The 117,063-nt window shown below is 32.1% G+C and overlaps 17 protein-coding genes across 17 annotated transcripts; 11 read left to right on the top strand and 6 right to left on the bottom strand.

The window, feature by feature from the left end:
• The first annotated feature begins 13,289 nt into the window (after positions 1 to 13,289).
• On the top strand, positions 13,290 to 17,424 carry LOC137931072 (cuticle protein 19-like). Its single transcript, XM_068774472.1, has 4 exons — positions 13,290 to 13,366; positions 16,188 to 16,322; positions 16,797 to 16,893; positions 17,261 to 17,424. Exons 1-4 carry the CDS (start codon positions 13,352 to 13,354, stop codon positions 17,422 to 17,424), a joined length of 411 nt encoding a protein of 136 aa, XP_068630573.1. The 5' UTR covers positions 13,290 to 13,351.
• A 1,754-nt stretch (positions 17,425 to 19,178) lies between these two features.
• Positions 19,179 to 25,501, top strand: LOC137931202 (uncharacterized). The gene is made up of 4 exons (XM_068774611.1): positions 19,179 to 19,202; positions 19,406 to 19,489; positions 24,346 to 24,442; positions 24,525 to 25,501. Exons 1-4 carry the CDS (start codon positions 19,179 to 19,181, stop codon positions 25,499 to 25,501), a joined length of 1,182 nt encoding a protein of 393 aa, XP_068630712.1.
• Positions 25,502 to 35,841: 10,340 nt separating this feature from the next.
• Positions 35,842 to 38,526, top strand: LOC137931201 (cuticle protein 7-like). The gene is made up of 5 exons (XM_068774610.1): positions 35,842 to 35,853; positions 35,978 to 36,161; positions 37,262 to 37,341; positions 37,971 to 38,137; positions 38,424 to 38,526. The coding sequence occupies exons 1-5, from the start codon at positions 35,842 to 35,844 to the stop codon at positions 38,524 to 38,526; spliced, it is 546 nt and encodes a 181-aa protein (XP_068630711.1).
• A 1,404-nt stretch (positions 38,527 to 39,930) lies between these two features.
• Positions 39,931 to 41,142, bottom strand: LOC137931056 (uncharacterized). The gene is made up of 4 exons (XM_068774456.1): positions 41,131 to 41,142; positions 40,491 to 41,048; positions 40,115 to 40,281; positions 39,931 to 40,011 (listed from the first exon to the last, which is right to left on the bottom strand). The coding sequence occupies exons 1-4, from the start codon at positions 41,140 to 41,142 to the stop codon at positions 39,942 to 39,944; spliced, it is 807 nt and encodes a 268-aa protein (XP_068630557.1). The 3' UTR covers positions 39,931 to 39,941.
• Positions 41,143 to 45,398: 4,256 nt separating this feature from the next.
• On the top strand, positions 45,399 to 47,506 carry LOC137931065 (cuticle protein 19-like). Its single transcript, XM_068774465.1, has 4 exons — positions 45,399 to 45,449; positions 45,755 to 45,907; positions 47,019 to 47,185; positions 47,318 to 47,506. Exons 1-4 carry the CDS (start codon positions 45,438 to 45,440, stop codon positions 47,451 to 47,453), a joined length of 468 nt encoding a protein of 155 aa, XP_068630566.1. The 5' UTR covers positions 45,399 to 45,437; the 3' UTR covers positions 47,454 to 47,506.
• A 1,189-nt stretch (positions 47,507 to 48,695) lies between these two features.
• Positions 48,696 to 49,747, top strand: LOC137931075 (adult-specific cuticular protein ACP-20-like). Its single transcript, XM_068774475.1, has 4 exons — positions 48,696 to 48,707; positions 48,787 to 48,969; positions 49,073 to 49,239; positions 49,684 to 49,747. Exons 1-4 carry the CDS (start codon positions 48,696 to 48,698, stop codon positions 49,745 to 49,747), a joined length of 426 nt encoding a protein of 141 aa, XP_068630576.1.
• A 4,630-nt stretch (positions 49,748 to 54,377) lies between these two features.
• On the bottom strand, positions 54,378 to 59,152 carry LOC137931200 (uncharacterized). The gene is made up of 7 exons (XM_068774609.1): positions 58,949 to 59,152; positions 58,482 to 58,648; positions 58,105 to 58,158; positions 56,655 to 56,844; positions 55,232 to 55,420; positions 54,924 to 55,090; positions 54,378 to 54,444 (listed from the first exon to the last, which is right to left on the bottom strand). The coding sequence occupies exons 1-7, from the start codon at positions 59,150 to 59,152 to the stop codon at positions 54,378 to 54,380; spliced, it is 1,038 nt and encodes a 345-aa protein (XP_068630710.1).
• Positions 56,182 to 57,087, top strand: LOC137931073 (cuticle protein 7-like). The gene is made up of 4 exons (XM_068774473.1): positions 56,182 to 56,215; positions 56,318 to 56,458; positions 56,649 to 56,815; positions 56,998 to 57,087. Exons 1-4 carry the CDS (start codon positions 56,204 to 56,206, stop codon positions 57,056 to 57,058), a joined length of 381 nt encoding a protein of 126 aa, XP_068630574.1. The 5' UTR covers positions 56,182 to 56,203; the 3' UTR covers positions 57,059 to 57,087.
• Positions 59,153 to 63,939: 4,787 nt separating the features above from the next.
• On the bottom strand, positions 63,940 to 64,998 carry LOC137931199 (cuticle protein 7-like). Its single transcript, XM_068774608.1, has 3 exons — positions 64,795 to 64,998; positions 64,325 to 64,491; positions 63,940 to 64,006 (listed from the first exon to the last, which is right to left on the bottom strand). The coding sequence occupies exons 1-3, from the start codon at positions 64,996 to 64,998 to the stop codon at positions 63,940 to 63,942; spliced, it is 438 nt and encodes a 145-aa protein (XP_068630709.1).
• A 1,322-nt stretch (positions 64,999 to 66,320) lies between these two features.
• LOC137931057 (RNA-binding motif protein, X-linked-like-3) lies at positions 66,321 to 72,122 on the top strand. The gene is made up of 7 exons (XM_068774458.1): positions 66,321 to 66,359; positions 66,463 to 66,603; positions 66,789 to 66,955; positions 67,153 to 67,189; positions 71,355 to 71,495; positions 71,676 to 71,842; positions 72,062 to 72,122. The coding sequence occupies exons 1-7, from the start codon at positions 66,348 to 66,350 to the stop codon at positions 72,120 to 72,122; spliced, it is 726 nt and encodes a 241-aa protein (XP_068630559.1). The 5' UTR covers positions 66,321 to 66,347.
• LOC137931115 (cuticle protein 7-like) lies at positions 69,303 to 70,460 on the bottom strand (the record flags this gene model as incomplete). The annotated part of the gene is made up of 3 exons (XM_068774515.1): positions 69,303 to 69,369; positions 69,508 to 69,674; positions 70,266 to 70,460. Coding segments are annotated over 3 exons (429 nt in total), but the record flags the coding sequence as incomplete, so codon positions are not given.
• A 2,854-nt stretch (positions 72,123 to 74,976) lies between the features above and the next one.
• LOC137931198 (uncharacterized) lies at positions 74,977 to 81,879 on the top strand. The gene is made up of 7 exons (XM_068774607.1): positions 74,977 to 74,988; positions 75,360 to 75,500; positions 76,673 to 76,839; positions 77,807 to 77,843; positions 80,832 to 81,029; positions 81,114 to 81,280; positions 81,816 to 81,879. Exons 1-7 carry the CDS (start codon positions 74,977 to 74,979, stop codon positions 81,877 to 81,879), a joined length of 786 nt encoding a protein of 261 aa, XP_068630708.1.
• A 2,310-nt stretch (positions 81,880 to 84,189) lies between these two features.
• On the top strand, positions 84,190 to 86,034 carry LOC137931197 (cuticle protein 19-like). The gene is made up of 3 exons (XM_068774605.1): positions 84,190 to 84,303; positions 85,362 to 85,528; positions 85,974 to 86,034. The coding sequence occupies exons 1-3, from the start codon at positions 84,190 to 84,192 to the stop codon at positions 86,032 to 86,034; spliced, it is 342 nt and encodes a 113-aa protein (XP_068630706.1).
• A 7,498-nt stretch (positions 86,035 to 93,532) lies between these two features.
• On the bottom strand, positions 93,533 to 98,814 carry LOC137931196 (protein catecholamines up-like). Its single transcript, XM_068774604.1, has 7 exons — positions 98,803 to 98,814; positions 98,471 to 98,620; positions 98,227 to 98,393; positions 97,724 to 97,760; positions 93,954 to 94,124; positions 93,704 to 93,870; positions 93,533 to 93,587 (listed from the first exon to the last, which is right to left on the bottom strand). Exons 1-7 carry the CDS (start codon positions 98,812 to 98,814, stop codon positions 93,533 to 93,535), a joined length of 759 nt encoding a protein of 252 aa, XP_068630705.1.
• A 2,688-nt stretch (positions 98,815 to 101,502) lies between these two features.
• Positions 101,503 to 103,041, bottom strand: LOC137931195 (cuticle protein 7-like). The gene is made up of 4 exons (XM_068774603.1): positions 103,030 to 103,041; positions 102,660 to 102,797; positions 101,979 to 102,145; positions 101,503 to 101,557 (listed from the first exon to the last, which is right to left on the bottom strand). Exons 1-4 carry the CDS (start codon positions 103,039 to 103,041, stop codon positions 101,503 to 101,505), a joined length of 372 nt encoding a protein of 123 aa, XP_068630704.1.
• Positions 103,042 to 103,351: 310 nt separating this feature from the next.
• On the top strand, positions 103,352 to 108,727 carry LOC137931059 (uncharacterized). The gene is made up of 7 exons (XM_068774460.1): positions 103,352 to 103,391; positions 103,827 to 103,976; positions 104,052 to 104,218; positions 105,103 to 105,139; positions 107,548 to 107,697; positions 108,333 to 108,499; positions 108,676 to 108,727. The coding sequence occupies exons 1-7, from the start codon at positions 103,380 to 103,382 to the stop codon at positions 108,725 to 108,727; spliced, it is 735 nt and encodes a 244-aa protein (XP_068630561.1). The 5' UTR covers positions 103,352 to 103,379.
• Positions 108,728 to 111,698: 2,971 nt separating this feature from the next.
• Positions 111,699 to 114,520, top strand: LOC137931193 (cuticle protein 7-like). Its single transcript, XM_068774602.1, has 4 exons — positions 111,699 to 111,710; positions 112,113 to 112,262; positions 114,220 to 114,386; positions 114,469 to 114,520. The coding sequence occupies exons 1-4, from the start codon at positions 111,699 to 111,701 to the stop codon at positions 114,518 to 114,520; spliced, it is 381 nt and encodes a 126-aa protein (XP_068630703.1).
• Positions 114,521 to 117,063: the final 2,543 nt, after the last annotated feature.

Here is a 117,063-nt window from a genome sequence, read left to right as displayed (position 1 = left end):
CAAGGCCTGCCTTGTGGCCGGGTTGTTGCATAAATTGCATAATTAGGCGACAAACATAAAGGGAACGCTGATGGACCGTAGCCGCGAGCCGCGTGTCCGCCACATTACCCGTCCCCAATAACTCATTACTTTTTAGACCATCGATGCACACGCAATTACTAAATCACTGTTCTTAGTTTTGTATAAAATGTTATGTAAACTCAGCATACATTTGAACAAATATTTACAAATCCGAAACCGTAAATCATTACTTATTATGTATGTACATCGTCACCAGGTAACTTAAGGAAAAAAAAATTAAAATCAATTTTACCTTTTAACATGTCGTACAAAAAATATTTTACACTTGTTTAATTTTTTGTTAATCGATCTCAGCTCTGTATTTCCATCAATGTTATCGGGCTTAAAAAAAGGTTCATTTCGTTAAATATCAATACAAACCCTAAGCAAGTCTAGATAATTATAATTCTTTTGTTGTATTATACTTTTATCACTTTTGGTTATGAAACAATACGGCATTGCTTTTGGAAGATATTTTAAGATTCTTTTATCAAAGATCACAAATTTATTATATAATGTTGATATAAAAAGGAATGCAACTCTTAGACTATTCAAACAGAATTTTAAAATATTTTATAATCATTCTATTCAAAACACACGTAATGATTTACTAATGTAGTACTTGTTTATTACCGAAACTAAGAATTATTACAATTATTATTATATAGTTTGGCACACAATAAGCATAAAACATGTGAGGACTAAATAAATATAAAATATTTATTTATGTATTTTTAATTTCTTTTTAATTTCTCCTGCCTCAATTTTTATCTTTACCTTTTTTATAAATATAACATGGTATTTATAAAATTAAAGGCACAAAGCGTGCCATAGGTACAGTTTTACACTAGGCTTTAGTAATTTAGAATATTAATTCAGTGCAGCCTACTCTTGTGAAGTGCCGGAAAATCAGACTAAACTCGGCGTCCGTTTTAGAGATAAATTATAATGACATTAAACGTACGAAGCATACAGATTGATGCGCCTGCGCCTGTGCTGCCTAAACCGGTACAGGTCGCGTTATTAGCCTGCAATTAAGTTATTTATAGCTCATTGGATCTAGCTGATCTATTCGGAAAGCAGTTTTTATGAACACATACAGGGCCTCTTACGAGCAACATTCGAAATGTTAAGTGTCAATTATCCATATATATTACTTATTCACACTTAATCGAAACTTAATTAATTTGCTGAAAGCAATAAAAACCGGTTAGTACATTTAATAGTTTCCTATTATCCTCTTTAAGTCTATTTTGCTCTTATTGTACACGTTTATACAGTTCCGTGTGATATTTATAAAGGAATAAAAAATAGTCGGGTTTCAATGGAAATGGCGTTTTTTTACACTGTTAGTTAAGCTAGTGTAACAGTCGGTAAAGCAATTAAAACATTTTTATTAGGCAAAAAATTTTTTGATAGTTAATTAAAATAATGCTGTTAATCTCGCTCGAATAACTAAATAGTTTCTAGAGAGCTTAAAATGAACACGGATAAGACGAAAACTACGCCAAAAGCCTATATCGTACCCATATCAGTTACAGGTGAAGCAAACATTCAAACTACGTAAGTCGAACTTTGAGAAAATAATCAATCGTCAAATCCAACTTGGCTAGACAGAGTACGAAAAACTACGAAACATCTTCTCGACCATCATTCATATAAATAGGGAGGTCTACAACCAATTTGTGTTTCCAGTGATAACCCACGGTACTGAAACGTAGTCTCCCACTAAAGGCCTCATTGGCAAGCCCGTAGGCGTTCAATGAGCCATATAGAGGGATATGTCCGGGAATGAGAAGATCTGTAGACGAATGAAAGTGACCAGCAAAGCCGGCGGATTGGCAAGTTGAGTAGGTCGTAAGTAGGCTAGTCAGTACCCAGAACAGGTGGCCACTAGTGCCTTACTTTCTTATGGCTTATTTCTAAGGCGGAAACCATGGAAAGGAATGTGCGCCATAGGACATTCGCTTTCAAAGTGAAAAGATTCTTATTAAGGTCGTCGCAAAACTGCAGGATGTAGGCTGTTTCTAACTAGTTTTATGGAAGTAGGTCGGGATAGTCCTTCTTCGTTCAGAAGTGTGAGTTCTAGAGCTGGAATGATGATTATGATGGGATAATTTTTAACATAATGGATATGAAACACACATCTTTTTATCCGTATAGACTATTCAACGTATCCTGGTAAGAGAGGGATTCACAATTTGTTTCAGCATTCTTGGCAAAATGTTTTGGCAAGCTGCCGTCATATTTGTATGTGAATTGATTATTATCATTCTTCTCATGATCCAACTATTGGGACGCGTTCAATGCGACGCGGGCCCTTAATCGATTGTTGGACAATTTAATGCCATATTTGCTATAGTGTATAATTTCAACGTGTATATTTTTTATTTGATGGAACATTTTGAGAAGAGTATTTTAGTGTGTTTAAAATTATTGCCGTGTAAATAATATTTAGTATCAAAAACCCTTTTTTTTTAATTTTTTTAAACTAAGTGTGGCCTAAAACGATCAGGTTGATCGAAAAACCACCAAGGATTTACAGATAACATCTAGAAATGGAGTAACAATTTACAGTAGTTATTTACATTTATAATTAACTAGTTTTGCACGCCACCTTTGCGAAATAATGAACACCCTCTGAACCCCTTTTGTGGGTGGAATTTCTTAAAATCCATTGTTAGCTGTCTTCTATTCGACAGATGCAAAATTGTGTCGTAATGATATACTTATGTAGAAATCGCTCATACACGTTTTTTTACATTTACATTCCATCCATTATTTTGTCGTTAAAGATAAAAAAACATTACAATCAACTCTCTTATTAAACAGTTGAAATAACATTATTGTACCAGTAGTTTAATTTTAAGTTTACAATATAAATAAGCAAATTTTGTTAAAGAATACTTCACCTTCCTTTTATGTGACCATAAATAACTTAATAGAGGTTTGAGATGAAAAATACGTATGAAGCAAAATGTTTTTAATATTGCGTCACCTATTTAGCACTCACTTTATATGTAAATAATAAACTCTTTGCAAAAAAGACGGGCACCTCTGGGAGAGACAAATTTTATTTTACTGATAGTTTCATAATTTTAAACAGTATTATCTTAAAAAAAATTATAAAAAGCATGTAACGGTTCGTTTTTAATATTATCATGGTCAAAGAGCAGCACCTACTCGCTAAGCAAAGTATAGCTGGGCTAAAGATTAACATGAGGATCAACTACCTTCTGAAATCACACATTGCTTTCTTCCGGACATGCTAACGAGTATGTTGATTTTGGGGTCTTACGGAATACGTTGTCACTCCGTGCTAATCACATTCTTTAGCTCTCAGATGATCCGTGTAGCGGCTCTCTAATAATAATTCTAATTCGTCTTTTTAGCACTTCATAGATATGCTCTATAGTAAGAGAGCCAACCTACGACAATTCGATAAACGTACTCAAGTTTCTATTTTATAGATTTATTTATGTTTTCATTAATATAGTTTCTATAAAAAATTATCGCTTTTTAATAATATGAAAATTTTTAATTCAAAAGAATAGTCCGCACTAACAAAGAGCTAACTCATTTCTGCCCTATATGATAGTGATATTTTGTGCTAGAAAAATTCAAAAGACAAATTCTGACACATAACCTATACATTTCGACTTCCCCAGACCGTAGCCCCAAGAGTTGTCAACCATAAAAATTTAGTTTTCATCAAAAGCTACCAATGCGTGTTGTGCATAAAGAATAAGGAGGTTGGTTACGTATCCATTTTTACACGTTTTAGCACGTTTTTAATGAACTCTAACTCCATACGCTCCAAACAAATATATTTATTCCTGTCCAAAAACGTGCAGAACTCGCACCATACAGTGTGATTTATTAAAACCATACCTTAGTAAAGCGTTCCCTCGTCTTCTTTGCAGAGGTATCCTAGCTTCATCGGAAAACAATACCCTAACATAGTTTTCTTGAGTCCCAGACGCACAATATCGAGCTGCCTCTGCTGCCGCTGGCAACTCGGTTTTCATGAAGCAATTTAGGGCCACGGGCCAAATAATGTCTACGTGTATTGACAGCAAGGCTTCGAGGTATTTCTTAAGTCCTACATACGAAGACTTCAATGCTTTATATACAAAAAAAAATCTGTGTCCTCGTGGTTCGATGCACTATTTTCTTCCAGACACAGGTTCTTTTGACGGTACCGGTCTTTTGACAACGTTGCCAGGTCCTTTTGACTAACGAAAGACTATATATACATATTTTCTGAGTCACCAAACATTCACTTCCATACTCCTCAAGATGTGCAACAGTTTTGCTGGCTTTTGTCATTGTATCCATCAATTTCAAGACTACTAAATAAATATAGTACAGCTTTTAAATGTCAAGGAAGTCCAAGAACTGCATAAAGTGTGTAAAAGATAATTTCGATTTGATTTTTGTTTCGGAATTTCAAGCCACAACATGTACAGTTGTCAAAAATTTGAATTTTGAATTTACTTTTGTAAACACTATTTCTATAACTGGCTAGTTTACACGAATAACAACTTTTTCGTATTACAATTTTATTAGATAGAAGAGAAATCAAAATCGCCCGTATTTTTGCAATGGAGTGTATATATTTTTTGCAACACTGAAGTTTTCGATAACATTGAATTCATGTGTTAACACATTGACAGAATTTAACTTTGTTGAAACTTACTTAAGATTTCTATCTACAATATTCGCCTAATTTGTAAAAAAAATCTTTAAGTTTTTTTCAAAATTGATGACATTTTTTTACATACTAGCTACGGTAAAACTACACTTTTTAGGTTATTATATTTTGATGGAAGCTTTTCCATGTTAACCAACATTAACTTATAATTTAAGTCATTGTTTATTTAAATTTAACTTAAAATCATTATTAAATATTACAAGATCAATTTTCCTTTTAACGAGAAAATAATAAATATTCTTACAATAGCTTTTTTGTGGCATAATCTTGATTCAACTAGGATCTGTATCATTTGCAAGTCAACAGTACCAAGAAAATACTGCATTTTTTTGCATTGTAACGAGTAACAGATATAAGTAAAATAAAAGTTCACCAGAGTCGCAACTATAACCTTTTTATTCCAATGCGTGTGCGCAATTATCATTTTAATGTCTTCATTCTTTTTATTCAATGGTCGGACTAATTATATAACCTGGTGACATTATCCGTAGTGACAACGGCAATTTGCAAAAACCTCTTTAATTATTCCTGCGATTGCCTTTGCATCTTTTTTTTGTTAAAAAGTTAAAGGGTATTATTAACGGTTTCTCCCAAGTGAAGTAATATAGTCTTACTAATTGGCTGCAGTTACTCAAAATAGGATATCTATAGTTAATAATGCTATTTTTTAAATTTTGTTCTTCCAATTCCACCGGCCGAGCTCAAAGTGAGATTAGTAGCTTTTTTCTATTTAATTCGTTTAATGATGTTTTGAATCTTCAACTAAGCGCTTTCCAGCCTGACAAGCCGTATGTAGTTTTTTCACCTGCAACAGGGTAAGCGATTTTGAAATTCTTAGGCTGTAGTTACTCAAATTTTAAATTTTTCTTTGCTACTCATACTTTTAGATTTGTTTCAGTATTTAACCATTACATAGAATTTAATAATGATTTTTGAATTACACAAGAAACCACCGAAATTTTTATGAGTTATTATGGATGGCATTAAATAGTACTAATATACTGCACTAGATTTAATGTTCTAGGTACGTACATGACGTTTTATTTTGTAATCTGTTGTCTGCATTTCTGATTTCATTAAATAAGTATCGTAAATAACAACACGCCATTTGATTATATGAACTATACGAACTTTGCTGTTATTGACTACTACATTTGAAATATATGAATATAATAAATATATATAATATACATAAGGATAAGTGCTATCCTAATTTGTTTGTTGTATAATGCATTTTGCCGATCTCATATAGTTATCAGATACGCATGTGGTATTTTCTTTGCACCAAAGAAAATGAAATATAAAAATCACGCTCTTGTCTCCTACACTTCCAGTTTTGCTTCTTGTTTTCCAATTTACAATTTCATATTTACATATTTAATTTCACGATTTTTTATTTTTAAAATTAACCTGTGTTTACTACATTCTGATGTTTTTTTTTCTCGGTATCTTTGAAAGTATGTTTTAATATCTTATCTTCATTTAGTAACTTAATGCAATTGTTCTTTTAAATTTTATTATTAAGAAAATTCCCTTGTCGCCTACTAAAACAATCTGTTGATTGATGTCTTCGTGACATTTAAATATAAAAAAATCTTTTGTAATAAAAATCTATTATATATTATCTTCATCAAATTTTATTAATTGAAAACCTCTCGTTCACCCCTTTTTTAGGGAGGGCAGGGTTTTTATCAATTCGATAATTTTTCACTTTTACACGCATCCATTCCTTTATTTTTCTTCACAATATCTCACATTCTTTTGACTTACTAGTCTTCTTCTATTCACCACCTTTCTTGCTCCTCTTTCGCTCCTAAAATATCACAAAAGGTTTCCTGTTTGATGCATATATAATCATATTTTTCTTTTCTTTCCATTTCATGTTTTCATTTGCCAATAGTTGCTTTTGGTTAGTTCCTCTCAAGAGCTTTCCATGCGGAAATTAAATTAATTAAAAATGAAGGCTATGCTATAAAAGCATGCAGGGTTCTGACTATCAATAAATAAAAATATTTGAAGGCGTTGTTCGGGGAAGAGGAATATGAAAATATGGAAAATAAAAAATGACAAAATTAAATTAGACTATATATTAAATTAGACTACCTGTGTTGATACACAGATTTTCCACGCGATTAGGAATGGCACAGAGAAATATCTTTACAGAAAATAATAAAGAGGCAATCGATGCATTTAGAAATTAAAGTAACTTCCGTCGCACTGCATGATGACCCAGCTACTTCCTCACCAGGACGCCTTTTACACCAGAATACAATATTTCTTGATAGCATGACATAAATAACATTTAGGGCAAATCCCAATTTCCTATATACTTAAAAAAACTTTATAAAATCAGTCTATATCAATCGTCACGAGTAAAACGTTAGACGTATGCTAGATGTCAATATAAAACCAAGCGTACATGTTACACCGAAACCATTATGCGAAATCATACGCGATGTAGAGTCTATATTTCATTCTTAGAAATCCTTATCTACTCTAAATATGTGTTTGAGTTCGATAATACGGTTAAGAGTATTTTTCGTTGATATCAATAGAATTTTGTGATTTATAGCGACATCTTGTTATATATATTGAAACTAATTTTGCTATAAAACGTGAAGAAAATTGTATAATAAGATGTAATCAGTAAACAAAAAGAAAACGAAGAAACGAAAGGTCATGAAATTTTGCCGTTTTTAAATTTAACCTTGTCTGTAAAATTAGTCCTTGAAATGTGTAGATTAAATTATTATACAAATGCATCATAATTTACGAAGAAAAGCACTTAAGTTGCGGATTTTAATAGAGCCAAGTCCAAAACCAATAATTAATTCTTAAATTTAGTTACAAAGTTCAAAAATAAATAGAAGTTGCTATGAGGAATATATAGAGTGATGGGTTTTAGACGTAAAAGCTTTAAAGGAGTAAATGTTTAGCTCATTTGTCGGCAAAAAGCATTGACGCATTAACGTGTATTTTCAATCACCTTTATATAGCAATTACTCTGAAACATATTACTATAAATTATTTCTTATTATTATGCAACAAGCAAAAAGTCTGTAAGTACACAATAATTTATTTTATTGTGTAGTAAACGCTTTTTGTTCATTCCGATATTTATTAATTCTGTAACCATTGATGTTTTATTAGTATTTACTACACATTAATTAGCAGAAAATAGGCTAAAAATGTGCGAATTTACCAATATAATGAACTTTATGCCGGATGCACAAAGAAATTTCACAATAATAAAAAGCGCCATCTATGGTACGCAATAAAAACCTTTTGAAATATTATGTTTTATACGTCATAAAATATAAATATATTATAGCGGTGCTTCTCCAAACACACAGATGGCGCTGTAATAAAATTAATGAGATTTAAATGTGAGTACAAATTTTACTTAATAGTAAGTAACATGACATATTTACAGCAAATGACTGCGTTTTAATTAATTAGTTATTTTTGGTAGTAAGATGTCTTTGTATGTATCGAAGAAAATTTTACGGTAAAGTTAATCATAGTTTATTTTTTATATCTAAGTGGTATGCACCAAAGTTAATTCAAGAGCATCAATATAAGTCGGCCTATCATGTACAGGCGGTTATAATAGTAAGGCTTTAGATATTCTTATCACTATTTTAACTAGGCTCTGTGCCTCCACTGCTAGGCACAATTTTCTTCCAAAGATTTCTGTAGGACCGGTACAAAGCCGCCGGCATCTAGCCAGTTTCAGCGACGAGGTTTTAGATAAAGCCTCCTAATAATTCGCACCTTTTTCCTGCATTGATATCGCTTCATAGATCATATCCTTTTGTTAGTTTTGATTAACGTTTCTACCAAAGTGTGTAAAAAAAATTAAAACCTAAACCTAGCCTTAACCTAAACCTAAAGAATTAAAACCATTTATAGAATCTGATACAACATTATTTGTTTAAGTTACCTTCACACATTTTCACCATCATCTACTTATATGAAAAAATTTGTGTCTTTATATATTAAGAGCAAATTCGAAAACGGCTTAAACAATACTCATATTTTTTTTCTACTTTCTTTACGGCTACCTGTGCAGAATAAATAAAAACCTGCGAGGAAAATCATAAAAGCTCCTTTTTTTTTTCATATAGACTTGAGTAACTAAAAACACCTTGGTATCAATTTGAAATTTAATTGACTAAACCAAAAAAGCATGATATTTGAACAAAGCATGATTTTTTAACAAAATAAATATTCACGTTTTCGACGTTATAGAACGTAGGCGAAAAGTTTATGAATAATTCTTATTTTTCAGAAATATTGCAAGCTTGAGACTAGTTCAAGAATTATCGCACGATATCAAGGTTATTTTTTGGCCCAATGACCGTGTGAATACACCTACGTGTACGCTAATTTTCACGTGTTTATACGTGGCTTGTAACCAGTTAACTCATAGCGTTAACTTTCTGATACTCTTTCTTCATACTGTATAAAGTAAACTGTTTATCGTGCGAATCATTGCGTACTGCCAAATTATCAAAACTTCTGTTTTTCAATATTTTATATGTGAAACAAATGAAATCGGTAAAGTCGTTCTCGAGTTATGACGTAAATAAAGGAAATTTTTTGTAGTTAGGGTAAGGGTATTTTTGATCATTGCCAAATGCTTTATGCGTCTTGGCGTATATAGCATTTTAGTCTGACTGTTTGTGGAGAGACTACTGTCTTCACAACGAGTCGGTATGTGACAGCTCCACAGTACAGACTTTTTACCACTTATTCATACACTGTTCCCGATTCGAATGCAAAAGACGTAACAACTTAACCCTTTGCGAAATCCTTGACATACAACCGTTCAACTTACCGGACTTTCTAAAGAAAAAATTCTACTGCAGAATCTTTTGATGAGTTAGCCCGGTACATTGTCTTAAACCTCAAAGCATGTATCAATCTGTAGCTTTAGAGCAGCGACTTCAAATAATATAATGTAGAAATCTATGAATAATTTATTAAAGCTCACAAATTATTTCCTTATATATGTAACTTTTAACTGTATTTACATGTTGTAAACATAACATAATATCGATACAAATTATAATTAATAAAAATATCCGGTTATTGACAGAATTTCATCACATAACAATGCTTTTTTACTACATTAAATTACCACTTCAGAGAGCGTTAGTGTTGGAATAAATGCTGGTAGAATATCATTAATAGGTGAAATGGTACATGGCACATGGCATTATCGGGAGTACATATTAAGCATATCTCGCTGTCGAAGACGGAATTATGAATAAATTATTCAAGGTCATTTGTAGGGCTAATCACAAAAGTACTCCACAACTATAAATGCTATGTGTAAAAAGTAGTCCACCGCTGTGTAACCAAAACTGTTTTTTATTTGCATTGTAGCGTTCTTGTTATGTCTACACTATTGCAGCTTGACGTTAGAGTTAGTGAGTGTACGTGATCATTGTTTTTTACGTTGTTTTGGTCGTCGCTCTGAATCAATAAATAAAAAAATGTTTTGTACCATGAGGAGGAAGTTTACATACAAATGATACGGTACGATCAATAACCAAAAATCCTGATGTCTCATACTTAGATTGAAATAAAAATTTCTTTGCCTGTTAGTTATTCAGAATCAAATCAATTAAATTATAATTTTTTGTTTAATATTTTTTGTGTAAAAAGTATGTCACCGGCTACGTTGACTTTGGAGCTCCTATAGTTTTGTCTCGAACCATTTTTTTTTTAATTTGTTTAATTTTCGATGTAAATTCTCATTATTGCAGAGATAAGTTTCGTATTAAAACTAAGTAAAAAGTGTTTCCAAGTTTTAGTTTTTATTTACAGTTTACAATTAATAAATGGATTATCTGAATAAATGAATGTGATGCCTGATTCGGTAGTGTATAGCATAGTAATCGAAATCAGTTATAATTGTAAAATAATTTTTAAAGGGATTCTATCAATTTCTGACTGAATATCCTGCAAAAAGTTGGCGCAAAATGTAGAGACATTTAGGCAATATTTTATCTGTTTTTATATCTAATGACAGAAGACTGTAGGTATTAGGCATTACAATTTCTAGCCTTTAATAGTTTTGTAGAAATCTAGGTTTACGAATTTCGATCCATAATTTACTCATTGTAAAATATTAAGGCTGTGAAAGCAATTTGACAATTAATGGCGATTAGTTACATTGATCTGTTGACAATTAGGTCCTTGCTTTTACAGTCAAAATTACCTTGCAAGCTTCATGGAAGCCAAGCGTCGCGACTTCCACTGAATGGGATATGTTTTGCACTTATACCACGATGTTGGAGACAATATATTCATTATATATATATATTTTTAGCAGACGTTATAAATTTTTAGTTCTATATGTTTTTTATTTATGTTTTATAAGTTATTCCGTCAACTTTTGTTACAATCCAATCATATTGAAAATAGTTTTGGGAACAGCCATGTTATAAACACCGTAAGTATACAGACTCTTGCAAAGGAGGCCTACCATTAGTTGACTTGTAAATAATGTAAAATTACAGTTTTGTGTAGTATTGCCGGTAGATTTATGTATACCAGTTCTTGCTGTACTGTTTAGAATTTTCAAAGATACAAGAAATAGTCAATTGCGAATTATATTTCGAAAGGATTTTCTTAAAGTGTTTTGTCATATTTAATTATATGTTACATCGTAAACTATAAGACTATAAGTAATTATGCAATAATAGATTTTAACCATCATTATTAGAAGAAGAACCTTATTTTTATAAATGAACATAATATTTGATAGTGCCCTAAAATTTACTCAAACAAAAGTTACAGAAGTTATTCTCAAATATTTTAGAGAGCAATTAACTAATTTGCTACAAATGTCTATCGTTTATGTAAGAGGTTCATAGTCTACGTTTATCGCTATTTCGCAAGTCATCCCAGCTTGACAGCGGTGTAAGCAGCTTATTTAGTAAGGCAAGTTTGAAACTACTCATAATTAGAAACACGTCAGTTGTTATAATATGGCAAATATAAATAATAACAAGTAAAAAAATGAAAGCAAAATTTCTTTTATTCCTTTTTAAGGCATCAGACAGTTTAGTATCTAGGTAAAAGGTAATATGAAATTTAAAGTTCGTTTTCTAATAGAAAGGAACTCATTACCGTCTAAAATTAGAAAATAGAATAATAGAAGAAATTTTGCTTTTGGATCGTTTAAAAATGACAAAATACGAACACCTTCTTACTAAAATTTTAAAATGTAAAAATATTAGTTATATGAGGCGATGTTAAATTTCTATATTAATTATCGATATTAATCTCGAGGAGCTGATCCACTTTACGCTGTTTGCATAAGTAAACGAGTATTACCTAACAGAATGCAATGCCGTTGTAGTTCTAAATATGCTATCTTTATATTTATAGGCCGATCTGTAAAAGTACTTAGTTAAAATTATCCGTGTTCAATAACTTAAATTTAATTTTAGGATGGTTTAATATAGCCTATATATGTTAAGTTTAGTATAGCCTATTAATAATTAGGTCTAGTATCGTAAAACGTGCTCAAAACTCTTGCTTATATGTTTATACTAGTTTTTGTAACATAGGCTGTTGTCTGCAAACTGCAAAAACTCCGGTACCAAAGACGTTCTTTTAGATACCTGATCTCAAGAAATTCTAAAAGTGAGTCATTTTGCGAATAGTTGTGCACACCCCGAATTGCATATTATTTCGATTATTGAAAAGAAAATATTGGTAAGACAAAAAACAACTATCATGTAGCAGAAATAATGACATGATATATTTTTACATTTTAATAAATATAAAGATTTTAATAATATGCCTTTTGCCTAAATTGTTAATAAAAATTAACGCAACAATACTTTCGAAACATGTCAGCGCACGTAATTTTATAAGAGCAGAGAGGCTTTGTAAACATTGTTAAAATTTCATGACTTGTAGCAAAAAGTCATTGCTAAAGTAATAAAATTACGCGAAATGCAGTATTTGAAGAATAAATAAAAGTTTTCAGTTCGGTGATCATTTAAGAAACATCACATTAATTACAAAACGAATTTCGGCCTCACGTTGAAAATGTTTATGCGCCAATGTAATTAAAAAATTATGTAATTTTTAATTACTTAAATAACTTTCGTCTTCTTACAAAGATTTATCTTTTGATTACTTTTTAAACAATGCATTTGTTTTCAATTATTATTTCGATAAAGTTCGAATTAATTTCTAAGGAATGGGAATGTTTGCAATGATGTGATTTCAAATTATTATAAAAAAATTATGCGATAAATAGGTATGTAAGATAAAAATAATTTATTGATGATTTATGGTGTGACATCGTTTTGAAATTCGATAAAACATAGGAACATAACTGAAACCGATGTTCTTGATCAAGGTACATACACTAAAGCAATGAGAAGCACGCTAACGGATAGGCGTTAAAGAGATGATGTAACTGACCAATCCAATGTCTGATATAAATAGTGTGCAGTAGATGTGGAGTGCAACAGTGTCAGTTCAGCTCCTGTCAGCGTCGCTGAAGAGGTAGAAAGTGACACTCAAGCAATAACATTACAATTAACCATGCGTGCTTTTCAAGTAAGTGGTTTTGAGAGTTTCATTAGTAGTCGTGGTTTACTCTATAGGTATCTTGTAAATGTATTACTTTTGCAAAAGAAAATATACTAGATGATTAGTTTTAGCTTATACACCTAGAAAAGTTTTCAAAAGATGAATGTATAATACAGTTGATGTAATACAGTTGTGTTAATGTACACTTTATCCAAATTCAATCAACGGTTTCAGAAATAATAAATAACGTATTGATAATATAGTACGCAAAAGCACTTTAAAATTTATTATTGTTTACTATCTGTCGCTTCAAAATTTGTAGTGCCATTAGGCTGTCGCATTCCAGTAGAAAAAGTTAATTCACTTTACATATTTCATAAGGATCAATTTTTACTCGGTGATAGAAAATAGGTATAAAAGCTTATTGCTGACAAATGAGCATACATATGAGCAACATACATTTACCGTTTTAAAGCTTGTGTACTTATAATCAATCACCCCGTAAATTATACCCTGCATCTTGATCTTTTTTTGTTTCTTTTTATAATGTAAATAATAATGTGTTTAATATTGTTACGAGACTGATATAATTACTTTGGGTTTTGTGAAAAAATATGCTTACAACTTGCTTACACCCACCAAGTGTAAGCTACGATGATAAATTTTGTTAATTTTATCATTTTACTAGTTAATTTACCATTTAAATTTGACTACAGAAATTAAATAAAAACTGGATGGCGTCCTAAATAGATTTGCAAATACCTACCACTTGTTAAAGCATATTAGATACCCATGGATATATTTATCCATAAAAAGTTATTAAAGATAAGATATTAACTCATTTAATGTGATGTAATTAATATCTGGTTAATTTTTGAAGTGTGGCGGACTTTATGCTATTAGTGATGAGTTTAACTTGGTTCAGAGAAAGCTTGGGTTGTTATTTAATAAAAGCTGATCTATGCAATAGCGGCACACTGCGACGAATGCACTTGTTACGCAGGCTATGCAAGTGTACAAATTACACAGTAGATTTTCCGGCCTATTTCATTCATATTAGATATTAACAACTAAGAATTACTATGACGTTGTGTAACTGCTGACTGGTTCTTGACTGGTTGTCATATGATCAGGTTGGTTTTAGGCTTTTCTGTGGAATTCTTAATTTGATATTTTAACAAAAATATTCAAGCATCGTCGGCGTTCGTTTGATATCTTACATTTTACGATTTTCTTTAAATTCAAACATTCTGTAATAAACATACGTTGAATTACAGTTCTTGTCGACGACATGTTGAGTGTACCACGTGTTCGTATTATAAATGCCTCAGACCGGAGCAAAACAAGCGAAAAAAACTTAGTCTGATATTTTTTTTAATTTTGTAAAAGATAATAAACAGAGAAATAGCATGGAGATACAGTACATACACCATTCACATGGTGTAGTATCTGCTATGAAGTTGTACAGATAATTTGTTTCAAATATATCAATAAAAGTTTTCCGAACATTACCTGAGATCGTATTGTAAAAACGTAAACATTGCAGAAAAATTATCAATTTCAATACACAGGCTATATTCCTTGTATCAACCACATTATAAATTTATAGGTGTTTTAGCTTCACGTAAAATCTTGAATCAAAATGATTGACGAATTTCTAGTCCCAACGTGAGGTCCATCCCCAAGTCTCTTGCTACCGTTTACACCATGGAGTGAGCGATAAGACTTTGGCGGCTCAATTCGATAAAATAAATAGTGCAATGAAGTGTTCGAGTAGTTATTATTAAAAAAATTGTGGGTAAAAGCTTTCAGCGCTCTGCTTGTCCTGTAATTATTGTTGTAAATAATGTGTAGGTTAAATTATTCTATTCCTTTTTAAAATCTATATATCAATATCCAATACTCCTAAGCGAAAGCCTAAAAACGAAAGTCTTCGATTACTATGTAACCAGTGATAACTTATTGCTCAAAAACAAGGTCTCTTACTAAAGTAAAGCTCCTTACAGTATCTGAACAAGTCATGGATTATGTGCTATATCCGGGATTTTCCCTCCGAGGCCGAACTAGTTATGAGGAGATCCGAAAGTGAACGAAAATTACCGAATTAACCCTGCTAAAAAGCAAGTCGAAGTGGCAGTGGGCATGCCTTGAAAGTGGGAACTCGTTACCACAGAGGCTGTAAGGTTTTGGAGTGGAGACCACGGAACTGATAGTGCAGGGTATGACATCCACTCACGTGATGGACAGACGATTTTTTTAGGGCTAACGAAAGATGCTGGATGCAAGCCGCATCTTACCGGTCCTATTGGTAATCTAAGGGGAGGCCTTTGACCAACAGTAGACGTCCTAGGGCTAAAATGTCGAAGATAATAAAACATGCACTGGTAACAAATTGATTTTGCAAGAGGTTTCGATAGGTAAATTCGGGATGTAATTCAATTATGTGGTGGAGTATTACTATGTCTCTTAGCTTTAGTGTTATAATTACACTTACTGCATAACGTAACGCTCTACACTAGGCACAGTCTAGCTCGACGAGTAATTTAGGTTGAAATAATATTTTGGACTGGTGTGCAGTGTTAGACAATAGTGTAAGTGATTCGGTATTTTAAACAATTATATACAGGCAATTAAAACCTACATTAAGCAACAGAAAGGTCTAAAAAAAAAAGTTGTAAAAAATCTGGATGATTTTCATGAAATTTTCGGCGATTAGTTGAAATTTATCAGTTTTTTGCAATGGTATTTTAGCTTTCCACTATGATAAATATATTTTTTTTCAACAAGTGTTTTTTGTGTTAATTAAGTTTATTTATCAATATTACTATAATCATGTGTAATTTACAAGGTGTTCGTGATCATAGCTGTTTGCGCTGTCGTCAACGCTGGATACATTGGCTATTCTGAAGGTGGTGGTGGTGGGTACGGCGGCTATGAAGGAGCAGCAGGATATGCTCAAGACAATGGACACGAAGATTATTATGTATGTTAACCCACTTTTACCATGTATTATTTTTAATCAAGCTAAATTTGTATATAGTGAATTAAAACTTCACTTTCTTATTTTATAAACACAAAAATAATTTCGGATCTGCAAACCCGAGTTCGATTAACCTAAAAAGCCATAAAGGTTAGCACTAAACTTCAAAAAAAAAATACAACTAACAGCTATTCGTTTACGCTTAACAATAAATAATCACAGAAATTATTTAAATAACTCTTTATCGACTTGTGCATTAGAAATAAATATTGAAATAAAAGTAGAAACGTCAAAAACAACAATAAAATTCCAATTGATTGGCAGGCAGCTTGTTTAAAGCTAAAGTACACGAAAAATACATCTTTTTGAGTATTACAGTATAAGTATTGTAATTAAACAATTTAAAATTGTTAGTTCAAAAGGTTTTTACAAAGTAGAATTATAAGATGTTTGATGTATTAATTATTTAAATTTCAGGCATACCCGAAGTACTCCTATGATTATTCGGTGAAGGATCCACATACCGGTGATCACAAGTCGCAGTGGGAGTCTAGAGACGGCGATGTTGTCAAAGGTAAGACCTTATATTCAAATGTATTGTGTATATTATCATCACTGCCATTTTAGCCCTAAGCCGTCCACGACTGGATATAGGCCTCCTCTATAAATAGCTGTTTAATTCTATCTTCCTGTAGATGATCATTATTACTTCTAGGTTCGAATACTACCGACTCTTAAACTTTATTATATAAATTACAAGAATCTAAAAGAGATGAAAAGTTTACTAAGTACCGTAAAAAGTATCAGAAAAGTTCATGTATTCATTGTGTGCAAAGGTTTCGTTTTTCATGTAGAATTTGTTATAGAATCAATGTTAAGTTTACTACTACTAAATTAAGACATAAAGAATAAAAAATGATAATTGTTTTTCATTATTTTAGGTGCATATTCACTAGCTGAACCAGATGGCACCACTCGAATTGTGGAATATACCGCCGATAAACACAACGGTTTTAACGCAATCGTAAAGCGGATAGGACATGCGCAACACCCTCAGATCTACAATAGCTATAACGACGTTGCTGGTTACCACGGGTATCACTAGATGGCAGTAAACACAAATTAAAAATAATTTAAAGAATCCACGATAGATGTCGCTAAACAATATTTTCAAGTCTTGTTATATCACTTAATTTGCGAAAAGATGTATTTGCGATACTTGTACTGTTTGAAAAATCATGATTGTTGCCATCTTACATCTATTTATTTTAATTTACTAGCTTATAAGGTTTTGGTAATAAAATTATTACCGTGGTCGTAATAAAACTAAATATACACTTTTTATATTATTGCATGTGTTTTAATTAAACCAAACGAAAGTGATAACAATAGCTAGTTTCCTTGTTTAATTCATCATTATTAAATGGAGAGGTGAAGCATAAAGTTATATTGAGGAGGTTGGATAACAACTGATGATCGGTTAAACGCGAATTAAAGCGTTTAGTGTCTACCGTATACTGAAAAAATTAGGATATTTAAATTCAAACGCGTAACAAATAGTTTACAAATTGCTTCATTATTTCTCTTGTCAGTACATATAACACTTCCTTCGTAAAGAAAGTTCTTCTATTGTTGAGACACAGTGATTAATTCGCTGAGCGATGAACAATGCTACTTTTTTATTGCGCACAGTGTACGGTCATTGTTCTTTCGTTGCATTTTATAGCATGTACGTTACTGTTTACAATATAACAGGGACAGGGCAATAATTTATCTGGCAATCTTTTCCGGTTACATTGTTTTAATTTTGACGTTTATTAAATAGCTATTAATTTTTGCAGTAACGTTATGAATACATAGATGTTTAATTTCACTGTATTATTACCGTTTCCTTTTAAATATAGTATAATTTTGATTGTAAAACAAATGTTATAAAAATTGGATTAAATAAGTTGTCACTCATTATTTAATACTCGCCTCTTCACTACATCTGATTTAAATAATAGAAAGTACTACATTTCTTCATAAAATAAGTAAATTTCCAACTTTTAAACTAGTTATGATTTTAATTGTAGTTGATAACTTGTTAGTAATTAAGAATATTATGCATTTCTGGATAAATACAATGGAATAGGAAAAAATATACATAAAAATATTTCTAGATTTAAAATGTATATACAAAATTAGTTTGATATACATGTATAGTATTAAATAAAAAAATGAAAAAAAAAAACAATTATCTGTTGTATGTGCGTAAACATTTACCTACACATACATAAGTTCTTAATATTTGTTTTTTTTTGACCGCCTCTTCGGGGATAAGGACTTTTATTTTTCTATTTTAATATTTTTTATTTAATATTTTTATTTCCGCGCTCTTATTTCATGCACCACATGTTCTTTCTTATTTTCCCTTTCTTCCTACAATTCGTCTGCCTTTCCCTTTTATTCTATGCCTTTCTCTTATCTCCTCAATTTTACATTCCTTTATTTTTATTATTTTTTAATATTTGATTACCGTTGTTTATTTAACTTTATAAAACCTTAGTTTTTTTTATTAATATAACACCATAAATTTAATAAGCGAAGGAAATTGTCCCGCCCAACATACTTTTTTCATAGTGTGTGTATCTTTCCCGCATCCACGATCCAAGTGGTATGATTGTGTGCGTTTATAAATAGGTAAGTGGTGGACGGTATGTTGCGTCTTCGCGTGCTCCCAACCTTGGAAATGGACAACTTCATACACGTTTAGATATAGAAAAGAAAACCGTAAAAAATTGTTCCGAATCTCTTGTGGCAGTGAATAGTACAAACTTCCGACAGTGAAGGAGGCTGTGACGGGCCCAAGATAACGTCATGGCTAAAGTGTTTGCTTATTTGGTAAATTTGAAGAGAATTTTGATAACTATAAATCACGATTATTTTAAAAAATACTTTGAGGTTATATAATTACATTTTGTACCGAGTATTTATTTATATATTTTTTTTCTATGGCCCAATTTAAAATATTAATTTCACAAAAGGCTGCCTATGAATTCCGCCATTGTTTTTTATCCATTAAGTAAACTTTTTTTGGATTATAGATTCTTCTTGTAAAACTGACATTACTAAAAGGAGACGAAGAACTAGTGAGCATTGACAATTCACTGTACCATCACGATGACAACGTAAGTACACAAGTTAATTATTTACTTTATATTCTATATATATATATATATATATATATATATATATTCCATCTATGTACTGACTTATGACGATATCTCTGGATCCATAAAGCTTAGAGACTTGAAATTTGGTAGGAATATTCCATTCACCGAGTTCATCAGTAAAGAATAGATTTACGGTATTTATATTTTTTCTTATTCATAACTTCCTAAAGCGAGACAGTTACTTTATTATAAAATGTTAATGTATATCATTACGCTTTTATAAGTCAAATATACAACAGTTTTAGGAAGTTATGAATTAAAAACAAACATTAATTGTGTAAGATCAGTCTTTTTAGATATTCTAAAAAAATCTGTTGATATCAAGCGGAGGTTTTAAAAATATTTTCGATATGCTTATATGCGCCGTTACGGTTATATTATTTATAGTAGTAAAATATTTTGAACGTATAACAAATTGATCAAAATCATAATTAAATTTTATTTATGTTTGTTTAAGTGTAAAAGAGTAAGTGCAATTTTCTCCTGTTATTTACATGGAGCTACGCAACTACTCTACATGCTACACGCGACGTGTCAATGACGCTTATGGCTTTAATTGATCGGAACATACTTCGCTTAATACAGTTATAACTTTCGATGGAATATTTTCTAGTCATATATTCACTTGCGTTTTCATTGCCATATTTTAGTATGCAGTTTATTTGATAATGATAATGTCATATAAGTTATTTACTGGTTGAAAAAATTAAGCGTAAACGTTTATAAAACTCGCTGTAAAGCATCAATAAAATTAAACACATCGTTATGTGTGTGAGATCGCGTAAATAATTAATTTAAAAAAAGGTCAGGAACGAACTGCTCTAACTACTGTACTTTTATTAATGGTAATAAAGTGGTAAAAAACCCCTCGAGTTTGTCGTAAGGTCTTCTCATATCAGAGTGTGTTTGGAACCCTGTAGCTTTATTTAAAAGTGAAGGATGCTATTATAGGCCAGCATAATTTGATCCTAGTTTTTTTACATAATAACTGGCTGATCTTACAAACGTTGTCATGCCATATAAACTATTGCTAGGGTATATATAAAAAAGAAGCTTATTGTAAGCGTTGAAAAATGAAGATTTAAGATGTGATATATATATATATAAAGATCAATAACTCATTCTACGAAGCCATTTAACCAAATCATGGCAATATTGTCATGCTCTCAAAGTCTACAGATATTGGTAAAAATATATAAAATACATTTGAGGTATTATAGTAGCGTTATTTGATTTCTGAATTGCAGATGCTGTATTTCACTTTCACTCGACGTAAAACGACTATGAATATTGGATTTACATTTCTTTAAATAAATTAACTAATAACTCTTTCGACTGTGTATTCTGAGATGTTTTTCGATCTAAGTATAGTTTCAAAATTCACATATTAAACGGAATTTAACTTAACTATAATTCCAGCTGTAGATCGTTCACAGATGGACGTATACCACCTCCACAGATTTCCAAGATAGGTGGCAAGCAGCCTGCATTAGGATTAAGGGGACATTAAGTAAAAAGACTATCTTGTACTTATCTCTGCAGTATAAGGCGAGTAGTCTAAATGTTCTAACATGTCGAAATCGACTATGATGACGTCACATTGCGTGCGGATAAGGATGTTTTTCTTTGTAATTATTAACGATCAATTTTCAAAACACGCAAGCAGTTGTACAATTGTTATTAATTAAAATTTTTAGCGTGTGTTGACAAAACATAAAAAAGTATATAATAATTCTTCTACATTCAGGATGATTGATTATAATTATAAATGGTTTAGGAAGTATGAAAGGTTTTTGTTTAGCTCATTTAACAGGAAAAAACTTTCAAGCTATTAAGTGTCATTTCTAATCAGCGTGATGAATTAAGTGATGACTATGAAATATGTTACATTCATTAATTTTTATGACAGGCTAATAACAATAATTAATTTTAATATATTCAAATATTAGAAACGCTTATTCCACTGTTTTATTATACTATTTTTTATTATTTCTGAAAACATTGATTTTTGTTTAGTGTATACAGTAATAATAGATGGAAAATGACCTATTCATACAGCCCTAAAACTTTTACAATAATAACAAATCACCTTGTACTGCCGAATACAACAGTAAAAGAACATTTGTTGTAATGTTCTTTTAAGAGTTCAAAATTTACGCTAATTAGTCAATCCATGTTTATTACATGTGCCTGGCCTGTTATACAAAGGATTTAGAAAAGGTACTAATGTACGTGATGTAAATGTTTTCGGTGGAACTTATTGGAATTGCAATAGTTCTCACAGTATGCACAAACAGCTATCGAAAGTTGTATTCGAATTACGAAACGGCCGATATAGTGGCCGACAAGTGGTGTTGTTCACCCAGTTTTCTCCCAACAAGCCGTTACTTATTGCGTCGGAGTAAAAGTAATTTAGGCACGTAAATAAATATAATCTATCGAGATTATAAATTGAAGTCAAATACAGAACAACGTTGTAATGAATTACAATTAAACATAAACTATAGGTACGCATGAACATACACGTAATTAATAGAATATCTTTTATAAGTGGGATTTCCACCTATGTATACTACTATATCTCATCACGATATCACTGAAACTATAAAAGTTAGATATTTGAAATTTAGTGAGAATATTTTATCTAACAAGTAAAGGTCAGGTAAGAACGAATTTTATGATATTCAATACGAATAAACAGAGATGTTGTACATTAGGTGCATGAGTTATATAAAAATGACTTCAATGGAATTTTTGCGTTGACTTTAATAGTAAACAAATGAAAGTGAACGTACATCCGCCTATGACATTGTAATGCATGTTACGCTATACGCAACGCAACTGGCTCATCTTGAACTTGAGTAGTAGCGAGTTAATAACATTTGAAATGACTTATTTAAAATATTACCATTATTTACGTCTCCAAAACATAATAAAACGTAACGCCTAATATTTTTTGGACAAAATATGCCAGTTCATTGGATGACAATAATTTTTAAGGGGTTACATCGCTGTTTGTTTTTTTTTTTATTGCAGTCACGAGTAATCTCTCCTGTTCAATTTGGTAGAGTTTGTTACTAATAAATCAATATTTATTTTCTTATATGTATATTTTCGAAAGACAACAATTAAACAATGATCACTGCTAGACAAGACAAGAAGAAAATATCAAGCAAAAGAAAGAGTGATGACATCTTGAATGTTGCAGGGAATTTGTGGTCAATTTCAGCCCGAAATAAAGAACTCTACAATAAGAGATGATGGCTTATGTCGCTTCAGTTCACTCTCATATTAATACAAAACACAAACGTAAATTTAAGGAATTAATAAAAACTTAATACTAAACTATTATTGTATTCGTAATAAAAAGTGAGATATAGCTCAATAAATAAATAAATAAAAACACTGTTAAATTTACGCTTTCTTTTACGGATATAAGTGTGAGCATATATAATAAAGTTACGGGGGTTTTTTTTAGGTTTCTTAGTTTTAAAATTAAAATTTAAAGTATGTTATTAATTAATACTTATTATAGATTTCAAGAGTTTTTGGTTGATCGAAATGTGCGGAACTTGATTTGTTGAGTCCTTTTGCTCGATTGATATTATAATGAACACGTGAAAAAAAGTTTTTTTAAATTTGATTTACAACTGTTTAGTTTCTAGCCGGCTCTTCTCCACTGATCAGCGTTCCGTGCCGATGGTAGCTTACTACTTATAGCGCTAAAATAATTGAAGAGTCAAAAGCGCATGTAAAAGACGACCGTCAATAAAGATATTTTGAATTTGAAATTCGAATTAAAGTATTTCTCTTTCATTGGGTTATGTAAACTGGGGATTGGGGTCTATGTAAACTGGCGATCTATCGGCTGCCTTCCGTTGCTTGATTTATTGCAAATTTATTAGTGACTTCATCTCCTGCTTTTACTGACCACGACTTATAGAGTTTGACTTCTCAGTCTAATTGCTTCTACTTTCTCTTTACAAGCAATGATTTCAAATAACACAGTATATGATTTATACGCATATTGCGATATACTTCTTAACACATGTATTTATTTCATATATTATATATATACGTTCAATATTTTTGTTATATACAAAAATTAAATTTTTTTTACTAATAAACTCACGACACAAAATTTATTATAAAATGTAAATATTTAAGAAGTTTACTAATGATTTTTTTGTATAAAAAACTTAACAGTGCCATATAGTTGCTTAACCAATAATAATTATAAGTTTGAAATAGTTCAAACTTATTCAAGTAGTGAACTACTTGAACGTATGAGTGCAGGTGGCTATAATGTATTGTACTGACTGGTTATATGACAGATTGTGTTTGCATTAAAATTAAATGCCATTCTTTTAGTACGTTATTTGTTACTAGAATTTTTTCTTACAACTTACATTTTCAATAATTCGTTAAAAATAACCTAAGACCAAAATAACTTAACGTCAATAATTATTTTTACGTCGCCAATATTATTTAGAGGTGTAGAAATAGAACCATTGTTCTACCATATATCATGTAATGAATTTTGTCTTGATATAAAATCTGATATTGCTTTTCCAGTAACAAGTCTATGTCATGGAATCAATTAAGACGATCATTATCATACAGAATAACAAACTAAAACAGGCAAACATGCGATGAATTGTCACAGTGCGTAAAATATCGAATAAGCACACGCAACCTATCGCTTCACACATTCCCCGTCGGTTTTTTCTTTCTCAATAGAATGTTAACGTAATTAAGGAGAAGAAAAAGTGTTTAATGAAAAGCAAATAATGCTATTAATGTTTTTTCAGGGAAGTGAGATTTATTCATTTGGTTATGGCGTTTCCGACGCACAAACAGGAGATATTAAAACGGTGTGGGAATCTAAGGAAGGTGATAATGTTAAAGGTTCGTACTTAATTTATTCGTTCATTAACATTTTAGTTAATTCATCCTCACTAATGTCTTTTACATAATCATATATTTATAGGTCATTACAGTTTGATGGAACCGGATGGATCGGTGAGAACTGTGGAGTATTCCGCTGGTCCGGGTAAAGGCTTTATTGCAGCTGTCAATAATGACGCATTGAAGTCACAAACAGTTACCGAAAATCCACAAACTATACAGGACAAATCTTACAGAGATTATAAAAAACCTTACGAGGTTACCGAAGACGAATCGTTTGAATTTTATTCTTCAAGTGACAAAAAAAACAAAAAGTATCCACACGGATCTTTTTACGCAGACTATTCTTCGATTAAACGTCCTTCATATTCATCGGATTCAGAACCTAGTGATTTTCTTTATGATTCTACAATTAAACATTTACGAGATGTGGGTGGATATAATGACGAAGGTCATAGCCATATGAGATTTAGTCATAATCCTAACTGCAAAATTAAACACACAAAAGAAAGTGGTAATTATAAAACGACAGACAGTTTAGATTTTCGTAGACATAAATATCCATTGCTTTTCTCTGATTCATATAATTACGATAAATATAGCGATTCATATAACGACGACGATGACAAGTATCCATTTCATTATAAGTTAAAGGATCAATACAAATCACCCAGACCCGATGAAGTAGGGATACCGACATCGATTAAATACAGCTATCCTGTGCTTCCCGATATGCCAATTTCAGAAAACAGTTATAAAGATGATATGAAACAGCGCTCAAAAAAGAAACATAGACTACATAAGAATACGGAGGGATATTATTTCAACGATGACGATTTTATTTTGGTACCAAAGAAAAAAATTAAGAAACCGCCGAGGATGCCGGAAATTAACAATTATCCCCCTGAAGACATTGACGAAGATTACGATCAGTTTGATGAAGACGATGATAGAAATTACAAGCCGCCTCGAGAATCCGTGCAAAAGGAATTCGTGCGGAAAATCATTAAGAAAAGAAAGCCGTCCATTATTAAGTTTTTAGATATATTAGATATATAATTATCGTACAGAACGCATGTACTTAATAAAGAAAATCATAAAATAGGCAAAATTGTTCATTTCCAGATAACATAAAAATTATTTATTGCAATATTACCTTATTACATTATGGTTACATTAATTCAAAAAAATTCAATGATGTTTATTTCGTATAAAATGAGGAGACTTTTTGTTACCAACATAAAATTTGTTCTGAGGTCTATCTATTATTATTTTATAATTACATAGTAGTTGTCGCTCGAACTCTCCTTTTTATACATCATGCTGCTGTTAATCATTATTGTTATTTAAAAAAAAGTATTTAAAATATTGTTAAGAACATTATGAACATTCTATTTATCGAGGTGCTTTATTATATGTGTACATATAGAATGATTCTTAACCCTTTCCACTCCAATGCTGTTATGTAGCATCGATAAAATTTAATTGAATTATAGTATTTTGCGATTCTAGAATATGTTTCATTCAATCGTGATTCAAACATTTTAGTAACAAAAATCTTTCCTGTTTTAAAATTTTCCGCAAAAAGAAGTATTACACCATGTCGAGTATTACTGGACAGTGGAGCTTATGGAACAAAATCAGTGTCGTGTGACACACGACATTGGAGTGGAAAGGGTTAATAGTTGTTTTATGGTTTCCATTGACCATGATAAATATTGTAAATACAATGTAGACAATTTACACGTGTGATTATTAAATAAACATTTCAATAATAAACACCGAGTTTTCAACTATTTTGAGTTTTACAATTTCTTTACCGACTAGACCACAGCTTGAATAAGTTGAGAAACAGATTTACCATTAAAGTGATCGAAATCGAGGTAAAAAATGTAATTTTAAATTAAGACAAATAAATATATTTATATAATAAATCGCATAATTTTATTCCATTGTGGCGACGAAACTTTATTTAGAAATACACTTTATTTTATACCAAGCAATTTCGGACTACCAGTACATTATCATCATCATTTCCGCCGAAGGAAGTCCAGTGCTAGACAAAGGCATCTTCCAAAGGTCCATTATGACTAACAAGAAGCATACTGCATCCAGCGTCTTCTGACGACCTTAAAAAGGTCGTCTACAAACCTTGTGGACTCAATGCGCCTTCGTTGCGCTTGTTGGTTCCTGGTCTTCACTCCAGAACCTTATTACCCCCGCGTTCACCAAACATTAAGTTTGGCATAGAAATAGGTGATATATAATTTACTGAGATACGCTGTTTGTCTCTTGAAGGATATGATATAGACATGATGATGTGTAAACGCATGTCTAGAATTCCGTACAGTAATTATAGCCGGAACTTCATTCAGAGCTCAAATCTAATACACGTTATTAGATCAATCAATTATCTAATCACTGGCCATAGTGAATGTATACACCGAATTTATAATCGAACGATCGTAATTATTATTTAACATTGACACAGAAAACATGTACACCGTTGCGTAAATAATCTCACAATGGGAGTGAAAGTGTTCAAGCCTCAGAAACTGGAGCAAATGGGAATGTCCGCAATGAATAACTTTGCAAGGACGAATAAGCTATATTTAAATGATCATTTTATTACTGAAAACCTTTATATCTGTTATTAAGATCTCATTTACATTTACGCAACGTTTATCTCTGTTCATTATCTAATTGAAACTATATATATATATATATATGTATATATATATATATATATATGTATGTATATATATATGTATATATATATGTATATATATATTTATATCATAGATACAACGGGGGATTTAATTATTGATTTCCAATCAGAATAAGTTAACTTCACCATTTTATTTTGAAGTTGTTTGATATAGTATTTATCTAGTATTTATCGGAAGTATTATTTAGGTATAATGTCATATAAATAACTTTTCATTTATATCTTTTAATTATATAATGTAACTAAATATCAAGGACAATATCTGGGTTTGAATCATTGATTCCCAGTTAGTTTGTTAGTTCTGCTCGATTTAGGATGTTTTTTTTTCTTTCTTTTTTAGAAATATTATGAACGTGATACTATTATAAATTTAAGATAAAGTGTTAAAATGAAATCAGCACTAAGACATGTGCGTATGATCAAAATGTAAGGTTAATTCTTTAAGATCAATCTTAAGATTAGTTATACATGAAAATCTATTATAGTCTATGGTTGGGCCGTTACATTTTATTTAGGTAACGCATGCATTCCACGGACATTCACTACTGGGCGCGGCCGTGACACGGCGAGCATTGTTGCAACGATGGAGTGACACGCAGCGGCGCATTCAATATTTTTTTTAGATCGAAGCCGGATCGGCCTAATTTCTATTACAATGTTTAAGTAATAACTAATATAATAACTTGATATTGTATTTAATACAAAAAGTCGGTACATATTTGCCACAATTCTACTTTAACATAGGAAATATTTTGCTTAGTATTTATTTATTTATTAAATTGACTTATACTATATTATACTTATTATACTTTATATTATAGATTCGAGAGGTGATCGCTTGCGGTGCGCCTTGCAAGAAGTCTTAATGTCATCCAAAAACGAATGGAGAGAGTTTTGCTCGGAGTTAATCTGCTAGATATTTAGAAATGAGGAGATCCACAGATAATTAATAGTTTTTAGTATATCAAAACGCTCTCGAGTGACGTGCATGAGTTGGTACGTCGTGGATAGGTCCCCCAATAACAGGACCGATGACAAAGATAAGGGATAGGAAGTCACTGGAAGCGTGCAGCTTAAGATTTGCAGGGGGTATCTATCAGTTAAAAAGAGGAAGATATTAATTTGTCAATTTAATTGAATCTTATTATCTACATTATCGGTTCATAAATTAAAGTATTAGTATGTGATCTATTCTTAGACAACTTCATTTAATAATATTGAGAAAGGCAGTTAAAAAATCGTTTATAATAAACGATTTTTGATTGCTTCATATTTTTCAAACAAAGTACATCCCTGTGTAAGTTGAATATCGATATTATATGACGTCATACAAAAACAATTATATGCTCTACGTGACTATTTTCAGTGTCATCAAAGTAATACTAATTTGACATTATTTCTTCAAGATATTGGTTAGCGCCATTGAACTTTTTATAAAATAGGTATTCGTTATTTATAGGTTCATTTATGTTTTCTGTTTAAGTCATAAAAAAATTATCAATATCGCCCATAATAATCAGCCAGCAGAATTTTTTTACCGAACAGTGTAAATTTCTTGTTACCGCCATTATAAGTGAAAAATGCGCACGATATCTGATAAATTAAAACAGATAAAATTTTATGTGTCCGCATTACAGGAATATATATGCTAGACCAACTATGTGTGGAATCTTAAACTAGAAGGAGTAAAGATTGATTTTGCTGTTGATAACATTTATAGAAATCAATTTGATCATGATTACCATCATTACTTCAACCATAGGATGCACAGCTGGACATAGGCCTTTCCATAGAGTCCCAATAAGGCCGGTTGAAACTGGCCTTGATAAGTCTTTGATGTTACCGGTAATAAAAGAATATATTATATTGGTTAATAGTTAAAATGATTCCGAGTAAAATTAAGTTATTTTTAAAAATTAGTGAAGGAATTTAATAAATAAAAATTCAAACTAAGACTCCATCTTCAAACATGGCTTCCCCGTAGATATCCAATAAGACTGACATAAAGCAGCATACATCCAGTATTTACCGACGACATCAAGGTCATCTGTTCACCTTGTGGAAGATTGTTCTCTTTTGTGCTTACTAGTCCATGGTCTTCACTCCAGATCCTTAAGGACCCGACGTCCATCGATTCTGGACTCTATATGGCCTGCTTCCAGCCGCTCCAACATAAAAATCCGCTAGCTTTATATAGCTACTGATGTTTTAAAGAAATCGGATATGTGGCCTGATTCAAAACTTTACTAAGTTTTCATTTTACCCATTTTTAGGTAATTATTCTGAATGTATATTTTTATTACAAAATTTAAACTAGAATTTTACCTAAAATATGTACATACTATAAACAACCATTCCAGATCAAAATAATTTAACAAGATGGGGTAAGAGCTTAGATAAATTTGGTTAGTAGGGTTTAAGGTTCTTCTGGATAGAGGGTGCTACTTGCGTCTTCACGATAGAGAACAAACAGCACAAAAAAAACTAACAAAAAATCTATTGTTATACATTTATAAAAGAAGATTAAAAAAATTAAATTGCAAAAACAGCCTTATTTTCTCATGGAATCTAGTCCTGTTTGGTCACTTATGTCAGACACGTAGAATCCCTAACGATATGGCGGTGACGTATTCTAAGTCGGATTCACTCTCTCATTAACCGATTGTTTTGTAAGAAACAAATATACTGAAAGACCACATTTCTAAGGTGAAAAAATACCAAAAGACTGAGAATTGCGATCGTAGGTCACGGGCTCGATTCCCGGAATACCTATATAATTCACACTTTGTGCATTCATTATATGGGGTTGTCACAACTTTCAAACAAGTTTCCAGAGTAGTACTCATCTTTAAGAGAAGCCTATGTCTTGCAGTGGGTGTCTATGGGCTGAAAAGATGAAATAAAGAAGAAAGTATAATAGCAAAATATCGATAAATTATTTAGAAAATTTAAGGCCAGTTAAAATCGAACATCAGCACATATTTAGAACGGGTTTCTTTAGCAACATTGGTAAGATCATTTAAAATTTGGGTAGATAGCTAGAATAGTGTCATCAGTGAAATTGAATGTCATATTTTTGCAAGGAGGCAACCTTAAACCTATGCGAGTCATCAGCCTCGAATATAATACCCGGTTCTTCTCCCTACAACACGATAGACTCGATATTCTTACGGTTAATCCATGGAATGATTAGTAGTTACTACTCAATGTTACACTATGGATAATTTTATTCAATGAATTCATAACATACGTTAGATAGTTATAAATGGCATGCAACATAAATAAATTTCTCTTTTCGCACGTTATACATTGAAACAAGTTTTTTTTTGCATAATTTACAATATTCGTAAATGTGATATTATAATAGAATATATTAGAAAACAAGCATAAATAAATTTTGCATGATAATATTATTTTTGACCTAAAAATTAAGAGTGTTATAATAATATAATACAAAATTGTTTAATGATATTAAAAATTATTCTGCGAATAAATATTATGTTTTTAATTATTACTGAAAAAAATTAGAAATTCAATATTTAAACAAAGAAAACAATACTTGCTTTAATGCAAATGTTTTGGCCCCAAGTCATCACCATTATCACTTCAGCCGTCGAACGTCCACTGCTGTCCGTAGGGCTTCACCACAGATTCTCGAAATGACCAGTTAGAAGTGGCCTGCATACAACGTCTGTCCACCTTGTGAGTGGACTTTCTGTGTTGCGCTTGCCAGTTTGTGGTCTTCATTCTAGAAAGATCCCATCGGCCATTTGTTACGTGGTATGCCCACTGCCAATTCAGCTAGCCAATGCGCTTGACTATGTTCATTACTTTGTAATGCGTTCTTTCGTCTGTGAATCTCCGCACCTCATCTCATTTTTTCTTGTAGAGAAATCAAAAGCTTATTCCTCTCCGTGTTCCTAACTAAGGATGATTTTAAAATAATTCTTACATAAACAAAATTGAAAACAAAACTATTTTGAAATTAGTTTCTATCAGATACATAATATTGAATGGATAATAATATTAAATGTTTTGTTTTTGCTGTGTTCCAAGTATACTGTTAAATAAAACTTAAATGTGTATTAGGTTTGTAGTTAGTCTTTAAAATAAGAGTAAAGAATTTCATTCCACATTGACATGAAATTGTTTAAGCTAAACATGGGTATAAAATGCCCTAACCCCAAATTTTATAAAGGCTCTGATTTAATAGTGATTCTATATTCAACCTAAGAACCATTTGTAGAAACGGCGGAAAGTTCACTATACAGAGTGAATTGTTATAGGTGTAAAAGCTTTAAAGGGATAAATATAGCACATTTGCTGTCAATTAGAGTATGGTACACCTTTTACAAAAATCAATGGTTTCAGAAATAATAAGTAGCATAATGGTAACAAGAAAAAGTGTTGTTATTAACGATGTTAACGATCTATCCAAGGAGACTTTGTACCGCCAGAAGCTATATGCTTGTCGCATATCAATATAAAATAATATCAAGTGACTAATTTCAGAGTGATCATTGCATACAAAGTAGTTGTTTATAGGTGTAAAAGCTTTAAAGATTTTTGCTGACAGATGAATTATACATTCGCCCCTTTAAAGCTTTTATATTTTTAACCAAACACCCTGTATAACGTTTAAAAAGCAAGTACTACAATTGTAACACATATGGCAAGGTGAACAAGTAAAGGCTACTATTCCGAGATTCAAGGATATAGGTTCTTTGTACTTTCGAAACATACGTATAAAATTAATCTAATATGTTACAATACACCGAATATGTCGATTATTCCCAAAATACGGAGTTAAATTAGATATCGAATGATAACCATCATTCGTAATAAGTCGTCATAAGTCACTAGTAAATGAAAATTTTACACGTTGATTAATGCATAATTTTGGTGTATATCAATCTGTTATGTCTTTAGATATAAAAAATAATAAAGATATAAAATTACTCCCCGGTTTCTGGATGTCATGAAATATTTTATATATATTTATAACATTTTAAAATCATCATCATCAACATGTCAGTCGAAAGAAGTCTGAGTCTCAATGATCAGACTTGGTGTGCCAGGGTCCGGCGAATATTTTTTTTACTTTACTTTTTACGCTAACATTTTTTACAGCGTGATCTAAAACATTAGCATAGTAGTGATATAGTACAACTGTGGCTTTTATAGATATGTATCAAGTTATTTAACTGATTTACATATTAAAACACTCTGCGGTAGGTGAATGACATCGAGTAGATGAGTCATAAACGTTGTAATAATAGCCTGTCAACTGAGACAAGGCTACGGAACTGGTTTTGGTTAATATATTAACAACTGTGATAACACTCAGATGAACTGTAATAAACATCGATATAAGCGACGAGTCATATAAAAAAGGACAACATAGTAACCGACATACATAGAAGAGTCTGAAGAGAAAAAAATATTTCTTATTTCACAACCACAGATTATCTTTAAACTCTTATTATCTATATTAACTATGTTCTATACAAACGATGTAGCTCACGTGGAATGATTGTGAGAACATAGATTTGAGGTATTTAAAAACAATAAAAATTTACTGATTTTTATGTTAACACAGCAGCAGTCAGCAGCTGTTTTGTAGTCACGAAAATATAAAATATAGAACTATGTTTTTGTTAAATATTGACTTTTCTTGTGTTTATTTAGCGATTAAATTTTAATGTAATTTAAAGTTAAAAGTTTAATATATGTGAAAGCGGAGGGCCTTCACCAGAATCTATGTCAGGTGGGCGTGGTTGTGGGAGGTTATGATAATTTGAAAATTAAAGTAATCTTGCGTATGATTCAAGATTGTTGCTGCATTTCTTTTATAATACTTTCTTTACACAATCAGATAATAATAAAGTAGAAAACAGAAAAGGATTGTTCTAGAGCTTTCATAAGAGAATGCCTGTTTTTTTATGAAGCTACAACTCGACTACGATTATAGATTTAATTCATCTTTTTTATAGGTTTCTTAATACTTTGTTAAAGCTTGTTATGGATAAAAAATATTAAGTACAATGTACAGATACTTAAAAAAAATATGGTAATAGTTGAAATTTTTTTGACAATTTGCTATGAATATTGCGCTTTGCACAGTTTACGCGCTGCAAATTTATTGTTTAACTGCTGCTTCTGTTATTACGAGTATTTAGCGATCACAAATTAAATTAATTTGTTTTTTACGTATTTTATCAATGTCAAGAACAGGGTAAAAACTGCATGGATGAAGTGGAGGGAAGTGTCAGGCGTTCTATGTGATAACTGTATGTCCATTAAGACCAAGGGTAAAGTCTACAAAGCAGTTGTCAGACCAGCTATGCTCTACGGCTCGGAATGCTGGACTGTAAGTCAGAGACACGAGCAAACACTTCATGTCAATGAGATGAAGATGCTTAGATGGTCGGGTGGCGTCACTAGAATGGACAAAATACGGAACGAATATATCAGACGCTCGTTTAAGGTAGCTCCGATCTCCAGCAAATTACAGGAAAAAAGATTACGATGGTATGGCCACATTCAACGGAAACCAGATGACCACGTGCTAAAAACTGCCTTAAGCCTCCCAGTATTCCCAAGAGGGAGAGGGCGTCCAAAAGCTACGTGGTGGTCTAATATCAGAAAGGAGCTGGAAACCCTTCAACTTGATGCAGGTACAACCCAGGATAGAGTGGCCTGGCGCAAATTGATAAGGAGACCCGACCCCAAATAAAGGGAAAAGGGAAGGAAGAAAAAGAAGAAGAAGTATTTTATCAATAGTGGTTACTCTGAAATATGTTACATTTTTTTTTCCATTGGGAATCGACAGGCTGTAAGAAATTTCTGCCAGCACGAAAACTATCGGGGCAATTAGTTTAATGTAAATATCTGTAATATCAAAATCAATTGGTATTTATAGCGGTTTTATTGTTCGATTAAAATATAACACTTATAAAAAAGCTCTTTATAGCTATAAGCTGCCAAGAGAATTTCTCGTAATGAGTCCCTGGCACAGTTACACAATTTGTACCTGTCAACATTATAAAATTGTAGACCACTATTGCAATGTGCGGTACTTTAATATATTCCACACTCTGTTCTCGTAGATATCCGTATGAACTTAGTTTTGATACCAATTATTGGTTGAAATATATATCCGTTAGAAAAATATGGACTCTGTTATCGTGTTAAAAATATTTTTAAATACCTTTCATTGATACACCTTACGACGTATTGTACGTACCAATGAATGAATGTTGTTATATATTTTTTACAGTATTTTACCTTGAATTATAAAAAAATAGATAATTTGAAAAGAGTTTCAAAGGTTTGTTAATTTACATGTTTTTTTCGAAAGTGTTTTTTATTTAACTACATTGTTAGGATTTACAGGAGTAATATTATTTCAGCCACTGGGGGACATGGGCCTCTCTCATAGATTTCTAATAAGAGTGATTGAAAGATTCCTACATCCAGTATCTTCCGACGATGTCCTTCGCTACACTTGTCGGCCTATGGTCTCTACCCCCGAACCGTAAAATCCCAGCGGCCACCTTTTGTGCGCGCTTACTGGCGTATCTACTACCACCTAGACTTGCCAATCCGCAGAACTATATCTGTTATTTTTGTTCCTGGAAAGACCAATTGTGAAAATAAAACTTATGTTCTATTGGAAAATACATATATAGAAATATTTTTTAGACTGTGAAGTGTCCAAATTGTACCTGTATTGGATCTTCTTATTTTTATTTAGGTGATAACGTTGGGAAAATATGTTCTGCTCTATTAGCAATTCGTGTAATTACTTACCTATTTATAAGCTGTTGAGGAAGAATTCCATCTAAAAATCGTTTGTAAAACTCCGCTCTATTTTTATGATTAATTATTTTTAAGTTGAAAATTAACTTATTTAGAAATAAACATTTTGGCTAATACCATGACTCTCTGTTTCATTTTCTTATTTTAACTGAAAGATGTCTTTAATGCAATTTTGTATTAAGTAGACCCATTAAAAAGAGATTCGAACGATTATACAAACAGTTTTCATTATTTATTTTTAACCACAACTGGGCAATTTATTTTATATTTCATTAAATCTTTTATTAATAAATATAAGTTCTTAAAAACAGCTCTTTTGGTAGATCCTTTGAGGACTTTTTTGCGACGAAAGTTTTAAACGGCTTAAACATTTGGAAAAAGTTCGATAAGATTCCTAATTTTCAAGAAGTAAAAGGATAATTTATGTCGCGTCTTCTGGTGATCAGTAAGCTTAGGATAAATATCTCGAACGTGTGGCGAAGACTAAACGATGTTAAGGTACCACGTATGTGACGAACAATATTCTTTAGTAGTACACGGAAAACAAAAATTCAACCCTTGACAAAGAAGTTCTTATAAAACATAATAAACTTTCAAGATATCTCAGTAAATTTAATGGAACCTTGTCCATAATATTCTGACGTAAGATTTGGTGTGTTCGCGGACACCGCCCATTATACATACGTACATGTAGGTTCCTGCGCTTGCTTGGAGTACTTTAGACAAGCCCTAGTGTGTGCCTAGGACCTACGGCCCTATATAAACGTGGTTATCTTAGATTAAAGTACACATCAAGCCTTAGTGCTTAACGTGAAGTATCGTGCCAAACACAAACAATAATTCTTAGAAAATGTTTGCTAAGGTAACCGCCAAATAAACTTCAATCAATAACATTGAAGATAAACCTTACAAAAATATGAACTAAGTTTAAACGTTTTGCAATTTTTAGTTACATCTGTAATACCTAAAGTGATTCTTTGTTTCAGATTGTCGTTGTGTGTGCTCTTATGAGCATTGTTCATGGCGGTCTGATCGCGAGTCCGCACGGAGCTATCTCTTCACAGAGCATAGTCCTGGGACATCCAGCTCCTGCTGCTTATGCTGCCCCTGCATACGCCGCGCCTGCTTTAGCTGCCCCGGCATATGCGTCCTCATTTGGTTTGGGATTGGGTAATGCTGACAATATATATTTTTTTTAATGTTTTTATAACAAATCATAGGCAAAAACCTGACGTGTGTACTACCGTTCATTTATTTATATTTTTTACTTATTTAATATTCAAGGAAAGCTTAAAGATTAATTAACAATTTGACAATCATCATCGTCATCACCATCATCATGATTGCAGTTACTGCTGGACATAGGATTCCACCATAAATTTCTTATAGGAATAGTAGTACATACAAATATAGACTAGACAAAATATAGAATGAAATCAACTGATTACAAGCTTCCACCGATAAATATGCAAAAATTGGAAAATTATAAAAAATCAACACAAATACGAGTATTTTACTTAGCGCTTATTAGAGATTATAAATAAAAAAGTAATTGATAGATAAATCTAAGGTAGAATAACAGACAATTATAACAAATAAAGTTCACAATAAATTCTGCCTATTCTATTTAACCAGCAGTTAGTATTCAGATCAGAGGATACTTCATTTTTAGTCTTATACACTCTTCCCAGATGATTCGTAATTCTCCAATTTACCTTCGTGTGCTTTTGAAAAATCGTATTACAAGAAATGATGCCACTAAAAATTGAACAGTTTATATACAAATTTAACTAGACATTATTACGGATGTTAACCACTATCGATTTTAATGAGTTTAAGCATTTAATTTTTATTGTATCGATTTCACTTCTCTACGTCAGTTTTTTCTTACAATAGTCAAAAAATCAAAGTTAAGTAAATCCTACAGGAATCTTGGTAACGCAGACCTGTAAAGTTGTGTGAACTCTGGTAAAAACTGCAAGAACTTGTTGCAATGTAGCAGTGGCCAGCCCAGCAGCGCAGAACCGATAGTGGTAATGACGGACCCACAAACGTGGGGGCCGTCCACAAGTACTAAGATAAAGGCTTTTAAATGGTCTTTTTGGAAATTGGGAGCCTATGTACAGCGGTTGATTTTCTACGGCTTAAATGACGATGAAGAAATGTTTAACTCTTTTTTAAAAACGTAATCTCATATAATCAATACAACGACAGACTATATTATATGTGTGAATATATTATTTTAACTAGTGCATATGAAATAATTGCAGGTCACGGCGCAGTGGTTGCGCACGCGGCGCCTATACTGCGCGCCGCGCCTATCGCCCACGCCGCCCCTGTCGAGATCTATGTAAGTTTATCATCCTTCATAATTGTTTATTTTATTATAATTTATGGTATTTACATAAATAGTATATGTATATGTAGATATTTGTGTACATATATATTGGTTTATTTTTATATAATTATATCAAGTAGTAGCCATTAATATATTTGTAAGGTGTTTTTGTGTGATTATTTTCAGTTTCAGAAATTAACTTACTTTACCCACCTTTATTAATTTATCTCTGCACACTCGAATAGAGATAACTGGTAGAGATAGCTTTCGGCATTAAGTTCGCCATTAAATATGATACATAATTTAAATTCTTTGGTTACTTGACGAATCAAAATGACAAAGTAGATTACACGAACACTTAATTATTAATGTTTGAGCTATAAAAAATTAATTATTTTTGCTATTGCTGTTAATTATTATTACCTTTATTGCCTCTGACATCTAAACTAAAATTGTTGGCATTAAAATTTGAAAATCACATAAAACATTCGTGTAACGATAGCTTGGGGTTCCATCTGAAGCAACAGTCAAATAAATTAGCGCTCTCATCTTGCTCTTTAAAACTGTACCCTGATGTATTTGTTTCACAAATAAAATTGTCACAATAACGGATAGTAGTAAAAAATATTACGTTCTTGCAGTCACACCCCAGGTACCAATTCAATTACGGAGTTGCTGATGGTCACACCGGAGATCAGAAGAACCAGTGGGAGGCACGCGATGGTGACGTTGTGAAAGGACAATACTCCCTAGTCGAGCCTGATGGCACTGTCCGTACCGTAGACTACACCGCAGATGACCATAACGGGTAATTATAATAATTATTACTACATCAAATAATTATGATAAATGATCCAAAATGTTTAGTTGCCATACACGAGCAGCCATGTAATATTATTTTAATTTCTGAAATTTAGTAGTTAATTACTTGCCAATATTACATTTTAAAATAAAACTTCTCTTAAAACTTTTGGTTCATTACTTAGTAGATGTTCGATTTTTGAATATCTGAATCTCTGAAAATCTGCGTTACTCTCTAACTAAGAACTTAAAGGTAGAACTGTTAAATTGAATGGACATTACATTCTGTGTAGGTTCAACGCAGTAGTACGCAGACAAGGACATGCCGCCCATCCAGCCACCGCGCATGCCGTGGTCGCCGCCCCGGCTTACGGACACGGCCACCTCCTCGGCTAGAGAACTGCACGTTTCTCTGAAATTGCTAACTAACGACCATTATTTATTACTCGCGTATAATGTACTTTAAGCACGGACGGAATGCAACAACGGGACTAAAAATCTTCGTGGTTATGGTGTAAAACGGGCTGCACATTGGTATGCATTGTGAGCATTGGTTTGCTTAGAGGCTATACGTTTCATAAGGTGTATCCATACTGGGACTCCAAGTCCAAACTTTAAGACATTTTTGCCATCAGTATCTATTTTGAAAGGTATTACTCGTGCTTTTGTATCATATTTTCTTTTAGTTTGTAAGTTTTCCACGTGTGTTTTTACTTTTAACGTAAAAGTAATTTTTAGTTTTGTATGCATTTTATGAAACGTAAAATATTCTGCCTGCTACGGTGCTGTTCAAGGACTTTTGTTTTTGCTACTAAAAATAATGTAAATTAATATATTGTTATTTCCATAAACTAAAGGCTTTTATTCTTTCTCCTATGACTAAATTTTGTATGATGGATGTAGTGCACTCCCTGAGTCCTTGCTATGGAGAGAATATCCCGAAACTGAAACTCCCTATACGTAACTCACACCCAAACCGATAAAGAAGTTTTCATTAGCCAAGGCTACGGTTCAGAAGTAGGCTCAAGAAAGCTCACCATCAACGTGGTTCAGGAGCTAAAGACCGAGAGGTCATCGTTGTTCGTTGAACAACAGACACTCTCGGGTTGTATAAAAGTGTTCATCATTCATTGATCGAATAAAGAATAAATGTCACTCTGTGCAAAACTTGAATTTTTGTTAATGTTTTTCGGCTACATTTTTAATTTAATAACCTTTAAAATTAAAGTTTTCAAAATTTAATTTAAATCAAATGTTATTTCTAGAAATCTTAAGATTTACATATTGTTCATTAAATATAATAAAAAAGTAATGAGTGAGGTTAAACGAATCGTTTGGTAGAAGCTAGAAGTCTAAATTACTCTTTTAAAAAGTTCAGGATAGCTGAAATATCTCTCTCTTAATATATTTAAAAGTCTTAAAATATTTAACGAAAAACATGAGATTAGAAACAATTTACTGTTTAGTATTATATCGTATCTTTATGTGTGCTTTTGAGTTCCGCATAGTAACAAATTGATTATGTAAACTTTGTCAAAACATGAGCGATAGAAATGGAGTTAAAAGCTTTCTCCTTATAGTTTGAATATTAATTTTTGGATCTTTGTCTTAGGCTCAAAAAATTTTTATATGTCAGAAAAGAGTCTGTAATTTTTAGTGGTATGGTCAGTGGAGGTGAAAGTGCGAAAAAGATTATTTTTGTATAATTATGCTTTATATTGAAAGTTTGAAGGAAATAATTTACTCATATTACACATCTAGTAACAAATGATCAAAGAATATAAAATTAAATAAACACTTAATAATAAATATTAATTTTCATGATGACTCTCGATCTGGACATGTTGACCTGGAGTAGAGTGCTTCACGACAGCATTGAAACTGGAAAAGAAATAATTTTTTGTAAAATATCACATTTATTGACGTTTGAGATCATTACAGTAAGAGAACTTATAAAAAAGTGTTATTTAAAAAAGTTGGTTACCCGTGGTGCTTATCAGAGCTGTATTCAACAGTTCTGATAGAGCCGTCGGCTTCTTGCAAAGAGTACACTCCTTTTACACTATCACCATCACGAATCTCATGTTGGAATTTGTTGTCTCCGGTATGTGGGTCCTCTACTTTGTATTCGTACTGGTATTTAGGGTATGCCTAAAACATAGAGATCATTTATTAAAACGTCTTGGAATTTTATTACTATTCACACAGCGCTATTCCAATGCTACATATGATCTGGTTCGAAATTTAAATGGATAAAGTGCGATGCAAATAAAATAGTAGAAAGTATCTATAAATCGAACGCCGGACGTCCGTCGACAAATAAACGGATTATGTAAGGTAGCTGTTAGTGAAGAACTTACGTAATAATCAATGAGTTCCTCGTGTGAATCGTGACTAGGTGCTTCAGCTTTGTTATTCACGGGAGCTTTTGAAGCCTTGGGGGCATAATGAGAGGAAGACAATTCATTAGGTTGGATATAATGCGGCTGGGGTTCATAGCGCACAGGTCCGGGAAGGGCGTGTAACTGATGACGAATAGCTTGAACTGCAGGCTTACGAGGAGCAGGCTGATGAGAACTCTCAAAGTTTTGGAAATATTGCTTGTAGTTTACTGCTTCCGGCGAATACTCCGACAGGTTTTCCTGAGACTCCTGAACCGGTTGTGGTTGCTTATGAACAATGCTCTGTGATGATATCGCATGCCCATTTTCGTGACGGTATTGATTTTCAAGCTGAGGTTGATTATCTTCTTCGCGAATTGGAGCAGGCTCTTGTTGATAAACATAGGGAATACGCTCAGCTGGATACTTAAACTCCTTGATGTATTCCTTTGGCTGCTCATGCTGAACAACCGGTTTTAATTTGTACTTGTACTCCTGGCATGTTATAGCCGATATGGCAACGGTTAATAATAAAATCTGAAAATTAAATTATTATATTAATACTTAAGATGAAATAAGATGCACCAATGATTTATTTCATTGATATCGAAATACTAACTTTAGCTAGCATGTTGGTCTTTCTTCTTTGGCTTCCGCGGTGAAACTGATGAATTAGCATAGGTTTAATGCCCAATATATACCGGAGACGTTACGCGAGAGAAATGGTATCAATCTACTACTGCTTGAGGCGTCAGACTTGTAACCCACGGCACGCGCACACTTCACATGACGTAATTTATGTAACCAATGTGAAGGTTGTAACTATAGTTCTTTTTGTATCATAAAGCGTGTAATTAGCTCTAAAATATTATGACAAAAATTATCAAGCAATTTGATTTCATACAAAAAATCCCCAAAAAGGCATCAAAAATGTAAAAAATAGGCCGATATACGGTTTTCATGAAGACTTGATTAGACTATTAATTATGTATTCAAGCGGTGTGCGCCGTTTTCTACATATTTGCACTTTTTTAGAAAATTGTAAAGCGAATGTTTTCAGAATATTAATTGGAACAAAATTCTCTTTTTAGTTTATTTAAGAATAAGAGATCTTTAACATCTTAATTTTATATGCCATGTCCGCCTAACCTCTTTAACCTTATTTTTTAACTTACTACTGAAATCGATGTAGAGATGTAGGTTTATTCCATTTGTTAGAACAATTAAAGACAATTCAAAATTTATCAAGTCATTTGAAATTAAATATCAAACTAATCTTTCGACTTTTTTTATGTATAAAGAGGAATTACAATTAATTTACGAAAACATGAAATAAATAAGAAACCGTTAAATGTAAAAATATTCTCAACTAGTATATATTTAACCTATGATGTAAACAAGTGTATTTTTATACTTAGCAGTTTCTTACATACTATTGCTGTAAATAATAATTAGAATTTCATATGACTTCTATGTAATTATTTTATAAAAGTTACATATATGTAGCAGGACGTTCACTGGAAAGTTAGTAATATTCATTCTTCCACCAAAAAAATTCTTAGATATTATTTCTTATAAAGAAGTTATACAGTATGGATGTTTTGGCCCTAGACCAAATTTCATATTTCTGTTAAAGTTTTGTAAGTGTAGTAACAATAAAATGAACGTTCTTTTGAGAACTTAGTATGGGGATTTTCCCATAACGAACGTTTTTATATATTTTACGGTATTCATCTGTCATTCGCTAATTTATAAGAATGTTTCATTGCTTCTTAATCTTTCATCATAAACTACAAAAACTTATTTTCAATAGTACATAACAAGTTAAAAATAATTTAAATTGTATAAAAATATAAATGCATAACGAATAGAGATTTTAAAACAGTGTGTATGTATATATGTATGGCCATGCACATAACGGTTGACTTTATTGCAAATAATTAAATATTTCTAACACGTAATTGGTTCCGTTCCATGCTTCCTATTAATATTTAAATTTAATGCAAATGTAGTCTTTATGTCCTAATCAACATTTTAGCTACAGACTGATTCGAAAATGTGCACCTCGGCTTACGGTTATCTTTAAAATAATTATATATTTATATATATACATATATATATATATACATATATATATATATATATACATATATATATATATATAGATTACATAACACTGCAAATATTTTTTTGCATTAAATAAAGTTACAATAGCGTTCACCTGACCAAAATACTTATGCCTTTCTCATAATATCCATTATGTACGGGAATTTTCAAATATAAAATCTTGCGTTTTGACTCAAACGGTGTCCTGACCAGAACACAATATTGGGAGAGCATTATTTGGCGGCAAATTATAACACACGTCATATTTTTTATTTTCCTCAATTCATTCATTCATTCTGTATTTAACTTTACCTTATATCTCTTATCTTGTAATATTTAGTTCAATTTTATGTCTAATTTAACAAATTGTCATTATTTATATTATAATAAACCTGATGGGTAATATAAACGCGGCGTGGATAGGCCCCGCACTGGATGGACCGGCGACATAGTTTAGGTCGCTAGATGCGGACACCGTAAGACTGGTCATCGTTACTTTCTTTGGCGGAAACCGATGCCTTGCAGTGCTTGTCTATAAGCTTAACAGAAGATGGGACAACTTAGGTTAGGTTAGTTTAGGTTCACATATCTCTTTCCTCCCCCGAGAGGCAGGGTATCTTGAATATCAAGGATTTCTCCACTTCAAAACAAGAAAAAAATCGATTAGTTTATGTATTTAAAGGTACAATTGTTATACCAAGGCTTTTTACTTGTTATATACCAATCATCATCATTTTATTATTCACTTATCACACGATTCTGTGCTTGCAATGCGACCATAAAAAAGAAATTACAAATTACCGATTAATAATTTAGTAGTAAGTTTAATATTATTTTTATTTATATTTACTTCAAAAGTTATGTACGATGAAGTTGAATGTTTTTTGTTGAATGTTTTCATTGTTTCAGAATAAAAGCGACGTGTGTTCGTTTTTAAACCAAATATTTTTTATTATCATTATATGGTTAATAACGTAGTATTATTTCTATTAGTGCTATTTATTAAAAGAAAATTTGTTCAAATTATAATCTAGATCAACTATTTGGCATATAATTAAAGACCGTAGAAGTCACTAACCCTGTAAATACTCGTTCTTTACCGAGTATTGAAAGTGACCTTAATGCAATGTCAATGCTATCGTACTTTTTGCTATTTAATCGTAAGGAGCGTCGGTCTGCGCTACTCGAATAAGCCATGAACCACATATTTTTTTTAACATGATTACTAAATTTCCTGTAACCGCATCATTGGTATTAAAAAAAATTTGGGTTGATTTCACTACTATTCACACTACTCCAGAGCGTCCGAAAACACTTTATAAAGTTATTATTGTTTTATAAATTTATATAATAACTATTTGTAGAAATATTATAGATCGAAAGTATTTGGTAGCAAACTTTGCGAAATTTATTATATACACAACTACAAGTTGAATGGAGTTACATTTAAATGTTTCATTAAGGCCTCGATTCACTTGTGTTGTTATATTATATCCGAAACGATATAAAAAAGAGGCGGTTTCGATATCTACATTTACTGTTAACACCTGTTGTAATTGCACCACAAACAACGTGTATTGCAATATTTAGTATATGCAATTTTTAATAGATTTTTCTTTAGCGAAAAAAATATTTATTTAATATACGATTTCGTATTTGTTGTGTACGCCGGAATTTTCGGTTTAGGCTTCAAACTGGATCACAATAATATTTACGCACTTAAGCCGTCATGTACGGCTTTTCGTCATGGGATCTTTTTCTTTTTGTTACGAATAAAATTGATTTTTGAACTTTATTTAAAACGCTTTTGTAATATCCTTTCTATATAATCCTTTAAATATAAACATTGAATTATTATGTACAGTTAAAAAAATGCTTATTGTTTAAGATCTAAAAGCTTTCTCGTCTATTAATTTTTAATTTTTATCTATTTTATCAGCAATAGTACCTAGTACTGTATACTGTATTATTGCAAATAATAACATAAACGTTGATATTATGATTTAAAGTATAAAAGTAGACCAAAGCAATGCGCTGCGTTCGATCAATACGCATTGTTCGTAGTTTCTTTATTCAGGATAATAGTTGTTAGTTTTTTCAATGAAAACTACAAATTCCGCTTCAATTACTAAGTACAATACAGGCATAATTATACTTGAATATCAATACGTAGTAAATTATGCTATGATACTGAGCAGAAAATTAGTAGTTACTATATTCTACATAGTATTTTGAAAATATTTAATATTATAAATCACAGAAAATATTTTTTTGTAACCGATATCCATGAATACTTAAAAATTACTTTAAGAGAAATATGTATTTGAGTAATTTTATCAATTAACTATCATTAAATTCACGATTTTTTTTGGTTACTTTATAAGATGAATTTAATATAATATACTTACACATGTCTGAGAAACAAGCGACTTTTAATTAAGTTTTTTTGCTTAGAATGCTTTGATATTTTTAGTGGCTTATCTTATGGAAATAGATTCTCGTGTTCCTATAACATCAAGGTTAAAAAAATAATAACAATGATTAAATATTTCAAGTTCGTTTTACACTAAAAACATAAATAAAAAACTTTGTTTGTTGGTGGTATTAGTGATTCAATTTTATGAAACGATTATAAAAACAGCACATTACAACCGACAAATAATTTTAAATGGCCATCATCATTCACCACTTATAGGGAAATCGGTTTCCTTTATTAGCTACACTTTACAAACGATATAAAAGCGATAAGTAATATATGATCCTTATCAGTGTGCGGTTGATTTCAGTATCTAACAAAATAACAGAATCATCTTTTTTACAATGATATTAAAGGTATTATTTTAGTAAAAATAATTGATAAGGGCGTTTATTTCTCTTTGCGCTGAAAATTAAAAAGTGCCGTGTTTCAGTTTTAGTATAATACTAAGTTCAGTGTTTTACATAAAATTGTTGTGATTTTAAGTAAAAAAATATTTCAATTGATTGAATTTTTTTTAATGTTTACTAATAATTGTTATGAATCCATGTCCTTCGTAATATTTTAACTGAAGTTTAAGCTAAATATATTCCAGAATAATTAATTAGCAACAATGATCAAAAACGTGTACCCATGGTTTCTTAATCTATTTATATTTTAGGTTCTGTGTCTCGCTGTGCTCGTAGCATTCGTGGTCGCAGAAGAAAAACATGGTTATGCTTATTCGTCACAAACGGTTGTACGCGAATACGGACCTGCTGAAAAAGTGTTTGTCGATGGTGACGATGACGATGGGCATCATATTGATTATTACGTAATAAAAGTTTTCATTTTATGACAATTAACGTTATTCAGTATTCGATTTTTTTGTTGTTATTTATAGGTATTGAAAAAAAATATAACTTTTTCCTCTTTAGGTAGATTTCGTCACATTTATTTTACGACTACGAAGATAGTAGAAACTAAAAACGAAAAAATCTAAAAGTATAATCAGCTTTGTCGCAAACTTCTATTTCTTGCAGGCAACCATTCATCAACAGCATTTCAGCCGAAGGTCTTCCATACATTTTCAATGTAACCGGTTAGAAACGACGTGATTCCATCGTATTTGAAAGATGTTAACCACTTTAATTCTTCTATGGATCTCTTTATTTCTGATGCTATTTTGTAGGGAAATTCTTTTCTATCTATCAACAGCCACTTGTTCGAAAACTACATAATTTATTTTGCTACTTAATTTATTCCCTGTGTTTTATCTGAGATTGTTGTTTGTATGTCCATAGAATGTCAGCAAAAGCTTTTTGTAAGTTCTCCGACCCTTCCCTTCCGTGAACTCAGTTCTGATGAAGCTGTAAAAGTCTTCCGGGATTACAGCGAAACAGAAGAAAGAGTAAAAGGCTCCTCCAACCTTTCCTATTACTTCCTACCTTTTTCTACACTGTGCGTCATATATCGAAAGAACTGCTTTATTTTGTCTTTTTCTGTTCAGCTACATTTTATCAGCCATGTGTTCTGTCTATTGCCACGTTTTACTAATTGAGTCTGATATGTGTGCTATAACATACTACAGAGACAAGTAGTAAAGGTTTACTAATATAAATTATATAATTAGCGTAATATAAGTAATTTATGTGTAATGTTAATGTATAATTTTATTTGCAGTTATTGGTTATGATACTGTTAGTTACGTTAAGGTTAGTTGAAGTGATTAAGACTATGATGTGGAGACCACGGACCAGCACAAATCTTGTGATGTCCGCTCACACGATGGGCGGACAACCGTGTTTCTGTGGTCGGAAAACGCTGGATGCAGGCCCTTACCGTTATTGTTAGAATTGTTTGGTAGAGACCAGCAGTGGAAACCACTCCCACGCCCGAAACGGTAACGTTGATGATGAAATTAAATTACTATTGTTATATTTTAGATTCATCCAAAGTTCAAGTACGAGTACAAGGTAGATGACCACTACACAGGAGATTTGAAGTCCCAAGAAGAATACCGCGATGGTGACGTTGTCAAGGGACGTTACGCACTACACGAGCCTGACGGTTCGGTTAGGATTGTAAATTATTATGCGGATGACAAAAGCGGGTAAATTTACTAAAAATATATCGTATTAGCATTTGCAGCACCAGCTAATTTTTTTTTGCTACAAAAATTTAGTTTATGGCTCCAATCACGTATTTAGATTATATTGGTTTCATGTATGATTACTGTTTTCAGTTTTCACGCGGACGTTAAATACGAAACTCATCACAAAAACGACGATGACAAAAAGGAATATACACATAAAGAAGAGGAAGAAGAAGAAGAAAAGAAAAAAGAAGAGGAAGTAGAGGAAGAAAAGAGTGAAGAATAACTGTGATATAAAATCTGAATTTAGATTTTAAACTATTTTATGTTCTGCTTATATTTCTGACCAGTATTTCCTATAGACATCCTTAAAGCATATGAATATTTGCAGTTTCTGTATCTTAAACGTACTATACTACTTGTTTTTTGTATTTACAAATAAAGATTAACTCTCACTTGCGAATGTGTTTTATATTTTTAGAGCTTTTATTTTTACAGCTCTGGAGTTTATTTGGTTTAGTTGCACGTATTATATAGTTAAGGTCACAACACTGTATTGGCCTTTGGGCACTATTAGTTGGTAATGGTTTTACGGTTGAAGTAAACAACGATTAAAGTTTTTATCCCCTTTTTATGTAACAGCTACTTAGTAAGAGGAGTCGATTTAAGTATGTTATTTAATATAAAATTATGTATGTGTACAACTTTTATATATGTAACTATGTCGAAAAAATATTTATATATTACAACATTTAATCTGTTAGTATGTTTTGTAACCATTGTCTTACTACACAAAATCTTTAAACGGTATTGGCAGATATTACGTGTTTAGATTAAGAAATTCTATTCGAAGCGACAATTGCCCTATTGATTTTTATAAGTTTTCAACCAAAGGAGGCGCATTATAGGATTTGTACACAGTATAGAGTTGTGGGCAAACACATGATCGACAGATGATATTTTAAGGTCATCTCTAATTACTGGATGCGGGTCGTTTCTGTACGGTCTTATTGGAAATCTAAGAGAGAAGCTTATGTCCAACAGTGGATGCCCAACGGCTGAAAAGGTGATAATAATAATAGGCGAAAAGTAACTTCAACACACGCAACGCCTTTTTTTAATATTATATTCATAATAATTGAAAACTTGCATAATTATACTTTGTATTTAGAAAGCCGGTCCTATAAGCAAACTAGGCTTATTGGTATATCGTTTGTGAATGTTCAATTAACTTTGTTCTTTGTGTCATTTACTGCGCAAGAACACAACTGTAAGTAATTATTGTTCGCGGCGCTACTGCCACATTGACGAATGTAGTAGCTACGTCAAGCAAACGGTTTTACGAAATTAGTTACAAAAACCAAACGCAAACAACAGCTATTATCGAATAATTTGAACTGTAAGTAGTATAGAGTGAAATCAACATCACCTTGGCTTGTTACTTTAGTTATCAATATAAAAGAGGTGATCTGTTGACAGTACGTATCAGTTAAGTGTCGTTCTTAGAAACATCAACATAAACCTAAAAATGATTTCTAAGGTATATATAATCAGTGTTATCCTTAGTTGAGGTGTAAAAAAAATAAAGTGTTCATTTAATGAAAAAGGTGAACTTTCAGGTTCTGTGCATCGCGGCTGTTGTTGCAGTAGTGGTTGCCACCCACGAACATGGCCATGCGTTCTCGTCGCAGCACATCTCGCGGCACGATGGGCCCGCTCATGTCGTGCATGTGGGCGGTCATGAGCATGGTCATGGCGAAGGACATGGACACGGCCACGACCACGGACACGTCGACTACTATGTATAAACAAAATATATACACTACACCGAATTTTAAATTAAATTAAAATAATAATTATCTAGTGAAAAATATTCGGTACAAATGAAGGAATATTTATTTTCAGGCACATCCTAAATACGAGTTCGATTACAAGGTAGTGGATCCCCATACTGGTGATAAGAAATCTCAGCATGAGTATCGCGATGGAGATGTTGTCAAGGGTGTGTACAGTCTTCATGAGCCCGACGGTTCCGTAAGAGTTGTCGAATACCACGGAGATAAGCATAGCGGGTAAATATTAATTATAAATGAAATAAATTTAATGTATATTCAAGTTTATTGAAGTATGTTATGAATTGACAGTTACGAAACCACTAAATAATCTTTAAATAAAATTAAAATCAGCAATAATTGAAATCTCCGTAAAGTAGTATCTCACATAGTTCACAAAGCTGTCTACAAGATAGCTCTGTATAACGTTAAGAATATTTTTGAAAAATTAGGCGGGGCAAAACTGAAGAAAAAAATGTCTTTGCGTTTAACATGTAAGAAATTTTCAATAGAATAACGTTTATATAATAGGTATATTGTCTAATGTGTTTATTTGAGACCGTTCAAACATTACTATATCGATATATTTAATATTAATACCTACTACTAAATAAATATTTGAAATCATAGTCAATGTCTAGTTAAATTAAAATATACATAGCTACAATAATTATTTTATTACAGTTTCCACGCCGACGTGAAGCACAGCACACACCACATAGTTCCCGAACATCACCACCATCATTAACTGACAGATCTCGAAGATGTGTACAAATTCAAATATGTTCCTATTTGTTATTCCATTGTTTTTAATTGTATAAAAAAAGATTTTTTATATGTTTATAATACGTTGTTTTTTAAAAACAAATAAACGTTTCAATACAAGTAATTTGGTTTTAATGTCATGTGTAACTACCAAAAGTGATTAAATTGAGAAATTACATAACAATTGGACAAAAAAATGTTCAAAACAGTTTAAATAATATAGTTTATGAACAAATTAGCATTATATTAGTTAAAACTGAACTATTATTTCAAATTTTAAAATGAATATAATTTCTAAACATAAATTTTAAAAAGTAGAAGAATGTTTCGGTTGTACAATCAAGGAAATCCGCATATAGTAATTTTATGACTACATGATCGAAATATGAATGCAAAATCAAAGAACTAATCAATTAATTAAGAGCACACGCTTACGAAATCTTTCAACAAACGTAATAAATTATTTGTAATACGTCATAACATTTTAGTCGAAAGCATGTTTTAATCCGTGTATCGATGACGTTTGTGTATTATTTGTTATTTTAAAGAAACAACTATTTAGTTTTCATGTTAAAAAATTTCATGTTTAAAATTTTATCACTATCCAGTAAATGAAATATGCTATAAAAATATTTATTTTAATTCTGTGTGTAACTTAGCTAAGCGCCTTTTGCCTATAATGCGGCAAGAGTGAGGAGAGGCATTTGTTATTGTTTTTTGTATATAAATCACATAAACAAATATTGCGTTTTTGAAATATAATTGTTGGGTGATTTATAGTGATTAATAACGGAAATTATCAATATTTAGAAAATAAATCAGAATAGTTCATTGTCAAAGTTATTTAGTAAGCTAAATTAATATATTTGATTCCTTATATATTCATAGTTTTTAGTAAGTATAATGTTTAAAAGCAAAACTTTTAACGGTTACATAAGCATTTAATTTGTTGTATACTTTTAAACCACAAACTGGTTATCTTCGGCCTATTATATTTGCAAAATATGAATACGTAACATGCTCCAAATACTTGTACCTGCGAAACAATCTTGTGTTATGTGATTGTCAAAATGAAGTTTATAATAATATTTAAATCAGAATCGAATTTAGAATCGATGTTATTCTCAATTAGGTTAATGTGTAAATGAGTATAAAGAATGATTGGTCATAAGGGTAAAAACTTTTAAGAGATAAATGTGCCACTCACAGCACGTCAGAAATACGTTTTTTGTCTTTTACATATTTTTCCAAACATCTTAAAATAAGGTCACATTATTTTCTATTGCATGCAACAGGCAATTTATTTAGCCAATAAATCTACAGAGACAGTTACGAATAATTAATTTTAATGAGTAGTAATACTAATTATGAAACAGGATAAAAATATCAATCACCTCGTAAACATAAAGAGGATGATGCTTGATGACTTTACCTATGTAGCTTTGTGCAGTGACAGTATCATTGTTAAAAAAACAAGGTCCGTTTGTACAACACCGCTAATCCAAACTCAATTCACGCTAGGATCAACATAACAGTCTATCTCTGATAAGTCTAGTCTGCCTTCCGCTTTCCACTGCAAGGTATAGGTCTCTTCCAAAGACATATATGAAGGGTTATACCATAATCGCCACGCTTGGCAGGTGGGTTGATGGTCGCAGAGTGGTATTACGGTACCCAGAGAACGCTGTTGCCTGTCCTCTGGAAACTTGATTGTAGGCGGTGGCAATTTTATATAATTAATGCGCAAGTGTGAATTATATATAAGACTGTTTTCCGTGAATCGAACCCGCGACCTACAATGCCAAATCTAAGTACTTCACCATCGTTCAATACCAATAATATTATATATTAAGTTAATTTATTCAAATATAAGCTTAATATTTAATTTATTTTATGTGTCTCATAGTAGTGAATGATAGTTTTGACGAATATTTTAGGGTAACTAGTGTGAAACCTATAAGGTATATAGGGTGATTGATTTTGGGTACACAGGCATTAAAAGGGTGAACAAGGCTTATGTGTCAGAAAAAAGCTATAAAACTTTTACGCCTATCCCTATGTGATCAATATGACATATTTCTATTAGAATGCGAAAGGCCAATAACTTCTGGCAATAGTCAATTTTAATATGTAGTAATTTGAATTTTGAAACCGTTTTTTGTTGCTATGTTAATGTTATTTAATATGTTTGAAAATCTTTATAATTGGAGAATGTGTACCACACGATGATTAAAAGTAAACGAGCTTTTTAGACACTCCTTTGAAACTTTTATATTTATAACTAATTACCCTGTATAAAAAAGGATTTCCTTTTTTATTAGTAAAAATCGCCTACCGTTTAATGAGTTGTAGTAAGGTAATACTTTAAATTCAAATTCTATTATTTTACGTTAAACCATATACGATTACGAATCTAAATTAGTAATATTACACACAACATTAACAATATAATCATAAAAAGGAGTAAAACTGTTTTAAAAAAAATTATAAACAAAATGTTATGTCACTCGTGTTAATAACCTATGAATATCTTAAAATTACATAATTGACCTCCGCTTTCATATCGAGGTTGAATTATGTAAACAAAATTGTATTTTTTTGTATCAAAATGTAAGTAGGGTTTTAATTACTAGTAAATGAAACGTTCTACTTATGTTGCAGCCTTTGTTTTTTTAAGGTTTCGCTGGTAATTTTGAGCCATGTCTAAAGCTTATATTGCTTTGTATATAAAGCTTTGTATGATGTCATCTGTAATATTAACTAGAGTATTGGTAGTGCTGTGACCTGGTCGAAAGCCGGATTGAATGGGATTAAGGAGAATATTTTTAGACAGGAATTTACAAAGTTGAGTATGGATTAAACATTCCAAGACCTTGGATAGAAATGGCAGAATTGATATAGTTTGAAAGTCCGACAGGGTAGACGGGTTAGACTTTAAGGAATGGGAGTGATTTGAGCATTTCTTCAAACTATTGGGAAGGTTCTGCTAGTGATAGAGAAATTAAGGATATGGAAAATAATTGGTGAAATTATGTCCAGGATGGGAAGGATCACTTTGTGACCCACACAGTCGACGTGCTGAAGAAGTATTTTACTTGACGGCATCTTACAAAAAAGAATAGTCACCTGTCAAATAACTTATTTATAACTCAAACAACTCGCCTTTAAACAATGTCATATGTTTTAGCTCTTAGGTTTAAATTATTATTCTTTTTGTAGTTGAATAAACAAGAAATATGCAAAAAAATGACATTGTAGTCCTTTTGCGGATTGACATTGATCGCTAAAGATAAAATTCGATCTACGGTTTTGTTGACAAACAAAACGCCAGTCCATAGACAAACATAAAATTAAAATAAAAACAAAAATACACCGATTTACTTATACATTTACTTACTTATAGGGTAGAAAAACAAAATACAACCAAAATACAGTATGGGACAGTTATCACAACTAGTGTATGACGAGAATAAATACAAAGGACATACATAACATTTGGGCAAGTTTATCAAGCTATTAATAGTAACTCTATCGGTCATTTTCATACAACTCTCTGTGCTCCAAAAAAATGATGACACGAAACATTAGTACCAAAGTAGCAAAATCAACCCTATATCACTTAACGGACACTATATAGGATCTTTCTTACACTGTATAGTTTCAAAAATTCTTTAATTATTTACGTATGTACAGAACAATGTTGACATTTAATAAGACAAAATATAAAAATTAGTTACATTTGATTAATCTGATGTCTGCTTAATATTGCGTATGTCCAACAGTGGGCGTCCTTCGGGTGACTATGATGAATGTTTTTGCTCTAAATCATGTCTTTTCATATTTTTTCTTGATTTTTTCCTGATTAATCTGAATTTTTCGGCCAGAGCATTTAGCTACATGAAGTGTCTATATTTTAAAACTAAACACCACGGTACTAAGGTAAGCCTTCTTATAAAATTTCTAATCTACTATAATTCATACAAATTAATCTGACTGAACTTGATGCATCTCTTAAGCAAGAAGATAAATGTATCATATTATAAACTAATGGTAGGCGGTATGGATAGTGAAATTATTGGGATTAATAATCGTGTAAATTACTATCACTAGGTGACAAGTGCAAACAGAGTATAGAGCAGGAATTGATTTTTCATAATTTTTTTGATCAGTACCGAAGGATTTATGTGTTATAAAGAAAACGAACACCCGCGATTATATGACATGTCTACAATTAAGTATAAACCTGGAGCGGAGACCTGGAACGGGCAGGCGCAATGTGAACAGACGACCTTTTCAAGTTCGATAGAAGACGCTAAAAGCGGCCCTCTTCAACCGGTCTTATTAGAAATCAACGGAGGAGGCAAATGTCCAGCACTGGATGTCTTATGGCTAAAATGATGATGATGTAAAATAAAACATTAAAATAAATCGAACTTCGCAATAACCTCTTTAAATTTTTTGAATTATGTAATTTATTTGATAATCATTAAAAATTTCACCAATTTAACAGACGAGAATTACAAAAAAGAAAAACATAAATGCACGTGATTGACATAAATACATATCCGTATACACTAACTTAGCAACAATATAATTTATTGAGTATTTTTATTCTAGTAATGATTTGCAACAGGAACAGCATGAGAAGCGTGACCTTCGCGGTGCACTACGGCGTTGAACCTGAAAAAAAAATTGTAGCATAAATATATCATCCACAAAAATGCATACTTTATTTATGTTAACCCGTTGTAATATAATATTTAGCACGCTAACTATTTTATTTATATTAATGGTAAAAATAATTTATAACTTATATAAAGACGATCACAATATATGTGACAATGCAGTTCCAGTTCTAATTTTGAACTATCGTTGCAATTATTTTTATTTTGACGTTTTCTACAGGTATATTTAAGCTACATAGTCCCCATAAGAAATAAAAATAAACAGATACTTAGACAAAGCGTATTAAAGTTCCAGTATATCTTGATACTTTATTTTATATTAGCTATTTTAACCCGGGTTGCGAACTAAATGTAAGCCCTCTGAAGCGCCGTTGTGGGTAGAGTTTTGTTAAATCTATGTGTAACTAACCGTTGTTTGGCAAAAGTATTTAAATTTTATGGTTTCGAAGATAAGTGATACTAGTACTGTCATACCCGTTGTGCGCGTCGGCGGTGTACTGGACAGTCCTGACAGTGCCGTCGGCCTCGTGGAGGCTGTAAGAGCCTTGCACCGCGTCTCCCTCGCGGCTCTCGTGCTGCGACTTGATATCGCCGGTGTGTGGGTCGGCTACGGAGTACTCGAATGAATAATGAGCTGGGGTCTGTAAGCGTAATAAAAGTAAATAATAAATATCATACTTGCTTAAACTGTTCATTAGTTATATGATTTTCAATTACAGGATGAACACTAATAATCCATACAAACGAATATGTGTTATCTCTATAACTTAATAATAACATACGTAATAATCCTGGTTGCTGTTGTAGTTGCCAGTATACACAGGCTGGTGTTGGAGAATAGCTGTGGGCGCTCTGTAGGCGCTCAGTCCGTGGTTGAGCACGATGTTGTTCTGTGCGTACCCTTGCCTGTATCCGTACCCGGCGTGGTACTGTCCAGCCGCCACAGCCAGGACAACAGTGGTAACAACGACCTAAGACAATATCACATGGTCTTAATTTGAATATCAACTAAATTAATTTAAATAAATGAAACCTTTTCTACCTTGGCGAACATAATGAAATTGTTTATTGTTTGAATTACAAGTGAAAACTGGTGCCTTATTAAACAATTACTTCTCCTTTTATACTAAGGGCGCTGAAAGACATTTTCTTAGCAAAACTTTTTTACGTAATTATTAACCGGTTAATTATTTAATTCAACCTCAACTGTCGCTTTGAAGAGATTTCGGAATAAACGATATTTTTACTTTAAGCGGAGCGTTACCTTATGTATGTAACCATGTAACCTAGTTAGAACCCCAAAAATGTTTATAATATTTTCTTTATTGGCTAAAGGTATAAAACTGCATTCCTTTTTTCTTTTTTGCAGAAAAATACCTAAGTTTGCTTATTCAAATTTACACAAAACGTATAAACTTGTACAAAAATTAAAATATTGCAAAGTTTGCGTAAAAAACTTTTTGTGGTAAAACGTAGAAAAGTCATAATAAACTAGTATAATTCCGATTTTTTTTAAATTCTACAAGGACTCTGATGATGATTTTTGTACATAAACAAATTTCTTAAGAAATTCTGTTACCAACGGAAGTTTGTAACTACCTTTAGTCACGAATTTTTGTGAGAAAAATTAGATACGGCTAATCTAGTATCGTGTTACAATAACAATTACTGGTGTTTCCGAACGATATAAAAGTCTTGCATTTTTTTCATAAGGTATCAGTATACAATACAGGTTAATCCAGTTAATTACGAGAATGTTCTCAAAGGTAATCATTTTAAATGACATGTTGACGATCTAAAAATTAGAGTTTATTTAGTAACAAAGAAAGACAAGTGTCCGTGGTAATATTGTACGTTGTAATTTACAGATGGTAATTGTTGCTTTCGCTTTGATGATGGTTGCGCACATTCATGGATATGAACATGCGTATTCATCGAACCACATCTCTCGTCACGATGGACATCACCAAGAAGTACACCACGATCATGGCCATCATCACGATTATTACGTAAGTATAACTGTTATTACTTTTTTTTTTCTATTTTTGAAAGGCACCAATACAAACAATTTAAATATTGGCTGTCAATTTCTGTAACAACTCGCCTTTTCTTGGTGGAAGCGAACCAGACGATTAAAGCCAATTGCTTTTAAAGTTTTAGATAGAATAATACGATAATATATTTGTTGTAATCTATCAGACACACCCCAAGTATGAGTTTGAATACAAAGTGGAGGACCATCACACGGGCGACATAAAGTCGCAACACGAGCACCGGGACGGTGACTCCGTGAAGGGTGGCTACTCCCTGCACCAGCCCGATGGTTCCGTCAGGCACGTCGAGTATCATGGTGATAAACATAGCGGGTAAGATCATAATATATCTTACAATAATTCTAAATATAATATTACAAAACCATCATAATATGAATTATGAATTATTTTATACTCTAAATGTATTATTTGAAGGTTTTCGAATAAATACTACCTGTTTCAATTTGATACAAATAATTTGTTCATTGAATTCATTTTATTGTTATTGTTTACAGTTTTCATGCCGATGTGAAGTACAGCACGCACCATATAGTTCCCAAGCATCACCATTATTGAAACAATTTATTTTAAAGCTTGTTTCATATTTTCTTTTACATTGTGCAATAAATTTTAATATTTTGAGAACTGTTATTTTTTGTTCACAAACAAAATGAAAACCTAGTGTTTGCCGGTTGTGATGGAAATACAATGATAATATCATTTAAAACTGTGTAAAATTTACTTTTTACAATATTTAACGTAATGCAATTCTGTAAGAAGTAAAATTCGACATGTATAAAATATTACAAGATATTTATTACAAGATATCAAGAAATAAAATCAAACAAAACAGTTAAACTATTTTGTTTTGTGAAACTGTCTTCTCTGGAACGAACATGACATTCTGCGCAGCTACGCAAAATCATTTTATTTACGCCGGTCACATTAAAGCTTCGAATAGTACAATTCAGTAGGCTCAAATACAATGATTTTCCGCCACTTTAATCTTCTACCAAATTTAAGTCAGGTATAGTGGAAGTAATGAACAGATCTTATAAACGGTGTGTACACTCATCAGTTTTAGTTCAATTTTAAAGTCAGACAAAATTTATTTATCAACAAATCAAAAATCTGTTCAAGCTTTTAAGAACCAAGCTCTATTTACAACACAGACGCAATATTTTGACATTGTGTCCCGCGCCTCCATTCATTTCTGTGTAGTGTAACGGTTTTATTATACTATAAACAAATGAGAGGCGAGAGTACACGAATATCAGCCACTGCAATTGGTACTGATATTTTTAAATTTAAAAAAGTCAGTGTTTATATTAAGTATTTTTATTTCAAATGATTCAGTAATCACAGAGATTGCATAAATAAAACAGATCCATGTCCTTGTCAACATAACATATTTAGTAAAAAAAAAATATAATTTAATTAAAATTAATACATATCGAAAATTTTGTATGTAATTTATTTTGTAATAATTTATTTAAGCCTACGTTATCAACATACTCAGTCCAAAAAAAGAAACTTGAGTGCCTCATTTGAATATAAATAAACAATAATTTAAGCCACAACAGAAAGACTATAATTTAGTGTTTTTATCCTAGTAATGATTTGAAACGGGAACAGCATGTGTAGCGTGGCCTTCTCGGTGCACGACAGCATTGAATCTGAAAAAATGAAGTTTCGGTATCAAGAATACATATTTAACAAAATTAGATATGTAAAACTTACATTAACTTCCTTGTAGTGCATTCATTAAAGAACAAAATTTATTACGAAGAATTATATAATTAAAACGAGTATCACTAATCTTTTAGCCTATCGGCACTTTTTCGCTATTTCGAATGTTGCTAAAGCCTCATTATACTGCACTATTTTCTGATTCACGAGTTTATATTTTAGTGTTGTTGTTAACTGAATAAAAAGATGCTCTTAATGCGGACTACGACTGTATTTAATTACTATATAATCTGTATGAGAGTTGTCATACCCGTTGTGTGCGTCGGCGGTGTACTGGACAGTCCTGACAGTGCCGTCAGCCTCGTGGAGGCTGTAGGAACCTTGCACCGCGTCTCCCTCGCGGCTCTCGTGTTGCGACTTGATATCGCCGGTGTGTGAGTCGGCTACGGAATACTCGAACGAGTAGTGAGCAGGAGTCTGTAAATGTAACAAAATATGTGCAAGATGTAATAAATATCCTCACTTGTTTAAACTATTCATTATTTTTTTATTTAAAGTACCGCTTGACTACTAATAGAAGTGGTGTTGTAATCTATAACATAAACAGTGAAAATAAATAAATCTTGAACAATTATTAACATAATGTACATTAGAAATGTTATAATGAATAATCTTGAGCACGTAGCTTGGTCGTATTACCTTCTTAAATGTGAAATCTTTTATAAGAGAATCTTACACAGACACACGTGTTATATATGAAACTTAGTAATAACATACGTAGTAATCCTGGTTGCTGTTGTAGTTGCCAGTATATACAGGCTGGTGTTGGAGAATAGCTGCAGGCGTTCTGTAGGCGCTCAGTCCGTGGTTGAGCACGATGTTGTTCTGCGCGTACCCTTGCCTGTATCCGTAACCAGCGTTGTACTGTCCGACTGCCAGAGCCAGAACAGCGGCGGCGACGACGAACTGTGATAATAGCATAGGGGCTTAATTCAAATAACGACTGGATTATACTAGGTCTTAAACAAGTTAGACCCTCTTTTACCTGTGTGAACATTGTTAAATTGTTGATTGTTTGAGTTATAAATGAAAACTGATACCTTATTAAAAATACTTCTCCTTTTATACAGAGGGCACTGAAATATATTTACTCCGCAAAACGTTGTTACTTAATTCATAACCGGTCGTTTATTTAATTCAACCTCAACTGTCGCTACAAAGAGAATAAATCAATTTTGTTAATTTTAAAAGCGATTTAAATGCGCTAATTACTATTCACGTAATTATAGCTTAAATATATTTTAGCCACTGCTTTTTATTTAGTATAATTCGGTACAAATACTTACAATGTTCACAAAATATCAATGAAAATATCGGGTTGTTCAAAATCGAAGAAGACTTAACAATAACACTGAATAACAACCCAAAAATATCTTGTTTGATGATTATATTTTCTAAAGTAGTTTTTCACGCTGATTACAAATCTGAAAACCGTTTTTCTCTATCACGTCAGGTTTTTAAGATATTAACGTAAACATACATTTTTTAATCCCTTATTGGTCAAGCTGAACTGCTAGGTTCACCTGTTTAATTTGCTATCACCAGGTACAAGAACTTCACAATTTCGACATAGACACAAAGAACTCGTGCAGTTCTTTGCAATGAGTGACAATATGTGCTACTGCACTGACATCCAAGGTCTTATGTCAAGCCTCGGTGTAGAACATAAGACTGAAGCATGGCGTCTATTTATTGATTCCTCCAAGGCAAGTTTGAAGGCTGTATTATTACACAATGGAAACATGTATGCATTAGTACCGGTTGTTTATTCTACTCATCTAAAAGAGACGTACGAAACCATGTCGCTACTTCTTGAAAAAATTTGCTATCGCGATTACATTTGGAATATATGTGGTGATTTAAAAGTGATCACTATTCTCATGGGAACGCAGACAGGGTACACCAAGTACTGCTGCTTTATCTGCGAGTGGGACAGCAGAGATAGGAAGCACCACTATATAAATAAGAATTGGCCGTGAAAAAGTTATTATGCCTCCACTTCATATAAAGCTGGGGCTCATGGAAAACTTCGTGAAGGCACTAGACAAAAACTCAGATGCTTTTCGGTACCTATGCAACAAGTTTCCAGAGTTGAGTTATGCGAAAGAGAAAGAAGGTATATTCATAGGTCCACAAAAAAGGAAGATCATAGCAGACAGTCACTTCGAAGATTTACTCAGCAGAACTGAAAAAAAGCATGGTTGGCATTTAAGTCTGTTGTAGCCAATTTCCTTGGAAATAGTAAATCTCCTGACTATGTAAATATTGTGCAAAAGTGCATTAGTGCGTACAAGTTAGTGGGTTGTAACATGTCCCTCAAGATTCATCTCCTCGACTCACATCTCGACTTCTTTCCAGAAAACCTAGGTTCTGTTAGTGATGAACATGGTGAACGTTTCCATCAGGACATCTCGGTGATGGAGTCACGCTATCAAGGCCGATGGAGTGCAGCAATGTTAGCCGACTATTGCCGGATGCTTCAGCGCAACATGCCAAATTGTCAGCACAAACGCAAGTCTACAGCCAAGAAATTCAAACGTTATTCGTACGTTATACCTATGTATTTTACAAGTGTATTATATCTTAAACTATGTGTATTTATGTTAAGTAGTACTTTATTCAGCGATATATGCTCTACTGTAACTTGCCTGCGAGTTGTTTGCTTTGATACAATATTAAACATATGTAAATGGTCAATGCCAAATATCTCAACAACGGTGGGTGATAGAGAAAAACGGTTTCTATATTTGTAATCAGCATGTCTTACTTGTTTTAAAACAAGTGTTGGTTTCCAAGATATTTTCCGAAAGTTTTTTTTTTGTTGTTGATTAGTGTAATTAACTTTAATACATAGTAATTCAAATTTTGAATTACTTTATTTCTAAAATTGTTAATTTTTGTTAGTGTTTACGATATTTTAATTGACAGCTATATAGCTTTATCCATTCACCCCTTTAAAGTCTTTACGCCTATTATCAAACACTCTGTATAATCATATGTATGATACTGACCAGTTACTTCAAAGAAATGGTACATGTTTTACACACGTAACTTAGATCTAAAATTGTTTCCCTTTCTTCCATTTGAGAGAAAATAACTGTTAAAATTTAATTGACGCGATAAATTTTAAGTGTTACATGTATATTTGATAGAATTTATTGCTTGAAATTGTTCAAAAATATTTTAGATTATTAATTATTACAGTAGTAAACAGAAAAAAACCTTTAAAACATAGTTTAAAAAAAAATAGGCAAATTTCGTAAACGATGTCACCAATAATCTTCACGAGAATTCAAGTGAAAAATTTTAAAATAAATCTTAGGGCAAAAAGTTCTGATTTCAAATATATTTATATACATACATACATATATAATAATATATATTAATAATAAAGAACTTTGCTATCAACTGAAATATGAAAGTACTACGGACAATTACGAGTCTTGCATCATATGTAAAACGATATAAATTCTTGCGCGTTTTTCATAAGGTATCAGTATACCATACAGGTTAATCCAGTAAATTATGAGAATGATTTCCAAGCTATTAGTTTTTAAATGATATGTTGACGACATGATAATTGAAATTTAATTAGGAACAAAGCAAGTAAAAAAGATGCTTATTGCTTATTCGCTTTGATAATAAGATAATCGGTTAAAATGTTTATGATTTACTAAATTTAAGCCAGGTATAGGGTATGTAAGTAATGAAACGATTTCGTAATCAGTATGTGCGCCCTGCAATCACCATCGACCGACGACTTTGTTAAGGTTGCGGGGCCACCTTGGGGACGGATGTGCTGCGCTTACCGATCCCAGATCTCCCATCTTAAGGCCACATCTGCATTTCGTTATATGAGATTTTTGGCTTACCCGCTACCTTTCAAACTAGCCCATCGGCTGCACTATGCCGGCACTTTTGTTCGTTTACTTATCTTTTCATTCCTGATTCGGTCTCTTATGTGGCGAGCTCAGCGCTTGGAGCGTTCGGATGTGTCTCTCGACTTTCCCGCCTCCCGTATTGCTGTCTTGCGAACGGTTCGCTGCCTTGCACCCCGGTGCAAGGAATTCCTGCGCACAGCGTGTGGAAGTGCGGAAGTGTTCTCGGACTTCCCCAGCTCCATTTCAGCTGTTGCTGCCCTTTAAATCTGTGCCCCTGCGCACGAAATCGCTACGCTCAGCGTTTGGAATGTCGGAAGTGTCTTCTGACTTTAGGTCTGCATTCTCGCTGCGAAACTCCGCAAAGCCTCCGGTCCCTCAGAGTGCTTTCTCTGTATTGCAGAGTACTCGTCTCTTCTCGCCGCCCTTAAAGCAGAATTTAAATAATTCCGCTCCCCCGTCTCAAAGTCAGAATGTACGCCTCACATCGAGCCCCGGCGGTCTCGATGCACGTCATGCACCACTCACTTACATATGACACGGTGGCCGCGTCCCCCTAACCCGGGTTAAAGCGAGGGCGGTCCGGAAAGGCCCGTGTCTCCACCGACCGCCGAGTAGTCCTCGCTTCGTCCTACTTACGCTACACCTCATTCACTACACTATACATTTACACGGGTATACATCCGCGTGTGTACGTCTTCGTTGTAACTGGGGTGCGATCGCCGGCATAAAATTTTTTAGTCCGTGGACCTATGTTTTCACGGGCTCAATTTCGATGAACCAGCACAGATCGGCTAGCAGCATAACTTCAAATACATCACAAGCACAATTATGTCAACAATCAAGTGCATACAAAAATTCATTCTAATAGAAACTTTATTATAACGATGCGCTCATTCACTTTTTTCATACATATGTATTATAATTATATTAGACGTAATTATATTTTTTATTACATATCGTTAGTACTCTACAACGTGTCTTAGCTAAGCTCGTCACTATCTATAACGACACATTGGGAGTATCAAAAAAATCTTTATTTCATTCCTAAAAGTAGAAAATAATAAAAGGTTTTAAAGTATTTATTAATTACAGATATAAATTACGTTATTCATAACAAAATTTGAACACATAATTTTTCAATCACTAATCAACTCTACAAATCAACACAGATTTCGTTTATTTTGAGTATATACTGAAAGACAATAGATCCATCAGTTGTTGCTCTATCATTTACATTTTACTTCACCCTTTTAAAATAATTAGTATTATTACGTGATTGCCATATTGTTCACAAAATGTATTCACCCAAAAATCAAAAAGTTGTTCAAGCGTATAGAAACCAGCCTCTATTCATCATCTTAACATGTTTCCTGCGTCTCCATTCATTTGCGTGTAGTGTAAAAGATAAAACTGTTACACTAAATTCAAATGAGAGAACACACTCAAACCCCTTTCAAATTCCGGGAATACACGATTATCAACCTCGATTTGTTTGCCCACAATTGATACTGATATTTTAAAATAAAAAAACGGACTTTATATTTAGTATTTTACTTTTCAAGTGAGTCAATGGCCACAAACATATGGCATTAATTAAACAAATCCATGTTCTGGTATACGTAACACATTTTGTCAGTTAAGACAATTACTTTAATTATAAAGAATACATCTCAAACATTTTGGTTTATGAAATTTATTTTGTAATAATTTATAAAAGCCTACCTTATTAATAAACACAGTTTAAAAAAAAACTAAAATGCCTGGTTTGACTACAAATAAACAGTAATTTAAGCCACAATATAATGACTATAATTTAGTGTTTTTATCCTAGTAATGATTTGAAACGGGAACAGCATGTGCAGCGTGGCCTTCGCGGTGTACGACAGCATTAAATCTGAAAAAATTAAGTTTTTTGTATCAAGCATACATGTTATAAAAATAGATATGTAAAATTAATAATAACTCCCTTGTAGTGCATTTATCAAAGAACAAAATTTATGTAATAGACAATCACGAATCTATTCTTACTACTAATTATTATTTTTCTGTTCCTAACAGCACTTTTCCGCTATTAAGAGTGCTCTAAGCCCCATTATACTGCACTATTACGAGTTTATATTTTAGTGTTGTTGTTAACTGAATAAAAAGATGCTATTAATGCTGACTACGACTGTATTCAATTACTATACAATCTGTATGAGAGTTGTCATACCCGTTGTGCGCGTCGGCGGTGTACTGGACAGTCCTGACAGTGCCGTCAGCCTCATGGAGGCTGTAGGAGCCTTGCACAGCGTCTCCCTCGCGGCTCTCGTGTTGCGACTTGATATCGCCGGTGTGTGAGTCGGCTACGGAATACTCGAACGAGTAATGAGCCGGGGTCTGTAAACGTAACAAAATATGTGCAAGATGTAATAAATATCCTCATTTGTTTAAACTATTCATTTTTTTTAAATTTAAAGTACGGCTTGACTACAAATACAAGTGGTATTGTAATCTATAGCATAAATAGTGATAATAAATAAATATTTGAACATATGTTAACATAATGTACATTAGAAATGTTATGATGAATAATCTTGAGTACATGCCTTGGTCGTGTTACCTTCTTAAATGTGAGATATTTTATAAGAGAAGCTTATACAGACACATGCGTATCATATATGAAACTTAATAATAACATACGTAGTAATCCTGGTTGCTGTTGTAGTTGCCAGTATATACAGGCTGGTGTTGGAGAATAGCTGCAGGCGTTCTGTAGGCGCTCAGTCCGTGGTTGAGCACGATGTTGTTCTGAGCGTACCCTTGCCTGTATCCGTAACCAGCGTTGTACTGTCCGACTGCCAGAGCCAGAACAGCGGCGGCGACGACGAGCTGTAATAATTGCATAGGGGCTTAATTGAAATAACGACTGGATTATACTAGGTCTTAAACAAGTTTGACTCTCTGTTACCTGTGGGAACATTGTTAAATTGTTGATTGTTTGAGTTATAAATGAAAACTGATACCTTATTAAAAATACTTCTCCTTTTATACAAAGGGCACTGAAATATATTTACTTCGCAAAACATTGTTACTCAATTCATAACCGGTTGTTTATTTAATTCAACCTCAACTGTCGCCACAAAGAGTGTAAATCAGTTTTGTTAACTTTAAAAGCATAAAGATTTAAATTAGCTTATTACACTATTCACGCAGTTGAATCTTAAAGATATTTTATTAATTGATATTAATTTTTTTAAATCGGTCAACTTACAGTGTCTCAAATTTTCAGCAACAATACACTACACTACACTAGTCTACGCTAGTCTACAATAAGTTGCAGAACCATATTACTTTTCATATACAGGTTGATTACTAAATAAAGTTTTTTTGTTAATAAAAAGTTTTAAAGTTTTTACGCCCATAAGTTACATTACACAAATATTTTTTTGCATTGTATGGCAATTGGCCAATAACGTCTGCCAGATAAAATTCAACTGAGACTGACAATAAACAATAATTAACATTACTATGTAGCAATCCAAATTTTATAAACACTTCATTTTTAGTTACGATTTACTGCAATTTAATTGACAGCTATATGTACATTCGCCCTATTAAAGCTTTTACGCCTGCAACCAATAGCTCTCTATAATCATATGTATAATATGGGCTAGTGACTAAAAAGAAAACTTATTTGTTTTACACATGTAATGTATTTTTCCAAACTATGTTTCTTTTTCTTCCATTTGAAGGGAAATAAATGTTAAAATGTGATTGACGATGTTTATTTTGTGCTATAAGAATCTTTGACAGAATTTGTTGAAATTTTTGAATAATGTTTTAGAAATTTGTTAAAATGGATTAGCAAACACAAAAACCCTTTGTGATACGATTTAAAAATAAATATGAAAATTTCGTACGCAATCACTTATATCACAAATAATCTTCTCGACAATCCATACCAAAAATTTAACAATTAATGATATAAGAATAATTTTGATTTATGTCATTATTTAATAGTCATTTCTAATTAAAATTTAGTTACATTTTCATAAAGAACTTTGCTGCTATCGGAAAAATGAAAGTACCAAAAATCACGAGTTTTATTAAAACAATTTGTTACGGCTAATCTATAGTATCGTGTAACAATACCAATTACTGGTGTTTCATTATAGGCAGAACTATATAAAAGTCTTGCATTTTTTTTATAAGGTATCAGTATACCATACAGGTTAGCCCAGTAAATTACGAGAATGTTTTCAAAGGTATGAATTTTCATATGATATGTTGACAATCTGAAAATTGGAGTTTATTTAAAAATAAAGCAAGACAAGTGTCTGTTGTAATATTGTACGTTGTAATTTACAGATGGTAATTGTTGCTTTCGCTTTGATGATGGTTGCGCACATTCATGGATATGAACATGCGTATTCATCGAACCACATCTCTCGTCACGATGGACATCACCAAGAAGTACACCACGATCATGGCCATCATCACGATTATTACGTAAGTATAATTGTTATTATCTTTTTTCTATTTTAAAAAAGGCACCAATTCAAACATTTTAAATATTGGCTGTCAATTTCCGTAACAACTCGCCTTTCCTCGTGGAAGCGAACCAGACGATTAAAGCTTAGCTTTTAAAGTTATAGATAAAATAATACGATAATATATTTGTTGTATTCTATCAGACACACCCTAAGTATGAGTTCGAATACAAAGTGGAGGACCATCACACGGGCGACATAAAGTCGCAACACGAGCACCGGGACGGTGACTCCGTGAAGGGTGGCTACTCCCTGCACCAGCCCGATGGTTCCGTCAGGCACGTCGAGTATCACGGTGACAAACATAGCGGGTAAGATCAATCAATATATATTAACAATCTTAGAAATGTTATTGTAAAACTAGTAATCTGCATTAAAGTTATGGGCTATTTTAATCCTAACAGCAAATTTTAATCAAGTATTTTTATTTTGCTATTTTATATATTAGAAAATTTTAGTATAAATAATTTTTCTTTCGTTAAACTAATTTTATTGTTACTGTTTACAGTTTTCATGCCGATGTGAAGTACAGCACGCACCATATAGTTCCCAAGCATCACCATTATTGAAACAATTTCTTTTAATATTTTGTGTTACATTGTACAATAAATTTTAAATATTGTGAACCTTTCTTTTTCTTCCACACAATCATAAAATCGGGTGTTTGCATGCTGTGACGGAAGTACGAAGATAATATCTTTAAAAGTATGCAAAAATTCACTGTAAGAATTGAAGTGCAACATCACGAATATATTTATTTCAAGACATCAACAATTTAAATCAAACAGTATAATAACCAGTTTTGGAATAACAAAACTGTCTTCTTTAGAATGAACACGATACTGTGCGCTTAATTTAGTTAAAATTTAATTTAATATAAAAGTAGTAAAACTGTAACATTAATTGTCCAATCCGTTTAAATTAAGTTAAAAAAGTTATATAGTTTTCACTAAAAAAACCTCATTATTTAAGCTATCCATGAACGCTTCAAATACTCCATTATATAAAAATTATATGCTACTATGTTAATGCGACTATATTTAATACATATTACGAATTATGAACCTTTTGCTTTAAGAAATGATGTGCATATATGGGTGGGCCACATGACCTCACTGAAAGAAACCTAATAAACTGTGAACTCATTTGTAAAACCTTATTGAGGCGTAATGAAACTGATCCGGTTTTGAAGTGATTGCTCACTGTTGGTAATAAGTAGATCATTTAGGGCAAGAACATGCTAAAAAGGTCGTAGTCGAAGATCGGTCAAACTTCCGAGATTGCGGCAAAACCCGCATTTATTCGCAATCGGATAATGCTGTGTCTGTTATGGCAGTGATTATTATGTGTTTTTACTACCAGGCTGAACCATCAATATAGATCTCTTCTGCGAAGAACTGATGAGATTAAAGTAAAGAGTTGGGAGAGAGCCGCCGAAATTAATTAATAGAAGTTGTGTGATTTCCCTTCAAAATTTTTAGCCATTTAGCAAAACTTGAGAGTTGAGCTGGAAAGTGAAAATGCAACCGCCATTAAGCCCCGACCTCACACCTTCAGATTACCACCTGTTTTGATATCTTCACAATTCTTTAAGCTATCAGGTTAATATTAAAAGACGGCTGCCAGAACTACTCATGGGTTTTTTTTTTCTATCAGAAGTCCTGAAACTTTTAAAGCAATGGCACAATTTCAATACTAAGAATATGGAAAAAAGTAAATAAAAATGGCACCTATGTTAAATGTAAATAAACTTTGACAAAATCTGTCTATATTTGTCATAGAAAATACAAGGAAGTTTTTCCTTAGTTTGTTACATTTCATTAAACTAAAATCTACTTTTTATTACGAAAAATAGACTCATTTCCACTGATTCTTAGTACAGAATTTTACTCCTCTTTTATAAGAAAATAAACTTCAGAGTTATGTAAATTAATGAAATCAAAACGTTTATAGAATTTATATTGATTCGCTCTGTTTGTTTACTATAGATAAAAGTATATTTTGGACATTTTATGATTTTTAGTTTTTTAAGATTTTTGCGTAAAGTTAGTAATAGGTAAAAGATTTAATTCGTTCTAGGATTTTAATATTATATTATCACAGATTACTCGTTTTTTGGCCAAACTTCTCAGAATACTTTCCTTTGGTTTACACAGCATTACAACAATTTAGAAGCAGATGCTTTCTAACATGATATTGCGTGATTTTTTATTGAACTTTCAGAAACAGGCATATGCCTATCAATCCATACTAAAAGAGTTAAGGTGAGAAAATGCAATTTAGCCAAAAATCAAAAATTAGTGCTTATGTAATATTATATTCGACAACACCGGTAGCTATTTAAACTATTGTAAGTAAAGTTAAAAAACTATGACGAAAATGTGTTATTGGTCATCATTTTCTAGTACAAAAATAGAAGTAGTTTATAAATAAAATTTCATTGGTTGCTTCTAATTTTTATTAGATTATTTTAAAAAGTAAAAGTCTGGAGTTATTTAAAGCAAAGTCTTAAAGGTAGTTACCGATTTATTTATTTATTTTGTAATCGTTTAAATATTTACAAAGTAACAGAAAAATTAAACGTAAATGCTTAACATGAACATATTTTTATGCACTTATGCTGTGAAGAAATAATTATAATTTAATAGGTGTTTTATTCTAGTAATGATTTGCAACGGGAACAGCATGTGAAGCGTGACCTTCGCGGTGGACAACAGCGTTGAACCTGAAAAATGGCCAGTTTTATTTGTTAATGAAATCAAATAATTTTTGAGGTTTCAATAAATAATATTTACACCTCTTTTAAAGAGGCCGGTTACGAGTACATTTAATTGATAAATGATCTGCATGAGGATTGTCATACCCGTTGTGCGCGTCGGCGGTGTACTGGACAGTCCTGACAGTGCCGTCGGCCTCGTGGAGGCTGTAGGAGCCTTGCACAGCGTCTCCCTCGCGGCTTTCGTGCTGCGACTTGATGTCGCCAGTGTGTGGGTCGGCTACGGAGTACTCGAACGAGTAGTGAGCTGGCGTCTGTAAACGTAACAAAATATGTGCAAAATGTTTTGACATTATACAATATAATTAAGAAACATACAACACTTACTTGCTTAAACAATTCATTATTATATGATTTAATGTAAGGCTTGACTACTTACAGCTGTTAGAAAAAGCTATTAAAGGTGGTTAAATTACAATCCAAAGCGTAAATAATTAAATGTATTTAAAATAATTTACATTTAAATGTCGATCGCTATTTTGGGGTGAATGTAGTAATTTTTAACAAAAAATGTTCTCTAGAAAATTCCAATGTACTACACTAAACTTATCTTATACATACTACATATTATATTTAGACCAAAAAGTGTAAAATGTTGTCTATAAATTATTAAACATATAATAAATAGTTGGTTTCTTGTGTTATTATTATTATGATAGCTGTTTAATATTGTTTTCTGTTTTTTTAATTCAGTTATTAACTTTGATTAAAAAAGCTGCGCGCCTATTATAGGAAAAGTCATTTAATTTTATACTTTGTTATAAGAAACTCAGGAAAATTATATTAAGTATTGCTGTTGCCACGCTATTTTACAGAAATAAATAAATCTAAAATAAATCACGTACATAGTAATCCTGGTTGTTGTTGTAGTTAGCGGTATATACGGGTTGGCGTTGGACGTTGGCAATGGGATTTCTGTAGGCGCTCAGACCGTGGCTAAGCACAATATTGTTCTGTGCGTACCCTTGCCTGTATCCGTAACCAGAGTTGTACTGTCCAGCTGTCAGAGCCAGAATAGCGGCGGCAACAACAACCTGTAATAATATCACAGAGATTTAATTTTAAAAACAACACGATAGTTCTATATTTTAAACAAATTAACATTTTTTTACCTTAGTGAACATTATTAAATTGTTGATTATATTTTGAGTTATAAGTGATAGCTGATGCCTGATTAAACAAGTAACCCTCTTTTTATAGTAAGGGCACAGAAATATTTTTACTTTTGCAAAACATTGTTACGTAGTTTGTAACCGGTTGATATATTTCAATCTCAACTGTCGCTTATAAAGTATTAAGCAAATTTCTTGGACTTTAATAAAAGTAAAGAAAAAAATTAAAAGAATTGTTTTAAACAGAGCTTTGCTTTTTTACACATAAAATAATCTAGTCATGATTTCAGGGTAATATTATAAGAATAATATTTCATAAAACATTTTCATTCATTCAGAAATACCATTATCTTGTGTCGATCTTAGTGGGAGGTCCGTACTTTTTATGGTCCCCATAAAATTGATAAAGTATATTATTTTAGAAAACTTCCTACTAATGTCAGTGTTACAAATATTCCGATTAAGATTTCTGTACGGTATCAAAATTAAACAAATCTTTCTAGGATTTTGTGACCAATGGCAATTAGAAACCAACTTAATATACATTTGTGAGAAATATTAGACACGGCTAATCTACTAACTAACGTGTTACAATAACAATAACGGGTCTTTCATTATAGGCAAAACGATATAAAAGTCTTACATTTTTGTCATACGGTATCAGTATACCACACAGGCTAAGCCAGTAAATTACGAGAATGTTTTCTAAGGTAATCATTTTAAAAGTTATAAGTTGATGATCCGAAAATTCGAGTTTGTTGAGGATGAAAGCAAGACGAAGAAGAAAGTGTCTGTTGTAATATTGTACGTTCTAATTTACAGACGGTTATTGCTACTTTCGCTTTGATGATGGTTGTGCACATTCATGGATATGAACATGCGTATTCATCGAACCACATCTCTCGTCACGATGGACATCACCAAGAAGTACACCACGATCACGGCCATCATCACGATTACTACGTAAGTATTTCAGAATATTTAATATTTTAAGTAATATCGCCTGCTAATTTCCAGAATTTCTGCCCCCCCCGCACTCTTAGAGGCGAATCAGATATTTGACGGAATTTAGTGTTAATTCTCAAGTGTCCTCTTGGAGGAGGATTACAAAATGTTAACAGCGCCTTTGTTCTCTTATGCCAGACACACCCTAAGTATGAGTTCGAATACAAAGTGGAGGACCATCACACGGGCGACATAAAGTCGCAACACGAGCACCGGGACGGGGACTCCGTGAAGGGTGGCTACTCCCTGCACCAGCCCGATGGTTCCGACAGACACGTCGAGTATCACGGTGACAAGCATAGCGGGTAAGATCCTGACAATTAAAATAATTACCGTAAGAGCATCATTTGAAACCAAAATAATTTGATTGAAATTGATCTTATCTATTTTTAAAGTTATAATATTTAATCATTAGGATCAAAGTTTATTTCTATTAAACCAAGTTGTATTGTTTAATTAATTAAAAAAAATAATTGAATCAGTTTTGATTTCATAACATAATTTTTGATCGTTATTATTTACAGTTTTCATGCCGATGTGAAGTACAGCACACACCATATAGTTCCCAAGCATCATCATTATTAAAACGACGTTCAATAACACCAATTTTTTATAAGATTGTATAATAAACGTTAAAAGTATAAATAGTGTCTAGTTAATCATCATACGTATTCCAAGAACCATGTATTATTTGTCTTTCATATATTAATGTACTTAACGAATAATAAATACAAAAACTTATTTAGATTAGCCGAGTAGAGGTCAGACATATTTTTCGAATCTACAAATATAAGGTTAAAAACCAATAAGCTCTTATAGTTATAAAACTTGTCCAGAAAAAAAAACTTATAATGGGTTTTATGAAATTAAATCCCTAAAAGGCAGTGCGAGTCAAGCGAAAAATGCGGTAGTTAGCTTTAAATAAAATGGATAAATTGATAAGAAAAATGTTTAAACTTTATAGTGTTAATGCGAGCGAGATGATATTATTTGACATTTACATGATACTATGAATTTCTATATACATAAAAAAATTCCAATGAATTTTTCACTAGGTCTCGAAAATCCTTAGTTTCGGTCAGGATAAGATCAAAGTTACCGACGTAATTCGAAAATTTGCTCGTCTGAAGTAGTAGTGAGCAGGGCATATCGCTCGTGTAAGCGATATCTGTTGGGGCCAAAAAGTTCTCGAGTGGTGTTCACAAGCTGGCAGACGCGGTAGGCGAGGTTCTTCCCTAGATGGACCGTCGCTAGTAGTTAGTAGTTAAAGTCGCCGGAAGTTGCTGGATGTGAGCAGTGCAAGACAAGGACAATGACTTACAGTAATATGATGAGAGATAGTATGAGATGAGACTACATCTCTGAGTATTTTATTTATTGCTTCCTTAATTTCACTTTTCATTTTTAAAATAATATATGTACGAGGGCATAATATGAAATAAATATGGTGGTCTCATCGCAAATGGACATTTCTCCTAGACAATCATTAGATGGACTTGGTTAAAAAGGAAAAATAAAGCAGGCAATCATGAAATGTCGAAACGGATTGAAAATTTAATGTACATACATACATATTAAAATAAACGATATTATTTTTATTACTTATTTAATCCATATATTTTTATATATAAGCAGAAGTACAAAATTAAAATTAAAAGTATTGAAGCCTTACCAGCCTTTTGAAAATTCGGCAAAGGTTCTCCTCGCTTTCAGCGTGAACGGTAAACTATTTTGTAGCTTATACACACATAGTAGAATCGAATAATAGAAAATGCAAATCACGTACAGAAGCCTCATTATAGACATTACATTTAGAATTCTAGAATTAGACTTTCCCGCTTTATAAATTTTTTTATAAAAATATCGTTACACTTGAGCACGCATAGTGGCTCGTTGAAATTAAAACGTTTTTCATTTGAAAAAGTCCGAATAGTACTAACATGCCAGCTCATTCATTTTCGCAATATTCGGTCAAGTTATTGAAATAAATGTTAGTAAATAAAAGGGTAACTTCGTCAATATGTTATTAAGAGGTGCTTAAAACATTTTTTTTGTAAACATTCAATAAAACTCGTCAATAGTGAAGCTTCTTTAACAAGTCGCCGGTGAAAATTAAGGCGGAAATAATTTAAGCATAAAATATTGGTCGGCAATACACATATTTTTTTTAATTTAAAATCCCTGAAATCAAGTGATTCATTTTGTCACCTTCCCGCTTTTCATTATAAAAAGTGATTCCAAATAAAACTTATTCACTGTTGTCAGTCCCTGACTCGTATAAATCTTTACGTATTTAATATTTCCAAAAAAAAAATTGTCGCATTAAATACTAATATTTCTAATAATTATATAATATTAATATGTTTTATTTTAAATAATTACTTCTATATGCTTTTTATAAGATTTAAACGACTTTACCGTGTTATGACTCTTCAAGATCATTGGTATGAATAATAAAGCTTATTACACGCTATCGCAATTTCTACGTCGCAAAGTTTTTCACCGCCGTCCGTGAGATATAAACTCAACTAATTACACAGGAATCGGACCAGGGTTTAACAAAAATCGTCCAATAAAAACGTAGTCGAAGCGTAAACAGAAATAATCAACATAATTGTAATACGTTTATCTGAGACCAAAAATAAGACATTGTAAGTCCAACTTCGAGAAAGAGTTCATTGATCGACTTTAATTCGGCTGTGCAGCATTTGGAAAATAATGAAACATCATTCTCGTCTAATATCTCTCAGTGTTTTCAGTCAAAGGTCTACGACTTATGTACCAGAGATAACTTACGACATTAAAACGTAGTCTGGCACTTAGCACGATCGCCCGGGATATCTCTACGAGCTTGCATTAGGGAGATCTGTATACAAAAAAAAAACTGGTAACCATAGCTTAACCATTCGCAAATTAAAATAGCCATGTGCAGGATACATAGCACACAGAATAGATAGTCGTTTAGACTTTAGCGTTCTGAAGTGGAGATCATCACGCAAGCGCAAAGTAGGATATCTTAACACAAGATAGACAGGTGAACTTGCAGGAAAACGGTAGATGCAAGCCGCTTCTGATTGGTTCTATTGGATATGTATTGTTTATGTAATATGGGTTATATTAAGCAGTCGATATTCTGCGATTGAAATACAATGGTGATGATGAACCTTCTCGGCTTAATAGAAAAAAAATGTTTATTATATTAAATGGAAGTAAAGAATCAATACAAAACGGCATATGAAATGTAACACGCTTATTTAATTGTCTATTAACACGGAATTTTAATAGTTAAGATTTGATACGGCTAATCAATCAAGCTGTCACAATAACTATTACTAGTGTTTCGTTATAAGCAAAAACAATATAAAAGACTTGAATTTTCAATACAAAGTATCAGTGTACTGCAGGTTACTTCAGTAAATCTTTCATTCAAATTGTCAGAATGTACTCAAAGGTACAGTGTAATAAATAATAAATAATCATGTGCTATTGACGATTTCAACAAAGTTATCTTTAATTCTACAACTTATTAGAAATTAAAAGTGATATATAAAGTAAACTATACATCTATATATATATATATATCTTTCAGTTTATTATTACAGTTTAGCCACGGAGTATCGATAGTATTAGGTTGTAATAACTCGGACAGTTTTAATAATTTTCTAATAAGTCTTTAAAAAGTAGTAAATAATGCCTTTATGAAATTATGTCCTTTATCTATGAACAAACACAAATATTTAAGTTTAAAAAACTAGATACTTTTTGGGTAACTTCTTATTTCATTAATAAAATCTTTTTGACTTTGTCATTTTTATTTTACAGATGGTTATTGCTGCTTTCGCTTTGGTGATGGTTGCGCACATTCATGGATATGAACATGCGTATTCATCGAACCACATCTCCCGTCACGATGGACATCACCAAGAAGTACATCACGATCATGGCCATCATCACGACTATTACGTGAGTATTTATTATAGCAAATAATTACAAAAAGAACTTTTCGTAAAAAGTTTAAGAACTTCGTTGTATACTATATACACTCTTACTTATGTTTTTAATAACATATTACTTAAATGCCAGAATTAAAAACTTAATTTAAATTATTACATTAAGTAAAAAGATATTAACTTTATTTATTATGGAGGATTTTAATTTTATTATAGCACTCTCATTGGATCATTACAAAGCATACAAAAATAAAACGGAATCTTTACAACTTAGGAATATTGTTTTTTTATTAATTTAAATAATAATGTAGCTATTTTCGATGTAAAAAAGGCCGATGTATTGATTTGTAAGCATACAGGTAGATTTTTATATGTTGATAGTTGTACGAAAAATAGTGACAGACACATGACAAATACAAGAAATAAAAATAAACTCGTAACGCCTTTAAAAAGTTAACAAATCTCTCAGGGATACAATTAATAATAAAGTTTCACTAGATATCTGAAATCTTATTAAATTAATGTTATAATAGCAACCAAGAGTGTTTAGTTCAATCAAGAGTGTTAGATCGAATTTTGAGAAAATTGGTTTGTTGACTCGTTAACATGATTATTACTAAAATGTATACATGAAAAATGCTTAAATTTTATTTAAAAGAAAAAGTGTTAGGTATCTGTTCGGCTCTTCTCAATAGATCAGCCGTCCGAGTCGATGGTAGTACTTATAATGTTAAAAAAATCGCCGATTCAAAAGCGCATGTAAATAAGTGCCTACATAAACAAAAATATTTTGAAATATTTTTATATTGAACATTAGCTATGGGATTATTTTATATACTTAAAAGACTAATTAAAAAAAACAATAATAATAGGTAATTTTTTAACTTTTTAATCCAGAAACGCAAAATGGTATTATAAATTAATACAAAAATACATATAGATTGACAAAAGAAATATGCACTACGGAATTTACTTAGACTAGTCCCACTATGGGCTGTCTAATTGAGAACTGTTTCACCCTAAGCAATAGGCTCATTCAAACACGTAGCACTCGCTAACACAAGCAATAGTTAAAATATCATCTATAGAACTTTAACATCCGCAGTGTGACTGTTGTAGTTATAATGTTTTATTAATGAATTAATATCACAAAAAAATAATGTTTTCTACGCATTAATTTCACAGACGCACCCTAAATACGAATTTGAATACAAAGTGGAGGATCATCACACCGGCGATAAGAAGTCTCAGCATGAACATCGCGACGGAGATGTTGTAAAAGGAGGATACTCTTTCCATCAGCCCGATGGTTCTGAAAGACATGTGGAGTATCACGCTGATGACCACAGCGGGTAGGTCTTACTTGATATTATATTAATATCTTCTAATATATAAAATTCTCATGTCACGGTGTGCGTGATTAAACTCCTCCGAAACGGCTCGACCGATTTTCGTGAATCTTAGCGTGCATATCGGCCAGGGAGGAAAATCGGACCACATCTATTTTTTATCCCCCTCAATGTTAAGGGGGTGAACCACTCACCCATATATAATCTTTTTTGTTTTTTAGATAAAAATTTTTGTTTTTATTTTTTTATGATACAGCATACAAAAATACATACAACCCTAACTTTTCACCCCTCTACGATCAACCCTTATTTTTATTTGTTAATTAAAACTATATTTGTTGCCAAACAACGCGGAATCAGCTAGTTACTATTATATAAGTATTAATCATTTTTACCGATATTTAAATAAATAAAACAGTACTTACAATTAGAAATCAGACTTTATACTGTCAAAAGTTATTAACCTCTCGCTGTTTAAAACAAAAAAAAAACGTATTTTAGTGTTCATTTTACTAAATAATTTAATATCTTATTAACAATGACTACTTACAAAAATAAGATGTGTATTTCGTATAATGCGCAAGTGTAGAAATAATTTGATTATACACTTTTAACGTCGTTACAGCTTAAAAGTGCCTATTGCTAAGCAAAGGCATTCCTCAAATATATCTATCAGGAGATATATCATTATTTTACCACGCTTGTTAGGCGGGTTGAAGATCGTTGGGCTACCATTGTTCAGTACTTATACTTTATAAACTATATTTATCATACATTATATTTAAATACTATTATGTACTTGACGGCTTTCTTTGTTTTTTATCTTTGTCGGCGGCCCTTCCATTTGCGTAAATGACAATACTAACAAAAAATAGCGGCTGTGTCATTCCCGAGTTTTGCGTATGGTAAAACATTGAATGATTCATTTTAATTGTATAAATGTAGACGTTAATCTTTTTCTTTGTTTCAGTTTCCACGCGGATGTAAAATACAGCACTCATCATATCGTACCAAAACATCATCACTAATCTAGCAATAAGCTTATATCTATACAGAAGACCGTTTCTATCCTTAATCAATAAGTATTAGTGGAAATAAAATGTTTTGTTATTTACTATGTTTGTTTCACTATTCCTTAAAGAATTTAAACAAAATCTAAGAATAATCTTTTAAACTAAATACTGTTTAAAAATATTTTCACACAATATTTAGTTCAAAAGATTGTGATATACAATATTTAAAATAATTAAACTTAATATTATATGATAAAATTGATCGCTAAGATAGAAGAAAAATTAAAAGAAACTGGATCTCTTTGCCTGTAGAAACAAATTTTTAAAAATGCCTCACTGTCTAATGAATCCACATGTACTCTTCAATCTTTTAACACGTTCACTGCGGGCCCAATTTTGAAGAACTTTCAGCTGGTGCGGCTGAGGTCGAATCAGTCTCAAGCTGAACTTCCTAGTAGTGCGGTTGAGGCCTTTTCTGCCTCATGTACATCAATATTTTTTTACAATATTGAGTCAATGCTTCGCAGACATAAAGAAAGCTATATTTGTCTTTGTCATACCTCATACGGTTGAGTGTAAACAGCCGCCGCACTAGAAAGAAAACACGAGTTTTACGCGCCGCACCAGTGCAAAGTTTACCATGAGGCTGAATCGACCTCAAGCCGCAGTGAACGTGTTAACTATGTTGCCTTCGTTAAGTATTACAAATGCGAGCGAATTGGGAAAATAAGTAAAGTATTATTTACAACAAAATTTTAGAATTAAAGTTGTATTATTTTTTAATCTTAACTATTCAACTTAATAAATTCAAAATAAAGTAAGCAAGAACGAGTCGACCTAAAACATTGTTTCACAGATATCTATGCATAGTAAGGTCATACGGCGGAAACCAAATGATTGTACGGCTACTAATCTAATTTTCTGGCAGAAAATCACATTAACGTGAGTTTTTTAAAAGCGAATTTATTTTATAAATCATAATATGTATTATCTATGTAGACAGATACCATATTATTTACTACTAAAGTCGTTATAGTCAGTTTTATCATAGGACGTCCACTGCGGGACATTGGCCTTCTTCATAGCTTCATAGATTTCTAATAGAATCGGAGAGCAGCGACCTGCGTCCAGGGTATTCCGACGAACTTAACCTGTCAAGTGTCCATTTTGTGGATGTACATCCTCCGTTGCGCTAGCCGGATCGTCAACACTTTACACAGGTCGTCGCGTTCTACATAACAAAACAAAACATCACCCACCTCGCCACAACACCCGTTTTTAGTGAGCGGCCGCTTCCTATCTGCGAACAGCGTGGGCGGACCGTGGTTGGATCCTGATCCCTCTTGGGCTCGCCTGTGGTCCAAGTTGCCGTTCCAACCCGCAAGCACACTCCAGCAACACATGTCAAAGTTCTGCCGCGAAGAGTCTTAACAACGTACGAGCGTCCTCGTGCAACTGGTAAGCGTCTCACCAGCTTTTAGTTTCTAGTTCACGGACCTTTCCTCTCCATGAACTCAGTACTGATGAAACTGTAAAAGCCTTAGGGCTAACAGCATTAAAATCTTCAGAAACAATACAATACAAGCCGGACCGTGTTCTCTATTCCAGAACCTTAAAGCTGCATTAGACATTTTCTTTGCGCTTTATAGCCTGCCAACTCCCACTTAAACTTACTAATCCACTAGGTTAGATAAGTATCGGTTTTCCTTGTTCCTGGTTCGACCTCTTTTTGAAATTTCGAGCATAGCTCTCGCTCAAAAGATTGGCAAGTTGGCAGGATCCCACAGTACGGAGAGAGTTTGTAAAAAAAAAAATACCGATTTTAGTGATGTTCCTAATTTGCCCCAAAATGTTAAAAATTGTGAGCTAGTAACTCTCTTGTCATAAAAACTTCACAATTTTCAGGGCTAAAAAAGATGTCAAACTCAATAAAAAATAAGAACGCGGATAAATTCTTTCAATGCATTTTTTCCGAACTATCATTAAAGTTATTACCATTACATTTTATTATCAACCTACAACACCTACTTAGTTGGCATAGTAGCAAGACAAATATTTTTTTCGTATATGTGGCATTGAAGGTACCGTGGATAGTAAAATTATTGAAAGAAAAGGATTAGAGTTTTGTAATAGAAATGTACATTATTCTTTTAGGTGAAGCTTATCTGTTGTACAAACGACCTGTTTGCTTGTTGTTTCTTAATCTTCTTTTCAGCCGATGAACGCCCACTGAAAGGCATAGGCAAAGGTAATCTTAATGTGAGATTAAGCCACGATGGTCGGTCTTGCGCTGCCTGCGTCAGCGACATTCCGCAACCTTAACTATGATGTCGGTTCACCTAGTAGAACATAGTAGTATAAAATTAAAGAATTACTTAAACATCGATAATAAATAAACTAGATAAACCGTCTATGGTTTTTAAGAGGAAAGACTGAAGTACTTTTTTATTCTATTTAAAGAGATATCGAGTTCTTATTGCAAGTCTCATTGTGTTACCAAGCAAAAATTATTTCGTTAAAAATTATGGCAATTACTCAATAAAACGACAATTTTTTTTTTAGCGCACCAGTCTTAAAATACAATGTTATGTAACTCTTTAAGGTCACTGCAAATTGGGACGATTTATTGTACTTAATGTATAAAACAGGTTATGTTTCTTAAATTTGCTCTCAAAAGTACCGTGCAATATGTTGAATAACGTGTATAAAAAGCGATATGACGAGTTTACTTTATGATTTTTCATCTTACATTCATTTAATTAACACCTTTACAATGTACTACAAGGTAAAATATTAAAACATAAAAATATACTGTAAATTAATATTTAATAAATAGGAGTTAAAAATATTATTGCTGACTTTATTGGTGAAAATGGAAAAAAATATACAAATATTTCGTTATACATCAATTATAGTGACAAATTATTCTTTTGCTTAAAATGAATTTTGTACCTTATAGGCATTTATTTTACATTACCACAGATTTTAATCGCCGCTATTATGGTGTCCGTGGCGTCTGGACAATATTATTCGAGTCATGGTGGTTATGGTGGAGCATTGCCTTCTCGAAACATTATTTTGCAACAAAACTACGGCCATGCTTCGTACAGAGCACCTACTGTCGTTCTCCAACATCAACCAGCACAATATGCACGTCAATACGATAACCAAGATTACTACGTAAGAAATATTTCTAATTATTTTATATTTACTTTTATCATAATTTATAACCTAACAGTGATTAAATGTAAACCATTTTTCTAGACGGAACCACATTATTCATTTGAGTATTCTGTTGCTGACTCACATACGGGAGACATCAAATCGCAACACGAGTCGCGGGAGGGAGACGCTGTTCGTGGCGCCTACAGCCTTCACGAATCCGATGGGACTGTGAGGACTGTTGAATATACCGCAGATGCTCACAACGGGTAAGTCTATTATCAGTATAAAATACCTGGCTTTATTAATTCATTTATTTTTCTTGGAAAAACTTACAACCTTACATAAACAGTCTATAGTATAATAACAAATCAGTATCGGTAATTTAATACAATACTGCGAAAAGACAACGAGTTTCTAAAGACCAGTCAACGTCAACACCTGTAATAATTGAGTTTGATTTATAGATTATAATCAAAAGAATCTAAACGTCATCTCTGTCTTATACTAACAAAATTATTAAGGAACTATTAAAAGAAATATTTTTAATAAGCTCAACGAGATTCGGTTTGCACCATTTCCTTATTAAAATTGTTAATACTCTTTATTATTATCATAATCGTTCCAATCTTATTATCTCCACTGATGAATATATGCCTCCCACCTAAATTTGTAATTGGACCGGTTGCAAACGGCGTGCATCCGACGTATTTCAGAGACGTGGTCCGTGGTCTCTACTCCAGAATCCAGCCTTTTTATCTAATATAATTTATTTACATATTATAATATCATTTTTTTCTACAGATTTAATGCCGTTGTACATCGCCAAGGACATGCTACTCATGCTGTACCGATCCATGGACATTGATACTATATTAAACTAAATTAAAAAGATCGTAGATAATAAACAATTAAATAGGTTTCATACAATAAAAATTATAAGGAACGTCGTAATTTTATTTACAAGTATATAAATAATTCCTCGGAAATTAATAATCTTCTTAAATTTGATATAAGAAAATCATCATCATTTCAACCACAGGAATCTACACTGTTGGACGTACGCTACTCTCATAGATTTCTAATAAGACCGATAGAAAGCAACCTGTCTCCTGTCCGTGTTATGAGTAGACGACGTTAGATGCGCTTGCCGGTCTGTGGTTTCCACTCCAGAATTTAAAAGCCGCAACGGCTATCAGTTCGGCGCGCTATGTGGTATATGACAGAATAACATGTGCTAATCTGTATAGAATAATTAAAAGTAGAGTAGTCAAAAGTATGTGTGGTCATATTAAGTTCTTCTGAACTGAAATGGTCATTACAATACAGAGCTTTTATGGGTTTTGAAATACAAAATGTTTTCAGCGCGTACAAGCAAACCACTTTGATACTAAATGTACTTTTGTTTTTTATGCCAATTCGAAAGAGACCATTACATGCAATTTGTTTATATGTTGCTAAAAGACTTAGTGAGCCTCCCAAACCGGTAAAATAAATAAAATGTCGGCCCGAGTCGAGTTTTTTCGGAATTCCCCGTTTAGCTAAGAAATTTAGTCTATGCGCGTAAACCCGGTGAAACGGTAAATAAATTACAATAACATTTTTAAGCAATTAAATACCACAAAGGAAATATTGCATTAAGTTAAAGTTCCTTAAGTTCGTAAAAATTATATCTGACAAACATTATCGATGTTTTAGCTCTTAGACATCACTGAAAGGACTCACTCTTTGATATCTGTGGAGAGGTATACCATAATCGCAATGCTTGGCAGGCGGAGTTGGTGATCACAATGTAATATTATGGTACGCAGAGGACGCTGCTCCCCATTTGCTGTGAGCAGTGGCGATCCCATATAATCAATGCGCAAAATGTGAATTATATATAATATGATTTAATCCTGGGAATCGAACACGTGACTTACAATCGCAGGTCTCAGTCCCCTACAGCTTGATTTCTCAACAGTTACGTAAATAATATTTTTATTTCAGATATTAGCCATGAAAATTTTATGCACAAGAATGCCAAAAAATAAAGAAAAAAATGAATTAATAAATACGTTGATTCCAATTCCCTTTAAATAAGAGACTCGTAACTAATTGATGATCTAACTTTCATAACATTAACATTCTCTGTAATCATTTAATTACAATATGCTTACCTCTCTTTCAAAACCTAGTCTATTACATTGTCTTACAACAATTTGATTTCCATATTTTAAGCTAATAACCTTATTTTATGCTTGAACTATTATGGAATTTATGTTTCATGAGTAATTCTTCGGGTACATTAACACTACCGTAATCAATCATTGTCGTTTCAGCAAAAAGACGTCACTACATAGCGTAGGTCTCTCCAAAAATATCTATGAGGTGTTATACCATAATCGCCATGCTTAGCGGGCGGGTTGGCGATCGCGGTGTGTTATTATAGTACGTAGAAGACGTTGCTCCCTATCCTCTGAAAATTTGTTCGTGATCTATGGCAATCCTATATAATTAATGCACAAAGTGTAAATTATGTATTACTAAATCCCGAATACCGAAACCGTGACCTACAGTCGCAAGCTGGGATGCGACTGCGTATATTATAATCAATATACATTACATAGGTCTTTTTTGTTATTACTATATAGCAATAAATGATGCTTCTTATGTTTTCAATAAGAAAATAATATCATTTGTACAATTCTAGTAACTTAAAAGTAAAAAAACCAAAATGTATACAATTACACAATTTACAAACAAAAAATTAAGACATTTTCAGTATCGTTATAAGACTACACACAAATTAAATGATTACACAATCATTTAGTATTTATTTTCTAAGCACCATTAATGCATCGTATTCCCGGCGGAAATTTTTAATTATCGTTAATCACGAAATTTTTTAGAGAATTCAGTCATGGTAATAATCTATTGGAGTTATGAAAACAATTACCGTTGTTTAATCGCTGTTAGAAACGATATAAAAGGCTTGAGTGTTATAAACAACGTGTCAGTGTCTTAAACACAGTTTAGTTACTCAGCTAAAGGAAATAAAAATGATTTCGAAGGTAAAAAATATTAATAGTGATCATAGTGTTTATAATTTATGAATTGTTCTTTTGAAATGTATCTTGAAAATCATTAAATATTAAAATCGACGTTTCAGATGTTTATTTTAACCATCACTTTAATGATGGTAGCACATGCTTGTGGGTATGAACATGCATTCTCTTCAAATCATATTTCCCGCCATGATGGACACCATCACGAAGTTCACCATGATCATGACCATCATCACGATTACTATGTAAGTTAAATTATTATTATTTAATAATTATAGGGAGATGTTAACACATCGATCGCCGACGGTGTCGGGTTCATCGCTTTGAAAAGAATGTGGCTGGGTATAGTACTAGAATCTGATGACTTAAGTAGATGGAAAACCAAGCCTTCCTTGCAATGCTAAGGTATCATCTTCACCGACCAGAGCTCTCTCCTACCTAACCATAATTTTAATTGTTGTACCAAAGCTGTTTTGGAAGCAATATTTAAGAACATTATCATCCTTTATTGGCCTAAATCCTTCAACGAGTTATAAAGATATTTCGCTATTATACCTCTCGTTCTTTACTCTAGCACATACCAATTCAATTAATTTATTACTAGATATTTCTTTGACTAGGTCGTAGTACTTAGTTGTGTGGACCTAAGGTTTATTTGTTCGCAAGGAAAAGCAAGTGCATGTTTCAATATTCCTGAAAATATGAATAAGTCCAAAAAAACCGTAACCGCCATATTCTTAAGAATTCTCATTATTGCTTCTCATACATCCATCACAAGTGTTAAGTTCTGCCTCCGAAACAAAATAAGGTTTTGCCGTATTTTTATTTCGAGCCTTTATTCATGTCACTGACTATTACATTTGAACGTTGTGACTGCCAATCACCTTTCTACAGATGTAGCAAGTTATTCCAGTACTTTTATTACTGTAATCTGGAAGTGTGATAATTCGTACATTTTAATTGAATATATTACTATAACAAGAAAATCTTAAGTTTTACTTAAGGTAATATTATTAATAATTTAATAATTTGTCTTGGTAAAATAACTCAAAGGAATACAGTACATACTGAAATAAACTGCAATATTAAATCAATATAAAGATTACTTTCATCACACAGTTTATAAAACGTGATAAAAAGTGTACTTTGTATGATTTAAAAAAATAGCCCGCTATTTTGTATATGAGGTTACTTAAAAGTATTTGGAAGTGGTATAAATATGTCCATAAATACTGTGATAATTATGAAACGAGCTGTTTTAAACTACTTATTCTAGCTGTTAAAAACTACTTCTTCGTTTTAGACTCACCCAAAATATGAGTTTGAATACAAAGTGGAGGACCATCACACGGGCGACATAAAGTCGCAACACGAGCACCGGGACGGGGACTCCGTGAAGGGTGGCTACTCTCTACACGAACCCGACGGTTCAGTCAGACATGTTGAATATCACGGCGACCATCATAGCGGGTAAGAATTAAATAATATTAAAGCTGCGTCCAACTGGTCTTATTTTAAATCTATTGGGAGGTGAATGTATGGCTTGTTTGTCAGCAGTCAATGTACAATGATTTTACACCTTTTTCCAATTATCCTATATAAAATAAAAAATCTAAAATATATTAGACATTTTTTATTGGAAAACAAGAGCTAATAACTTCTGGTAGTTCTTGCAGACAGTGAACAATAATTAATTATATTGTATGATAATATGTACGTAATTAATTATTTCTGAAACCATTGATTTTTGCATAAAGTGTATCGTATGTATATTGTAAGCAAATACCTTTGATTTTGATACATGCTTTAAAGTAACTAATCCACACTTGTTTCACATTATAATTAAAATAATTTCTCATATGATTGCTGTTTAAAAATTGTACATGTACTAATAGTATTATTCACTCTGTTTCAGTTTTCATGCCGATGTGAAACATAGCACCCATCACATAGTGCCCAAACATCACCATTACTAATTTTTGCGGCTTTAAATATCAAATTGTTATGAACTCCCTGTTGCTATTCTGTTGCTTTAATTGAACTCAAATAAACACGTGTTTTACTGACAAAAGAATTTTATTTTTAAGAATTTTATCATTTATTTCTAATATTTAATTGGTATAATTCATATCTGATTTCATTGTTATATAAGAAATTTTGTCATGATAATTTGAAAAGATTTAATGATGAGATATAATTGAAGAAGATTTTTTATGGCTTTAACGTAAGAGTTTTTCCAAAAAAAAATGTTTTTTCCTTAATATGACTTCACCGTAACATCATCGCGCAACTGAAGGTTTTACAAATAAAATCTGTCACAGTTATACGACTGCGTTCACCCTTTAAAACATGAAGACAAAATTTTGAACAAAGAACGTTCCTTTTAATAAATTTTTTTACGGGCAGTTATGTTGAAATCCTTATGGTTTTGTCTTGACATAATTTAAAAACAATTTCTAAAAAATATCGTAAACAGGATAACAAAAATTTACTTTTCTCTATTACCGTTTTTTTATTAAGCCACTTGAAATTTCCTTCCATCGAAAAGCTTTATTAAAAACTTTTGCAGTTATAGTTCCCATTTTTTATTACATTTTTTAATACTTAATTTTTAATACTACTAACTTATATGTAAACCTAGAATTATACAAAAAAAACTAAAATTACAATTACATTAACTTAAGATTATTAGTTTAGATCTGGCGTCTGTGGGTTTTTACATAGTCAAAGATGTGATACATAATGTTAATATTATTAATGACTGATGTTATGTTGCTTTAGGTGATAATCACCAAGTAATACATTGAACTGACCTCTACAGGATTGTTTTTATTTTTTTTTCGTTCTTTGCCTTTAACAATTGTCATATTGTATTATCCATGCTCTTTTTCTCCTACATTTATGTATATCCTTTATTTTTATATTTTTTTGTTTATTATTTACCATCCTCTTACTACATATCCTCCGTCCATATATAATGTTACCACCTTTTTTTATACATATATAACTATAATACATCTTTAATCCATTTATTGTGTAAACTAAATTTATTTACACAGGACCTGGTCCATTTACGGCCGCCTTTGAGCTGGCCCAGGGAACGACATGCTGCCGTTCTTGACCAGTGCTTGTCGTACAATATCTTCGATTAACCCATATGGCGCCTCTGTACCTGATTGAGTACAGTGAAACTATTGAAGGTAGTTGTAATTTTTTTGACTTATTGCTGCGGTTACTGCTTGGTGTAGTAGTCAATTGGAACAGTGCTTCGAAATAATTACAGTTATTGCCCATACATTTTTGGAATCTGTATCTGTGAGGATTTTAACATCGTACTATAAATGTGCATAGAGGTAAGTACTCAATAAAAATATTTTTAAAGTTTAGCGTAAAGAAAATGTTATATTTTATGTTATTTTTATAATGCAAAGACTTATTTTCAAATGTAATACTGTTGTAATATGTAATAATTGTTTTTTTTAAATATATATTTACATTGTAATTGAGCATGGAATCGTACTGTACCTAATAGTGTACAGCGTCCGAATCCATATAACGATTATTCGTCTTTTGTTTCAGATTTGTGTGATTATGAGTTCAAAGCGATTTAACGTTTCTGATAATACAGTGGGTTAGAAGAAGCAGTTAACGCTGTTTTTGAACATAGCGACAGTGATTGCGAATATGACTTTGCTGTTATCCCGCCAGCACCCAGAGTTGTCACAGATGAGAAAGAGAGTGCCGAAGAAGATATGGTTTCTGCGGTCTTACCACGTAAAGTGCCTGGCAATATTGAAGTATTTAGACCTGCTGAAGATATTGTTCAAAGTGATATTGATAGTAGTGATAAAGATAGTGGTAGCAGCGATGATGATTCATTGTCTAAAAAGGCAAAGATAATGCAAGGAGGTCAGCCAAATCAACCGTTATAAAAAATGTGTAAGAAAGTACTCTTCTGCCATTGCTGAAAAATCTGGTGTACAAAATAGACAAGCAAAACTAAAAGAGCAGCTACAAAACCTCACACCAGTACAGTAAATATTTGAGCAAATTTTTGATGAAGACGTCTCACGTCAGTATCACTTTACAAGGTTGCGATTCACGGAAAGAAGCGGTGGTGGGTTTTGTTTACCTACATGCTTGACCTGGCTATTGTTAATGTCTGGCATCTGCATGTAATAAGTCACAATAATAGCATGGATCAGCTTATGTTTCGATGTTCCATTGTAAGGTTTTATTTACGTCAGAAAACTTAATATAAGGCTCTACCTTCTTCTTTTTTGGTACCAGGATTGCCTCAAGATGGTGTAGGACATTATCCCCAGAAGATTGAAAAACCACTACGACGTGTTGACATTCAAGAATACATTGGCAATGCTAAAAATGTCTATTGTGTGTAGAAAAAAGTTGTGTTGAAATTTTCACACATGATACGCCACTATACTCAATTGAGGACACCTTTCCAAAACGGACTCAAATTGTAATTTTCGTTTTCTTTTTAGTTGATTTATTGTTTTGTTAGTTATTGATACAGATTGATACAGTTGATTTATTGTTTAGTTTAGTTGATTTTATTTTATGTCTACGCAGTAATAAAATAAACGTTTCGTATTAATAAGTTTATTAGTTTTATTTGGGCGGTTAATGGATTAAAGAGATTAATAGCGGTCGTCTCTTTACGAATAACAAAACAACCAACCTATATTTACGTTGTATTGTTGTTAGTCTTTACCGGCTTTACTTCAATAAAACTTTCGGTTAGGTTGATTAACACTAGAATTAATTTCAAGGTTTGTAGCGTAGGAACCATATACATCTAAGATTGAATATCCGGGTGGTGTTCATCACTATACAAGGGACAGCCTCTCTTATAGACTGAAATCGGTTGAAATAACACTTTTAATTAGTGTGCAGTGTTAGACAATACGTAAAGACGATTATATGACAATAACAATTATGATAAATGTAGATTTAAATTAAGGAAAGGTTCGAAAAAAATCAAAATTTTAATTCGAAAGTCACGATACTATATTTCCTTCATGCTTTTCATAAAATTTTCGGCGTATAAGTAAAAAAATAAACAATAATTTTATGAGAGTATTTCTGGCTAATTGTTTAGGTTTATTGCCTTAATTATTAGCTATAGCTTAACGTAGAAGCTGAAGAGGCGAGCGAAAACTGTTCGGATTATAGGCACTAGTACAGCAGATATACGCATAGTCGCCTGGTGCTTAAATTCATAAATGTGGGGAAATTCTTTGTGACAGTCTTGATCGAAATAATATTATCTAAGCGATCTACTGCAATACCTTTGCCTTAACACTTACGCTGTGTGTAGACTAAATCATTCATCTAGTAAATTCTTTAATCATTACCTTTTTGATCGACCAATGGTCAAAAATCGGCATTACTATCATGAATATAATGCAGAGATATACTTTGAAACAAAAATTAAATACACTTCTTAAGAATAAGATTATTGAAATATCTGTGTTTAAGAAATGCTGAATCAACGATGGCAGATGAGGATGAATGTCTTTAAGTGACAAGCGCGATTTTGGCCAGAAAAGGAAGTTGAGGTCTTATCTCTAGAGAAAATTGTCGCATCAAATATCCGTTATTGAGTAGATAAGAACAACAATATGCTGCATAACGGCGTAGTTTTTCCTGAACTAGATTTACAATGTTGCCATGTTGGTATTTACAGATTCCACACGCTTGAAAGGGTAAAACGCGGAAGGCACTCGGCCTAAAACTCGTTTAAGTTACTTAGCTCGAGAGCTTGTAACGTTGCAAGTTAACGTCCCATAAATCTTAGTTAAAATTTTAACCAAAAAAAATATTATCACGAGAAACGTCTCATAAATCGCAACACAGCAAAAAATTGTTCAACCCTTAGCGGGTAACGGTACGTCTCAAGTGGCGTGGGGTCGTGGGAGCATGCTATTGGTTTATCGGATCTTTGTTTTTATAACAAAAATTCCAATGCGCCCGCGCACCAGCACACAGAGTTTACAGCAGTGCTCGGGAGAAGGATCCAGGCCTCGGTCGCGTTCACTAGCTAGGTGTCGTCTCACGCACCGACGCACACTCTTTGTGTCGGTTGCGTTCACCAGCTATGTGTCTTCATACGCGCCGGGGCCAATTAGAATTTACGTTATAAATTCACGCCTTGGTCCTATTCATTCTCCGGGCATCATTTAGCTCACGCCACAACCTTTACATCGTCTCGCACCCCAAGGGGTAAGTGTTGAACAAATATTATGAAGACATCATTATTAAGTAGCGCTTATCTATAAGTTAGAGCTCAACATTTTGTCTGTGTCCATAGTTCCATCATTATGTATTCATTATCACATTTCAATTTGTTTATTTATTTATCTCTTCTATTATTGTTTTACATGCTTTACATTTTGTAACTCCGTTCTGACAGTAAACAATCACATCAACTGCTTTCGGTTTCTGCCCTTCCTTCATCGCAAGCCATCTCCGGGTTTACTGTCAGCGGAGCAAATTGTACATATACTTATATATGTATATCATAACTGTGACATTTATTCACAGGTGCTATCTTTACACTACAAGTTTTACACTGCAAAGTTTACACTGCGACTCTTATGCTGCAAGTTTTATGCTGCGAGTTTTATGCTGCGACTTTTACACTGCAAGTTTTACACTGTTGAAATTATATCACCGTGCACCGGAACCGACACATACTGCAACCTACCGGCGCTCCCTGCTCTCGACTTGCAGCCGCCTGACCAGTCCTGGGAGATCGAGCGGCTGACCACCACCACCATCAGGGGAGTACCGAGCAGCGGTGCAAAATTAGACCAGGCCAACAGCCACTACCCATTTTTTATTAAATAAATATATATTTTTCTTTATAACGGTACACTGGCGCCCTTAACGTGGTATCAAAAGGTCTGATTTTGCATTGTATTGTAGTTATGTGATTGTTTTTTTATTTAATTAATTTTGTAAAACGTTATTTTTGCATTTTCTACCGCCAGCAACTGAAGTGTACATCCTTCACTTAAAAAAGTTTTGTTTAGTTTAACATACATTTTGTTCTTATGTTGTAACTTTTTTTGCTTCTGCTATTTTTTCATAGGACCGTACATATTAGTTGCAGTTATATGCATCATTTTCATATTTTTTTGTGTTATTTTTTTTAATTCTTATACTAGCAACCATAACGTTCGTTAATGAATTTGTAACAGAACGGAGTAGATTGAGTAGAATACTTGTTCAACACCTTCCTTATTGTGGTGCATTTAATTTCTTTTTTCTTATTTCTCTCTTTACCAATTTATAAAGGTAGATTAAACATGGCGCTATTGTTAATAACTTACGTAAACAAATCGCTACACTGGGTCCTCTTTTTCTTTCTGAGGATGATTTATACTAATAGAGTCAATCAAATATCGGACGATTCCGATAGCGTAGAAGACGTGCTTGTTAAGACATACGTTATTCTTGATTCTTTTTATAAAATGTATAATTAAAAATAATTCTCTCTTAGTGTATGTATTAGAAGACATGGCCGGTAAAAATGTTGGAACATGGCACATAAAGGATTTAAAAAAAATAGGTTTGAATAAATACCAAACATAATGCGATACAACATAAACTAAAGCATTACCATTAACCGCGTAATATTTCGTTTGGGTTATTAGGTAGAAGGAATCTATAACCTTCATAATTGTTTGGTCGCGTTAGTAATCCTTATAATGATTACTATTGCTAGTTTGTTTGCGAGAAGTATGAAAGAATGAGTTTAAAAGGATAAAAATGAAATTGTTATCAATAAGTTCGGATTTTATTTCCTTTAAATGAAATAAAATCCTTCGGTGACGCGCGGGGTAATGTAACGTTGCAAGTTAACGTCCCATAAATCTTAGTTAAAATTTTAACCAAAAAAAATATTATCACGAGAAACGTCTCATAAATCGCAACACAGCAAAAAATTGTTCAACCCTTAGCGGGTAACGGTACGTCTCAAGTGGCGTGGGGTCGTGGGAGCATGCTATTGGTTTAACGGATCTTTGTTTTTATAACAAAAATTCCAATGCGCCCGCGCACCAGCACACAGAGTTTACAGCAGTGCTCGGGAGAAGGATCCAGGCCTCGGTCGCGTTCACTAGCTAGGTGTCGTCTCACGCACCGACGCACACTCTTTGTGTCGGTTGCGTTCACCAGCTATGTGTCTTCATACGCGCCGGGGCCAATTAGAATTTACGTTATAAATTCACGCCTTGGTCCTATTCATTCTCCGGGCATCATTTAGCTCACGCCACAACCTTTACATCGTCTCGCACCCCAAGGGGTAAGTGTTGAACAAATATTATGAAGACATCATTATTAAGTAGCGCTTATCTATAAGTTAGAGCTCAACATTTTGTCTGTGTCCATAGTTCCATCATTATGTATTCATTATCACATTTCAATTTGTTTATTTATTTATCTCTTCTATTATTGTTTTACATGCTTTACATTTTGTAACTCCGTTCTGACAGTAAACAATCACATCAACTGCTTTCGGTTTCTGCCCTTCCTTCATCGCAAGCCATCTCCGGGTTTACTGTCAGCGGAGCAAATTGTACATATACTTATATATGTATATCATAACTGTGACATTTATTCACAGGTGCTATCTTTACACTACAAGTTTTACACTGCAAAGTTTACACTGCGACTTTTATACTGCGAGTTTTACGCTTCGAGTTTACACTGTTGAAATTCATATCAACTTTCACCGGAACCATCACATCCTGCTACCTACCGGCGCTCCCTGCTCTCGACTTGCAGCCGCCTGACCAGTCCTGGGAGATCGTGCAGCTGCCTACCACCACCATCAGGGGAGTACCGAACTGCGGTGCAAAATTAGACCAGGCCTTCTGCCCATTACCCTTAGATAATTAAACACATATATATTTTTCTTTGTGTGCTTTTTTTGTCGCCATCTACAACTACCCATTTAATTAAATACTTATCTCTTTTTCAAACGGCACAAGCTCTCTCGGAAATTATGGATTGGTCATTACATTTTGGCCGTTATTACCTTTAATAACCATAAAGTTATTTCTTCAGAATATTGAATGTGGCAGTATCAAGACCTTGTCAATATTATGCAAGATAAGTTTTCGCTAGGGTATTTTGTTTCATCTGCTTTTCCGTGTCAAAATGTACAATTTCTATCAAAATTTAATAACACTGGAAAGGAAAGCCTTATCAAACAATTTTTCTTCCATGTTTACTAAAGTAAGAAAGTTAAATTAAAACGATTTATTTACTATATTTGGTTATTAGATATGGGCAAAATAATGTAAGGTGGTAGAAATGTTATTTTTATGCAAATTTAATAGTTTTATTTATAAGGATAAGGAATAAAAATTAGTTAACGAACGAAGTTATTTTGAATTAAAATTTTACTATCACAAAAATAATAACAAGAAAATACCAAATAATCCTCTAGTGGTGATGGGGAACAATATGATGAGTGCTGTATTTTACGTCCGCATGAAATCTGGAATTAAGTGTTTAATTAAATTTACTTTATAGATAAGCTATGTTATCCATAAAAGGCATAATTATTTATTAACAAATATTTAAAAAAATATATAGATTATTAGTGTTTCCTACCCGCTATGATCATCAGCGTGGTACTCGACATGCCTGACGGAGCCGTCGGGCTGATGTAGTGAGTAGCCTCCCTTCACGGCGTCTCCGTCTCGGTGCTCGTGCTGCGACTTCTTGTCTCCCGTGTGGTGATCCTCCACTTTGTACTCGAATTCATATTTAGGGTGTGTCTAAAATTTTAACAAACTTTCTATTAACACTTAACATATTAATAAATAACAACAAATTGCATTGACAACTAAAAGATATTTACGTAATAGTCTTCATGGCCATGCTCGTGGCCATGTTCGTGGCCATGCTCGTGGCCATGTCCGTGAACATGTACAGGTTCGTGATGACCGTCATGCCGGGAGATGTGATTTGATGAAAAACCATGCTCATGCTGTGCAACAACTGCACTTACCAGGACTGCCATTAAGAAGATCTAAAATTGTAATAAATAAAGAATTAATTCGTTACCAATCCAAGTTAATCGTATTTTATTTGTACTATAATAAATCAATACGACCTTGATGTTAATCTAAGAATAAAAAAAGTTTTAAAAATTATTACTTTTTATCATTTTTAAGTAATTTCAGCGGTACTATTAAAATTGTGTATGATTATCCAAACACAAACTGACTAAAAATTGATTAGAATAAAACGATAAAATTATCCAAAATTTATTACATCACTATGGAGGATTAATTTTATCTTTTATAATTCGATAAAAATTATTTAGATTTATGAGTAATATAGGGGCATTAAAATAACCCTCAAGTTTCTTTACCTTCCAAAACATTTTGAATATTTAGTTGTTGCACAGTGCCTTAACTAAGCTTTGAAATATAATTTCGAACTGATACATGTTGCATGAAACTCGTGTCTTTTATAATCAAAACTGCAACTAGTAATCAAGGTTAAAATAATTTCATGCACAGGCCAGAGTTTTCACTAACGCTTTAGTTTCTATTTTTTAAATACAGTTATTACAAAATAGGAATCAAGATAGTGAGAATATAAAGTATCAAAATAAATGATTTCATTTCATCATTATTTGAGCCGCAGGACGTCTATTGCTAGGTATGGCTAGCTTTCCCCAAAGAATTTCAATAGAGCCCGTAGAAAGTGGTTTACATCAAACGCCTTTCGACGACCTTACCAACAACCCTGTCCACCTTGTAGGTGACAATCCCATACTTTGCTAGCCGCTCTCCCGTGGTCTCCACTCCAGAACCTTATGGCCACATCGGCCATTTGTATTTTTGTATTAAGTGTATCATAGCATTTCAGCTGATAGACGCCCACTGCATGGCACATATGTACCTCTTTTTAAGTTTACCACGATGTACAATCCTCTTGTTGCCCGCATCCAGCGACTTCCCGCGAGCTTACCTATGGCGTCGATCCATCTAGTAAGGAGCCTACCCATGTTGCGTCTACCGGCGTGTCGTTACCACTTGAGAACCTAAAATTAAAATTGCCGTCATTCTTATTATCGTTTCAGCCCTTTGACGCCCATTGCAAGGCATATACCTCCAAATATATCTATGGGGCATTTCGTATAAAAAATCGTTACGCTTGGCTGACGGGTTGGCGATCACAGTGTGATATTATGGTATACAGAGGACCCTACACTCTTGTTTGTAAGCAGTGTCAATGCTATATAATTATCGCACTAAATGTAAATCAAATAAGATTTTATAACGGTAATCAAACCCGCGGCCTACGGTAGCAAGTCTCAATGATCTACCGCCGGGCTACCGCAGTTCAAAATTTAGTAAAATATTACTAGACTAATGAAATGAAAAAAATATACGGTTTTTATTTTATATTAGTTCAAAATTTTACGATAAAAATTTGTAGCATTTTATTCATTGCGAAACCGATCTTAGAGGTAAAGTAGTGACTAGTAAGATTAAAAACCGTTGCTCATCTTTTCAATCAATGCTATATATACAAACTAACACGAGAAAATCTTTCTCTGTTCTCGCATTGTTTTCTAATTAATAAGAATTGATTATCGTCACAATTAATTTATAGCTAGACTGTGGTAAACACTTAGAACGTAGATATAGATAATAGACTAGATTTAGTATATGCACATACACATTGCAAAATTATATATAAACCCTAGCGTAATATTCCTATCCTAAAATAGAATTAAATATCTTTGGGACATGGAGAACTTTTGATATAAGCCCTATTTATTTGTCGTCGAGAGATTTAATTAAAATTTATTTCCTTAAGATATTAATTAATAATAACTTCAGCAGACCTGTCTCTTCTTTTTCAAAAACAGGGTATTTTTTAAGTTAACCAAAGTTATTGATTTGAAACATTGTCAAGTGTTAGCAGCAATAAAGAAATTTGCCAGTGATAGTACGATAGTTATGCCGATTACTTTATTAAAAACGAGATCGTTTAAGTGAAAAGTAATAAAAATAATTATCAACTACTAAAAAGGGAAATGAGCTTTTAGAAATGTTTACTGAAATTGAATTATTATACAACGTGTATAGTAAGTATATACTCACTATTATACATAATAGATGTTCATCAAAATACTTCCATAATAATTTCATGCTTTCGCATGAAGTTTTAACTAGAAAAATTCTTTATAACAATTAAATAACAATTCTCCTACGTTTAAAATGAATTATTAATTTCAAAATTTTATACGCTAGAATTCTTCTATGATTGTGTATGTTTTAAATTGTGATTAAAATGTCTGCCTTGGATTCATGATTTTAAACGTGATTAATACTGTACTCAATAAATGCTTTTTCGTATGTAGAAGACGAATTTAACGTTGATTTGTTACGGTAGCTTGCTAATTTATGAATGATAGCTTCTTTTATCTCAAATAGGGGTAATTAGATATTCAGTTCGACTGTGTAATTTGGACTTATTTGTAATTCCTTTTTGCGATAACTTTGGTAACCGCGATCTAAGTAAAATTGTCTTAACTGTTGCATCACGCACAATAATTAGCATTCATATAATACGCTTCTGAAGCGTGACGAACTTTAGGGCGGCCACTACAAAATTGACGATCCAAGTCATCTTCTTCGTAAAATAACCTTTTTTCATATAAAATATTCTCGCTTTACCTGATAATCATTTGAGATTCTACATTACACATACCTTTTTATTTTGCTAACAAACACAAGAATTAAAGTTTTTTGACGCACTAACTTAATTAGAAATGATACAGGCATACATATTTGTAACAACATGTTGTTAAACATAATACAAACATTTCTAAAAATTTACCATAATTTTGATGACATGATAATATCAAATACTACTACATTATGATAAAGTTAGTAATGTAATATTATGGTTTTTACGGACGATAATATTACCAAATTATTGTATACAAGCAGTCTCGACAGATAGTACTGTCATAAGTTATTTGGCTTGACGCTTTCTAATTGGGGAAATACATAAGTAAAATGTATTTTAGAATGATCACTTTAATTATAGATTTAATGCCTCAATAATAAATAACAAGTAATCGTGACAACAAGTTTTCTAGTTCGTACACTTTGTAACTTTTTATTTTACATTGTAATGTTCGGTAGTACATGATTTTTTTGGTTTTACACATACTCACACGTTTTGAGGTTTTAATAGAGACAAGATGATAAGTGCTTTAATTTGTGTAGGAAATTGGTTAAGCTGGTTTGTAAAGGAAAATAAGTGCTGTTTTTATTACTTCCCTGGGCATATTTCCATTTTACGCCGCAAATAAACTTCCTCGCGCCTTATAATTATAAACAATTAATAGAGTTTTACGCAACATATTTAAAGATTGGTTTTTAATATAACACTGATACCTAATAAACAATGACAATAAATACATAAAACAATGAAAGTACATGAAAGTTAAAAGGCTTCTTAGTTGTATTTTAAAAAATTGTTTACGGTAACAGGCATAGATTCAAAATAAAAAATGGTAACGCTTTATAACAAAGTTGTATATATTTTATCTTAATTATTAACGAGAATATTGATAATCTAGTGGTGATGGTGAGGAACAATGTGATGAGTGCTATATTTTACGTCTGCGTGGAATCTGAAAATAATAAAAAAAGGCATTTTAAAATTAAATATATGTTTAAATAAAAATTACCCTACGTATTTATTTTTAGAAAGGTAATATGTTCTTAAGTTTTAATTAACTGAAGATAAATAATTACTTATCATATTTGTCCTTAAAACGTATAATAAAATAAGCGACATAAAATAAAACTTAATTTTATCAAACATTACTTTTAATCCTAAACTAGACAGTTTCAGTTCAGTTCTGAAGATATTCTGATTACAAAGCGAATGGTGTACATGGTTTCACAATAAAGATTTTGTAAAGTTTCTTACTCACTATGATTTACTTGAATTACAGTTCAATCTTGTTATAAATGCAGTGGAACGTTATTATCCGTCAACATGCCCGAGTTCGGTAAAAAGTAAAATCGTTACTAATTAGAAAGCCAAATTCACAGTGACCAGTTAAAAAACTATCAAACCAAATAGCTTCTTACCCGCTATGATCGTCAGCATGGTACTCGACATGCCTAACGGAGCCGTCGGGCTGATGTAGCGAGTAACCTCCCTTCACGGCGTCTCCGTCTCGGTGCTCGTGTTGGGATTTTTTATCGCCTGTATGATGGTCCTCTACTTTATATTCAAATTCATATTTAGGATGAGTCTGAAAGTAATATCACGGTTAGATGTATTTTATTATAATAATCAACAAAGCAATTTAATAAATGAAATGCGTATTACATAATAATCTTCATGTCCGTGTTCATGACCATGTCCTTCCACGTGAACTGGCTCGTGGTGTCCATCGTGGCGGGAGATGTGATTCGACGAAAACGCATGACCATGATCTTGAGAAGCCACTACGGCAACGATGACAGCGAGACATAGACCCTGAAAAAATGTTTGATTTATTTTTCGATATTATTTACAACCATTAAAACTTTTTATTCATTAGCAACATAATATTTATAACAATAATATTGTAATAATTATTAATAATAGTACTATATTATTATCTTTGCCAAAAGCATTGCCAAAATACAAAGTTAAATTGTTTGACTATTTCTACATACCTTGACGAACATTTTGTTAGGTTTCGTAGCTGAGAATGTAACGTATTACTTGTAACTGATACAAGTTTTGTCTACACTGCTTTTATATTTAATAATTTGAGAAATCTAGGTGATATTGCGTTACAGTTATACGGATATTTTCAATAACTGTTGTACATAACAGTGTTTAGAATATATCAATGTGAAGGTAGTGTAATGGTAGTAACTAGCAGTGTTCTTATAAACCTTGATCTATACATTTTTAAATGAGAATCATTTAATTAAAACTAGTTTTCCTAATTCAAATCAAAAATAAATATGAATTAAATGTAATTTGATGAGTTGGTTTTTTTTTTTCATTTCCATTCAATTTCCAAAAAAATACACCGTATTTATTCACTATGAAAAGAAAGATATTTTCGTTCAAATTAGTTAATATAGAAACATATTTTATAAATAACCTGATTACTATAATTTACTCGTAGTATGTTTTATACTAACAGTTTTTTTTAAAGTAAATTTACTACTGATGATTGATTTTTAATTATTTAGCCAAAATATTTCATTTTCACTTCTGCAAATAAATACTCTTTATTAAAACTTAATGAGCACAGCGGTGCTAATAGAGTATGTATAACAAACAATTTTGTCGATTTCATTTTGATAAAAAATTTAATCAGATTTAATTGTACCGATAACAGCTTTCTATAAAAATTTCAAGGCGTTTAGATAAAACCCAGGATATTCATTCTTTTACATAAATGATGACAGAGTAGTTACTCTGATAATATATCATACATCAATGTGTATAATAAGGACTTTTATATTGTATTTTTGTTATATATTTGATTATTTACTATCAGTTCATCAGTTGTAACGTGTCGCTTATGACTTATTTCAATATGAATAATTCACATTATGAACGCATTTCAACTTTATGACAATATATGCTTTTATTACAGCCACGTGATTTGACTTTAATTTTTTTCTTACGTCTCCATACTACATTTAGTCGCTACTCAGGAAATTACTCATTATATTTTACGACATAATATTTAACAGGTAGACGAATCTAGTGACAATATCATGTCTAATTTTAAGTAAGAAACTCCTTTCATAGATTAAAAAGTTATAAATTTGCCTTGAGTCTTAATTCTTTGTAGGAACTTTTTTTTCGAATGTGAGGATGTATGCTTCCGAAACGAACTACATTAGGCTTCTTTCGTCAACCTTAACTTGTCTATCTGGCAGGTTGACGTTCTAGGCTACGCTTGCCGGCCCATGGTCTTCATTCCAAAACCTTAAGGCCCTAACAACCATCTAGTTCACAAGTTCTGCGTTGTATGTGGCCTGCCCATTGCCAATTTGTTATCCACTGAGCTATGTTGGTAATTTTCATTCGTTTCTGGAAATGCTTATTCCTATTTTAATTTCGTAATGATATCCCGAGCATAGCCCACAGGCTGGATAGCAATTTGTCTTGACTTTACCAATGAGGCCTAAGGACATCATTGTATTTTGAGACATATTTGTTTTTTTGCTACTTCTGTAAATCAAAGCCATATTTTCAGTTGTAATATTGGCATTGCTAAGCTTCACGCAATCCTTTTTAGTCATTTCAGCAACTAACGTAATAGTGTCGTTTATTTATGAAAACCTCATATAAAAAACATTTGTTACGTCATATTTACAACGGGACTTTTATGTGATAGAAGCGACACGCTTAGTTTGTAACTTTTAAAATATACTGTTTAACATAAGTATGCATATTTAGTTAGTAAAGTAATTTCTTTAGTTAAGGTGTTGTTGTAACCCATTCACACAAAATTTTTGTATGATATTTCTGACATCTGGTGAAATACAGCAGGTCAATTAAGGCTATTTACCGGATATTATTACAAAGGTTAGAATCTGTTTGATCTTATTTTATTAAATATCCCTTATTTAGATAACTATTGTTATTCATAAGTTACATCATTTTTACAAAAAGGATTTTTTATTTATAGACTATAGTCGAAATTGTACTGAAGTCTGACGGGCAAATGTCTGTCATGCTATCTTTAAAGTTGATGTTCATAATTCGGTAGCTTTCTTTTTACCGACTATAACAGGCGCTATCTAGAGATCCACAAAAGAAACGACGTTTATAATTTAAGTATATATATTTGACTACAAGTCTGTAGCAAACTATATAGATTTATGAATAATAAAGGAATTATAAAGTAGACTGATTGCTAAAGGCTTATCAGGTAGACATGAAAAAGGCAATCGCATACGCGCATAAACTGCAGTGTGTAAGTATTAATTTAATTCGGTTTGAACGTAAACGTAAACGTAAACTCTGTATGTTGCATGGATAGTGTTGCGTACGACTTTCGTTATAACGCGTGGCACTAAACTGTTATAGTTCTCAGATAAAGATCTAGCTCATTGCGCCACTTTTAAGGTGTATATAAAAATCATTAAAGGGTTTATATGGACATAAATACTTTTTAGTCCTGTTCCTTTTTTTTAACGTAGTATACCAAAGTATTAAAATGTTACAGGACACGTATCAAAAAATATAATAACTAATGATGGACTAGTAGAGAAGGGCTTAAAAAGGTTTTAGTAATTATAAAGATTAACACACAATAAACATTATTTTTTTAAATAAAAGATGATAATGTAGTCAATAAATTTATTAAAAAAAAACAATTTTTGCTGCTTGAACAAACATTTTTAATGATGGTGAGGAACTATATGATGTGTACTGTACTTCACGTCCGCGTGGAAGCTGAAAATAAAGATCAGTTTCTTATTTTTAATATTAAACAGTATAATTTAATTATAATTAAGTAACGTTATTGGTAGGATCTTTGGCCTGTTACTCTTTAAATATTTGTAATAACATACAGTATATACTGCCAGAAAAAATGGTGACAATTTGAAATAACTTTTGATCAGGATGAAAAAGTAAATGGTTGGCGTCCATTAGGTCGTAAATCCATGCACCGATGCCATCGATTCCGAACCACACTCGAAATCACAGTAGCCGATGCATTATACACTGCCGCATTTTGTTAAGGATAGCGTAACATAGAAATCCACTAATATTTCAAAAATCGTAACCATCTTCATTACGGCGCAAAAACGAAAATATCATTTGGTTTAAAAAAATACTAAAATAACGAAAATGACTAGACTATTTAAATTACCCGCTATGATCGTCGGCATGGTACTCGACATGTCTGACGGAGCCGTCGGGCTGATGCAGCGAGTACCCTCCCTTTACGGCGTCTCCATCTCGGTGCTCGTGCTGCGACTTCTTGTCCCCTGTGTGGTGATCCTCCACTTTGTACTCGAACTCATATTTAGGATGCGTCTAATAATTGAAGAAACTTTCAGTTAATGCTTTACATGTTAGTACCATAGTAATTAAAATAATCATATAATACCGCATATTGCCATGCTCGAGGCCAAGTAACTTCCATTAAACAAAGGTTCACCTCCACGAGGACAGGGGAGGAATTTCAAAATTTTTGTGCCTAATTAAATATACCAAAAAAACAATAATACTTCGTCAAATCCTTGTTATAAATTTTATAAAATAAAAAACTATTAATATTTCTTTAATTATTTCTCACGAACTTAAATTTATGGATTTTATTTAAAGGTTTACATAACATACAACGAACTTTTCGTTATCTTTCAACGAAAAGTTTTACAGTTGGTTATTTTAACACATTATCATCATCACGTCAGCCGATGGATGCCCACTGCAAGGGTCCTATGCTTCCCCAATGATCTTGATGATCCCGTAATCTTGACTATATAGTGAAGAGCCTAACGACACCGCATCTACTAACTCGTGATCGTTGGTTGTAATAAATACTTACGTAGTAATCGTGATGATGACCATGATCGTGGTGTACTTCATGGTGATGTCCATCGTGACGAGAGATGTGGTTCGAAGAAAAAGCATGACCATGATATTGGCCAAGCGCTACGCCGACGAGTACTACCAAATAAATAACCTAAAAATATAATAACCATTTATTAAGAAACGAACATGTAATGAGATATAAGGCTTCGTTCCTGATAAACTGAAAATAAACAGCGATCGGAAGTAGGCGAAAGAGCAAAGCAGAAAACTGTATAGGGTGTAAGGCGTTGAGAAAAGCCTATGTCCAGCTGGACATGTTTATATGCTTTTAATAGTACATTAAATAATATTTAGATTTTGCATATTATCAAAAGAAAATTCACCTGTCTAATCATGGTTTATTTTTCTTTGTTTCCACTTTTGCAAATGATAAATATCGCATGTTATACGTGTCTTTTATAGCAAAAAGTCCAGTTTCAAGGTTAAATTGATTTTCATTAACAGAAGTTATAACATAATTTAACGACCCATAACGCTTTCACAAACACAATATTCTGACCGTTAAATGTAATAACTATTAGAAAAACTATAATATTAGTGAAGAAATAAATTATTACATGAAATCACATCAACCTTGATGCTTTGATATATGTATTATAAAAGCCTCAACAACTACCGTAAATGTATCATTTTATGGCAATTGGTTGTATTATCGACAAGAAATTCACCAAATATGTTGTTTAAGGTAGTGTATATTATTATAACTGAGCAAGAAGGTTTTTTTTTTTTCAATTTAGTTTCTATGAAACAGTGATAGCCTAGGACTGAGACTTACGATTGTAAGTCGCAGGTTTGATTCCCGGGATATAGTCTTATAATACAAACTTTGTGCATTAATGTTATAGGATTGCTATTGCTCACAAACAAATTTCTAGACGGCAGCAGCGCCCTCATCATATCATAATACTACACTGCGATCGCCAACCCGCCTGTTAAGCGTGGTGATTAAAGTATATACCTATAGATATCTTTAACGGAGGCTTAAGTCTTGTATTAGACTTCTATCTATGGACAGAAACGACGAAACAAGAATTTTTTAGGCCTAATATAGCTATTGATTAAAATAGTCCAGCTAAAGCGTTAGTTTCTAGAGTTGTAAGTATTTTTTTAAATGTTACAGGTTTTAAATGTTGCATTGGTTATCGCCGTAGCAGTCGCTCAAGACTATGGACATGCCTATTCATCGAATCACATCTCCCGGCACGACGGTCATCACGAGCCCGTACATGTTCACGAATATGGCCACGAGCATGGCCACGTCGACTATTACGTAATTATTTTTTAATTGCCAACGCAATGTATAGCGATATTATAAACTATTAACTGAGAGTTTGTAAAATTTTAGACACACCCTAAATATGAATTCGAGTACAAAGTGGAGGACCACCACACGGGGGACAAGAAGTCGCAGCACGAGCACCGAGACGGAGACGCCGTGAAGGGAGGCTACACGCTGCACCAGCCCGACGGCTCCGTCAGACATGTCGAGTACCATGCCGACGATCACAGCGGGTAAGAAGCCATCCAGCTGCTCCGTTCAAGAGTATGCCTTGAACTGGTCATTGTGATTGAACCATTTGATACACTACGGGGTCTTGTTGGGTGATCAATGATGTTCCACTGCTTTGCAGAAAAATTGTGTGCCCGAGGGTCTTTACATATTATGTCATAGTTACGCAAATATGAGCACACAGGGAATAACGACATATTTTTATAATAATAAATAACTTTTTTAATTATAAATTAATACTAAAAAACTATTACATGAATCAAAGCGTATTTATTCCGTAAGTCATAGTAAAACAATTAATTAACTTCGTTACATTTTTTTTTCACTACTTATATTACCAAAAATTACTTGTATCACCATATAGTTACCGCTAATACATATCATATTAGCGATAACTATACGGCGATCCTGTACGAAAGTTTTACACACATCACAAAGTTAAAGTATGTTTTAAGTCTAAGCCTATACAATTCAATATTAAAACATTATCCTTTTAGTATCGCATACTTCGTAACATAAAATATATCGCCTGATTTACTCCAAAATGTTATAACACGCGCGGTTGTCACCGCCACAAAATGATCAGGAATAGATCGGCTTTACGTTTGCTTATTACGAATATAATTCCCTTTAGATCGAAGCTCAGTTATATTTAATCGAATATAACGAAAGAAATGATGTCACCATAGTTTTTTTAACTACTTATTGTGTTCTACATGTACACAAGTAAGGTAAACATAGTAATAGTAACACAAAAAGAGGTACACTTAACGGTTTTATAGTAATGACAGTCTAAACGGCTTCTTGCAATGCAGACCTACAACCAGGATCATTTATTAATGTAGCCGTAGAATGTAAAAATTAAGTACGATTTGATTTTTTCCAGTTTCCACGCCGATGTGAAATACAGCACCCACCACATCGTTCCTCACCATCACCATTACTAAAATTTTAAGTGAAAACTTTGTTACCAATTAATATACATTAAAATTTATATAACATTTTTATTTTTATTTTATCTGTCTATTAAAAGAAATATATAAATGTCTTCATTTTCTGTTTTTTTCTAAGTACGTGCTTATTTAAAACTGACCATGTACAAATTATTATACAGCGAGATTATTTACAGATGTAAAAGCTTTGGAGGGGTGAACGCATAGCGTCAATTAATATTATAATTCAAAATAATAAAATGCATTTTAATATATCGGGTTACTACATTATTGTAAATACAAAAAAGTATTGGTATCTATACAGTCTGCATGGACCGATAGAAAACAAATTAAACCCGTAAAATCTTCGAAATGGTCAAGTACTATTACTTTAGTATTATAAAAAACTCGTATTAAATAAGTTCTTTATAAAATAATTCTTTTATATATGGTCTACAAAATAACCTTTTACCTATGTAAAAGTAAACAAAAATAGCAATTTTCTAATACGTGAAGCTTCTTTGAGATACAATTTAAATATTATGTTAGGTTACAGTTCTTCATAAAATCAATGACGTAAACCGCTTATTGAAACTGAAATAGAGCTTATGAATGTATTTTCTAATACTGTAATAAGGATATTTTAAAAGTGACTACAATAAACCTGTCTATATTTGTGTCAGCTCTATTCATGCGTTTGAAACGAGAAGAAAAAATATGTGATATTTTTAAGTTGAAGAATGCCTTTGATGCCCTGCTCAATAAGGAGGTTTAATCTGATTCAAATTTCTATTAAAGCTTTTACAGAATTTTTCTCATGACGAACAAAAGCGATTATAAAATGTGTTGTAATAAAAATGAATCAATAAACAACTTAGTAGCCCCTTATTGTTTGGAAAACAAAATATATTGGCAATTAACAACAAACATTAATGTTACTTATTCAAACAACCGTTGTTTCTAAATTTCCTTGCCTATTTATTTTACTTTTCCCTATAAGAACGTAACTAGTATAGACCTTGGATGAATCGATACTAAATAATTGAAATTCTATCACAAGTTTAACACTGCATCGCCTTTCAGGAGTCACATTAAGTTATTTACTGACATGAGATGAACACTTAGATTACTAACGAAATTTAAAATAAAAGATTACATGATACCCGTGTATTATGATACTAGGACGCGTAATTGGTCTTTTACATCAATCAATTTTGTGATTATTGAAAGACAGAAATGATTTTATCTTCTATCGACATGAATCGACGACATGGTAAAGATTGCGGGGAGTCGCTGAATGCGGTAAGATCAAGACTAGTAATTGTGGCGATCTTTGAGAGAAGACTGTGCCATGCAATGGGTGTCTATCGGCAAATAATTAGAAGAAGAATTATACTTAATAGATAGAAATATTCTCTAGCTAGGCAACATTAAAGTAGGTACTGCATTTATTACTAATAAGAAATATATGTCAAGAAGCATAACTACCGTCAGGTGGCAGATTTATGTTTTTAAATACGATTGTTTAAAAAAAATTATAAATAGTGTGAGGGAATGGATGTAGCGTTAGAATCGGAAAGAAATGTATTTCTCAGTCACTACGTTGCAGTGGTCGCAGCATTGAGCATTTGCGATCGAAATTGTTTATAAATGATGTATAATAAATCTTACGTAAAAGCTTGTCGTCAATTTTGTTCACACTTCAGTATTTGACGGATAAGTGATAGACTTTACGTTTATTTTAGTCGTTCCTGGGCTCAGAGATTCCGTGCAACTGTGACTGTGAAACTCCTTCTCCCAGGCAAGGTATCTTGTACTTATCCAAGAAAATTCCTCTCAAAACAAAAAAAAAATGGTTTGCACAATCCTGCACAACCCTCGTCCTTTCGCACCCAGGCTTGGAAATAGTATCGGTAGAGTTAGGCGACGTAATAACAGTATTCTAACGAGGTAAAGATGGTTAAAGTCACATCAATATACAAGAGATTGTTTTTTATTAATTTGTATAAGGAAATTAGTTGTTAAGTATGCTTCAATTATCTCCAGTGTGAAAAAATATTACACAGCACAAATGAATAACATAATAATTATTAACAGTCAATACCAATAATTTATAATCTAACATTAAAAACATTTTCCTCTTTCCACATTTGTTTCACGCCGAATGCAATACATTTTAGGTGTAATGAAACTTTCACAAACCTTGATTAAACTATGATTTCATATGAGACTATATAAAAATCGAAACACGCATACAACATATATCAGTCGAGTTTAAGCTTTACAAAGTTAATCTATTCTATTCAAAAATGTTTTCTCAGGTAAACTGCATAATATTTCAGTCTTACAATTTTTTTTTAAATTTTCGTATAATTCACATAAATAATATGCTTTTACAGCTTTTGTGCGTAATGGCAATTATTGCCATAGCTGCCGGCCAAGATCACGGGCACGCGTTCTCTTCCAATCACATTTCGCGGCACGACGGTCATCACGAGACTGTGCACGTACATGACCACGGTCACGGTCATGGGCACATCGATTATCACGTGAGCTTCATTTTAATATTTTTAATAAAGCAAAATTACTTTGCGTTACGACATACGTATGCTATTTTCACTTATAAATTTAATAGTATCTTTATTTATATTATAATTTATACACATTTATTGGTCTACTTCTTTAAGCCTATGTGCTGACCCATCACGATATCTCTCGAACCATAAGGTCTTTAGACTTGTAGTTTTGTAGAAATAATTTAGTAGCAAGGGAGAGCTAAGTTAAAAATTCGGATTATGCTAAATTCTATCTGCAAAGGGGGTTGATGGGGTGTTCATGCATATTTTCGAACTATGGCTCTTATGGGTAAAAAGATTGTCCAGAATTTTATTTATGCAATTTCAAAATTACTAAGAATGGATGTTATAAAGTTATCCGCAAAAGGCGAACAGAGAATTGATAGTATTACTTACATAGGTAGTCAAATATGAAGGTTTATTTTGTTAATAAAATTAAGTAGTTTTCCTACTTCTGTTTATAGAAACTTCATAACATTAATCATATTATATAGAATATAGTCACGGTAAAAATTTGGTTATACAATAAATAGAATATTAATGCTATTAATTTTGCTATTATTTCAAAATTTTCTTGAAAGTAAACAATTCTAAATTAAAATTTACAGACACATCCAAAATACGAATTTGAGTACAAGGTAGAAGATCATCACACAGGCGACAAGAAGTCGCAGCACGAACATCGAGACGGCGACGTAGTTAAAGGAGGATTCTATCTGAATCAACCTGATGGATCTGATAGACACGTGGAATACCACGCTGATGACCACAGCGGGTAAGAATTTACTTATATTTGTTAATTTATAAAGTGACAAAAAGTTTTAGAAGATCATTTTATAGTAAGTGACAACCTGAGTAGCTCACAACAATGACTTGACAGTGAGTCTTGCTAATTAGAAGTCTGTTTAATTCCCTTCATTAAAAACTAATAGTGTTAATTTAATTTTCCAGATTTCATGCAGATGTTAAATACAGCACCCATCATCACCATCATCATTACTGAATATGGAAAAATTAAAAAAAAAGAATAGAAGAAGTGATTCTGTATCAAACTTACACGAAAGTTCACATTATTGTAATCTGTGTTTTTAAATTAGTTTCTGATTACGAATTTATTTCATGTTAACTAGTCTTTTTGTACTTCTAAGAAATTATTGATTGCTGTTGATTACAAATAAATACTTTTTACTAATAAACTTTTTTATTCAATTTATCGTTATAAAATCGTTTGAATTATATTGATTACAGTAGTTTTTCTTATCAAACGTAATTCGTCGTATAACATCTGACTTAATGTTCCTTTACAAAATTTTAAAAGGAAAATTAACGTAACCGTATAAACTTGAGAATATTAAATTTAAATCCATATTCAAAATACCTTTATTCAAGTTGGCATCAAGTTGGCTACATACATTTTTGAAATGTCTATGAATCAATGTAGGTGTACCGTATAATTATACCCGTCTTCCAATAATAAAAATTTTAAATATTTCATAGCACAATACCTACTTCAGGCTACACCAACCGATTCCCAGAAATTGAACACCTACAATTAATTAACGTAATAATAGCCTAGTTGGACATTTTTTGGAGATTTCAGAGGTGCTTACAGGAATGCTTAAATACTCTTCGTAAATCATTACCTTTTCTTATAATATTACTGTAACAAAAGTACAAATTTTTGTTTGTCTATAACATAACATAAATTATTCTTATCTTGTTATATTATTATTATTTACAGAGACCTTTAATATTCTTTTCATTGATGTCTATATATAAACTAACATAATTATGGCCAGGAATGTGTATGCCTACAATAAGCAAATATATTAGAAAAAGAATAAATAAATACATTTTCATTATAATATTCTTACATGCGGAAGGAGAACAAAAATCAATTAAATTTAACTAAACTCTTGTTCATCTACTGAAGAAATACCTTTTAATAGCTATCCAAGTCACATGCATAAAAACCAACTTTTTTGCTTTAATTCATATAAGTATATGGTTACTATTTATTGAAGTTTAAAAGTTTCTGGCTAGAAGTTTGCACCTGTTACCTATTATCTGACATGGGTCTGACTTAATAGGCTTCCATTATTTCGAAGCATGTTCTAAACCATGCGCTAATAAACTGACAACTTTTTTTAAAATTACGTAGGTCTAGTGCTCATCAGCTCTTGGAATTTAAATTATTGGAAATGTTAGAAAAACAAAATTACTTGTAAGTTGCATAGTAACAAAATAATTATAATGATCAATATATCTTATTGCATTAAAAATCAGCTTTTATTTCAAATAATAATCTATATAACACAATATTTAATATATTATGTTAATAATGTAGTAGTAATGTAGTAATGTAGTTAGTAGAAACTAAAATATTTTAAAGAAATTAGTAATTATATTAGTTCTTAAAGAAAACTAATTTGTTAACAGACCATGATAATCAAAACACAATTTTAAATGCTGAGTGTCAAACACGGAATGCTCCTTTAAAAAATTATTAACCATTTTATTAATCACTTAAAAATTATTAACTGAAACCAAATAAAACGATTCACAATGTTTTAATAATGGATTCTTACAATGACTTGAAAATTTAAATAGTATTTTTTATTCTGTAAATAAAAAAGTATCAAATTACACATTAATTCTTAAATATTATGTCCTTAAATATGAAAATTATACATACTATGTCAAAATAATAAAACAAAGTAATTTGAAAACCACGTATGAATTGAATCAAAGTAGTGTAAGCTTTTGTAGGTGGTTTTCACTGTGTATTTAATATTAATTGAGAAAATGACCATTTGTTGAATTTTATGTTTCCATTACCATTTCCTACTATTGAGATATTGCAATAGAATATATGTGATTATTGCAATAATTGTCCAGTGCCAAAGCCTTAAAAGCAGTTTTAAACACCAACTTCCTAAAGATAAAATCGTAACAAAAATGTGTACTTTTTAATTGTAAAAATGATATATAAATAATTATGTAAAAATTGCCAATGCTAAGAATTAGCACTTTAAAGACTTTATAAATAAATACATATCAATATTTTAAATAAAAGCTATTCAATATAGCAATAAATGTTTTATACACGTAGCGAAGGGTAAATTAAAGTTGATCAGCTATACGATTCAGCTTGTTATCTTCAAACAGTTCTTTCATGTTTCATTATCGTAGATATTTTAAAAACCAGAAGCGGAGTGGACTTCAATTTTTGAATGTATTTAGACATACTCTAGCAAAATCAGTTAGTACCAGTAACTAATTTCATGCACCCCAAAGCTCAAAACAGGGACTTAACTGTAATAAAATGTTACTCAGATACATACCCGTTTATAGTATTTTTAATTTACATCTTTTTTAGATGCAGTTCATGAGTCTGCGTATATTATTGTATTGTTTTTGTTAGATCTTCCCATAAATTTTAAAAAATGTTTTAAAGTCAAACAATACTAAATTTAAAACCGTGTATTATTCATAACCGCGACATAGTTTCAAAATTCAATTAGACTTATAAGTTGGATTTTTTTACAAAAAAACAAATTCAAAAGGACAAAAATTGTGTCAACACTTTTCAGGAGAGATCTTAACGAGCCTTCTAATGAAAGTTTTAGATGGTACTATAGAAAATAAAATTTTAATTAATATGTTGAATTATTTACTGTGAAATTTAAATATGGTCTTATGCATAAGGAAGTTTTACATTATTAAATTGTTACACACGCCATATGTAGAAATAATCCAATATTGTTTCACTTACTTCGAAATTCATATTTCATGCTTTCACTATTCACATGTAATGTTGCATACATTAGAAATAAAGATTTTTACGAAAACGGCCAACATTGAACTATGATGGAAACCTTGAAGCGATTGTAATTTTTAGTATATAAATCGAGTATGTCATAAAATTGGTATCAGTTGATTTGTTGAGCTGGAAATATAACCACATTAAGAAAATGTTCCCTCAAGTAATAATTTTTAATATTGAAAATCTATGTGTAATATTTTAATACTGGTTTATAGAAACCAAAAAGATTTTTCGTTTTAGTCGCATGGTAGAGCAATATTAATCACACACGATCATGCAGCAATCATTATTCATGCCATTATTATCTCTTCATAGCACTTCATATGCCTATAGCTACAGGCGACTCCGCGAGGATCTTTACCCCATCCGTCACTCACTCTTCCCTGAATAAGAAGTCTGTCGATAGCGACGTCTTTTTTTCGCATAACTTGGACAAAAACCTTAAAATTTGGGAGTTTACGATTTTCAGAAGTTGCCAGGAGACTTTGCTTAATTTCCAGATATTCATAATATATTTTGAGAAAAAATTGGTCATTCTTTTCATTAACAATTTTTTTTTCAGATTTTATGCATTGTTGCAATCATCTCTGCTGTGGTTACTCAAGACCATGGGCACGCGTTCTCTTCCAACCACATTTCGCGCCACGATGGACATCATGAGACAGTGCACGTGGAAGACCATGGCCACGGACATGGCCACGTTGATTACTTTGTAAGTTATATTAAATAAAACAATTGCTAATATGAATAATAACTATTTTAATGCAAATTATACATTTTTAACCCTTAATTAGGCGCATGGGGTCAGGGCCGCTTGAAATTCAAAAAATAATGGCTTACAGTCTTCAGAGCGTACTAACGCTCTTTCTAGCTTCTTCATTCCCCTCGGGGTACGCAAATTAGTCGCATCCAGAACATTAACTCTTGTCCACACATCGCTGTCCTTTAGAGAGCTGACCCCATGCGCCCAGTTACGTTCCATTTTTTGGCAAAGGTAAGTTTTTACTTTTGTGATTTTTTTTGTGTTTATATTAGTATATTGTTTACTGTTTATCTTTGTATGTGTGTATTTTGATACGGTGTGATTTCTTTATGTATTTTTGAGTTTTTTTCTATGCTTTTTCTTTTTTTTGAATTGAAATGCCTAAAGACAAACAAATATTGCAATGGTTGGATGAAGTGCTTGATGAAGAGCAAGATGTTGCTGGTTCGGATTCGCAAGACGAAACTTTAAACGATGCTGTCATTGATAGTGCTCATAATTCAGAAAGCGAAATTGAGGAGTCTGAACACCCAAGACATCCCTGTATCAACGAAATATAATTATTTTTTATCTCGACATACTCAGAGAAATGGCCCGAAAGTGAAATGGTGTAAAGTACCACCATCGAACGCAGTAAGGACCCGTGCACAAAATATTATTTTACATTTACCTGGAGTATAAACATATCTGGAATCAACCCATATGTCATACACAAAGCGAATACTGAGAAGACTTTGACATATACAAGACGGATTTTCTTGAAGAAAATAGCTGCGGCACTTGTGGAAGATCACCAAAAACGTCGCATACAACTACGTGCTGTACCAGCGACAACAAAAAGACGGCTCCATGAAGTTTATAATGTTAACAAGGCGGTTTATCAATCGACAGCTAAGCGCGGGCGCTGTTGATCATGTCCTAGAAAGGACGACAAAAAAGTGCCACCAAAATTTTTCAAGTGTCGTAAATTTATTTGTCAGCAACACTCAAGGATTTACTGCGTCGGATGCAGAACAGAAGATTCCGCTGATGAGGCTGAATAAACTTTATTTCTTAAGTTGATCTTGGGTATGCCAAAAAAATTAGTTTAAAGAGAGGTTTACTGTTTTTGTTTTTTTTTTAATATTTTTAATGTCATAGTAAGTATTTGTTTCTTAAAGTAAAGTATATTAAAGTACTTTATTAATTACTAAAGAAATCCATTAAGTTTTATTCTTTTTTGATACTCTTTTCTCAATATTTTTTTGGGGTCATTTAAGACCCCATGCGCCTAATTGAGTGATTTTCTTAATGCGCCTAATTAAGGGTTAAATGTGGTGCCATATCTGGCATATATAATGTATAGGCATATGCCTCGATATGTATATTTAGGGTTATCATCTCCCAACTTACAATCACTTAATATAGGATATTTTCGTTTTCTTTAAATTTCACAATATTTTCTGACTTATGCGGTTCTTTATTTTCCTCAGACACCCACTACCGACCTCTGTTCTGAGATCCTCGGTCCATTTTGAAGAAGTTTCAACTAAAATAAGTTCTCCCATATCTAACGACCACATTTGTCACGATAGCTACATGACAGATTTCTGATCGCAAATTTTTATAAATATGACGATAGTATCGTTCATTATTTTAAACTTCTAAAAATGGGCTCAAAAGGAGGAGGAAAGGACAGGAAAGGAGGAGAGGACGTTATGAAATTCGTCTATTTTCATTAAAAATCATTTTATCTAACCGACCGCATTGTTATAATATTTTTTTTTGTTGTTAATATTTATGAGCTTTAGTTTATGACTAAGGTACTTTACGTTAAGAAGAAAAATATTATTTTACCACTACCAGTCCAAATGAGTTATTTTATCATTCTCTCTAATATAGTTTATATATTTTTTTTTAATTTTAGACTCATCCTAAATATGAATTCGAGTACAAAATAGAAGATCACCACACCGGTGATAAGAAGTCCCAGCACGAGCACCGCGACGGTGATGCCGTGAAGGGAGGCTACTCTCTCCACCAACCTGACGGTTCTGTCAGACACGTTGAATACCACGCCGATGATCACAGCGGGTAAGTTTAATCATCAATTTTTTTAGCTTTCAAAGCATTACAATGTTCTTATTGTTACTAATTATATTATTTCTGTTAACAGATTCCATGCCGATGTAAAATACAGCACTCATCATCTTCACCATCATCATTAATTTTATAAATATTATAATATAAATGTAATATTATGATTAAATAAACCTCTATAAAATTCTCGTTTGTTTGAAATAATCTAAAAACATATCCTCATACACCCAAAAGATAGTTTTCAAGGAAATAAAAAGGTAGATAGCACAATAACCTGATCGTTAATCTGTTACAGTAAAAGTAAAAGAAAATTAAAACTTAAGTTTGAGTCTTTTATATTTCCGCCTTTACTTTATTAGCTATTGTATTAAATTATAATAATTTTTATAAAGTCTGTTTAAATGTTGTGTTATAAAGCTTTCGTTTTGAAATTCAATTTTGTTTTAGGTATTTCCACAGCATACTCTCGTATGGATTGATGCTTTGGGATAGAGATACTTAGAAAATATAATTATTTTACAAAGGAGGGCCACCCGAGCCATTTACGGCTAAGGGCCGCGAATCGCCTTGAGAAATTGGTTTAAAGAGGTCAATATTCTTACAGTGGTCTCAGAACATATTGATAATAATATTTTGTTCAGATTTTTCAATAAAATGCTGCAAAACAATATTCGACTACCACTTACAAAATTCAAAAGGCATATTAAAAATAAATTGACGGAAAAAGCTTTTTATTCAAAAACGAAATATTAAATGTTAAGAACTCTTGAATATTTATTATTTATCATGCGAGTACTAAAAACCTAAATATTTATTATGACAATAATTTATACCAAAAACTTTTAGGAATTTTTCATCATTTACATTATATATTTGTGAAATAACTTTAATTATTTTATATAATACATCCAAAAATATGCGTCAATGTCTACTTAGTAGAAAATGATACATCCTGTCTTTAATATTACGATATTACTATGCTTTCAGTCCTGCTGACGTCACTCAATGACTCAAAACGGTTTTTATGGTTATTTTAAGAGTTATACACTAGGCTAGATTATTTTTAAATGAAATTTGTTAATACAAAATGACAGCCGATATCATTTAAACAATGAGTTCGATTCATTTTCTTCGCTTATTCTAGATTAAACTTCGTGATATCTGTCGCTAACTTTTCAAACATTTATTAATGCAAGTAACTCTCTAAATAAAATCAGGCTATAATTTAAGGCCACTGTTTTCTTGTCTTTTCTTGTCATACTATTATTATTTGTGACGTACGTAATCATTTGATTAAAAACGCTTAACACTGTATTAGAAACAGGAGTTGGTAATATTTTCTATCGGTGCATGTTTGTATTAAATTGGTCGGATTTATAAGATTCCTTTACTGGTCAGTTATTTACATACAAAATTAAAGCTGTAATTTCTCGTACAAGGTTATAAATCATAGAGCTATATTGTATCTAGTATTTGTAAATTTAGCCACATGTAGGTGTTACTTTTGTTTACCCTTCGTTACTTTACATCGATAATAATTAATGGTTTATTATTCACAAAATTATCCTGTACCAACAATATAGATAAAATCTTTTTTCTTTATATGCAACACATGTCAAGTAGTTTTTTATACATGAAAATTATAAGATATACAAGGCAATCCACTCATAATAACCCGGTACGACTAAAAATTCTGCAATACTAAATTACTAAGATACTTTAGATAGTAAGTCTTATTAACTGAGTAAACACGCTAACATAAACGTGCTCACTCGGAGCAGAGTTAAATTTTGTAGAAGAGAACATAAACATAACACAAAAGTTAATTATAATAACACATAAGGTAAAAATACATTAAAAGTTCCCGTACTAATAATGGTTCCATTATGTGTTCGATCGTACGTAAGAAGAAACATCGGAAAAAAACAACTTTAGATCCCAAAACATTTCTTAATGTGGAAAATTTCTAACGGAAGGCCATCTTTTTATCTTAAAAATACTCAAATTAAAATTTGTTATGAATACTGTAAAAATATTAAGAAACTTTAAAGTCTTTATAAGATCCGCAAAAAATATCGCTGAAAGGCAAACGTACAGTTATTCTGTAATAAGAGTACATTCGTCGAATAGAAGACCCGACATTTGTCAGAAAATGGGGCCCACGTAGGATAGCTTCCGAGACATGAGATACGGAACCTTCTGCCCAATAAATTCTTAAAAGTCTTAAGAGATTTGGCCATTCAATGTTTTATCCAAAAAAAGTAGGTCATGACATAAGCAACGGTCTTTGATAGAGGATACATGAAAAGCGATTTAGACGTTGAGTGTACTTACTTTTGTGCGAGATACTCGTGGATCAAAAACTAGATGCCCGGTAAAAGCTGTCTGTGCCGCTTCGATACGCTGGAAATGTACCGCATAAGTTAGATTTCAGCTGTCGAAGCGTATTCCAAAAAAAAAGGAAACTAGCGAGTTTAAAGTATTCGTATTCAGCTGAAAACTTTTTATGTTTCGCTTGAAAAAGCTTAACTTTGAACAGCCTTTTTTCGTAGGTTTCGGATAAGAGGGATGGAACTAAATTTTAAGTCCAAGAATACACCGACGTCCTTATTGGGATTTAAATCTTCTTATTAAAACAGCTTCTGTCGATGAATACTATAAATTAATGGAC

The sequence above is a fragment of the Battus philenor genome, unplaced genomic scaffold, assembly GCF_028537555.1.
Source record: "Battus philenor isolate CCGP_79_NKW_IND1 unplaced genomic scaffold, ilBatPhil1.0.hap1 SCAF_7, whole genome shotgun sequence".
Taxonomy (NCBI): Eukaryota; Metazoa; Arthropoda; class Insecta; order Lepidoptera; family Papilionidae; genus Battus; species Battus philenor.
This window is presented reverse-complemented; position numbering and strand designations above follow the sequence as displayed.

Excerpts from the sequence above, each read along its gene's own strand:
- LOC137931057 (XM_068774458.1), top strand. Across the intron at positions 66,956-67,152 it reads CACGGTGACAAACATAGCGG|TTTTCATGCCGATGTGAAGT; the intron begins GTAAGATCAATC and ends TACTGTTTACAG. Across the intron at positions 71,496-71,675 it reads GCCATCATCACGATTACTAC|ACACACCCTAAGTATGAGTT; the intron begins GTAAGTATTTCA and ends CTCTTATGCCAG.
- LOC137931202 (XM_068774611.1), top strand. The coding sequence starts at position 19,179 with ATGGCTAAAGTGTTTGCTTATTTG. Across the intron at positions 19,203-19,405 it reads CTAAAGTGTTTGCTTATTTG|ATTCTTCTTGTAAAACTGAC; the intron begins GTAAATTTGAAG and ends TTTGGATTATAG. Across the intron at positions 19,490-24,345 it reads TGTACCATCACGATGACAAC|GGAAGTGAGATTTATTCATT; the intron begins GTAAGTACACAA and ends ATGTTTTTTCAG.
- LOC137931198 (XM_068774607.1), top strand. Across the intron at positions 75,501-76,672 it reads GCCATCATCACGACTATTAC|ACGCACCCTAAATACGAATT; the intron begins GTGAGTATTTAT and ends TTAATTTCACAG. Across the intron at positions 81,030-81,113 it reads ACGATAACCAAGATTACTAC|ACGGAACCACATTATTCATT; the intron begins GTAAGAAATATT and ends CCATTTTTCTAG.
- LOC137931196 (XM_068774604.1), bottom strand. Across the intron at positions 97,761-98,226 it reads CATGCTGACGATCATAGCGG|ATTCCACGCAGACGTAAAAT; the intron begins GTAAGAAGCTAT and ends TATTATTTTCAG. Across the intron at positions 93,588-93,703 it reads CACGCTGATGATCATAGCGG|ATTTCATGCGGACGTAAAAT; the intron begins GTAGGAAACACT and ends ACTTAATTCCAG.
- LOC137931199 (XM_068774608.1), bottom strand. The coding sequence starts at position 64,998 with ATGCAATTATTACAGCTCGTCGTCGCCGCCGCTGTTCTGGCTCTGGCA. Across the intron at positions 64,492-64,794 it reads ACAGCAACCAGGATTACTAC|ACCCCGGCTCATTACTCGTT; the intron begins GTATGTTATTAT and ends TTACGTTTACAG. Across the intron at positions 64,007-64,324 it reads ACCGCCGACGCGCACAACGG|ATTTAATGCTGTCGTACACC; the intron begins GTATGACAACTC and ends TAATTTTTTCAG.
- LOC137931072 (XM_068774472.1), top strand. Across the intron at positions 16,323-16,796 it reads ATGGACACGAAGATTATTAT|GCATACCCGAAGTACTCCTA; the intron begins GTATGTTAACCC and ends TTTAAATTTCAG. Across the intron at positions 16,894-17,260 it reads AGACGGCGATGTTGTCAAAG|GTGCATATTCACTAGCTGAA; the intron begins GTAAGACCTTAT and ends TCATTATTTTAG.
- LOC137931197 (XM_068774605.1), top strand. The coding sequence starts at position 84,190 with ATGGTAGCACATGCTTGTGGGTATGAACATGCATTCTCTTCAAATCAT. Across the intron at positions 84,304-85,361 it reads ACCATCATCACGATTACTAT|ACTCACCCAAAATATGAGTT; the intron begins GTAAGTTAAATT and ends TCTTCGTTTTAG. Across the intron at positions 85,529-85,973 it reads CACGGCGACCATCATAGCGG|TTTTCATGCCGATGTGAAAC; the intron begins GTAAGAATTAAA and ends ACTCTGTTTCAG.
- LOC137931193 (XM_068774602.1), top strand. Across the intron at positions 112,263-114,219 it reads ATGGCCACGTTGATTACTTT|ACTCATCCTAAATATGAATT; the intron begins GTAAGTTATATT and ends TTTTAATTTTAG. Across the intron at positions 114,387-114,468 it reads CACGCCGATGATCACAGCGG|ATTCCATGCCGATGTAAAAT; the intron begins GTAAGTTTAATC and ends TTCTGTTAACAG.
- LOC137931065 (XM_068774465.1), top strand. Across the intron at positions 45,908-47,018 it reads GGCATCATATTGATTATTAC|ATTCATCCAAAGTTCAAGTA; the intron begins GTAATAAAAGTT and ends GTTATATTTTAG. Across the intron at positions 47,186-47,317 it reads TATGCGGATGACAAAAGCGG|TTTTCACGCGGACGTTAAAT; the intron begins GTAAATTTACTA and ends TACTGTTTTCAG.
- LOC137931056 (XM_068774456.1), bottom strand. Across the intron at positions 40,282-40,490 it reads AGGAACTCATTGATTATTAC|GCATACCCTAAATACCAGTA; the intron begins GTAAGTTCTTCA and ends TCTATGTTTTAG. Across the intron at positions 40,012-40,114 it reads AGCTCTGATAAGCACCACGG|TTTCAATGCTGTCGTGAAGC; the intron begins GTAACCAACTTT and ends TTTCTTTTCCAG.
- LOC137931059 (XM_068774460.1), top strand. Across the intron at positions 105,140-107,547 it reads AATACAGCACCCACCACATC|CTTTTGTGCGTAATGGCAAT; the intron begins GTTCCTCACCAT and ends ATGCTTTTACAG. Across the intron at positions 107,698-108,332 it reads ATGGGCACATCGATTATCAC|ACACATCCAAAATACGAATT; the intron begins GTGAGCTTCATT and ends TAAAATTTACAG.
- LOC137931200 (XM_068774609.1), bottom strand. The coding sequence starts at position 59,152 with ATGCTATTATCACAGTTCGTCGTCGCCGCCGCTGTTCTGGCTCTGGCA. Across the intron at positions 56,845-58,104 it reads ACACATGCTGTTCCCGTTTC|AATTATTGTAAGATATATTA; the intron begins AAATCATTACTA and ends TATTATATTTAG. Across the intron at positions 55,421-56,654 it reads TATTCAAACTCATACTTGGG|GTCGTTGTTACCACTGTTGT; the intron begins GTGTGTCTGATA and ends ATATTGTCTTAG.
- LOC137931075 (XM_068774475.1), top strand. Across the intron at positions 48,970-49,072 it reads ACGGACACGTCGACTACTAT|GCACATCCTAAATACGAGTT; the intron begins GTATAAACAAAA and ends ATTTATTTTCAG. Across the intron at positions 49,240-49,683 it reads CACGGAGATAAGCATAGCGG|TTTCCACGCCGACGTGAAGC; the intron begins GTAAATATTAAT and ends ATTTTATTACAG.
- LOC137931195 (XM_068774603.1), bottom strand. Across the intron at positions 102,146-102,659 it reads GTCATCATCACGATTACTAC|ACGCATCCTAAATATGAGTT; the intron begins GTAAGTATTTAT and ends TTCAATTATTAG. Across the intron at positions 101,558-101,978 it reads CATGCCGACGATCATAGCGG|CTTCCACGCGGACGTGAAGT; the intron begins GTAATTTAAATA and ends CTTTATTTTCAG.
- LOC137931201 (XM_068774610.1), top strand. Across the intron at positions 36,162-37,261 it reads CTCATTTGGTTTGGGATTGG|GTCACGGCGCAGTGGTTGCG; the intron begins GTAATGCTGACA and ends AAATAATTGCAG. Across the intron at positions 38,138-38,423 it reads ACCGCAGATGACCATAACGG|GTTCAACGCAGTAGTACGCA; the intron begins GTAATTATAATA and ends CATTCTGTGTAG.
- LOC137931073 (XM_068774473.1), top strand. Across the intron at positions 56,459-56,648 it reads GCCATCATCACGATTATTAC|ACACACCCCAAGTATGAGTT; the intron begins GTAAGTATAACT and ends GTAATCTATCAG. Across the intron at positions 56,816-56,997 it reads CATGGTGATAAACATAGCGG|TTTTCATGCCGATGTGAAGT; the intron begins GTAAGATCATAA and ends TATTGTTTACAG.